Source organism: Larus michahellis, chromosome 5 (genome assembly GCF_964199755.1).
Source record: "Larus michahellis chromosome 5, bLarMic1.1, whole genome shotgun sequence".
NCBI lineage: Eukaryota > Metazoa > Chordata > Aves > Charadriiformes > Laridae > Larus > Larus michahellis.
In genome coordinates, this window is record NC_133900.1 from 39696506 (window position 1) to 39840684 (window position 144179).

General features: G+C 40.9%; 1 protein-coding gene and 1 long non-coding RNA gene across 2 annotated transcripts; one reads left to right on the plus strand and one right to left on the minus strand.

The window, feature by feature from the left end:
• Nucleotides 1-7055: 7055 nt before the first annotated feature.
• LOC141744235 (uncharacterized) lies at nt 7056-99213 on the minus strand. Its single transcript, XR_012587370.1, has 3 exons — nt 98795-99213; nt 16737-22377; nt 7056-16129 (listed from the first exon to the last, which is right to left on the minus strand). It is a non-coding gene; the product is annotated as an uncharacterized LOC141744235 (long non-coding RNA).
• A 6442-nt stretch (nt 99214-105655) lies between these two features.
• Nucleotides 105656-110689, plus strand: NPY2R (neuropeptide Y receptor Y2). Its single transcript, XM_074589732.1, has 2 exons — nt 105656-105782; nt 108846-110689. The coding sequence occupies exon 2, from the start codon at nt 108882-108884 to the stop codon at nt 110037-110039; it is 1158 nt and encodes a 385-aa protein (XP_074445833.1). The 5' UTR covers nt 105656-105782; nt 108846-108881; the 3' UTR covers nt 110040-110689.
• Nucleotides 110690-144179: the final 33490 nt, after the last annotated feature.

Sequence of the window (144179 nt, forward strand, 5' to 3'; positions counted from 1 at the left end):
TCCCTCCTCCCCCACCCCCGGCTGTCAGCATAAACCACAGCAAGGCACAAACACCTACAATTTTTATCTTACTTCATGTAACATAATGTCTCCTGAGCCACGCGATTACTTGCGCCGCATGTAAGGCCCAGTGGAATACACAACGTAGAAATTTAAGTACAGGCCTGCCTCTGCAGGCTTGATGCCCTGTGAAATTTGCTGCAGCTACAACACCCTTTTCAAGCACGGACCTCTAAAGAACGGCAATATTCTGTTAGCCTGCTTAGAAGAAACACTCATTACATCTAACCAAAGCCAGGAGAAGAGAGGACAAAGCAGCCGTGGCTAAAGCAGGCTGCTGAGAAAGCAGGAGCGACGCTGGAGCAGGACGTCGGTGGTGATCCACGCGGGCCCAGATACTTAGCATCTCTTGGGATCAGGCCCATGGCAAGTGTGACACAATTAGAATGAGTATTTATAGTTTATTCATAAAACAGATGAAATGGAATGAGGATTAGAAGATCCTGTCTAATCCTCTTCGCAAATAAGTTTTTTTAGAATGTAAAACTCGAATGTGGTTTATAACATTCAGAATGAAAGACAGTCATTTCTGATTAATTCTTATTACTACACTAAAAATTAACTTAGTCACGATGGGGTTATTTTTGGTACTAAAAAAAGAGAAAAAAATGCAAATCCAGAGGAATTCTTCATCTGCTTAGTATTAATGTCCATCTATGAAATCAAATAAGTTAAAATTGAGTTAAGGGTCACTTTTTTAGGAAAATGAATCCCCATTTTGGGAAGATACATCTCATTTTCAGTAGTGCAGAAACTGTTATAACTCTCCTGGCTAGTGCAGCTGTCATTTCAGATGAAAAAACTGTCATCTGAACAGCCACCTTCAAAGAAAGAGAGTCTGCACATGAAAACAACTACATTAAAGATCCTAACAGTAAAAATATATATTTTTTGAAGTTTGTTAAATTTGGTTAAACTAATCATAACATCTCTGGCACTAAGACAAAGCTTAAGTCAAAGGTTAAAATTAACTCCCATTTTATACTGGCCGGAACCTGCTATAAGACAGCATGGTATTATCTAGTGGGACTCCGACCTGCCGTACTACTACTACTACTTTAGAGTTTAAATGTTCTCGCATTGTGCTCAACGAGGCTCAGTGAGGCTAAGGAGAGACCAGGGAGAGGGGGAAAATACTACAGCTCACTTATCTGCAGCTCATCTTGTGACTTTATCGGGAATACCAGTAAGTGGTATTAGTTTTCAAGCTTCTTGTTGAGAAAACAAAGTCAACACCGTCCCTTGGTGCCTGATATGGTCTCTTAGGGTTTGGTTTTTTTTTTTTTTGTGTGTTTACTGAGTAACAAGTTACAAATGAAGCTTAGCTAATTTTAGCAGAGGTGAGTCATACAGATTCCCATGAACCAGCCAAATTCAACATTCAACTGTGTTCTTTACTTCTCGTGGGCTGTGGAAGGAAAGCCATGGTGATCCACATGGCTACAAAAAAAAAAAAAAAAAAAAAAAGTCTTCATTTTATGGCTGAGTTGAGGGCCCCACATTTGCTTCTCTTCTCTGCCTATTCCGTACCATTGGTTTGAACAGCCGCATAAATCAATGCTTTACACACACACATCGGCACAAGCTCTTGTATTGAGGAGAAGAAAAGTCTTCCATGAAATGCTCAGGTTTAAGGGAAGGGGGTGTGATGCTGCTGAAAACTTCCACTGTCAGACTAATTCTGTGCCACAGCCCTCAGAAGTTTTAGCTATTAAAAGTTTCATGCAAATCCTGAATGCAAAGCATTCACCATCAGCCCTTTGATAAGAGCTTCATTAAACTGTTTAAAACCACTGACCATTCTTCCTTGCTTGGGAGGAAAGTTCCCACTACACCAATAAATTGACTTCCCATTTTGGAAGACTGGTATTCAGTTACAGCCAGATACATTTAATTTAGAACTCAAAGAAATGCCCAAGCAGTGCCACCTTTAATCATGAAAACTGGCATGCAGCAGCTAATGAAGAAAGCCAGACATTTGCCTTCTATAAATGGGTCTCCCAGCCCAAAACACAATTCCAAACATTACAAACTTTAGCTACATTTTGACAGACCATTTCCAAATCAAGCAGATGAGACACGTGAACGTACATTTCCGTGAATGTTTTCCTCCCTTCAGCATTTCCCAGGAACTGTAATTCAAATAAGGGCCAGATCTAATAGACCAGATTCAGGCAAAATACAATTTGCATTTAAATCAGCAAGAGCTACTGGGGACTAGCACGCAGCATTAAACCACGTGTACTTATTAGCATCCTAACAGAAACATGTATTTTAAAACAGATGGTAGAAGTTGAAAGAAAATTGAATCACAAAATAAGTTCATTAACATAAATGCTTCCTCTTGTAATCAGCTACCACTGTGTTAGTATCAACTAGGGTGTTGGGGAATATAATTCATTTCCTCATCTCAGAATCTAAATATGTGGATTGTTTGACTCCCTACTTTTCCCCCCCTGCTTTCTGCACAGGTGCTTTATTTTTCCACAGCATTTCCCCAAGTTAAACGAAAAATTAGAGCAGACCATTTTCTCTTGTCTCCCCCCCAGCAGCAGAGCTCTCTGCACCTACTGAAAGAACCCCTAGATATTGGCAGAGGGGGATATTCTCAGACTACATTTTAGACTTATTTCCTCCCTATATCTACCTCCCATACCAGAGCACAACCTTTCAGGTGCAAGCATAATAGCTCAGGAAAACAGCTTAAAAAGTACAACCATAAAAAAGAAAAAGCAGAGCATTGTCATTTCATCTTCCTCAGCTACACTCATGTTTCTCAGTTTACACAGCAAGTAAAATACCTGTACGTTGTGCTCAAACCACTCAGCTACAAACAAGCTCTGTTTTTCTCCTCTTCCCCATCACCTTCATCACCAAGATTTCTGCAACCAGAATTTAACCACCGGTTTGTCCATATCATGAACCAGAAAATGATTTAAAATGCTCTTCACTGACAATGGTAGTGAGAACTGACTTGCTGGTAAACAATATAGATAGGATTTAGAGTAAAACCCAGTCATCACAAGAAGTGTGGACACCTAAAGTACACCAGGATATTACTGGTGGTGATGTTACTACACCAGGATTGAGCGTCAAAGCTCACTCAAAAAGAAGTCACATAAAAATGATATTCCCTTACCTGACAGAGCTTTCAAGAGCACACATCCATCATATGTCCCCCAAGTACTATAAGAAAATATGCTCCTGTAACTTCTTTTCCTTGAGGCACGAAGCAGCTCAGCTGTAAGCTGTTGGGCCCACCAAGCCCCTGCCCAGATACTCATCTGCCCCAACCCCCAGCTGACAGCAACAGCTAATTTGTCCTGTAGAGCTCTCAGGGAGATAGAACTTCTGTGGTGCTGAGGACCTGTCACGGTGCTACTTTTCTCTTGGAAAAGGAGTGCGCCCTTGAGGTTACCACAAAGTTCCCAGAAGGGCTCTGATCAAGAGCAGAAAAGACTAGGTGCCTAATTGGCATTTTAAGCATGCTCAGCCTGAGCCAAAAAACTGTGGAACCATTACAGACATTACTTTAAACTTCTAAGGCAATAGCTGGTTTTGCTCATTTCCAGTGTAATTCAGAGTGGCTACATAGGGTTTTGATCTGCAGTAATTTAAAAAGACTGAAACATGCCATGGAATTTAACCCCAAGCCTTTGTTTTTCTTGCTAAAGTTACAGTGCTGCAAATATTGCAGCAACCTAGAAATGAGATTTCAACTGAAATGCTCACTCTAGTAATTTCTCCCCACCTCTAGTCCCAGTTCTTAGCAAACAGAAGGGGTTCAAGGTTGAAGGAATAAGGCTAAGTACATGAACAAGGCCAAAAGATTAGGCACACGATGTAGGCACAGAGCAGAATTGCAAAATCGTTAGCTCCTTCCCCTACATCAAGTTATCAGCAATTATTTATACATAGAAAAGAAATCACTACCATTTTATGTAGAAATATCCATGTATTTATTCTCCCATATGTAAAGTAAAAAAACTTCCACCTATTATTTTCCCAGCTGGAAGCTAATCCACGCTAAATTTTGCTGCTGCGCTGAAGATTTCTGAAAAGCTTCACAGATAATTGAGTTGCAGCTTCAATAGATAGGATCCCTCAGTAGGCAAAAGAGTATCATCCTCCGTTTGCCATAAATCTTTTTAAAACGGGAAGAAGAAGAACGAGAAAAGAAGAACAGATGAACTTGTTCAAAGGTTTGGATGGCATTACTTCTCCTTACTAAATACGCTACAATTTTGCATGGTTATTTCAAGGCCTTAAGAGTTAGGGAGATGATTGACTTCAAGCCAGAGGTGCCATGCTGTAAATACAAGTCAAAACTGAGTACTCCCATCCTCCATTAACATTGCAAGCCTGTTTCTGTGGAGCCATCACCCGTTGGCCTCTCCACACAGCTCTTTCCAATGACAGCTGATTTTCAAGGTGGGCTAACAGGCTTCCAATGTTGCAGGACCTCCGAGACAGCTGCCCAATCAACGAGGTCCTGCACTAATTGCTCAGGCAAATTCTCATCAGGCTCAGCATGGGTATAAACTGAGCCTGGAACAGATCTGGATTTCTTCTGAGGCCCTTTAGCACAGTTTTGAGGGACTTTTGTCCTGTTGAAGTCTTGGTTCAACAGACCATAATGACACATTTGCAGAATAATGGCATGATCTGTTTTTGGCTCATCTATTCTTTCATTTTTAAATTCACCTGAACTGGTATCTTTTCCATTCTTTTTTCCCAGTTAGCTCAAGTAACTGTTTTGTGGCACAGTGATCTGTGAAATGCTCGTGTGTAAAGGCCAACATTTCACTCGTCTTTCAGCTCCCGGAGACAATTATGATGCTGAATCTTATAAAGCTAAAGCAACTCACGTACAGATGGCAAAAACTGTTGCTGTTGCAGGAAAGGTGTGGTAGGCATTTAATCCTTCCGTCTGTTCTGAATCCTGTCTGTGTACAGGGGCAAGAAAAGGTGTTAAAACCTTCTCCTTGGACAAGGAGAACTAGCTATGAGCTCTTTGTTGTAGAAAGTTCAGCAAATATCCTTCAAACTGCCTTGTTGAGGGAGCCAAGGCTAAACCAGCCCAGTTTCTCCTGTAATATCTCTCAGTGTCTTCTGTGGAGGGAGCCCCTCTTTTGCGGCTGCAGTTTGAAGCTTTCTCTCAGGCTGGAAATCTGAGGAAAACAATGGTAGGGGGATCTTCTCCTCCTTCAGGAGAACAGCCACCTCCCCAGGACAGGCGTTGCAGCTCAGTGCCTGGGAGTTTCCCCGTGCTCACCTGCTCACCCCGTGCACACGTAGACCTCTAAGACAGCTGTCCTGGCAGGCAATAGCTCCAGAGAAGAAACATCCAACCCAAAAATTCACCTTAAAAATCTGCCTCCTGCTTCTTTAAAAGTAATACAAAGGATGGAACAGAATTAAATATTTGCTTACTGATCAAAACTTATCGCAGCCATGATTAATTGGTTTTAAAATCCTTTCTGGCTAAAGAGAGAAAGCAGAGCAGTTGTCTGTCTCCTCCCAAACGTTTATGATGGTAAATTTGACATGACATCCCATTTATAAATATTTTGCTTTCCCAATGTCCTGAGCTGTCACAATAGGAATAACTTACTCTGCACAGGAAATATTGCTGGACACAGAGCCTGGATCCTCCGCAGCTCCTCAGGAGTCCTCACCTTCCCTGAGTGCCTTGCCCCAGCTGGGATTACCCGAAGTTCCACTGCAGCTCAGTCCTTGGGCTAAGGCTCTAAGGAGCAGTGAGGCATTTAAACATGGAGAACAGGTTTGTTGCATTGTGCGTTTTCCTAGTGAATTGCTTTATATTGATACATTACTCACTACTTTCACTTTTCTGAGTTTATGAAGCATGACTGCCATTTAGCAGCACCTTATTGTACAGAGAGACACACTGAAATAGAGGAATTTGTTGCAGTAAGACAGTAATCTTTGTGACAAGAGATACGGGTCCGTGTTCATCTTTGTAGGACGCTTCCAGATAGGGACCATTCAGGGGCATTTCTTGGCGTCACATGGAGATGCTTAGAGTCAAGGTTGGTCTGAAAAATCTCCTGCGTTGTAAGATGTCACTGCACACATCAGTGTCATTATTATTATTACTGCTGTTATTAGATTTATTCTTCCCATTCCCCCATACAGCTGTGAGCTCTGTACGCGTTCACAGTACAGACATGGCTACCGCTCCTCTCCTTCCTGCTCCAAAGCAAGCTGTGTGTACTGAAGCCGCCTCCTCCTCCGTGATGAAAATGTCATCAAGACAAAACAAATAAATAGACCCCTTTCCTCTGGTAAGGCAGAGCCAACAATGCTGTCAAGAGCATGTTGGAAAATTATAATAATAGGATAGTGGAAAAATTACAGTTAGTGGAAAATGAAGTCTATTACTCCTACGTTTAACAACCCTGCGGAGAATAGGAACAGCTTTTCTGTGGAGAGATTTGACGTCAGTGCCAAAAATTTGAGTTGACACCTTAAAATAACCTGCCAAAGGAGGGGGAAAAAAATAACCTTTCTTCTTGAAATACTGTAGCAGAGTTAGCTCAAATTAGTACTTTTTAGCACTGCTGCCCAGAGCTATGAGTTGGGGAAATGGTGACTATTAACTGTGGATTTTGGTCCAAGTTTATGGAAAAGCTGGAGAGTTATTCAGCCAGGATAGCTACTCTGGGTAATTTGTTTGGAAATTCTAATACTGACTAAAAAACCCCCTAAGCTTCTGTTCACATGGGGGTAATTTTACTTTCTCCAAATAGATAAAGGCAAGCTGACTATTCTAATCAATAGCTTTTCAAGAAATTTTGGTAGGACACTTGTTATTTTGCATTTATTAAGACCATTTTTTTAAGTTGTATTCCTGAAAAAAAAGACAAGACAATGCATCAGTGTCTGAATGCATAAACTAGTCTTACACATTTTGGTGTTTAGCCCTGTAATACTTAAAACACCATTAATATTTTTGCATCTGATTTCTTTCCAACAGAGACAAGCATATGTATGTTTTTAATATTGACAACAACACTGACAATGTATATTTCTTCATAGTAAAACTAAAAATAGCAATTACATCAGTTACACAAGTTGCCTTTGAGTTCAATACATTTATTTTAGTTTGAAAAAAAGTCTATAAAAGAATCAGCTGCAAGCATAGAAAGAAAAATGAAGCTGGTAAGATGTATCAACAGCTATGTTTCCAAATAAATAAAAGCCTGTAAAGCAGTACCATCCAGGTCTTATGAGGACTCAGCAGGTAAGGGGACCTGTGGTCTTCAGATGAGGAAAATATAAGGGTCTTTTGCTGGGCAGGACATGCCTACCAGTACTCATACAGTGAGTATCTTCCTGGCATCTGTTCCGGAAGAAAACATTTGATTCAGACTAGGTCTTACTCTACTAGGATAAATGAAAATTGAGAAATCTATCAGTGCAAAATTCAGAAAATAATTAATTCTGAAAATCTTCTGTGAGTGTAAGCTGTTTGCCAGCTCCCTTGTGAACTCCCCCAGCGCTCCCCAGCCCTGCTCAGGGGAGCAGACTGAGAAACATTTTGAAGAGGTGCCCAGGACAGTCACACCTCTGCTGGCGGCGGCGGGGGTTTCGGTAGCTCTGCCCTGTGTCTGAGGGACCTTCCAGCAGAAGGTGAAACATTCCTGCTGTGCAGCTGAGCTGTGAACGTGTGTTAGTTGCTGTGGCCTGACAAGGTGCAGGTGGGAAAGCTTCCCTTCAGGAGAAGAGGTCTAGGGGGGAGCCAAGGCGGCACTTTGGTACCATCACTAGCGGGCCATATCTGAAAGCTATCTGTGAATGACCTGCCTGGTTTACTTCTCCGGTGGTTCGTTACACTCAGTTGGAGTGAAGTTCTTGGAGAAGCAGTGAGCAGCACTGAGTATAAACAAAAGCCAGTTGTAGTGTTGTGCATCTTCGTCAACAGCTAGTTTTGAAAATTATTCCTTTATTTTTTTAGCACAGGGTGCCTGTTTTCTTGCCATGAGTTAATCGCGCACCCACATCAGATGTCACGAATCAGTCAGGCTGTTGCTGGAGAACAGAGTGTCTCAATAATGGATCCTGGATTTTCAAAAGATGCTTCATGTCCTGAGACCTGAATTGAGACCCATCACAAAGTCTCCCTAGCTCTTTAGAAAATGCAATGCCCGGTATAAAATGTCATGCGATAACCAAATGTCTTTATTGCTGTCTTCTGTATACAATTAGAAAGTCTTTGCCAGCTGCTGTCACTTAGTAAAACTTTTAATAAGTGTATAGATATAAAATCTAATCTTTTGGCCAGAAATTAATATGACTAATTACATTCTGCTCTCTGCATTTCCCCTGAGGTTTCAATGTTTCCTGCTTTCTTCACAAACTGTAACATAATATGATTTCTACTTGTTATGTAATTTGTTATTAATTTAAATAATACGCAAACTATATTTTGGTTTCTCTGGGGGAGAAAGCATCACCAACTTCTTTGACATAGTGGAAAAAAATGTAAATTTTAAATTATGTGTTTATAGAGAATCAGCATTAGTGCACAAGTTAGACTAGTTTTCACAAGCTTGGTGAAAATGTTTTAGATGTTAAGTTTATTTATCTGTATTGACTTTCTGTGGCAAGGTTTTGGTAGCAGGGCGGCTACAGGGGCGGCTTCTCTGAGAAGCTGCTAGAAGCTTCCCCCATGTCCAATAGAGCCAATGCCAGACGGCTCCAAGACAGACCTGCTACTGGCCAAGGCCAAGCCCATCAGCGACAGTGGTAGCACCTCTGGGATAACATGTTGAAGAAGAGGGGAAAAAAGAAAACCTGTGCAAGAGGAGCTGGAGGGAGGAGTGAGAATATGTGAGAAAAACAGCCCTGTAGACACCAAGGTCAGTGAAGAAGGAAAGGGAGGAGAAGCTCCAGGCACCGGAGCAGAGATTCCCCTGCAGCCTGTGATGAAGCCGCTGGTGAGGCAGGCTGTCCCCCTGCAGCCCATGGAGGGTAACAGTGGAGCAGATACCCACCTGCAGCCCCTGAAGGACCTCATGCTGGAGTAGGTGGATGCCCGAAGGAGGCTGTGACCCCGTGGAGAAGCCTGCGCTGGAGCAGGCTCCTGGCAGGACCTGTGGACCCATGAAGAGAGGAGCCCACACTGGAGCAGGTTTGCTGGCAGGACTTGTGCACACGCGCACGCAGAGCTGAAGGGCTGTGCAACTTACACATGGTAAGTTTTAACACTCAGGATATATCCCCACGCTGGAGCAGTCTGTTCCTGAAGGACTGCACCCCGTGGAAGGGACCCACGCTGGAGCAGTTTGTGAGGAACTGCAGCCTGTGGGAAGGACCCACGTTGGAGAAGCTTGTGGAGGACTGCCTCCCGTGGGAGGGACCCCACGCTGGAGCAGGGGAAGAGTGTGAGGAGTCCCCCCCCGAGGAGGAAGGAGCGGCAGAGACAACGTGTGATGAACTGACCATAACCCCCATTCTTTGTCCCCCTGTGCTGCTTGGGGGGAGGAGGTAGAGAAATGGGGAGTGAAGTTGTGCCCGGGAAGAAGGGATGGGTGGGGGGAAGGTGTTTTAAAATTTGTTTTTATTTCTCATTACCCAGCTCTGATTTGATTGGCAATAAATTAAATTAATTTCCCCAAGTTGAGTCTGTTTTGCCCGTGACGGTAATTGCCAAGTGATCTCCCTGTCCTTATCTCAACCCATGACCCTCTTCTCTCCTGTGTCCAGCTGAGGAGGGGAGTGAAAAAAGTCAGGGCTTTGGTGGGCACCTGGCATCCAGCTACAGTCAACACACCAAATTATCAAAATGCAATTTTAAGTTCCTTCAAACTAATATGCAATAAGACTAAAATGAGGACATAAAAATATTTCTTTAGATGAAAAAATTAATTTAAAAAAAATTCTGGAGACCAAATTTGTCTACTTAATTCAAATCTGTAAAGCAGAATGAGGGAAGAAATACTGAGACATGAAGTATAAAGGGCAGTGTGAAATACTTGTTTTCAGGCTGAGACAAACATTGAGATTGACCTGAAATGCATTTTTGCCCCTTTGCAGTTTGCCCTAGGAGCCCCAAATTGATCCCCCCTGCCAGAGCTCTGCCGAGGAGTTGCAGTGCTGTGCGTCACACCATGGTGCCCGCTGCCACCCCTCTTCTTGGGCTGCCCTCTGGCACTGCGCATGCACAGCTAATATTACACGGGAGGGTTTGCTGGAATCCGGGGGGTCTGACATCTCCTCTGCAAAATTTGCCGGTCGGTTCAAGATTACAAAACGCTTTCTTTTGTAGCAGAGCTGTTATTGAGTGGAAGAGACCCTCTGGTGTGCAAGGACAGCTGGTGCGCAAGGAGGCAGCCCCTCCCCTGCGTGACCCAGCTGAGGCAAAGTCACCTCCGCAACAGACCTGACCCGACAATTTCAGTGAGCAGAGAAGTTGCTTACGGTTTTTGGCTTTTCATTGCTAGAACTGTCTAGCTGAGCTAATACGCAAATTCCTAAAGTCAGATGAGAGGCATTTCTTAATATTTTTTTTCTGGTTTTGTTTTTCAGTCTGTTCTGTCTTCTTATCTACTCAGCATGCATCTCTCATTGGGGCAGTCCTCAACAACGGCTTGCACAGAGGTTGTGTTCAGTGAACATCTCCAGACACAACTTACAAAATCTGAAAGACTGAGATGGCATATAGTTTGGGCTGTTGTCTGTCCTCTTAACGTGTGATATCTATTTGTTAAGGTACTTTGTTGAGGGAGACCTAAGGAGCCTCTAGTGTTGAGTCCCCTGCTGTAATGAAAGGTTTGATTTCTTCCAAAGTCCTGTGCTCTTGGAATGAGCTACTGATAAATGCGGGAGATATTAAGCCGTATAACACCACCGTATTAACACCTGAAACTGACTTATTTAGAGTCTGTATTAATAAATTAATAAACTGTTTTCAAAGATTTGCTGCTTTGGCTGTGTTCATCGCTGTGTCTGTGATCACACAATGTTTATTCCATGATCACATGTCATGTGGTCATTGTCACGCCATACCATACGATTACCGTATCATTACCACGGTAAGTGCAGTGAACTCTAGTGTTTGTAGCATTTGGAAGATTATTTACAATATATTCATTCAAGAATTGGGAGAAGGAAATCCAGAGGAAACATACATTTGTTCCCTGTAGCCTCCCAGATTTTCATGGAATTAAATAGCAAAGAGTATTTTACAGCCTGGGGGAAGGCTGGCTCCTCTCAGATGCGCGTCCCCCTTGAACAGTTTGGTGCAGCACTGGACTGTGTTTCCACGGGCACTGTAAGTTCCTAGGATTCTGTTGCGGAAAATCTTAAAGTGCTATTATTTTTAAGAGGTACTATATAAATAACATAACTACTATATAAATATGAATATAAATGTAGTGCTATCATTCATCACTCCGCAACCATTTAGCTCATACTGCCAAGTCAAATGACTTTTGCATGTATTACCTTCCTGCTAAACTCCATCAGAGGTTCTATGAAAATGCATTTCACTTTGCCAAACCAAATAATCCGTTGCCAAGAAACACATAGAGCTTTTTAAATAATTCTTTTTCTATATTTATGCAGTTTAGGCAAGAATGGCTTAAATATTTGATTGAAACAGGTCATTAATCAGCACTTCCGCTGACAAGTGGTCTCTATCTTTGGGGAGAGGATTTTATTTCAAGCGTTTTTTGGGTTCACAGGAGTTAACTTTTATGCACTTCTTGTCTTACAGAAAGCCTTTTGATACCATCTTCTGTAAGGAAGAAAAGGGCTTTAGGGTCCTAGTTCAAGGTATAGGCAAAGTCCAGGTCCCTTTGTTTGCCTCCCCCTAGTTGTGAATAATTTTCATTGATTTAACGCCAGGTCTATTTATCTTATGGCTTGCTTACGTGAGCAGTAACCATAAACCAAGCTGAAACGTGGATCTACAGTACTCTAATGGTTCCCTGGCAACTGCTCGAGTATGCTCCCATGCCCAGCAGTGCGTGCAACCTGCTCCTTACTCAGTTTTTCTCTCCTTCTTCCTCTTCTGAATTTCAAATTTACTGTAGGGTAAGAATGGGTGAATTCATATAGTCACTGTTGCCAGTCTTTACTCAAACAGTTTTGTTGGGAGTTCGTGTTCTTTGCCCTTAAGGTTTTATCACTACCTGTCAGGATGGATGGGTGGATTCTTTGGCGTTGGGTTGCGGGAAGGGACTGCGTGCTCACTCACATGTTTTACGTCAGTTGTGATGGAAAATGTGTAACAAAGTGGAATAGTTTTCATTGCAGCTCAGAAATACTAAGGTTTTGTGCCTTATACTGAATAAATAAATATACTAAATAACAATGATTAAATAAATATACAGTTAAAATACTAAGGTTTAAATAAATATAAAATTTAAGTAAACATAAAACTTTAGTAAATATACTAAATACTAAGGTTTTGTGCCAATCACTGTTGGAATCCTGTGTCTGAGGACAGCTTGTCTCCTGCTTTCACATTCTTTCTGCTGGAATTTGTAATCGGTTTTTCTCCTCTAAAGTGCATCTATTTCAGTGTTTCAGCAGAGGAAGAGGTGGTAGGTAGCTATGATAGATCAGTTCTCATGTAGCTGGTTTAATAGATCTTACTTTAAAAGTTCTTATAAGCTAAACGGATGATTCAAAAAGCCACGTAGGAAACTTGCAGTGCTGCTGGAGAAAACAGATTCAGACACGAGTTGCAGGAAGAGTTAGTATGTAATGTCCTACAAGGGACAGTTGAACCGGTATTTATAATGATAGTATCTGCAAATGAACATCTTCAGACAGTTTTTTCAATGATTCTTCCAATGTTTCTGTGAAAAAGGATTATCAACACAAAAATAATCATGTCTTTGGTACCCGGAGTGTGAAGGCAGCCATTATCATCAACCTCTTCGCAAGAACATCGTCACTTCTTGAAACACGACCTTAAAACATTTTGAATTCCCATACAAAGTTTAAAACTTTCTTTGCACTTAGACGTGACATTCAATTATTTTAATTCTCCAAAATTGATACTGCCTCCAGAACAAGTATTCCAACAAAGCGAGTGGAGTAATTGTGAAGTTATGCCAATGAACTCGAGAACAAACTTACATTAAGAAAACACAGATTTGATGTGCAAGATTGTTGTGGAAGACAACACATATTTGATGTAATATTCTTTCTGTTAAATGTCTTGCCCTCTAGGGTCTCCCTAGGCTTTTATTGCTGTTAGCAAGTGGTGAGTGACTCTGGCACTAGATGGCGAAGTTAGGTAAACTGTGACCATACTACCAGCTCAAAATAAAGGATTTAAAAATAATCTGCAATTTACTTTGGGAAAAAAGCAAAACAAAAAAACCCCAACAACAGAAAATGTCCTCAGTATGCCTGGGATGTAGGAAAGTGCTTGGATGTCCTACTGTCACCCCTTCCTTCTCCACAGCATCTCTGAAAGGTTAAAAGGGCGGTAGCTGTGCACCCCCTTTACTCCAAACGCATGATACTCCAACAGAGCTTCTGTGCAGAAAAACAACCATCGAGTGACTCTCAGTGGTGGTTTTCAGCCTGTCCCCTGTGGAGTTTAGAGTCCTTCTCAGCAGAGGTAAGGGAAGGCACTATTGTGATGGAGAAAAAGGGATTATTTAGTGAAAGGACCTTAATGCACTAATTGTATTTCCCTTGCAAATTACTGCTGGATTTCATTTTCCCTGCTGCCTCAGAGGTTTTGAGGTTGTGTCTGGAGCCAAAAAGGGAAGGTGGGAGCCGGGAGTCTTCATCGCATCAGTCCTAGTTGCACCATTGCCCTCCCCTGCCTTTCCTCTCCTCTTGCCAGTATCCCGCTGCCGCTGCCCCTAGTGCCCTCCTGTACTAAATAACAGGACACTTAGTCTCAGCGCAGGTTTACGGGGCATGGAAAACTTGTAGAAAAAATGCACTTTGATCAGTAACTCTTCCTCATCCTGTGGCTTCTGGACTGAATCCAGCCTTCACGCCAGGAGGTTTTGAGGGAAGGCAAGTCCGTGGATGTGTGTGAATTGCACAGTTGGAGAGGAAGGAGAAAACATGATTCTGCCAAACTGTGTTTTTGGAAGGAATGGGAGCTTCTAGAGTTTGCTGAGTTGTTTGAAATGCTTAGTGGTGTCCCTGGCAGATGGGTTAGGGACCTGAGTGCAGGTACAGGGTGAAGAGCTCAGTGACAAATTACATCCATCTAATATTATCACAAGGCTTTGCAATCTATATCAAAGCTAAAAGCACTAGAAATTTGGATGATATTTCTATATTTATGAATATATCTATATATGCGTGCAAAAACCTCGCAATATCTCTAACCATTATAGAGAACAGCGCCGAGATATTTTGACAGTGGCTTTGGGCAAAACCCACAGAAAGCTTCCTAATTAAGAGTTGTCATGGTCCCATGGTAAGAAGCCCATGAAAAACACATCAAAAGTTGCTCTGAGGCCTGCTCTTCGGACAGGAAATAGGCAGTGAATCAGTAACAAGCACAAGGCTGGAACATCCCAGAAAACATTTCGTAAATCACACAATCTTGATATTCTAACAGTTTCACTTCTATTTCATCTGGATGTGGATAGCCACTGATAGAAGCCTGAGACATCTTGAGCATTCAGTGGATTTCTGGGAAACGTCTTTAAGACTCTTTTCACCATTTTAGCAGCATGTTTTTATTCCCCGTATATTTGGACCTCCTTGAGATAGGTATGGCCAGGCCTAGTATCGTGTTTCCACCGGAGATATGGGGACAGGTGAGATTCCTGAGGGTCAGTTATTCGATAGCATGTGAACGTTGCAAAAGTTGCCGTGTCCTTCTAGCTACCACATCTGGAGCTGAGCGCTATGTGCCTCTTCCACGAAGGGTCAATTATCTGCCTTGGCAGTGCAGTGAGCAGAGAGTAACCCCCTAACAGAATACTCTAGAGGCATTTTATTCCTCAAAATTTCTCCTGTGGGACTTTCCACAGCTGGAAAGTCTTCTCTGGTGCACGACAGTAATTGCTCAGCTTACTTAGCAAAGCAGAGCAGGGAAAAAAGCAGGAAAAAATTCTTGCTCCTTTTCCCACACTGACCATAAAATGTCCTGTCTGGCCTTGAACCAAGGGCCAAGAAATAATGCGTTACCATGTAACATGTTCAGCTGGGGAAAGTGCTTTGACATTTAAAGGGATTGTTTTAAAATCATCTCATACACAACTCCGTTGGGGAGCCGCAAGAGCTGGGCTGCTCCCCAGGGGAAGGCGAGTCTGGGGGGGCGAGGGCAGCCACACGGTGAGCCAGGCAGGGACAGGCAGTGCTGCCACAGAGGAGCACGGTCCCACGGCACCAGAGACAGCCAAGAGCCCTGACAAATCCTTTCAAATAACCTGCGCTAGATTTTAAAGCACCCCGGCAGATCCACAGGCTATGTGTTGAGGACTCTGCTCTTAGATCTTTTGTTGGTCTTCACGTGGGGGCTTCCAGCAATCGGTAAATGTACTGGATGTCGGTAAAAGTCCTCGTCCAGAAATTGCCTGTCACTGGAGTTTGTAAAGAGTTTCTCCACCAGGGAAAGCACAAGGGTATAGAAAGCATTTTGTTTTTCTCTTCTCACACCTGACTTCACTTTTTTTTTTGACTGGGAAGGTTGATTTCTGCAACAGGCTCTGGCTGAGGTTCACGTTAGAGAGTTTATTCTTTATATAAAATAGGAAAGAAATTAGCAATGATTGATTCTGTAAGTGTTGCTATTAATGTTATTAATCAAAAGTTGCTGTAATTAAGCTGCTTCTAGAAAGACCAGTGTTCAGCCAGTTGTTGCTGCCTGCTTGCTTTTTTCTTGGGGGAGTGGGGTGTTGATATTTATGAAGTGTTTCAAAGAAGTAGATTTTGTTCTAGGACAAAAAGTCTTGAAACCCTCTCTTCTGCCCTCCTTGGTTCTCATTTTCTCGTTTGCATGCTTTCCTCCTGCAAACTGTTGTTCAGAAAGTGCCTGCCAAGTCCACGTTTGCATGGGGACACAGCTGATGGCTCCGCACAGACCACGGAGATCCATCTCCAGTGACTCCTGTGGAGAGAGTGACATATCATTAACATTCCCCTCCCACTGTCGAGAATGCAATATCTTTTGTTCTGGCTTGTCTGGCTTGTCCCACGACCATATTAGGGACAACTATTGTCACTGGTTCATCTGCATTGATCATTCCTAGGGGCTTAATTTGGTCCATGGTTGATTGCCATAAGTTTGTTCAAGTGACTGCTTTATGATGTGTGACTGCTGTTTGTTTCCTTTGTGTGGGCCACCACTGTGACTGTCTATTAGTTGCGGCAATTCTAATCACTTAATGGGTAGAAATACATACATAAATACACATACACATATGTGGTTTAGTAATTTTTTAAAAAATATAACAACGAAGAATGCAAAGGACCAAGATTCTAGACACAAACATTTAGTAAGGAAGTCAAGGAATTAGTTCAATCAATGCAGTATTGTAATCAGCAGTTGAGTAGTCTAATTATTTACAAATACATGGTGTTGATTCTTACTTAGACAAACTCTTTGTCAATAAAAAGATCATTATACAAGAATTAGTAGTATTCAGATAGAAGTCTTGGAAGCAATAAAAAAGATACTGTGATTACTGTGTAATTCTGAAGGAAATTATCAATACCTGTGAAGTTTTTATGGCATCCACAAGCTCTCAGAAGTAGGTGAAGCTGGTGACACTACAAAAGAATCAGGAATATTAAAAAAACCTGTTTATTGGACTGTATCATTTTACTTTTTTTTTTTCTTTCTGCTAAGTTTTGATAAAGTAAAATATCTACTCTGTTCTCTGAAATATTCTTGTAAGCATCCTGGGCTCTAACAGGAACTCAGGTGGGTTTTTAATATCTCCATAGAAGAAGACCCCACAACCTCTCTGGGCAGCCTGTTCCAGTGTTCTGTCACCCTCAAAGTAAAGTTTTTCCTTATGTTCGGATGGAATTTCCTGTGTTCCAGCTTGTGCCCATTGCCCCTTGTCCTGTCGCTGGGCACCACTGAAAAGAGTCTGGCTACAGTCTGGGAAAGCGCTCGTTCAGCCAGTCGAGGTAGGCTTCCCTCCTACACCTCTGCCAGTCCGACACATTAGCACTTACACTCCAATGGGTAGCCAGTAATTAATCGTGTGAAAGCAAGACAAAACAACAAGAAAAATGTCGGCCTTTTTAAAACCTTCAGAACATTTAATGAATATCACTGCATGAACCTAAACAACATCTACTGAAAGACAAGTCCCTACAGGTTCTTTGCACAGCAGTCACTAACTCATATTGTAAAACTATCTCCAGCTACATCCAGGGTTTCTCTATGCTCAGGTCACTGCTGTGATACTCAAGGTATTGAATCTGTTGTATGAAGAAGGTCACTCCAGGCTTCTTCTGCAGGCACAAGCATGCAAGGAAGGTCTGCTTCCACCGCTCATCTAGGACAGGCTTTGGTCCAGCTCCCATTAAAGTTAAGGAAAGACTGAATTAAACCTCTAAGATTCCTTTTTTTTGCCCAGGACTATTTTAAATATGAGCCTGGCTCTCTGACTCCTCCACAGAAAAGATAGATTCAGGATGCTGAACTATAGTGGTCTGTGCAGTAGGAAAAGGTTTCAGGTTCATCTTTAAAGTAAAATCTTTCTTCACCTAGATATGATATCATGTTTTATTGAAATATCCTGAATTCTCACTTAGAAAGCTAAGAACCAGAAAAAAATCCCGAAGTCCACTGATCATATAAGGAAAAATAAACTTCTGGACATGTCATTTCATCTATTCCCTTTGAAAAGACATTCTAGAGATAATGGAATATCTCCAAATCATATGGAATTATTTAATGGTGTAAGCATTGCACCACTTTTTTTTGGTGTTTCAATTACACTGCTTCTGTAGTCCAATTATCTCACATTTTGTTGCGAAAATAATTTGCTAACAAGGCCTGTTAGCCCTGTGCAGCGATTGAAATGAGGATATTACTGATATTATTGCTTTTCATTCATACCATAGGATGTGGACCATAGCAATAGGAAAGGATTTGAAGAAGCAGGTCCTTTGAAACATCCTGTGAACTTACTGAGGAATATGGGTATTTTGGGTTTGCAGGGGGTAGGCTTCAGCAATCCTTTATTTACTTGCATAAGTCAGGTCTGAAACTGTGTATGGCTCTTGGAGCATGTAAATGAAAGTGCTAAGCCTCGGTGTCTCATCTCGCAGACAGCAACCTGGCACAACGACTGCATATCCGAATGTTGATGCATGTTTGGTGGCAAGCCAGCAGACTGGGGGAGGATACAGCTCGGTGGATCCAGAGCATCTCAAACTGGTGCTGGAGCAGGGAGATGGTTGTCATCTTCTGCCAGGAAACGCCGGAGCCAGAGCCCTTCTCCTCAGCTCTTGGCAGAGACAGAGGTGCAAAAATGCCCAGGCTCCTCTCTGTAGCTCTGCAGCCAATTATGAATAATTCACATCAGATCAGGAGGGGAGAAGAATTTTGTTTGCAAATGTTGAAGTTCTAGAAAATTCAGAGTGGAAAAAAAACTTGAGGATAAATCTCAAGCATGGACCAAGCTCTTCATAGAGCATGTTTCACTCCTGAGTCACAAAGCTGATGAATTTATTTATCTGTCCAAAACACCATCCGCTACTGGTGTAAAGAAACCAATGACTTCTGTAATGGACTGTAGGGAGGCTGGTGGACATAGTTCATTGCTTCCCTCATAGGTAGTAGTAGAGTACGTAATCACTCACCCAGGGGCTGTGCACTTTCTTCACATCCACTCAGACCCCATGAGGCACAAAAGACTAGAGGGCACAGAGTTCACAGAAGGGAAAAATTCCAGTGAAACCATCTTAGCTAGCAATACAGTAAAAATAAATTAACAAAAGTGGTTCCTTTGTAAGCCTTCAGATTAACCATGTCCTTCACATTTTTGAGACTTCTATTGGCAAATATTTTTTAAAAATTTACTGTAGTTACTGGCTGTAAGAACTAGTCTGAAGTTAATTTCTAGTTGGCTGAAAAGAAATGGTAATATTTGAAGGTGAATGACAAGGGGTTTGAAGTAGCAGATAAGGGGAATGATGAATTGATCTAGGGAGGCATTGCTTCTGCTGAGGCAAATGTTATCATCTTTATAACAGCACCATTCAGCCCTGAACTTCCTTAGAATTAGTTTTTCTTTCTCTGGTAAAACTTGGCTTACTGACATTTTTCATTTTTTTCACATTAAACAGGTTCTGTGATAATAAGGCTGGTGGTTTTCACAGTATACTGAGCATACACTGCTTTGCCTAGTGAGGACTTGGCCTTAAATCATTTCGCACTTGGTGTGGTTGGAAAAATGGAAGGGGGAAATGTCAGGAGTTTTACTTTCGTAACTGTGACTCTGAATTTTACGTCTCTCTTTTTCTGAGTTATCTCTTCAGCCACTAAGTATTATGATTCACGGTGCCAGACTGGGTTTGCTGCTTCATAGCTGTAAGACCGATAGGGAATTTTAGCATATGATTCATTAACAGAAACGTTTTAAAATTGAGATTTGGAGGAAATCTGTTGGGACCAAAGAGGAAAACCTGTTCACATACAGAAACAACATAATCTTAAACATTATCTGCCTCCTTGGCCTTTGTGGAATTTGCCAATCTGGGTACTTGTCAAAAATGGGAAGTAGATGTCCTTTGGATTAGCTATTTTCGCAGTTTTATTGCATGTATGGTTTGCATGGTACTTGCTAATAGAACTAACTGTTTATCTCTGACAGTTTTGAAGAATCCCTAAAAGACACTCTGAATAGCAAATAAAAACTATTTGTTAGATAAGGTTGGAGGTATTTAGAATTTTAACCTTTCCTGTACTAGATATGCAAACATATGTGCTATGTTGTTTGTTGTCTTTTGTTTTTCGTTTTTTTTAAATCTGCCAATACTGCTATTTGCATTGGTAAATCCTTTTGCATTACATTCTCCCTCTATCACAGAGGATGCCTTTTTATGCTGCTACATCGTATTCTCATTTAGAAGTATGATATTTTGAAAAAGTCATTTTAGAAGGTTAATGCGTGGACCAGAATAACACAGACAGATACTTTTTCCTCATATTTTACTGGACATGGAAATACTTTCAAGAACAGACCTTATTCAGCTGCAAGGACTTTTATTCAAGAAATGAAAAAGGACTCCCTCGCCCAAGCCATCTACCACAGTTTATTTTCCCACTGTCTTCACCTGCCACCCAGCCCTCGCCATCGCTGCAGCATGTACCTACACATCTTTCATGGTTTTTTGGTTGTCCTGTCCTCCCACCCCCTTTAAATGCTGTCCAGAATCTAAATTACATTCCAATTTGGTTGTTACAGAAATTTGGCTTAACCTGACAAAAATTCAAAGTCACGGGTAATGCAAGAGCACACTCACACTGGATATCTCCTGGAGACCACACTATGAAAGGAGGTAGGCAACAAGGTCTCCACTAAGGAAGAACTTCTAGGAGTCCCTGCAGCAGTTTCCTGAGGAATATTGAATATGAGATGTAGTTTCAAAGGGAAACATGCAAACCCTTGAAAGGAGAAAGGTCTTCTGGAAAGCTGGTTTCCTAACAAGGAAAGACAGCAGAATCTCAGCCAGTGTGAGCAAAGAGTTTGTGGCTGTGGAAGATGTTCGTTACTAAAAGTGTTACTAGTTGTGCATTGAGTAGGAGGAGAACAAAAATAACACACAGAACTGTGATGTTTTGATGTAGATTTTAACTATTCTTAACTAGAAAATGCTACATAGCAAGAAATGCTCATATTACTTAGAAAAACAATTCTTTGGTAATTGAAATGATGACAGTGACTCACCTCACAGCAAGACTAGTTTCATCTGCGAAGTCTAACAGAGACCAACAAACAAAAGATGCCATCAAGAAACACATCTACTGTAAGCTGAAGCCTAAGTATGCAGGAGATAACAGTGTTATTTCTGATGACATAGGAAATGTATTCCCTATGAACAATCTACAAACGCTTTCAAAGTGAAGAGTTAGGTTATTCAGTAGCATGCAAGAACAGATCACCTACCAGCACACCTTTTCTGGAATTAACTGTGAAGCTGTCAGCAGGTAAAGTCAAATTGCTTTGAATAGTAAAATAGACTGGCATGCTGTCTATCTGCTAAAATAAGTGGATAAACTGATACCGTCTTTTGCCTCCAGGAACAAGTATCAGCCTCAGGGCAAGATATGATGCCAAGAACATTTGCCCTCGTGCAACTGGCCTTGACTGGCAGACTAATTCACTGAATGATTGGACTTGTTGCTCAGCCTCAACTCTTTGGATCAAAGTCTGGAAAGACCTTAGTTAATGCTTAATTTTGTCTACTAAATTACACGCTAAAATTAAATGTTAAAACATTTAAAGATGTTTTTACACGGATCTTCCTGTCTTCTGGAGGATTGACTTAAGAATATTTTAAAATTTGTTTTTCTGCACACATGAGTCCTAATTAAATGCTAGAAGAGCATGTGCCTGTGATGAATTAAGGTCACTCCGAATCACCACTTTTCCCTTTATTTCAGCTTACAGCTTGTTCGGTTCATGTTTCCCTACTTATCCAGTTGTAGGCAAGAAAATCACTTAACATTTTCCATTTTACTTCCATTCTTAATTTAGGATATAGTAATCAATATATATCAAAATAAGGACAAAAAAGTGTAAAGCACCCATAAACCATGCAGGAATAATGACTTTTGTGTGAGTCCACTTTTATACCTCTACAGTTAACCAAACTGGCTTCTTGCAGTGTAGGAGATCTGCTCAATTCCAGGGGAGAAACCGGAGCTTGGAGTTACCAGCTGCATTACACGTTTCTTTCTGGCGTTTGCTAGAACAGCCAAGAGACCATTGGAAAGGACATCACCGACTTGAAGCCTGCACTGTGATATCTGAAAGTGCTTTTGGGATCTTGGATCAGAGTGCATGTTTCAACCATGCAGCCGGGTGTGGCCCAGGCATGGTCCGTCCTTACCACACTCAGGTATCTGGAGAGAAAAGCCGGACGCTTGGGCCAGGTGGATGCAGTGGTCAGGCTTTCGGTCTTGAGGACCTGAATTAGGAATCTGTGTAGTGGCTATCTGCTGTCTCGTGACTTCTCCTCCCTTTCCCAGATGTGATGGGGCACACCACACAGCAGGGAGTTCTTCTCTTCAGGAAAACCTCTGTTTTTCTCCTGAGTGGCTGCAGCTCAGCCATTCACCATCCTGCCTGAATGCAGTCCACGGTGGGAGAAAGCACCAGATCAGGAAACCTGAATAGTGGTAAATGAAGGGATCACATAAAAAAGGGGTCACGTGAGAAAGTAGAGGTCGGTAGCTCCTGTAACATATCCTTAACAACAGATTCACTTTAAAAAAAAAAGTTCATAAAATATTTTTCACAAATAAAAAGTAAGTATCTTCTATCCATCTCCATCTTTGTCTGGATTTGTTGCAGGACTAAAAATTTGACACAAAGCTTGCTATATGAAAGTATGACCACAGACAGAAGTTGGATGAAAAGCAACAGCCAGAATACTCATTAACAATTAAACTCCAAAGATGTGAAAAGTCTGCAACATTTCAAGCTGCACAAAACCTTTGGGCTGGATCCCACATTTGCAGTGCTGTTTCTTTGTTGATTAGAATGGTGGCCTTATACATAAAAAGAATGACTTGCACTAAACCTGGAGGTTTGTAATAATTATAGTAAAGCAGATGTTCTTATTTTTAATGTTGTACAGAATGATATTTATGAGTTTCTTGCCATTCAGCTGCCGGACTTAGTCCTTTGAATAAATTGCTTTTTGTTCCTTGCCTTGTGCTTAATTTCCAGCAGTGGGATTTAGCTTTGTGTTTAAACCATTCCTTTTCCCATCTGTTACTTTATATAATGTTACTCAGTTTAATTTTCAGTTTTTGGCATTCTTAGGCCAGACCAAGGCTGCTGTGGGTTATAAATGAGTTAACAAGAGCAAACGCAAAGTAGTTCTTCAGAACCTCAATGAAATATCTGAACAATGTTCATATCTTTAATTAAAAGTTGTTTCTGTATCTGCCATACAGGATTTGTTTCCACTTAGTTATTACTCAGAAAAGTTGGTTTACACTAACCTTGGACTCTACAAATGGAATGAATTCTTTTAATGGAAAGCACTGAAAATATGTCCTGTCTGTCCTGAAGGAGATATTGTGTTGATCCAAAGTTCTGCTTATAGCACAGACTTGATTGGATTCCATATTAGTATCATCTCATGACGATGAATTAAAAAAAAAAATAAAATTATTCCTTCTGGCTGATTCAGTTTTTTATGTGACAATTTCCATTTCAGTCATCTATTTACATACTTCCCCATGGAAGGGGAAGATTCAAAGCTTCGCCGAAATTTTGTTGGCAGCATTATACCTCTTGCTCCTCTGAAAAGAAAGTGCATTCTTGAGGAATGTGACAGTACAGTTATCGTGAAGTACAGAGGACTCTAAGAATTAGCTTTAATTAATGCTGGCAGTTCAGTTTTAGTTTTAAATATTTGCAGACAAGTGAAAGCAGTGAATTTTCTTTCTGTAACACCAACGATTTACTGGAAATAAAGCATCCCTCTAGCTTCTGCTCTTAACTTTTTTTTACTGGATGTGGGAAGAGCTCGCTAACTTCTGCTTGGATTGTGTAGCTTACCCAAGATATGTATAATGAAGTACAAAATAATGAGATTCTTCTGTATGTAAAAGCACTGCAAAGTGTACTTGGGTGGTCTTAGCAGGAATCTGAGCAATTCCTTCTAGTTATTTTTCTTTCCAGCTGTTTTTTTTTTTAGGTTTCTCTCAGGTAAGGCAGTGGGACAAGGATTCACAAGAACTTCTAAAATGCGGTCTCAAAATAGTTAAACCCTAAAATGCAGGATTCTCTAAGAGAAGGCAAATTTTGGTGAGTAGCTGTCAGCACAAGAGTTGATTTCTAGCCCACGTTAACAACTTTGCGGTAGCGTGAGTAGCTTTCTACCTTGCAATCACAACCACCGTGTCTGATCCGTATGGATGGCATTGGGGAACCACCTTGGCAAAGCTTCAGCATCCAGACACTCACCACTCTCTCCCAAGCGTAAGTCTGGCAGTCTTAAGACCGATGATGTGAAATAAAGTGAAAACGTGGAGAAAGATGACAAGTGACTACCTACAGTTTAATTCTAAAGCTAAACAGGGCATATTACCTTTTCAGGGAGATAGTAGAACAACGAAGGCCAGAAATGAAAAGTTAATAATGTTACTATTTTGGGCTTGATCAGGCAAGAAAAGACCAGCAGGTGGGTTAGACTGGATATCAACTATTTGAATATCTTGGCTTTTGTAAGTTCAAGTCGTAATCCTAATTAAGTACACATTTTCACATCTAAATGCCTAGTAATATTAATGTCTCAGTGAATAGAAGGCCATCCCTTCTTCTTGGTGACAAAACTTTATGCATCATTTACGCAAAGGAGAGAATAATTAATTGCATGATTATATAGCTTTTATCACTACATAACTTGTATCAGATATGCTGAAAACTCCTTAATAGAGTGGAACAAAGTCTTCCTTTGAATTATTTTTAGTCAGCCTGATAAGTGTATAATTGCTGGAGATAAAGAAAGATGGTACAGATGAAATCTGAAGCACCTTGAAATGAACAGACTCTCAAAGACACTCCTGCAACTGCCAGAGACGCAACAAAGGAAAGAAGGTGAAAACAACAAAAGTCACTTTTTTCTTTGATTTGCTTGCAAGCTCAGTGTCGAGTGTAGCTCAGCTGAACTTGGGAAATTGATCCAGCAAGTTTGTTTAATTTTTAAATCATTTAAATATCATATGATGTTTAAGAATAAAGTGTTTTTTATTTGCATAGAGGTATGCAGTATACCACAAGCATTTAGAAATTAAAATAAGATTGTGTCAGACTGAAATACATGGTAAGTTCCTTGGTGATACTATCACAAAGTTTAAGCAAAGCAGCACTGACTTTCTGTGCTAATTTACATCTCTATAGTGTAATCCCTCTTTCCTGTGGTGCTCTAACGCTGAACGAGAATAAGTGAGATGTTTGATAAAAGCAACAGCTTCAAAATTACATTGGGCTTTTATTGTTTTATTTGTGAAGTTGTAAATACTCAAGATCAGCATGGGATTCAAATGTTAATCTACGGCATCTATAGGTGGGAAACTGTTATGGTTATGTTTGACTTGAAAATTTAGTATACTACTGTTTTTGAGATTTTCACATCGTGTGTTTTCCTCTGCCGAGGCACAGTGAGCTAAATTCATTATTCATTTATCAACCAGAGAGATTTGAGGACACTTTCCCTGTAAGGATGCTGGAAAAAAGAAAGCTGTACTTTCTACAGCTAATTAGAGTAGCTGTAATTACCAGTTGTATTCGCTTACGAAAATTGGAGTTTGATGTTCTTCATCAGAAAATACCTTGAGTGGTTGAAAAAAAAGCATGAAGCAGTCACATTTTAATTTTATAAAGAAAGCGAAGACATTCCCAAGTCAGTCTTAATCTGTTCTTTGTCTTGCACATGAATAAAATAACTGAACAAAACTGTTTATCATTTGTTCCCAACCTGTGGTAGTTTGTTTGAACCCGGCGCACTTTTGTTTTTCACTTAGTCCAACTACATGGAGAATGAGGCTTATAATTAAAAATGTTACTATAGGGAGAAATGTACAGTGGTAGGGTTGACATTATAAGAAGAAAGGGAAGTTTCATTCTGTTTTCTGGGAGTCTAAAAAACCCAGACCTTATCTCAGACTTTGCTATTACAGTTCAGAGAACTCTGCTGAGCCAAAATTCGTGGCTGTAATTTAGTTTCAGGCTTATGATCTATATAAATGAAGTCAAATAATTTCCTCTGAAATATGGTTGTTCATAACATGCCAAATATTGAGTTATGTTTATCAGTTTGGTGGCTCCGTATCTAGGTTACAGTTTCCATGAAACAGGCAAGACATAATTAAATTCCCACAACACAGAAATGTTTGGTACTGTGACAAGTCTCCCATACAGTGTTGTTGTGTGGGTTAAATATTGATGGCTTTACCTTCTTTTGTACCTTACCAGCATCTCTTATGAGGCTCCAGAGAAATAACATAACTAATCTGAAAGGAGAAGGAGATCTGCTAATTACTTTATTGCTGCGAAAGGATGTATTATTTCAATATTAGGCACAACTTTAAAGATTCTTCAAATATAATAATTTGTATTTGGGTAGCAAAGGAGATCAAGTTAAGACTGGAGACCTGACTGTGACAGGCAGAGAATAAAACATAACGATAATGGGGGTTCCTGTCCCCATCCAGTTATGCTTGAAATCTACAACAGCAGACAATGCATGATGTGCTCAGGCAAATAGAGGAGGGAAAAAAAATATTATCAGATCAGCCATCCTGATAGCCACCAGCATGCTAGTAGCGTAACTGTGGCTAATCGCTTTGTTGGCATCTAGACAAAGAAAAATTTTAAACAGGGAGATAAAGGGGAAGAATGGCGTAGCTGCGCTCGTGTTTCCGGGGAATGCCTTCCAAAAGTGAGTAGCAGCATTGGGAAAGGTGTGAAAATGCTTTTATCGAAATGTAGCAGGAGATGTAGGAGCTGGTGATCGTGGCAGGGGCTGGTCAGAGGGAGCAGCCAACACCCCAGCCCTAAATGAGGAACGTAAGGTTGGAGGGGAACAAGATCCGAGAGGTTTTGTGAGGGTAAAGGAGATTATGTCTGAAGTGATCCATGGAGAAATTTGGACATGGGTTTAAAGGTCTGGAGTGAGACATCAGGAAACTGAACGTAAGATCTTGTTCTTAGCTCGCCCGGTGAGCTGTACTGTGTTGGGCTGAGAGAGCGACAAAGTCACAGGACTATTGGGAACGAAGAAAATCAGCGTGCTTGGCAGTTCCCTTTTGCTGGGTGCATCTTACATGGCAAAGTATGCCATGCTTGGAGAATCCTTTTTTAGAAAACCTCTAAATACAACAGGGAGGCAAGACATCTCCAGTGGCAGGTGAAGGAGCCATGCATGAGCTTCACTGTAGGCTGAGCTCCTATTCGGGAGCCGCTTTGGCTTCATTAACCGGGGCCTGTGCTTTCTGCTGGAAGTCAAGATACTCTGCATGTGTGCGGCTGTGCTCCTGTATACCCCAATGACCGTACTTCACAAGCTCTGCCCATTGATGGAAGAAGCAGTTCACTTTTTTGCCTATGCAGACAAGCTGACAGACACTAATTTAGGTTTCGGCTGTCCGAGGAAGGCTGAGTGCCGGTGCTGGGGGCTGGGATGCAGCATACTCTCTGGCAACTCACAGGCTAGGCACAGTGCCACAGTCCCCACAGGCACAGCTTTGTCTTAAGCCCTCGAAATTTGTATTTTTTAGCCGCATAGGCATATTGTGTTGCAAGCAAGATGGTGACTATCTTATTAACCCCCGGTTATGCCTAGCACCATATGTTCTCTTTGCCCTTAGCTGCACGGCAGCACTTTACAAATTCCTCTTTGCACAAAAGTGCATGCTTTCTGCCCGTTCCCGCTCGCATACTTTGTAAAATCCTGCTGGAAGAAAACTTTTTCCAGTATTGTGTAAATGGCTGCATGTCAGCCTTTATCCCCTTTTTACACCGCCAGCCTCCCTAGCAGCTCTGCATGCTACGTAAGGTCAGGGAGTTACAGCAGTGGCATAGACTTTGGCAAGGTAGGAAATGAGCTTTTGAAGAACAGTCACTTGGTAATTTTTTCTTCCTTCTCATTGGAATAGTAGGCTTTCTTTTCGAGGTGCACAACGGTAGTTGTTTTTTCTTCTTTTACTACTGCTTTTTTAAGCAATGGGATGCATTTGCTGACTGTCAACCAGCAAAAAGTCAACCACTTTTTTCAGAGGAACTAATTTTCCTTCCCTTTGGCAAGATAATGGATGATCAAATGGGAGATCAATTGAACTTCTTTGATGAAGGCACAGCTCAAATTTTAAAACAGTTTATTAAAAATTATTGGTAATGTATAAAAGTATTGTACAAATATAAAAGATCCAATAATAGATGTCCAAATTATTATATGAATATTAATTCTGATTTTATTAATCACAGAAATCTTGACATCTTAAAAATAAAATCTGCATGTTTCTGTGATTTTCTCATGATATTGGTTCTTATATGGTTTGTTACAGTACTAATCCTTATGTGTGCTTACTCTCCGTACTTAATAAATATAACATTAACTGTTCTTCTTCCGAGGCAATTATGTTTCATAAGCAGGTCAATTATATTTGTTATGATTAATTTTATCAGAAAGACAAATTTTACATGCTAATATGATTCTTTTGATCTTAAATTATTTTCAATTTTGCATAACAGTGAAATCGTCATGGCAACTGATAAGAGTTCAGTACAAAGTATTGATAATAATTTTCCTCGGAGCTTGAGTGGGTGTAATGACACCAGGAAATGTTTTATAAACTTTCCCTTGGTGCCAACTATTCATGTCTTGATCCCAAGTGGATAGGCTGCTCATCCTCTTTCTAATCATGATATAAGAATTATTATTACTGTAATTATTATTATGGATCTGGAAGAAAAACCAGATGGAGGCGAGAAAGAAAATCTGTATTTAAACAACCATACAGAATACAATGTGGCCTCATATTCCCGGAGCTGCTACAACCTGACAACACATAAAACCTCGTGACACACATTTTTAATTATTTAATGTTTCTGTCTTGTCTAGAAAGCACTCTGGAGGAGTTTTTCTTCTTTCTTTATTGGATAAAGAAGAGATATTATAGCTCTAGCATCTATCCTCGATTTTCAGAGCACGCTGCTAGTATTCACATTGTTCTTCGAATGCACACTCCATGATTACCTACAGCAGAAGCCTTGGTTGTTAAAGACCGCACTAAAACACTTACTGATGTAACTGGGGTGAAGGAAGACTCATTAAGCTGCTAAGTTATCTTCTACTTACAGTCAGGTCTTGGCAATTGTGACATTGTGGCATCACATTATGGCCTGTTGCATTGAATTTGGTGAGACCCATGGAAGTTCACTTATCCTTGACGGTCTGGCCATTGCCTTCGTTTTGACCGCAGAGACAGATTTAAAAGCACGCGCCGTGTGTTTTCACACACATGGCCACAAGCCTTTGGGCACCTGGGGTTGTCTGTAGCTTGCAACACCCACCCCTTGGCACAAGTATCTGTAGGGAGCAGAGCCGGCTCGGGGCAGAGCTGGGGCAGATGGATGCTTGGCAGCCAGGGCTTACGGGAGGCAGACTGCCAACTTGGTCCTGCAGTCTGACCGCTCCAGTGGGTCCAGAAAGCCTGCCCTCAGCTAGATCTCTTCCGGAAATTTAAATTTTAGTGTCTTCTGTCCCCTAAAGCTGCCGGGGACTTATCCGCCTCTGTCTCTGCACAGCTTGGCCTTGAAAATATGACAATTAAACACATTTTTCAACTTTCAGCTTCAGCATACCAACTTTTGGCAGCGCCTGAACTGGAGGGCTGCATGCCCCTTGGTAAGTGCCACAAGAGGGTGTGTTGCTAAGGCTGGGGGAAATATATAGTACAAGGGACCATTCATGAGGAATTTTTACAGAGTAAAAATTCAGTATTTTTACAGAGATGGTATATTTATAGAGCACTATGACAACAGTTCTGCAGTCAGGGGTCATCTTAGAATTATTCATTTAATTCCCACTGCTGCTCTCGCTGCTCAAATAAACAGCTCTGTTGTCTTCAGACTTTAATCCTTGGATTACTTATTTGTCATTTCTACAAGCACAAGAAAAAAAATCACACTTTTTTTCTGAAACACGATCAATTATTTTATTGCTCAGGAATTGTTTCTATCAGCTACTGAAGTTCTCCTTCTGTAAATGTAGCCATAAATGCAGGGAAGAATCATCTCATATTTTTTCATAATTGTATCTTAGTTTTAACTGGTGGTAACTTAGAACAGGAGAAAAAGCATACACCCATGAGACAACACTGTGCAGAAATTTCCTCATTTGCAATGGAGTAATTTATTTGTCTCTTACCATTCTAATGACCAAACTTTTGTAGAACAATAACTTCATGAATTTTCATTCTATAAAATACTGTAATGAAAAGCCACATACTAAGTTTCATATTCAATTTCTATGCAGTTTGTTTTCAGTCTTTTGTTCCTACAGAAGCACTAGGAGTGAATGAAAATATAGGTGTGGATACTAGGATCTGACCCGGACACTTTTTGCCTAGATGACCCTAGGATTACACTAAAGTAATAACACTACAGAACTGAAGATCAACAGAAAAATTTGCAAGTTGGTTCTAATAACCACCAGCCAGTCAACGGGGAATTTATTTGGGCCCAAATACGTCACCAGCACACAGTTTGTAAGCAAAGTGTGCTTGCAGTTGAGAGCAGAGCCCCTCATTCATTGCCCCGATCAGCCCTTTTGCCAAACCTGCAGCACTGTAGAATGCTTGTACTCCAGCTGCTTGAAGTGGTTTGCGCGTCCCCGCAGTATCTCCAAAGCACCTGCTGGCAGCAGGAAGAGCAGACCTCTCCAAAAGAGAAAACTGCTGACTGAAGAGCGATGAACTGAAGAGTTGCACATGAGGCTTTTCTGAGCCTTCAGCATGTTTAAATTTGGTTTCGTTTTAGGAAGAACTTTGTTTAAACTGAACCCGTTTATCCATTTCTAATTGCCTGCCTTTTTCTCTCTGCCTTCATGCCACTCCTCACTTATCGTCTTCGTTCTTTATGCATCAACTTTGAAATGCCTGCTTTCACAGGCCCTGGCTTGTGCCTTGGTACTTGCTATGCAAGACTTCCAGTGTTGAAATTCAGGTTTTCGAAACAGATTCTAGGTCTGTAGAAGCAAAATGTCAAGCACACGTGTTTGTTCAGAAATACTGCCATTCAAAAGCAATAGAAACATGTAAGCGCAAAACTCCACGTGCAAATTTCTAGGTCCAATATAATGACTTACCATGACTTGACATTTTCTATGAAAGGGCATCATTCAGTCATTTAGCTAAATGGCATTTTTCTAGAGAAAAGATCTGAAGATTATTCTGGCTGCGAGGTGAACTACGGGTCACCAACGTCATGTTGCAGTGAGCAAGGCAAACACCTCAAGGTGATGTACAGCTGGGGTTATAACCTATGTAGCATGTGAAAGAATCCTACTCCATTCAGCGCAAGCTGGGCTTTTAGTGAAAAACAGTACCCATTGCTGAGCATTCAAATTTCAAGAAATGTGTGGGCTAGTTTTACGAAGTCTAGGCAAGAACTTTGTGGGAAGCTGATCAGAGGGAAGCTGATCAGAGAGAGTATATTTTTTCAGGATTGATTGAATGGAAGTGAAAAATAGAGGAAAAAGTGTGGGAACAATCTTATGTAAGGGGCTGCAGTAATTAGGAAGAGAATAACCTGTTTTTTCATGTCTCCTAAGGACAGGAGAAAAAATGATGGGCTTAAATTGCAACAGAGGAGACTTGGCTTACACATACCTTTTTACTAGTAAGGATAGCAAAGCACTGGAAGGTGGAGGAATCCCCACCATGAGAAGTACTCAGCAGGCAAACGTGCTACAGATGGCATAAGGACAGTTCATCCTGGCTTCCAGGCAGTGGGTGGAGCTTCTTGATCCGTGAGCCTATAATCATCTCTCTGATTGCATTAGATAGTAGCAATACACAGTTAAAAGAAGTGGCAGCCTAAAGCAATTAATTTTATTGCTCTGAATCGTAGAATACTAAATGGCTTTCACAGGGAGCATATCAGGGTATACAGTTCTTGCTTTCATACCAAACTCATAGCAGAGGGACAGGAATACTAGACACTTTCCTTTGTTTTGATTTGTTATGTCTTCCTCATGCTCCACTACCTATTCCTGTCTGCATATATGTATATAATTAGCAGCATAAAAAGAGGTATTTTTGTCTTCTTCCTGCTGCCTAAAAAAGATTTAATACACATGAAATAATTAGGTATTTTGGCTGATGTAATATCTACAGAATATGACTTCTGCAGAGCAACAAACCATGACTGATGTGGGAGAAACCCAGTGACAAAGCGCTCTCCACAGGAATGCAGCCGTTGCCGGAGGAAGGTAGTTTTCTCATTTACTGAATATTTCAGTGCGAGATAAATCAAGATAAATTTGACCTTTTCTATGACACGTTGATGCTTTTTGGTCTGAAAATCAGTATCAGAGTACATTACAATGCTTAGCGTGGTTTTTGCTGTAATTAAAGGGTTGAACTAGTTGCCAGTGAACAGAGAAGGTTTTGAGAAGGAGTGTAGCTGCATACATTTCCATGTAGTATTTGCTGCACTGTGCTTGGAGAACTGGAAAAAACTAACAAACCGCAACACAAAATAGTTCTGTTATACAATCTCAATGGCAAGCAAATATACTTGTTTGAACAGGGGCTGTTGTACCTGCTTCTTGGTGGGTGTCATGCATGGGACCACCTAACTGCCACATCCTCCACGTTCTTACTTTCTCCTGGTAAGTGGTCTGCTTCCACTCATCTCCAACATGTAATACTTGTGGCCTTTCTCTTCTAGCTCAAACCCTCTATTTCCTTTTGTCTACCTGCTTTGGATGTGTCAGTTAGTTAGACCACCAAACTTTCCACATTTTTCAACCAAGTCATTACATGCATGACCAAACAAACATAATATAGTGGTGTCAGAGGACACTCCAGTTGTATTATGCACTTGTCCATGCATACCATCACACAGGTGATAAATGTCCACATCTCCTAGTCAAATCTGTGTGCCAACAAATGAAGAAATGAAAAGCACGCTGCAATGATGCTGACTGCACAAAAAATTCAGAGAAACAGCCATCCACCTTCAAAACTGTTTTTATCTCGTTGCTTGTTACTTGCCTGAAGGTAGTCAGTAGGGCAAGCAACAAAGGTAACCTCTTTTTTTTTTCTTTCTCTAACGCTCTGGTCATCTCTAACCTTTATGGATAAGGACTGCTGAGGTCCTTACACAAAGGACACAAAGGCAATTTCTCCTCCCGCATTTTAGTATAGATCAGAAGCATGCTTTTGAGGCAAATCTCCAATCACCCCTACTTATTGCACGTTGCTCTGCATCACAGATATTTGGTCTTGTTTTTCACTACTGCTTGCTACCAAAGACACATAGTCAAAGACTGTACATGGGTTTTAGCCATGAATGTGTTCCTGGGTTCTCTAAATCAGCTTCAATGCTATTATTAAGATGAAAGTAGCTGTCATCTTTAAAATCTGTATGTTATACGCGAATCATACAAGTGGTTGCCCGTATTTTTATTTTTATTTACACTAATTTATGTGTAATTTTTTTTTTTGTGGCAAAAGCATATTTAAGTTAAAAGGTGACCACTATGTCTCCTCTCAACTAGCCAAGGCTCTTTATGACAGAAGGATAGAGGATGACTCTTTTAATTGCTTCTTCTTTTCTGAATCCTATACATAATTGTAGATAGTTGAAGTGTAATGTCTCAATTTTCTACTGGCTTAAAATTACTGCTCCTTAAAATGCTGACCTTCAGCGGGTGTCAGGAGAACATGCTGTGCTCACTTCTTCTTGAAAGTATCCATGCATTGACGCGTTCATGCCAAGCATTTTTAAAGTTATTTTTGCATGTCTCAAGGTACCGCTTCCTACTGGGGACTCACTCTCTAGCTCACAAACACTGCTCGACAAGTTGACTGGAGGGGTGATACCAAAACAAAACCCAGGCGAGATAATTTGGTGGAGGGAAGGTTTTGCTCTTTCTGCCTGTGAAGATGTAGGAGGTCCGCTGCTGGTCCATTAGTCCACTCTGAGCAAGCTGGGCTGTGCCAGTATGACAAGTTCTCAAGACGTTGTTAGCAGCCTCGCAACTGATGTACATTTGTAACTACTGCAGTCATGAAATTAACGTGTATCAGATTATAAGGAAATAAATTTTCTAGTCTTCAGGGTTGCAGAGAAAAATGGCTGAAGCCATGTAAAAAAGTATATCTACAAATTCAAATCAAGGAGCACACAATACATGTATTTTTAATTAAGGCAAAAATCCCATGAATGTTTACGAAATCTCATAATTCGGGGATTTTTCTTCAGCACTTGGGAATATCAAACTTTCTTCAGCAACATTAAATAATAATTTTCACAAATATGCCCTTCTGTGCATCTCAAATAGTGAAAACCTGTCTTTTTTATGACATTGGGTTGGTATTTTTGTATTTTTTAATGTGAGCAATGACTGTAGACATAGATCTATGGGGTGCATTTATACAGACATATAAAATTATATTTGAAATCAGTAGATGTTATACGTATATAAATTAATGAAGAAAGCCAAGGTGGTGCTTTACTGTCTTACTCTCATTGGTAAGAAAGGCAGAGTTTTCTGTCTTACACTGTAAGTCTTAAATGAATTAGTAGAATAACAATGTTTTAGTTGTTTCAAGTTCATTCATCTGCATAAAGCTTACAGTAAAGTTGGCATTAAGCCGCAGAAAAGTTATTTTCATTAACATATAACCAAAAGTGCAGATTGTTATTTTAAAGGAAATCGAAGCAAAAAATAGTGTGCCCTTCTGTGATACCGGCTCTTCCTTTCATACTCACATGCTATACTTTTCTTTAAATGACTGCATGTCTGAGTACCCTTTCATAAAGCTTTCAAAGGATCATCTATTTTGCACGTTCTATTTTGGCTCACTGACTTCATCAAAGGTTTAATGAGCATAAAGAAGTGATAGACAGCTGAATACATGCTACCTTCCTGACATAGCAGGGTGGGGATTATGCCACACAGATGATTTGATGACAGACTGTACAGAGTGGTGGGTTGCATGTCACGTCTATTTTTTAAGAGAAAAGTGAGCACTTTACAGCAAGCTGTCTGGCTGAGCGTAGAAGAAGCTTTTGTAATATGATTTGACTGGCAGGGGGAGAGAAAAAGGAAAGCTACTGCATTAAAGAACTTGTCTTAATTGCAAAATACCAAGTAGGAGGTACCTGAGGAACTAGGTATGTTGGAAACAATTTTAATGAATATTTGCCCCAAAGCAATGTGTTTCTATTTTGTTCAAGACAAATTAGTTTGGCATGGTGCTTGGTGTCTTCTATGTCTTTGCCATTAGAATAGCGCAGATAAGAGAATGGATATAAAAAGTTTGCTCTCTGCAGATTTTTCAGTAGCAATTCTGTGTTTACCGAAGCTGAAGTTGTATTTTGTATGCTCAAAACATCTTTCAGAAAATTCAGGGCTTATGAAAACCCAAAGGGTTTCTAGTTTATGAACACCATCTTAGGGTAGAGATGTACTTTAGCCTTCAGAAATGGAAGAATCTGAAAAATAGCATCATATCTGTTCTGCTGGCTGAAAAAGTGGATGGCTAACTCAAGATCAAAAAGCAGACCAGTAACAGACCCAGGAACCAAATGGCAGTTTTAAATGTTAAATATATTTGACAATATATTGCATATAAAGGATTGAGACAGGAGACATTAATCCACCAAAAAGACTTAAATTTCTAATAGACATCATTAATGATAGGCATTCAAGTACAAAATTAAATCCTCAGTACTCTAAATCAGTTGCCGCCTAAAATTTTGACCCTGGAGCCATGTGCTCGTAGTGCTGAGCTGATTATATGCCTAATTACTGGGGTCCAGATTCTGCATCTGAAACAAAGCCTAGGTGCAGTTTCTTGCCTCTCAGGACAGTGCCTAGCCTATGAACTTCGGGGTATTCTTAGTTGGGATTTAGTTTCTTTTGCCAAAGTTGTGCCACTTTGTTTAAGTTTATAAATCTTTATTTGGCAGGAGGGCACCAGAATGACTTTTTGATCCAATGGTTAATATATTGACCGCAAAGGCCCAGGTCCAAGTCCTTATTTGTGGAATATTTAAATGTTTTACGCAAAGCAGAGCAGTTTGTATAGTGTTTTCTTAGTAGATGTAGGAAAGATTCCGTAGAAAAGAAAAGAAAAAATAGAGTTAGTGTATTAAGATGCCAGTTCTTCTCATCAGTGTCAAGTGAAATTAAATCAAGAGGAACTGAAGGTGCAATGGGAATTATCAACTGATTGCTACATCAGTCTTAATAATTCCTTTGGTGTGTTTGTAATTCACCTCTCCAGTGCTTTCCAGTAAGCCAATTAGAAACTAACAACTGAGTTTGGAAGACATAAAATAATAGAAGTCTCCCTTACATCCCCTACTTACACAGAACTGCAATAATCAGCCTTTAAAAGAAAAGATGCCAAACAGAAATATATAGGGAGAATGATTTGTACTGAGTTATTAATTTAGTTAAATTGAAAAGAAACTATGGCTGAAATTAGCCTCTATTGCTTGTAGAAAGTATGAACTTAATCCTGTCTGTTCTAGGTTTTCTACAAAATTTTATACTTAACATTTAAGGCATGCAAAAAAAGCAAAAATACCTCATTGCAAATGGTAGCTGTTTCTTTCAACCTATTACTTAATATGGCTCTTCTGTTAACATGTCACATGCAAAACTCTTGCTTATCTAAATATAAGAGTCACTCAGTCAAGAAAAAAAAATAATACTGTTGTTCCATGTTTTTTGAACCTTTCACCTCTTTCCCAAGAGTTCTGATGCTGAAATCAGTTATCTTCTTGAAAGAAAGCAAGGCGGTCTTTCACATTTTTGATTACATTGAACAAAGATATCAGGCTTGTTCCAACTCTTAGCTTTCTCCCCCACCCCACCCAATAATATTCCCAGTGTATGTATCTTCTATGGTGAGCTTAAGCTCTGAGGCATGGCCTGCCTCTGCTGTGCGTTATGAAGTTCTTAGTATGGTGGTTCATGCTCTGGGTTAGTTTCTGAACATTATTACCACACAGATCTGTACTACTACTAATATTGATGCTACCTCCAAGAGTAGGTCTTTGGCTTGTCCTACTGAAGTTTCCCTGTTTTTCTCTAACGGACCTCTCCCTCCCACGGAATAATTGAGGAAAAGTGTGGCCAGAGAAAAAAATATTGATTACTCTTTTGTCTCCCATAATGGTGGGAGTGGAAGATGCCCTCCCAACTTAAGATCGCTCAAGCATCTGTGATATTCTGGGACGCTCTCCATTAGGACACGAAGACTCTTACTCTAAATTGACACCCATCCATCTAAGAGTAATGACTGCATGTATCAGCCCAAAGCCTGGAGGACATTTCTATCTTCATGATGCATAGCATAAGAGATAACCAAACAAGAAGCTGAATGAAGAATGCCAGGGAACTTGTGGAGTCTGAGTGGAGCAGATACAACGTACCTGCTCCAGATACAACATACAATTTAAGTGAACTGATGCTTTGATGAGTTTGAAAAAAAAGTATGTGTTATTCTTTTCCTATTCAGTGAAAGCTACAGAAGATGAATTCAAAAGGGATTTATGTCTTTCACAAAAATGAAATCACTAAGTGAGAGGATTTTCAGATACAGCTGTATAAATCCAAATAAACATAGCAAACATGCCTGCTGTAAATTTTCTCTCTTGCTGATAATTTTTGGAAGTTAATCCTACCCCTTCACTCTCTGTTTGGAGCAATGATTAAACAGAAATAGAAGTTGAGGGTGGTGGGGTCTCATTTTGTTGCACATACCAGTGTATGCTCACATTTGAACAATGCCGGGATTCCTTTCTTGCTAAAAGATTAAATTCTTGCCTATTACAAGGGTCAGTAAACCACTAAAGTACACTTCAATAGTAATCAGAAAAAAAGAAAACATATTTTGAACAAATAGAAACTATTATTGCAGCAGAATGAGGGACAAATAGCCAGCTGCAGTGCTTCTGTTAGGGAAGCAGCGTTTCACCCAACCATCCCTGGGGAGATGCCATGGGACATAGAAAACATGAAATATGCAACCCTAGGAAACTGTAGTCTTCAGAGCCAGCCATAATCAAATAACTGCTCCTCTACACTCCAGGTGCAGGAGATGTAAAACCAGGCTGTGTAACAAACAGGCTCTTTAGCGATGTAAAATTAAATTAAATCAATTAATACATTTTTGGTATTGCTATGACTCATTCTGGCAAAATCAGCCAAAATTTTAACCAAACCAATGTATCAGGGGCACAAAGTGGGCAATCTAGGAATCTAGGCAGTGCCTTTATTTCAGTTGTGCACATGAAGCACCTCTCTAATGTGTTTCCGTAGAGTAAAGTCAATTAAGCATAACATTCAGTTGAATTCACTAGTAAAATATTAATCTTGCACTGCAGGTCAGCTAGACTGTAGGGTGGATGTGCTCTGTTGCCAGGCTTTCCTCCTGCTGAGATCCAGAGGTTGAGTCTTCCAGTGCGTTGGGGTTGGGTGAAGGATGTTTCACCCGCCCTTGGCTTGAGCCCAAGACCCAGGTGCTCTGTACCTACCTCTGGGGCCACGTTCTTAGAGATAGGCTTCCAGTCAGGAAAAGGCTGGATTTTTGGCTACACTTTGTACTAGGACTTGATTTATAAATAGTTTATAAACGATAGCTAAATTATTAATAGGTGCTAGAAGTGTGCTAGAGATATAAGTAGTCTGTATTGTGACTATTAAAAGCACACAGCCAAAAGGGGAGATGGACCAGACGATCCCTGGAGGTCCCATCCGATTCCAGCAATTCTGCCATTCTGCGCTGAAGAGTATTTCCAGGGATAGCCAACCGTACCTCTCAAAAAGAGCATAGGAACTCACGCCAGCGCATATGCCTTGGCTGCTGAATCACCATGCTTGCCAAAAGAGCACGCTGCAGGGGAGACATCCCACGGGGAGTAAAGGGGGCAACTCACGCTCTTGTGAAGACGAACAGAGCTGCACTTACTGAATGTTGTATCTTTTTTGCTTGCAAACATCTTCAGTGATTTTTCATCACATGGTCAAGATGTTTCCAGATGTTACTTCTACCCTTGAAAAATGTCCCTGACCGAACACGAAAATTCTAAATCGCAGTGCCTGCAGGTCTTTCAAACTCTTCTTTGCATTTTTCACCCTGTGTATATTGATGTTTTTCCCTGAACATTATTCCTTAAATACCATTATTTTCTATGTAACTGTTCCTATGCTGTATTTTTGAAACAGGTCAGCCAGACAGGGCAGCGTGTACCGTGGTTAGTCCCAACCCCTCTTACGCTCCTCAGTCTCCGCATATTGAGACCCATTATGTGATAGAAACGTTTTGTGTTTCCAGTCCATAGTCTGTGGGTAAAGATCAGTTTCCTAAGAGTATCTGTTTTCATCCAGTTTTTAATGGCATGCTACCATGCCATTAGCGCTCGTTCATAAAGGTGAATTCTCAGCAATCTTCTTGTCAGTGTAACTCTAGAGGAGGTGTACGGGCAACATACAGGGAGGTAGAAACTAAAATCAGATTAGAAAATATGTTTAAGAGATCAGAAATAATCTCACTTCACTGCTTCCAGGACACGGGAGTGTGTATCGTATTCAAAATAGGTAAATGATTTTGATATTCTTAGAATTAATCTGAATTACTTGCACTGAACCATGAATTATTGCTTAATGATGTGAAAAGGAAATATCATTAGGCTGATTACAATATAATCAAAATAAGAGTTTCCCTCTTCTGTCATGGTTTTTGAAAATGCTTTACTTAATAGAATAATTAGAACCTTAAATTTATTGTAGGAATGTAAGAACTGCAGTAAGTAATGTAATTAACCATACATCGGTTACATTATATTGGCATGTAATTAACCACACGTTGACAATACCTACCATATTTTATACACATAGTTCCTTTGCCCTGATGGTTTCCCTCCTGATTTTTTTAACTTACTCGTGAACTTGTATTTAGCAAGACAGATCTTTTTGAAAATAAACTATTATAATTGGTAACTTGGCACTTTAAAAAATAATCTATGCTTGAATTATTTTTTGCAAGATTCATTTCAGCAAAGTACTAAACAATCATTTCACTTAAGTTCACTGCAGAGTTCCCTGAAAAGACATCTTTTTTTCCCATGTAGCTATTTCTTTGGGATCAATACGAGATGGTTGAATTTCAAACGGATTTGGCAAATGATAGATGGTAACTATGTGATACAAAGTGGCTTAGATCACACTTTGCTTTGCTTTTCAATTGTTACAGATACACTTTGAGGGATGAACATCAACAGCATTCTTTATATTGTGGCCTTATGTTTGAGCAAAGATTATAAGCTCCCATTGCATTTCCACATTAATCTAAGAGTGTCTGACTCAGTTCTTTTTAAATTTATTGCCTTTTGATAGAGATAATTGCCTTGCTCTTAGCAAGCTGTGTTTAATTTAGCAGGCTGGCTGAAGAAAGAATGCCAGTCTTTTAAAGGAAATCCATTTTGTTCATTTATAAAATTTGAGCATGCTTGAATATATAAAGGAAAGTACTTGGATGTGTAAATGTGGGTTTATGTAATATTCATACCTGTTTTACGATCTTCCCTTTCGACAAAGTACCATTGAAAACTATTCCCAGACTTCCAGAGGAACGGAATACCACGGAGTCTATTGACTTCCCGTGGACTCCCAGTGCCTCTGAAGTGTATTTGTAAGCTATTTGTGATAAAGGGCCACAGTATTTTAGAGAAGTGGCTGGAGAGATGTGCTTCTTATAGCATGTCTTGGATCAGAGGGAGGTATAAAGGCCACCGTACCCTTTTACTCGGTAATCATATTGGGTCAAGCGTCCCGCCAGCCCTCTGTACAGGAAACACAATTCCTCAGCCTCATCTCTACCTGAGGTATAGGGGATTATAACTGTGCCATTCCTTGTCACTTGTAACAGACTTCTCTTCCTCCTTTTCTAAATGATGCCAGAACCAGTTACAATCTGCTCCTGCCCATCAGCATTGTAATAGACTCTCTGCAAGCAGGAGGATATATGAGTTTCTATAACACAATTTAACACGTTAGGCTGATCTCAGCAACTTTCAGTTTCTTATCCTGTGTCTGGCTGGATTTTAGCTAAGGCGACGTTGCAGAATCACTTCATTCAGCTTCTTGCCTTAGAAGGCACCCTGAAATCGATAAATTGAGGGGAACAGCAACTTAATATGAACAACTATGAGCACGTGTGTGCTGTTCCCCTCTTCCTTTCCAACGAGCAGCTCTCTGTGACCGGGAAGCCCTGAGCCTGGGGAAGAGCTCCAAGGTGCACAATTCACATCCTAGCAGAGAGCCATAAATTCCATATTCAAATGTGACACTGCTGCAGGGTGCTCAAGGATTCTGCGGGAAAGTAAGAGAGAAATATTTGCAGACTGATTGATTGACGCAATGCTTATGGCATACAAATCTTAAGAATTTTTCAAGGTAGAAAGCTTCCTTTCCATTCAGCTTAAAATGTTAGATAATGTGTCCAGATTCTACTAATTTTACCCATCTGCATCCTCATGTAGGTTCATGCTTTATATAGGTATGTGAAATTGTATGTAGCTATGCACATACCAGTTTGGGAGGCGGAATATATATGCAAATTAATCCATAATTTAATAGCTCAGTAACCTCTAATTAAGTAGGCTATTGAAACAACTGTTTTCTTGGCAGAAAGATGAAACTTCATTCCGTTTTTCAAAGTGTACTTGTGATCCCAGTTTTCAGCATAATTTGGATTTTAATGCTTGTACTTTAAATTTTCCTACCAAAAAAGTAGATAGATATACTACAATTACTGTCTATGAAATTCCTGGCATTGGAAAAGCTCAGCAGGAAGCACAGATCAGATGAGATGAATGTATGTCTGGAAAACAGTCTTGCAAATGAAATTAATGCACTGTTGTTGCTCACTATGTGCAGGCAGCCGTATAGCTAATGTGTGCCCGGTGACAACAGGCCTTCAGAGAATCTTACAGACGTAAGATTAATGATTTTGGTATTAGACAGGACAAAATGCCTGAGGAATTCTGATTAACCAATCTAAAAGTACACCGCCACATGCTGGGCCAAGATAAAGCTGAGGAATAGATTTAGGATGTGTCTTTACACTGTGGCTTTCTCAGAAATCTAAGATAAAGCTTTACCTGATTGCGGCAAAAAGAACACGCATTTGTCTGCCACATCAGTGTGACAAATATCCATATCATTAATGGAACAGAAGTTATAATCTCTGTAAACTGTGAGATCTTTAAAGCAAAATCTACAAACTTGAGGCTAGGTCCCTGCAAGTGTTGATGTCCTGGTTTGAGGTAAAACAGAACCAAGTTTCTGTTCAGTAATTTTACTTTTCAGCTAGGCCTCCTCTAACTAACTGAACTCTCTGAAATTAACAGCATAGTTTTCATACCCTGTCTGCTTCCAGAGCGATAAAACCAGATTATTCATAATTTATGCCAAGAAATGGTATGCAGAGAGTCTCCTGCTTATACTTACTGCTATAACAACCAAGGTCAGGCAACTTTGTTGTGTGCCCCATTGGAGGGTCAGAAGCAGACAAGCGTAGAGGGGTCCCACCTGTGGGAAGGAACGGACAGGACAGATGACCCAAAACTGGCCAACAGGGGTATTCCATCCCATCTGCCCCATGCTCAGTATAAAAGCTGAGGGATCAAAGGGTCAGCCCTCTTTCTACAACGGCCTCTTCCAGGAGAACTCTGTCTGTTCTTCTGCCTTTGATCCCAATCCGCGCATTCCTGAGTCCAGTTCCCATCTGTCGCTGAGTCCTGTCTGGGACTTTCTCAGTGATGTGATTATCATCCTGGGAGCTCAATATGGTTTTGTATATATTGTATATATTTCACTATTTTCTTTTTTATTATTTTATTATTAATATTTATTAAAGTAGTTTAGTTTATGTTAAACTCGTAAGTCTCTTTTCTCTCTCTTCCTCCTCTCCCTGAAAGGAGGAGGTGGGGGAGAGCATCTGTTGTTTGTTTCAGTGGCCAGTCTGGCCCAAAACGTGATAGTTGACTATTCCTTAAAATAAGCAAAAATTGCAGCTTTATGTGCAGGAGCTGTAGTTACCCAGTGTCTGCCAAAAAGCTGTTTAATGAGTCTTGGTCCTGGACCCTAGAAGCCCGGTTCCTCTCTCCCTCCGTCAGAAGGGCTGTCAGAGGGGTGCTCACAGCTTCCCCACCTCTGGTCCTTGCAGAAGGGTGAAGGGACTCCTGACAGAAAAGAGGGAGCTAGGGAAGCATGGATTTTCTGCTCTGGAGATGTCTTCTGTCTAGTGTCAACAGGAGCTGGAACTATAGGATAGGGCCACTAAATTCTCTGGCTGGCAACAGATACGATGTGAACAAAATAATGGTGGCACAGCACAGAAAACGTCCTTGCCATGATGTATGCCAAATTATTATTATTACTGACATTACACACAGATGAATAAAAGCATCTCTTTTTATCTGTAGAATATCAAATAGCTTTTCCTCTGACATTTTGTATTTAGCTAGATTACAGGTATTGCAAGCAGCCTTCCATACATCCATCACTTTCAACGTGCACAGGTACCAGCCCCGTGTTTGTTATTTTTCTCTTTCATCCTCTCCTAGCTGTCCTTTCCCCATTTTATCCTCAAGCAGAGACTAATAAGAACTCATTCTACAGCAGTTTTCTACTGCACAGTAGTTTTCAATGTTTCTTCAAGCATTTGATGGGACTGGAAAAGATCTCAGTGAGAGCCTTCTGCCCTGTCACCCTCGGCAACACCGAGGATAAAGGAAAAAAAGTACACCATGGCCCAGATTCAATACAACATCTGTACTCTTAACTCTTATTTAGGTGCCTAATTTATTTCAGGAAAAAGCTTAAAGCTTAAATGCTTTGTTGGGATCTGATATTCAGATGCTGAGAAGTCAACCATTTCGGCATCACCCCCAGAGACTCTAAATATTGGATGCATAGTCTCAGTCCTCTATCTACACATGCATTTCAATCTGGCCTCCATATTAACAATGGATTAGCAACTGATTGTCTAATTTTCTGTGCAATTGTCCATATGCCTCATATTCCACAGCCAACATTTTTCTGCTGGTCCACAGTTTTACACTGTGATTCAAATGGGCTTATAAGGAGGAAGGAAGGAAAGGAGGAAGGAAGGGAAGGAAGGGAGGAAAATCAATTCGTTTCTTTTCATGTCTGTGAATCAAGATCTCCAGCTGTGGCGAACTAATGCAAAGTATGTTAGTGCCAACATCAGCAGCCGTGGAAGTGCCAGCTTCCAAGGATTTGTTTAGATTTCCGTGAACACATGCTGCACTGAGCTTAGTTTGTTAACCCTGGTTCATAACAAAGTTGATAAAAAATACAGGCACTCATGCCTGGTATAACGTATTTATTGACCTTATTTCTGCCAGCTTTGTTCTTTAGTTTTTCTTCATTAGAAAAAGTCATTAAAATTGCTGAACCAAGGAAACTAACTGCAGGGAAAAGTTCAGATATAGTACATTAATAAGAAATTACATTCTTTTCGTTAAGAGTATGACTGATGAAAATGTCCATCAAATAAACCTGTGAAATTCTGACCAAAAAAATAGGAAAAAAATCTAGCTATGACCTATGTTAGATCGCGATGGTGTGTGTAACTCTGCGAGGTGTTGAGTATCTTCTGTTTAGCCTGGGACAAATCCTGATTCCCTCCTCCAGCTAGTTTTCATTATATTTCAGCATACAGCTATTTCAAACTTTGTGACTATGGAAAACGGTCATCTCCATGGAGAAATAAGGCTGTTTTTTTAAAAAATCAAGTGTATCAAGGCTGGGTCTCCCAGGTGACATAAGACAGTCTCTGTGTTGTTGTCATATATAAGATATATCTTTTTCTTAAAAGATCCTGTTTCATTATTCTGCTGATTGATATTTATTTCCCCTACTACGGTGAATGAAAGGCAATTTAGCTTCTAATAAATAAGGCTTGGAATTTCCCTCCTCTCCTGACTTATTTTTCTCTGGATTTATTCCAAACTGAATTCATTTTGAATGAGAACTATAGTACCCATATTTCAGATCAGGTTTCACTAGAGCTTTCTATAGTGTCTTTAATGGCCTCCCTTTACTGAAAATGCCTCTCCTTGCATATTTTAGGATCTCATTAATCTTTGTCATGGCTGTAGCACCTTAGCAACTCAGACTGAAAGATTTATTTTTGTTAACTTTATAGGAACTGTAGAATATCCCTCAAATTATTCAGAAGTAGCTCTTCCAGAGTTACCTACTCCACCTAATCCAGTGCTCCCAACCTAATCTTTCCTTGTTTATACAATTTAATCTACCCTGGTCTATTTATTTGATCCTAGCTAGTTTGATCCTATCTAATTTAACTTATCCTTTCTAGCTCATGTTACCTTTATGGCACTGATACTAAGACCTCATAACCTCTTGCCAACACAGATTAAGTTCTTCAGGGAGAAGATCCAGAAATGAGACAGCTGCTGAGGTATACAAGTTTGCATTCTCACTTTCTCTCCTTGCAATCGATGCAATTGTCAAATTTCCAGTCCACTGATACAGGTGCAAAATTAAGGCTTTATTGCCTTTTCTTTCAGAAGTCCCAGGCAAGGAAAACAGATCTGGCCTCAAGCAAAAGAATCTAGTTATACTTTTTCTTCTCCCTAGAAGACTATGAGAACTACAGTGAGGGATATTTAATATTATCTTTTAATAGGTCCCGTCTTATCTTCTTTTCAAAATTGATTTGGAAAACCTGCCAGCAACAGAAAACAGCAAGAGCTAAAAGGGGAAAAGACAAGCATTGCCTTATAGATCAGCTGCTACAGTTCTATGACTTTAGAAACAGAAGTCTTAAGACTTCAATACTTTTGACTATATATGAGTAAAATAATTCATTCTTCTAAAAAACACATGAAAGGCACACGGATGTTCACAGAGAAAAGCCAGTAAGGTGCAACGATATTATATCGATTAATCATACTCTACAGAATTTTGGATCCTTAACATTAGAAGAGCTGGAAAACAGCTTGCCAGACAGGAAGAGGGAGTGGGGCGGAAGATAAAGTGTAACAAAACTGAAAAAAGATTTTTTTTTTTTTCTCTATATACACTCTTACCTGTTGCAAACACTGGAAAGGAAAAGCCAAGTAATCACAGGCTGAACATGAGAAACTGGGGTGATGCATGCCAGTGCAGTTCCAGAATGCATCAGCATGGCGACCAAGAGGAAGGGGCAGCTGGATAATGACAGGCAACACGACAGCCATCAGCACTCTTGCTCTGGTATAGTGCACCTTGCTGCACCTCTCTCCCGAGTTGTTCCAGCCTGCTCTAACCCTTTGTATTCAGCACTTCCCACTTTGGGTTCCCATGGCGTGCACCTAAATGACTGTTACAGGGCAAGGGATAAAGTGTTGGAGAGGAGCAATTATGGGGGCTATTTTGTTTGGCTGGGATCTAGTGCTACATGTATGTGCAGGTATTTGTACCATGATAGAAAGCACTAGGGAAATGCATATAATTCTTGCTACCACGTTCAAGAGTAAGCAACTCTGAATGGAACAGAAGGCAGGACGACCAGAAGGACAGAGAAGCCTGGTCATGAGTCTAACAAGCATGGGAGATGTCTGCCACAGCACAGGGAGAAGAATTAAAATGAAAGGTGGTCTTGACATAAGAACAGATGGGCATAAACTAGTCACAAATAAAAGTGGGGAAAGTAGAGAAGGAAGCCTAACCATCAGAACTGGAAGTCTTCCAGGAAGAGTTTCCTGAAGGTGGAAGTAGAGGAAGACTGTCTCATTTAATTGCATATAATATCATGAACTCGATGATACCAAATTGCGCCCAATCCAACCCATTGTTATTGATGCTGTTGGGTATAGTAGGTGGACTTGTATCCCTTCTGTACTTTAAGGTGTGTATCAGCACCCTAACAATAAACAGCAAGCTCACTTCCCTGAACGTGTATGTATACAGGGTGTTTTGGTGCTATTCGTCTAACGTACAGATGACCAATTCAGACCAAATGAAATCCTGACTGTATTGAAAGCAACAACAAAGCTTTTCCTGCATTCAATTTTATCTCAGCATCTTTTCTTTTTATTGCAGCAAGCTCAACACAAACACCAACGAATAAAGGGTTTATATGTATAGTCTCTGTGTGTGGCATCTCCTGGCTTTTGAAACTGCAATTTCCCGGCCACGTTACCTGAATCACGCCTCAAATTGGTCTACAAGAATGAGGCTAGTCTGGAACTCTAGGGTACTATGTGCTAGGTAGAAATATAAAGTTGCCATTGAATGACAAGGATTTTGTAGTGCTCATCTTTTCTGCTTTCCCTCCACCTTTATTCGTCAACCCTACCCTGCTCCTGCCGTCCCGTCCAAGGTGTCTTTATAGTCAGCGTGAGCTGCTAAGGTTTGAAAGATAAGAGAACCAGGCCATTCTTTCCATATTTGCTGTTTGCTTGTCAGAGCTGGGGGTGTTTTCCCCAGCACTACAGGGAATCCAGAGCAAAGACCTCATTCCGCAGAGATTTCCACCTCACAGGGTTCTCAGGGATTTCTCTTTAAACAAACAAGTAGTTCTAGTATAGCTGAGGGATTTGCACAGAGCTTAAACTGAGCACAGCTGAATGGCATTTGTGATTAAAAGGCAACATGCAAAATGAAGTGGAAATAGATCCACCCACACTGGAAAAAAGAGTATTATAAACCTTTGAGGGCTGTTCATAAAATCACTAAACAGCAAACACACCATAAAAAAAAAAGAAAAAAAAACAACAAAAATGCAGAAGAAAATGGAATACAGTTTGTCTTTATTACTCTGCACTGAACTGTTATTTCACCTATTTACCCTTCATGTGCTGATGTTTCCTCATATACTGAGAATCAATCATAGAATCATAGAATCTTCATGGTTGGAAAGGACCTTTGAGATCATCGAGTCCAACCATACACACACAAAAAAACCCCAAATCCCTACAATATCTGCCACTAGAGCATGCCCTGAAGTGCCAAATCTAGACGTTTCTTAAATACGTCTATACGTCTAGTCCCTAGGCATGTTCATCTTGATGGAGGTCAGCACGCTTCCACTGCCACAAGCCTGGTAAGCCTCCTCCCATCTATCAAAGCAAGAGCTTTACACCAGTGGCAGAGTCCCAGCCTCAGGACACCTGCTGGGAGAGTAAGCGGATGTGACGCGAAGTGCACTGCATATCTTGAACTGAAGCTGCAAATTCCCTGTTGCAGGCAAGATGGCCCCTTCTGGCTCTAGGGCAAAAAAAATATCTCTCCCCATCCCATTCACCAGGAAAGTGGCAGACAAAAGAACAAGCAATAAATTACCTCGACCATGCCAGAGACTACTTTAATCCTTACCAGGGTCTGGGCCAGTCTGAATCTAATCCTGGCTTCAAGAAGCTGTGTAAAGCTTTTCCTTCTTCACATCTGCAGAAGGCTACTCCTTTAAAAGGAAGAACAAGCTTCTGGACACTCAGTCACTGCTTCAGCAGTAGTAACAAGGTGCTTGCAAAGGACAGTCCACATGGCTGCAGCACCAAAAAATGACTCGTTGCTACTGTCACCAAGGGTCTTCCTGGTGCTGCGCACCTGCCATCCCTTCCATGTACTTGCTGCAGACAGAGCTCGCCTGAAGCCAGGACTCAGTCTGGTGTCTGCCAGTTGGACCATGCTGTCCTGCATCACTCACTGAGGGACATCGGAGAGGTCTCGCCTGCAGCATCTGATACATCACAGAAATCATCAGGAGTGAGACAGTGGCTTGCGTGACAGAATGACATGTGGCTCTGCAAACATATGTACAACAGGATCTCCTTCCCAGCCCTCTCCCGCTGTATCAGTGGGGATGTCTGTACATACCACTGCTCCCATCTACATGGGAAAAGAGTTCCTAAGAAGAGTAATGAATTTCTGTCCCTATCTGCATCAAGTTCAGATAAGTGCACGGCTTCTGGTCGTGGTCAGGAAGCAGGTAGAGAAATGAATAACCTCAGAGATGCTACTCATGATGCGGGGAATATTAAAGAGCAAACAATGAAAACTGGATGAAAGCTACTGGCTGAGCATTTTTCTGAGGCAGAAGGCAAATTATGAAAGATAAAATTGGTGGCTGAGGCAAAACATGCATTTTATTGATTGCAAAATTACCACTGTTGTCACAGTCTCTAGCTTTTCCTTCTGACATTCATAACAACAGACAATCTGGATTAACCAGTTAGAAACAACTCTACAACATTAAGACAAAAGAAACTGAAAATTAGGAATTTAGCAAATGTCCTTGTTTAAAAGAATATGCAAAACCCAGTGGCTGCTTGTAACAGAAGTTACCTTCCTGGTAAGTGGAAAAGAACCCTTTGGAAGATGCACTGAAAGAGCAGGAAGAGGAGAATGAGGAGTGGAAAAGGCCAGGGAAGCTAAGGTGTCAGTAGTCTTCAAGACACTGAGAGACATAAAGAGGGTATGGGAAGATGATCAGTTGTGAGGCTTGGCTAGAAAGGTGTCAGAGCGTGTGCGAGGTCAGTTTCAGCAGAAGGGAAAGCAGCTGGAGAGGTCTTGGGCTCTGGAGGGTGGAAAACACCACAGCTAGTGAGGCAGCAAGTGGAAATAACTAGTAGAGGTGCTTGAAGAGAAGAGGTGATCTTGATCATTTTAAGAGGAGAAACTGTGGTATGCTAGATATAGAGTGACTATTGCTAAATGAAAGGAGTGTGTGTACCAAGAGAATACTGAAAACAACAAAAACCAGTCAGGAGCTAGAACGGGTCACCAGGGATAGGAAGTGTGAGCAGGTGCATTTTTAAATCTGTGAGCAAGCTGGAGGAGTGAACTGAAGACAGGAAAGATAGATGCCTTTACTAGTTGGGCAGAGGAAGGAAATTCACTTGTCAGAAATTGGCATGGTCTTCTACTTATTAGGTATACTTCTGAAATTACCTACTCCACTGTGAAAATATGTTTTAGAGTTTCACTTTATTTTAGAATGCTAAATAGATGCTATGAATAATTTGCTCCTCTCCTCAAAATGGAAGGAGACTTGCTCTGAAGATCCTTTATACCCAAGCACGGAAAAGTGGAGTCAGGCTGCATTCACGTGTTTTTACCATGACTAAGAATGTCTGAAATAAGACATCCATATCGCTCCATCTGTCAAATCTTTTCATTTGCAATTTTCTTTTTTTTCCTCTTCTTTTAAGCTTGTGCTTGCAAATGCATCATGTGGTATAGTTAGGTGGCTCTTACCATAGTCATCTTATTTTAACGAGTTTTTAATAGCTTGTCAAGACTTGACTATTATGCTGGAAATAAGTCATAACCGTGTTCTTTGATACTTTCTGCTTAGGTTTTGTCTGTGTTGAAGGTGGGCCTTTCAGTGAGACAGAAAATACTTTACAGCTCAGGGAATCTGATTTGAAACACGTATCACAACCTCATAGCAGCTAGAAAGAGAAATGCTGCAGTTCATTTTTTATGCTACCAATTTCTTATAAACAAAATAGCCTTTGTGAATTAAAAAAAAAAAGAATAGTTCAGTGAACAGAGAAACTGGTCTTTGCAAGCAGTCATGACAGTCTTGCTAACGACTATAGATTTCTCTCACAGTAGGAAAGTCATCAATCAGAAAGGGAAAGGCCAAGTTATATTGAGCTCTGTTCTTTAGAGGTCACTCCTCACAATCACAGAGTAGAAACCCTTCAAAGCTCCCTTCCTTTCTCCACTATAAATTCAAGCTGATTAGTTATAATATATGATGCCATCTAGGTTGGATATCTGTTTAAAAGGAATGGTCTTTTAAAGCAGGATCCCTAGAGAAAAAAATGAAGGTATTCTGGTCTTTTGATCTCGGCAAGCTTCCTCATTCTGACTGGGGTAGACACCATCTTCTGATGTGGTTACAGAGTGCTTGAAGCAGAATTTCTACCAAGGCTTGTAGAAAATAGCGTGAATCATACCAGACACTATGTACAAAACTTGGGAGGACAGCAGACGTGTACTGCACTTTCTTATGCGTCTATTCTCATAGAAACGTTGGTTGGAAGGGATTTCTGGAGGTCATAAAGTCTAGCCTCCTACCTGAAGCAGGACTAGTCCCAGTCTAGATAAGACCAGGTGTGGCTTCTTCTTCTATATCCTTATAAACACATGCATCTGATTATATTACTTAGGTCAGTGATGCTCAGCACTGTATCGCAGCCATTTAGTAAAATGCACTTTTTTTTTTCCTTGTAGTGCAGAGACTTAAGCACTTGACAGGAGACAGAAATATTAACAAATCTGAAGTATTATCAAATATGTGCGAGAGTTGCTAGGGTAGCTGTCTGCCTTTATTTTCAAGACTTCACTTGCTCTTACCACAGATATTTCTTTGCCTATTAGTGATGTTGAAAGTCACATCACTTGCGATGAAAATTTCCCTATATTAGGAAATGTTTCCTTTTTTGGTTCTGGTAAAGACAACAGACATGACCTAATTCCTGACGAGGCTAATGAAAATAGTGTCATTGCTCTTATACTGAGCTAGAGAGAACTTTCTGTGAGCATTTATACTGCTGACAAACAGTTGCCCTGCATGTGGCAAGGTTCCTCCTCAGATCTTCGTTTTGGGGGGGATATGTCATTTTCTGGATGATAGGGTAGGCAGGATTTGGGGGCAGGGAGAAGATTATATAAAAAATAAATCACAATGAAAGAAGAAAAAAAATAATTTCGTGTTCTTACTGAAGACTAGAAGAGATTATTTCCTTGAGAAATAGTAGGTGAAAGAAGGTAATCTTGTTTAGGGAGCACAGGACAATGCAGTGTCTCCAGCAGGATTTTTACAGGACCAATATCATTCTCCACAGCTTAGAAAAGAAGTAGGAAAAAAGCTATCCCCCCATCTCAGTCCTTGCTGGTGTCTCTCCAATGCTGCATGGTTTGCAGTAAGTAGATCAACCAAAACTTGCAAATTAAAAATTCATGCTGAAATATGTTTCATGACCTAACACTGAAAGAAAAGGACATTACTGATGAAATGTTTTAACAGGGCATTGTACAACATAAGTTGTTCCTCTTTCATACTCTAGGGCATAGTTCAACTTTTTAAAAGGTTAAAAAACCCAATGAGAGCCCTAATTCTTCCCTACTACCACCCGGTATATTGCAGGTTCAAGTTCTGTCACAAAACATACATAATATTTTCTTACGCATAAACACAAGCCTTGAAAGATAGTAATACAGAAAATAAATCCTGCGGTGGATGGCGTGCTTGGATAACTCTCACAAATTCAGAGCTATAGATGGGCTAGGAAGGGAACACAAGCGGAGTCGGCTATGAGGTATCAGGGAGCAGAATTTTCCAGGTAAGTAAATTTCTCTTTGTATTAGCTCTACCTACACAATCACTGTTGCTAGATCACCATCCTGTTGTTTCCATTGTGCATTTAGATGTACAGAAACACAGCACACCTTTTGCCAAGAAACACAGCGACTTGCATTTCTGATCGAATTTTCTGGAGAAGCACCTATGAAAATAGAGGCTGCAATTTTTGTAAACCATCAGAAAGATCTCAATATTCCAGATGTCTTCATACACAATCTATTTAGTAAACTACTCAGTACTTTAAAAATGCAGAAACTGATATAGCCTGAGAACTGATGAATAGTGCATTACCACTAAGTAACACAGAAGAAGAGAATAACATTATAATTTCTTTTAGGTCCTTCCCCGCCCCTATATTTGCATGTTCTTTCTTTTGTTCCGTGCACTGAAGCATAGAGATTACAATAACTGTTTGCTAATCTTTTCAGAAAACAATCTTCACTAGCTACAGCAAAATGTATGAAAGAAACAGAGATTATTTAAATGTGCAACTGAAAAGAAAGCATTCTGAAGTGAAGATGTATTTTGGATATTAAAAAAAAAAAAGATTTGTCAAAATTTCGCAGACTGTATCACCATTCCAGATTAGAAATGTATGCTGTGTGCTTACAGAAGCAGAGATGTTTCAGTGTTTTGTCTTTTATCTCCCATACTTCTCCGTAATTAAGGTCCTTTGGTCAAGAGTGAGAACAAAGACCTGGCGATGCAATTCTCTCTTCCACAGGTGAAATTCCCACTCTTCTAAAAATTAAGGTAAAGATCTGAAGGGTTTCAGGGATTGTATCTATGCTGTAGGGTGTAACCAGCTCTGTGCAACACCTGCTGCAATAGCCACCCTGGCTCAGGTTGTGCTATGCTCTAAAGACCATGTCCCTCACTCCGATGGGACGCAGCAGTATAACCTTGGCTTGGACTTCTAAGGGAATTGTTAAGACACGAAGGAGCTGTGTGACTCTCTGCAGAGCCATAAGAAAGATAAAATTTTAAACAGGTAGGGTTGGTAAGAGGATGATCATGAGTAGTTCAAGAATTCAAGAAAAAAGACCACTAGAATAGAGATGTGTGAAATGCCAAAGGAGAAAAAACCAAAGTTGGTGGAAGATGGCAACTCAGCAACGTCAATGATTTGTTTCTGGGAGAAAAGGAGCCTGACCATCCTCCTGACCGACACCCACCAGACCAGCAGAAAGCCCCTGGGACTCCTACTGGAGGTGGTGAGCATACTAATGCTTAGCCTAGTAGCTCATTAAATCTCAGCTATCTTTTGTTCAGATTTGGTAATAAATAATTTGGTAATAAATAAATATATGCATTTGAGCTGTATATGTACATGCAGAATCTTTTTGTGTGAGCTAAAGGCATTTGAATAAACTGGCCCAAGGAAGGAGGTCTATAAAGACATGAAAACGCTCAGCATTCACTATGGTCCTGCTCCTTGGTTGTCCTGTTCAGCCTGTATGAAAATGGAGGAGGAGGGTATGGTCGTCTTTGGGTCAATGCTGAGTTGTCATGCAGTTGAAACAAGCACCTGAACCCAGAAATGGTATTCCCAGTCTTTCAGCTTAGACATAGCCTATGTCAAAAAGATAGCAGTGTCATGTTTCAACAGTCTCTCCATCCTGAAATACCTCCTATGATTGCTTGCTGGTGAAACTGTGTTTCACTCTCACAAATTGCAGGTAAGTACTCCTCTGCTGTGATCAAAATGGTTACGGTCTCAGCTGCAGTAAAGCTATGAGATACTTAACTTGGCTAGGGTGTTTGATAATAATCTATTTTTTTAACATTATAATCTATAATGATAATGTATTATTTCAATATTGCAACTTGACGGATGCATTTCTCTCTCCTTGTGCTTTCTCTGCCATTAACTGTGCATGAACTGTTAAAACCTTTGGAATATGTCCCCATTACTGCACATTCATTATTTAACAGATAAGATTCATTGCCTCCTATTCAAATAGCAATGAGACAAAATAACTGTTAAATGGAATTAGAAAAGCTTAAAGTTTTAAAGTTGAGGTCCTAACTGGCTTTTAGAAAGCCTGAGAAGCTGGTCTTGCCCACTTATTTTTGGAGTTTAACAAAACAAAAGCAACCTGAACATAATCCATGCTACAGGTAAATGTTTTTTAATAGAAAGAGACCTGAGCCTTCCCATGGTGTTGCTAAAGGTCCCTTCAAAAAAGGCTGAGGAAAGACATGAAAGCCAATTACTGGATATCTGATAATTGTTTAAACACACACAAGGAAAGCATTTTATTCTCTCTAGTATACTTGCTTGAATTTCCGCCCATGAAATAGGTGACAACATACTTAATATTCTAGGAACAGTCGGGGTCCAGAGGAGCACTGTGAAAAATATGCACAATGAACTTTGAGGAATTAGTCCCTAGTGACAGAAGACAACTTTTTGGCAGTCTTTAGCACTGTTTCTACTCCACTTCGTTATAAAATGCCCTCTGAGGAGCCATACAAACTTTGATATTTAAAACTCTTGGGAAATACAAAATTTTAAATACTGGCCCATATTGAAACCTGATTGCTGTTAAACACAAGTCCAAAAGAAATGATATGAAAGAATGAACTATTTTGAATATGTTCGAGTTATGTATGTGGTAACCAGTATTGGCCATGACCTCTACCCTTAGTTTTTCTTATTGTGCCTAGTCTGCATTTCACGTACTATAGATGACTGTCATGAAGAATGCAGTTAGTGCTTTAAATGTTGCTATTTTCAAAGTTACCTGCAGTAGCAATTTTAATATCTATAATTACAGGAGACTCTTGGTCTTTTTATATAAGATCTGAACATCCCTGAAACTTAATTCCTCTGTTGCTTAGGCTGGAAGTGGTCAGCTCTTCTGTAAAACACACTGTTGAGCTCTGTTCTCAGTAATGGCAGACTCAGTCCAGCTGGTGCTTGGAAAATCAAGTTGTGACCTATAGAGCTTATAAAAGCGTCCCCATCCCTGATAAGAGTTATGATGATTTTGAAGCTACTTACTCACTTTCGTAACTCCCTTATGCTGAGGATCATTACCATCTACTGTCTCTAGAGAAATCAAGGAAGGTACTGACTTGTGACCTGTATGGCTGTGGCTAACACCATTAGTGCTATAAATAAAATGATTTAAAGAGCTACAACCTGTTCTGGTCGCAGCTGTTTCAGTTGAAAGAGACATGGTAACTCCAGCAATCCTCACGTTTCCTTTCAAATTGCAGCAGGAGAGTGTGAGTTTGCAAGAATAAATGAAATTACTATAGAGGAAGGTTTACTCTGGCTTGACTTTTGATAAACAGCTCAGAGAAGTAACACAAAAAAGCTGATTCCCTTTCAAACCGAAACAGTGAATCCACAGATTCAGGATTTGGGAGAACTTTGTGTCACTTTGAAAAAAATTGAGAATCCTGTAAGAAGTTGACTTCTAGAGAAATTTTTCTTAGTTGCAGAGTCATTATGCTCGATTATGGTGGCTTAACAGGTTTATCATGACAAAATAGACACTACCTACCAATTTATCTTTAAAAATCTCTTAATCTCAGTGGTCTTTACGCTTACAGAGTGTCTATGTAGTCTTGAAAAACAGTTACTGAAGCTCATCTTACGTGAACAAATTTAAGCTCTGGTAACTGATGGAGAATCAGCCCATAAATAAAAGATATATTCCTGCACATCATTGCTGTCAATACCCTATCATATCCAATAGATAAGACAGCAGATAATATTCTTGCTTGGTGCTAAGTAAATCATAGTGTGATATACTGCCCACTGAAGTAACGTGAGAGACTTTACTGACTTTCACAGCCTTGAGGTCAGAATCTTATTTAACAATCTAATAGTTATCTACATAGTATAATGATAAATGTACTGGAATCATGACTAGAATATATTACCAAAAGAAAGATTACAAGCTTAAATTAGACAGATGAGTCCTCTCCTACATTTGAAAATTGACCAGTTTTTAAATTAGAGCTCTATTTTACTAAATTGAAGTTCCTTTTTAATGGGAAATATTTGATATCGACCCAGGGGAAATTGTGCAGCTATTCCTTTTGCATATCTGGACATCTACCTGAAAGCTATTACTGTGGGTATTTATGACTGGGAGAGAAAAAACCCCAAACAAATAAAGCATAAAATTAATTCAGTCAAAGGAACAGTAACAAGAAAAAATATTAAACAGATGGTTATTCTTTTCTAATGAATAGCTGCTAAATATATTGTCCAGGGAAAGTCACCCCAAAGAATTAACCCCTCAAGCATGTTGTTTTATACTCCCACTTAGAATCATAAAATCGTCTAGGTTGGAAGGGATCTTTAAGATCATTGAGTTCAACCATTCATTTATTTTGCAAGCATTTTGTTAACTATGTGCTGACTAAATAACCATTTACATAACTTCTGCATTAAGATCATTACAGCAGTTCTGTTGGTACAGCCTAACCTTGCAGACTTCTTACCAAAATACTCCTGTGGCAAACCAGCCTGGAGATCTAAACCACATACAGCCCAGCCAAGCAAGCAATTGCATCTTTTCACCGCCCCCCGCCCCCGGAAAGCTCTATTAGTCCACCTTGATCATCCTATCTGTAATATGCATACCCAGAACCACCAAGTAACTAGACTTCACACCCTTAGCATGGCCAACCATATAGCCTTTCAGCTTTATTGATAACATTTGGTGTCACTTTTCAAAGGCTGAATTAAATGAGGTGTCTGTCTGACTTCCACAGGCAATGTATCTGAGCTGTCTCCTACCTTTGAAGGACAAACAATAACTCTCAGCTAATTACTCTCTGTTCTAACACCTCTGAATCGCAGCTAATGGCAAATGAATTGATGGAAAAATACAGGATTTAAGGGACAGGACATAGTTTCCCAATTAACCATCCAATGCCACCTTAAGTGCCTCAGGTACCCTACCTGGCATACAGCTGCTGCCGCAGAAGGACTTAGGTCTCCCATATGTTGTATGCCATCCCTGCCAGCTCCTTGCAGATGTCTTAGACACTCAAGGGAATCTGAAATGTCCCTGGGTACCTGTTTAGCCAGTCACTTAACTTTGATATCAGAAAAATCACAAACAAGTGGGCAAAGCACCTTTCTAGTTTAATGCTTACAGGTATTACTGTCTGTGGCCATCAACTAGGTTTTAATAGTAAACTCTTCATAATTTATTACACATTTTCAGTGCTGTGTGAGGTGTTGGTTATGAAATCTATCAGAACTAATTTCATTGTGTGTTTAATCCCCCACACGGTGTTTTTAAACTATATGGGGTGACATTTCATGGTACAATAACTCCAAAAAATGCAACATGTTTTATGGTTTAGCTGACACTATTCTGGCAGAGCGATGACTGGAAAATAAAAGAAAAAGGAATTTCACATTTCAAGGATGCAGAGCTAGTTTCTAGGAAGATACATCAGAAATCCATCCAATTCCTAAGCTATGATTGTAGGCTAGAAATTAGGATAAATACATGTATAGATATATAGAATTTGTTTCTCCATTTCCTATTATCTTCAGTGGGACTTATGCTTGAATAAAGAGTAATCAGGTACAGACATTACTAATCTCACTGAAGTCAATCTACCTGTACGCAAACAGCACAGGTGGACTGGGACATCAGGCAGTGGCTCCATATGAAGCACGGCTAAACCGGCCAGGTCTCATCCGTGCAAGAGAGAAGGGTGAAAAAGGTGCACGTGATAAGAGGTCACTCCAAAATCGAGGGAAATCCAGCGGAACTTGCGAGAAACTTGACATGGCAGCAGCAATCTTTGTGGAGTCACAACACCATTTGCTCCCAGATGTGTGTGGCAGGGACACCGTGCGTACAAGACTTGCAGGGACTGCTCGGGTACCCCTCCCTGTCGCTGCTGCTGCCCTGCAAGCTCATATGGAATTGTACCACAGCACTAAGGTCTCATAGTCATAACTATATCAAAATTATTTTTGTATTGCTGTTTGTCTACGAGCCAGTGTGGAGTGCGTACATTTGATCAGAGAATTTGAATTCTCGTTCAGTTGGATAAGATAACATGGATAAACAAAATGGGATTGGAGCTGCTGCCTTATGACTGCATACATTCCTGTTACGGGCCAGTCAGAAAGGAGATTTTCTTCTTCCTTACCCTTATCACCCCAGTAAGTGTCCCAAAACAAACATTGCCTTTCCCACATCACATCTGGTTGTTTTTTCTTCATTTTGTTTAAACTGTTTTTGTTGTCAGTAGGAGCAAGAATATAATTTAGTTCACATGCACAGCTTATTTCCACTTCACCAAACAAATGATGTCCAAGCACTGCATGAGAAGCCTCTGATTAAGACTCATACAGTTAACATCTATAACATACCATAAGTTATTAACAATAAGCTTTCGGGATTCAGAATAAAGTGACACTGAAACAACCCGAGTGTTCTCACCAGAAAGCCACGCTGTCAGGGTCTCAGACAGTGGAGAATATGGTGCACTTGGTTCACGCTTTGAACCCAACAGAGCAGAAGGTTCAGGTGAAAATGATGGGAAAGTCAATGACCTCAAAGCACACCACTGCTTGTTTTCCTTTATAGGGGCTTCCTGATCTTTTTAAGAATTTAAAGCACAGAATTGTCTTCATCAATCCAAAATTGCTTATATTTCTAGAAGTTTACATCATGTCCTGGATTTCTCATACAAATTCGCATTCACTTGTGAATCAAGTTACTCTGTTGTTATCAATGAAATCAGTTCTGTTGAATTCGGTGGGATGCCTCTTGTACCAAGAGACAGTTCTGCCTCTGTGACTTGCCTGCTGCCAAACATAGGCAGAAACCGGGCTTTTAATTACCTCTGTGAGCTTCTGTTTTATATATCTACAATAATGGTAATATACAATAGGAGCCAGTTTTGGCAAATCCTTTACATTGTTGGTATTACATGATTGCTTACAACAAGCAAGTTTATAAAATGGTGGGTGTAGCAAAGTAGAAGTCTTATTCAAGCCTTGTTAAAATAACAATTCTGCAGCCAAAATCCGATTTTCACTCCTTTCTTTGAACTTCCTTTTTTTTTGTAAAAAAAGTTACTTAATATAATTTTTGCAAGTAAGTTTCATTCGTCAATAAAAGGAAGAGGCAAATTTACAAGAAATATTTTTCCATTATTTTCCACTGTAATCGGAAGATCCTCTTTTGTTTAACAGCTGCTACAGATTGTTGTCAGTAACATATGTAAGTGGGGTTTTCTTTTGGTTAATTTAATGGCATGCAGTAAGATTTTAAGGCATACAGCTTCCTTCCTCTCATTCCCCATGATGATTTTAACATAGTCAGCAGACATACAAACAGCTTTTTCTGCTTTAACGTTTAACCAAAATCTATTTATGAAACAGTTATAGGAAAATCTGTTTTATGCCCTAAATTTTGACCAGTAGCAAGGCTCTGTTCCCTGTGTAGAGCATAGGGAACAGCGCTGCTGAGTGCCCCTGGGTCACCTGTGTGATAACACTTAGTCTGTCCCAATAGAAAACTAACAAAATGATTAACAGGGAAGAGACTGCTCCCTCTTCGCTCCTGGAACAGACTTCAGAGAGGGGGATGCGAGCTGAAAGCTGGAGACAGAAGAGTCCTTGCTTTAACTTCAGTGTCCATCAAGAGAGAAGGGGCACTAACCAGTTCTGATTAAGCCTCGAGTTCTTTACAGGCTCTGAATAAATCACAGGAAAAAGCATTTGATGCTGTAAGCTTGCCGAGAAATTTTAATCATGAGCTATGCGCAGCTGTTTCAGGAACATACCGCTCCCAGCTACCTGCATTTGCTATACCTCCTATATCTAAAACCACATCCAGACCTACCGTAAGTGACTGTCCTTTCCATCGGCATCCCAGCAGGCTCTGCTGGACCCATCCCACCCCAGCACCCTGGTGCCCCAGCCTGCTGGGCACTGTCTGCTGTGGGTACCACCGCAATCCGAGAGGAGTTGTCACAGCAGCCAGCTACTTGGGCTTGAAGGTCTACACCAAAGCAGCACATCTCCAGCAGAGTCATGAACCTCAAGAACCAGAAGAGGCAGCACACAGCTGCTCCCCTTGCAACATCACAAAGCCAGCCCTTAAGACCAGCAGTGTTTCTCAGTTTGTCTCATAGGTTTTTTTAATTATCCTCTTGCCCAAATACACCATGCAGAAAGGGGTCCAGCATCACAGAAGGTCCTAAATTCATTGAGGAAAGGGGGTGTGGCTCTTTGTTGAAGCAGGAGCCCTCCCCCCTGACCGCCTGTCCACTCGCAGTGATTAATACTGCTGTGTATCCTTGCCCACACATCAGCCCAACACAGCTGCTGTATGTGCCTGTTACTTGTTAAAAGCTGCCTTAGTCAGGTTAGCACGTTCAACCAGCCTCAACTCACAAGTTTTTCATTTTCTTTTCAGGGGCAAGGGGCAGAAGGAAGAGGAAGAATACCACAGCTTTCTGCCCTGGAAAAAAAGTAAAGCAAACACTGTCTGCTTTTCTCTTTATCATCCATCAGGGTAAGGCTAATCAGGTTGCTGAAGAGATGCTTTCCAGAGCAGCTGTAACGGAGAGTCTGCAACCCTGGAGATACAGTCAGCCAGGCAGCCATGAGAGTCTTCCTCCACGTGGGCCTAAAATCTCTGAGTACATTTGCATATCTCCCCTCATTGCATCATTAGCTCCAGCTGACATCCTCTCCCTCTGGGCAATTTCACAGGAGTTGGCAACATTCCCCGTGCCTTCAGCTACCGATACCCCTAGTTCAGTCGCTGTTTGGTGCTGGTTACATAAAAGAAGGTGTCTGGAATGGAATTTCTGGAGGTCTCAGGCTATGAGTATGCTTGACCCATGTGTCCCTAAAACTGGCTATCTGAAAAACAAACTTGAAGCTCAGGTTGAGGGTAGAGACAGTGGGGTTGCAACTATAGCAATTTGAACCTAACACGAAACACCTAACACTAAACTGCTGCTGGATTTCAGCAGATAAACACACATAGCACTGCACTGAACCAAGCTGGCTGGAAGTTTGAGGTAACTCTGACTTAGGTATGTTCACTTTGCTGCAAAGATAGTTATGCCTTTTTACTCTTGAGTTGGAGGTGGTGGGAAAACCTGCAGTACAAAACTCATACCTGGTGGAAATATACCTGTGCCTTGTGAAAGCTAGTAGAGCTAAAAGTTCATGCCTTTTGGTCTGGAAGCCCTTGTGATATCAGCTATGAGAGGAACCACTCCGTGTATGCAGCAGGCACTTGAAGATCTAAGCACGGCTGTGCCCAGAGCTAGACAAAGTGGCTGTAACGGAGTGGTTCTGGAGGTCTGCTGGAGCGGGCTTGGGAAAATATCCCAAGCCCAAAGCAAGCTACTGTTGAGATTCCTTCTTCTTCCACAGGAGCTAGTGAAACAACAAAACTCCTATTATGTTTAAATGCCCTGCAGTTTTTTGACAGACCTGCTGCTTATAATGGGTAATATAATGCATACAATGACACTTCATTCACAGCTCCCAACTCTTTTATTATCCTCACAAGACAGCTGATAAAATCCAGACAGGGAAAGATAAGGTTACTCTGCCTGTGGCCAGCTGGCAAATCAATGGATACGGCTGAGACAGTAACCGTGTCTGCTGGTTCACAAGCATTATCCTCTGTCGGTGATTGTGACACCTTCCAAGCTAACTGGGGTTATTAAAATTAGAGGTGTGTAACAGGAGCAAATGATAACTTATCTACATAATGTGGCTGAAAAACAGTGTGTTTGGAAGCCTTTATTCTCAGGTGAGGACCATCAGTGAAATCCTATTTACTGCAGAGATAGTGTATTGAAAGAAATCACCTGAGGATCCAGTCCCCACTCATTAATTTTCCCTTTTAATTTTATCTGTAGACTGCATTAATTTTTAATTGCTAACATAATTTCCTTGGTTGTTTTTGAGGTGATGAATTAGATGTGACCAATCCTTACTTGTTGCAAGGGCTAATGTTCCTGGGTTTTGGCCCTTAATAAAATTATTCAATAGTAATGTAATTGCTCATGGAGCCACCATCTATTATGTATTTCCTGTTTTTAAAAAAACCCAAAACTTCTTCGGCTTAGTATACAGGAAAGAGCCAGGTTATGAGTTACAAGAGGTGTCTTTCTGATTAAAATTACATTTACCTCCTAAAGCTAACACAGTCTGACTTCTGAGCTAGATCAGAACCTTTTAAAGGCCCTCATGTATTAAGCCAAATCCTGCCCCTCTCCAAGAGTGACCTACGAATGCACGAGAAGGATTCCTGTACCTCCTTCAGTAATGACACATCTATGTTTTCACTGGGGTTAGGGCTAGAGTTTGCTGTCTTTCCCCTTGCCCTGTAAGTTACTGGGGTCCGTTATCGTGGTTGCCTTTACACAACATTAGCATACACATCTGTATTCCTCCTTCTGCTCCCCAGTATCATGAGACAGCTGCTCTAGCCAGGCAGGACCCAAGTAGCCCATTAAGTAAATACTTTTGTTGTGTTGGAGAAAGAGCTCCAACATGGGTTAGAGTTCAACTTCGGTTTCTGGAGCTTCCTGCAATAATGATATCATTTTGTCAGTGGACTCCAAGTGGAGATTTTGCCACTGTTAATGTGATGAATGAGGAGTGCTAAACCTGGCTTGTGAAATGAAATGTAGCTGCTGTTATACCCAAATATCTGCAGTTCCAAGGGACCTTGTGCAAAACATGCAGAAAACAAAGATGCCTGGCTTCATTTGTGGTATTAACTGAAATACTTGAATAAAACTTGCCTACTATTGAAATCCAGTGCAATTTCATCTCTTGAGTACAATACAGCAGTACTGTTAAAGGCATAATCCACTCCCAGTGAATGAAGAAAACTTCTGGACAGGTCTTGTGTGCTGTAAATCCCAGAGTTGCAAAAGCATTTTTCCAATGTCGAGACTCTCAGGATATTGGCCTTTACCTGATCTTACTTCATACACTCTGGAGGAAGAAAAAGTTTAAAGAAAATGTATTTCAGTTGTGAGGTAAGAGGGAGAGTAGGTCGATTCATGCCAATTTGTGTGACTTTTTTTTGCATAGTCTTCTATGGGTAACTTCTCTCATGAGTTTTAGTTTTTTTGATTGTTTTTCACCCATGCTTGCTGTTTTTTAAAAAGTTCTTAATTCCACTGACCTTTTTTCTATCTCCCACTACTTACGTATCCCAAAGAACCTAAGAGATGTTTCTGATTGATAGAAAAACATTTTGTCTGGGAGTAATGACTGTAGTTCCACCTGTCCAGTTTGGGTGTGAAAGACATGTCCTTAAGAGTTGTTGAGGTTCCTATTTGATATTTGAAGCAGTTGTAGATTGACAAAAATCCCAGACATTTGCAGGAGAAAGGCACGTTTTATGCAAAACCACGAAAACAGCCTTTCCAGTACAGAGGACCAGACGTTTATTTTGAAAGCATGGTATCCTCTTGAAGAAGTGTTCTATACCATCAGACATGACATGTTGTTTACTTAAACAGTTTCAATTAATATCCTGGAAGGTAGTGCTGCAGGGATTGTGGTTGTGATGCTTTACCTAGGAAGAAACGAGTTCTTGACCATTTTCCTGCTTTAGGCTACTATTTTTCGCTATATACACTTCTTATTACTCATTTAATAACAGTAGCATCAGAAAAAAATCTTGTATTTCATGTTCCTTTCAATCACGTTCCTATTTATTCCCCATTTCCCTGACTAGCTATCCCACTTTATGCATGAAAAGGTGTTCAGCTGCTGACAGGAATCAGCAATGCGTTGTGTTGCTAGGGCAGCTCTGCGCAGCTCTGACCTGCTCTCTTTTTCTAAAGATAGCCCAGTGTTGATATCAAAACCCATTGCCTGATATTTTAAAATGTCATTCACAATATCTGCGTTCTGAATATTTATATTCTGAATATTTTCTCCTGTTGATTTAATTGCCGCAAAATGACCATTTGCCCTTTGCTTCTGTCATGCTGGCTTAATTAAACTTCTCTTAAAAGATGCATCTGGATTTGAGCAGAAAATCAGCCGATCGACTGGAACAAGCACCTGTGCTGACTTAAGTTTTCTGACAGCAAAACCTGGACTTTACCAAAAGAAGAACTTAATCTACATTTAATCACGAACTCGGCAAATACTGAAATGCCAATCAAGAAACAAGTCTTTTCGTGTTCTGCAACAAATGCACTATATTTCTGTGTATAATTGGATTCATGCTGCTGAGTTGCTACTGTTGGAAGCTCTCACGGAAGGTAAAACTTATCCAGTGTTGATCTGTAGTACTAAAGCAGTCCCAGTGTTGACAGAGGAAATTATCTTTCATGAAGGCAAAGTGAGTTCCCTCAATCTAAATAAATTCATGTGGTTCTGCACAGACCTCCTGCCTTCTCTATTGCTAAACACGAATAAACACTCCCTTGTCGGATGACTTTATCACCTGATAGTACTTCAAAATGAATGACTTCTGTACCCCAAGTCACCCAGCTTCTAAGACTAGGGGAGCAGATTTTTACATATGGCATGGGTTTAGTTTGTTGGAAGTACAAATAATTGTAATAATAAATGGCACTGACCCTTCAGCTACAGAAGCAACAAGAACAACCACAGCAAAGGAAAATAAGAGCAACAGAAAGTAAATATTATTTGTAAACATTGAAAATGCTTGAGAATGTTGAAAAATGACAACCCAATGCTGAATTATATTAAAATCATTCAGACTGAGACTTTTTTTCCTTTCATTGCCCTAGAAGATTAGTTAGCATTTAATAACAAATGATATATAAAAAATTCTGTGTCTTATGTTTACAATGGTTCACACCTGTTTCTACTGTATTATGCACAAGAACTGAAATCCTTTCCCATAGATTTTGAACCAACATTTTCATCATTATCTTTTATTCCAGCCTGTCTCCTGATCATGACATTTCTTGGGTGACAAAGGCTGGAGACATCATTCCATACTAACTGTCTTCGAGAACAGATAGTTTCTCTTCAGTAGCAGTCACCAGGTTTATGTTTTGAAAGCCGGACAGATCAGAAATATATATTTGAGTGACTTAGGCCAAACAGCTTAGACCAATCTTGCTTGTAGTGGTCAGATTAGCCAGACGTTCTCAGACTAGGACTAGGCTGTGATTCACATAAAAGACATCAGAGGCAAGGCTTTCTTCATGTAGGTATTGTGTTTTTGCTAACCCTCAGTGGCTACGGGACTCAGGAGGTGAAAAATCTTGTTTTTACAGCTCCGTTTTGTCTGATATAAAACTAGGAGTTGGATGCAGTTTTCTTAGAAATTAGCAAACTTCTGCAATCACCAGGGACTGTTGTGCTAAGAGGAGGCAATCACAATGTTTTCTGCTGCAGATTGTTAACTTTCCATTAGTGATTGAATATGCATTGAATCAGATTTAAAAACAAACAAAAAAAGAGAGTCTGCAAGGAGAGACTGAGTCTGTAGACCGCAGAGCCATGTTCAAGCCTCTGACTAAATGAATCTCCAATTATTTGCACAAAGTAAACAACTCCAATAAAAACAACTGAGAAAACATTTATTCTCACTGCCCCAAAAGCGTAGGTGTAAAGACGTTCTGCTGGTATGGGGGCATGGGTGGGGGCTATGGCTAGTCTTGAGGCTAACTTAAGCAAAGTGAGGGCTGAAGGAGGCCTTCCGTCTCCAAAAAGAGTGTCTTAATCAGTGTGTCTAATTTCCATACTGAAAGCACTTGACATGTCCTCTCATAGACTTGTCTAGGTTGGAAGGAACCTTTAAGATCATCGAGTCCAACCATTAACCTAACACTGCCAAAACCACCACTAAACCATGTCCCTCAGCACCACGTGTCACAACTTCTGGTCAAGAATCCTCACCAGATGCTTCTCCCTCTCTTTATGTTGTTGTATCTGCTTACTCTTGAGGCCCACATGAACTTCCATGGCTCCCATGACTCCAGTTCATAGGATCCCAAATCTCCTCCAACATCATGCAAGGAACTGGAGTACCTTAACGCAGGTCTGTTCCAGGGGAAGGGGGACACGGAAGTCACATAGTGCAATGTTAGTATCTGTTTGAATTTTGACCTTCTCTCTCCAAGGAGGAATACCTTACTTAGAAAATATTTTGTATTTTTACAACATGGTATGATAACAGACAGTATTAGTGATTACTGATAAAATAGATATAGAAAGAGAAAAACAACTGTTCCAGCAATAAGCTATCTGAATGTTATGCTATATACAAGTAAGAAGACATGGGGAAGTACCTGTTGAATCATTTTGTACACAAAGTAACTATTTCAAAATTATTTTGGATAAAACATAGAAAAATATATTGCATAAAAGCAAAATTAGATACCTTTAATTTGCTGCTATTTCCAAAGAGTCCAGCTTATCAACGCTCACTATTATTTGCAACCTTGAATTGGATGCTAAGAAGCCACTTATACAGAGGAGGACTTTTAAAAAAATGCATGTGTAAGAAATTACTCTTTCTTTTAAGAACAATCCTTAGTTAGTCTTTCCTTTCCTTATGAGGCTTATTTTTGTTATGCAGGTGAAACACTAATGCTGCCTGGCTTTGAAAGTGTGAAGTCATGGGCGTATGCTTATAGAAAGATGATTTTCTGAAAAGTTATTGTAACAAGAAATTTGCGGTTGTCACCATAATAGAAATGCAGTTGACAAATAGAATCGGTTGACAACAAATCTCTGTCTTTTTTTGGCACTACATTTATAATCCTGTATTTGACAGATAAATGTGAAAAAATATAAATGTTTTATACATAAAATCAGCCCAAGCACTGTGTAACTGTTCTGCAAACAATTTGGACGGAAATCTGGAAGAAGGATGAAAACTCGAACTTATCTTCCCCATAAAAACCTCACCCTTATGGTCTGACTCTGAACAAATAAATGGATCCCTGGAGCAAAAATATAGTTAATATATCTCCAGGAGCACACAGTAGCAAAATGTGGAGCTTGGGATAAGTATTTTGCTGTTGCTCATTATCTGACTCACCTAGAAATAGTTTGGTACAAACACAATTATAATAGAAAACATATGTTTATATGCAGCTTTGTGTATAAGTTATTATAGAAGTATATATAGAAGCATATATAGAAGTGATGCAGAAGAAAGTTCCTTTAGTGTGTGTTATTTGTGGTCTCATTTGCAAACAGCATGCCTCATGAATAAGTCATGAAGCTGTATTGCAAAGCTGTTTTGAGCATTTATTTGGTGAGATTACTTCAACTATATGCACATGCATATGTCATTGCAGGAGCACTAATACAGCATTATGCTTACCAAAGCCGAGAGAAAAGCATACATGCTAAGCAAATATAAAAAATCAAGAGTAACTATTGGAATGACAGTTTGTATTTGAATAAAGATTTTTGACCTTTCATGTTTCTGAGCCATTAGTATTCTTTCCACCTGGATTTACTGAGTGAAGTGTTCTGTCACTGTTCCTCATGCAATATCATAATTTACTGTCAGATGACCCTGTTCTTCCACTGTATGTGAAATCTCTGTCACTGTAGGTGAAATCCCTGACATGCTATGTGATCCTGGGACTTCGTCATATATGGGAGGTAAAAACCTGAGTCTCATGAAGTCAAGGGAGAGGTTACGGTTGATTTCAAAGGGATCCAAAGAGCAAATGACTTCAGTGTTTGCTCTAGCAAAGTATATGTTGTCAGAACAACTACAGTGATATTTAGGATTTGGGTCCAGAGAAGGGCAACGAAGCTGGTGAGGGGTCTGGAGAAGAAGTATTATGAGAAGCATCTGAGGGAGTTGGGGTTGTTTAGCCTGGAGAAAAGGAGACTGAGGGGAGACCTTATCGCTCTCTACAACTAGCTGAAAGGAGGTTGTAGCCAGGTGGGTGCTGGCGTCTTCTCCCAAGTAACAGGCGATAGGACAAGAGGGAATGGCCTCAAGTTGCACCAGGGGAGGTTTAGGCTGGATATTAAGAAAAATTTTTACACTGAAAGGGTTATTAAGCATTGGAACAGGCTGCCCAGGGAAGTGGTTGAGGCACCATCCCTGGGGGTATTGAAAAGATGGGTAGACGTAGTGCTTAGAGATATGGTTTAGTGATGGTTTTTGTTAGTGTTACATTGATGGTTGGAGTAGATGATCTGAAAGGTCCCTTCCAACCTCAGCAATTCTATGATTCGATGATATGCTGACTTGTACTTATGTTTAAGCACATGTTCTGTCTTCACATATATGTCTTCTGAATTCCTTGTTTGAACTGTACACTGCCTACTTTGCGGATGCATCTGCAAATATTTTTCTAGTTTCTCATGTGATAAGGGGCTATGGAACCACAGCTGGTTGAAACATGACAACTGTATGGCCGCAAAGAAATTGCTACGATATCTCATGCATTATAAAGGATATTTACCAAATTGTTTTACTTTTTAGAGTGCACATTTTAGCTAAAAAAATAAATCCACTAAAAATGAAAGGTATGGAAGATCTGGACAATACTTTTCACTGATCAGGAAATTGACAGGAAAATGTCCTTTCTGATGACCAAAGCTTTGGAGAATTTAGAGTAAATTTAACAAAGAGTTCTGGCCACAGAGAAGGAATTTTTTAAAAAAGTCTTGGGATTTTCTGTTTCAAATTTATTGAAACAAATTTTTTCACTTTGGAAATGTCATGTGTTATTTTGAAATGAATCTATATTAAAGAAAAAATAGAAAAATATGCAATCAAAAGTAAAACAATCTGTTTCAGAATGAAATAAATTATTTCCTTTTATGTTAAACATTTTTTTCTTGATATTTTTTCATATTTCTGAGAGAAAAATGCCACACAATTTGTTTTGTTTTCTTGGAGCACATGATCATATCTTACACCTTTCCATGGGTTTCAATTGTTCGTCTCTGTGTTTCTTTGAAAAAAATGTTTCCCCTGCCTTTATGATTCAAAAAGTGAATTGAGATCTGATTATTTCTAAGTGTGATGCAGCACCTCTGGATAGTACAAAAGCAATCAGCAAAATGGGTGTGCGAATGACATGGAAATACAATTTTCTGAATCATGAAAAATACGGCTTTCTTCACAAGACTTGCAATTCTTCACAGTATCTTCATAACTATTTAATACTAAATCTCACATTTAAAAGGTTACCAGATATTGTTCATAGGTTACGTATAGGACATCTTCCACCACTGTAAAGTAGCTGCTCTGGGACAGATTTGGGCAGATTTGCTATAGCATGCAGCAGTTCTGATCCTAGAAGATAGGACTTAAATAGAAAAGTCTTTCACTAGGGTGCTAGACAAATGTCTCTGTTATCATAAAAACTACCTTTGTTACCCTCGGAGGTAATTCTATTCCTGCAACACAGGAGCTGGAGCAGAATTTTTTATTGTATTTCCTCATGTTGTAAATGGCGGTTTAAGGGTAAATTGCCTACTTTCTTCTTCCCCTGAAAAATCCTTGACTCGGTTATTGAGTTGGTTTGATTGCAAAGAGAGATGATGGAGAGTAGACATGGCAAAGGCTCAGTAGACAATTTAATGCCATCTTGAAGATATCAAAGATAAGAAATCATAGCAGGGTCCACATCTATTCTCCGAAACAGATCTGTTCCGAGTTCATGTTTTAGTCATTTTTGCTGCTGCAAAGTTCCTCAGAGCCCTATCATAGTGCTATAAGCACCCAACAAATTCCCAATAATATTGCTAAATTGGTAAAATGAGTCCAGTATGGCAGGCTCAATGTTTTAATCTTTTGTACGGTGCATATGAACATGCAACCGGTTGCTGCATGTGCTATCTCTGGTCTAAGATGAAGCATTAGAATTGGAAAGGAAAGCTCTACTTAGTTTCCCCAGTGGGAATACAGTAACTTGAAGATCAAATATGTCAGCAGATTGCTCACATTTGCATGCACATTTGAAAGAGCCTGTGGTTTCTGAAGGGTCAACGCTATGCTGTAGACCATCAGTGAACTGATGTCAGTTCAGTCAGTTCATTTCTTCCAGAACTCCTTTAACTTGTCACAACAATAGCACTATTTGTCAACATCACCTATAGCCTTATTTTTATATTATAATAGCCCCAGATGTACGGAGATACTGAAGATGACGGTCCCTCCCCTGTGGTTTTCTGCAGCATATTGTATTGAAAAGAGAGAGCTCCTTGGTAATGACTATAAAAACTATAGCACTGGTGTTTTCCTAAGCAAGTCCAGACCTTAGACTATACATATAGTACTCATCTATAAACACATACCCCTATTGCAACATCTCAAAATGAACAAAATATGACTAGAATGTCTATTAGCTGACTGTTAATCAACTAACTGAATGTCAGAGATGCCTACAGAGACACCCAGTGAGCCCAAGAAGGTGAACAGAGGAAGGACTCCTCTACAGACCTAGCTTCAGGCTCATCCATGAGAGAAAACCCCCACAGAGAGGCAAAAGAACAGGATGTATTTAAGTAGGCAGAGTATAGCAATCCAAAATGAACGGCAGCCAAGGACCTGGGCTGTAAGAAGGCTGTACTGCTATGAAATCTGAGAATAAACACAAGTAAATAAGAAATAAGCCTTGAGACTCTCCATAAATATTAATTCCCACAGTTCAGTGCATGAATCTGTGAAAGGCCTCATTTAGGTTTCTCTCTTCTTGTTGCTATCAGTAATGTGTTTTAAAAGATACTGGAGTTGTGCTGATCTCCCTTAACTAGGTATTAAATTGGTATCATTATTTTTTCCCTTATATTTCAAGCAAATACACGTCTCATTATAGTCATTATGGTATTTATTTCTATTGCGAGCATCTTTTGGGTTTTTGTCTATAATCTAGATACCTAAACAGGATATTCTATCCTGTTTGATTTTGCTGCTTAATTATATTTATGTAAGGTTTCCCTTTCCTGACTTTCCCTCACTCCTAAATTGCTTCCTTCCAAGCCAGCGGTACATTTAATTTAACAGCTTTAATTCCCTGAATTTCCCTAGTAGTTGCCCCATCCAATAAGGCTGTGCTGTTCTCTTCTTTCTCCACGGTGTTATATGAACATCATATGCTAGGCTTAGTGCTTTGGCATCATTTAAAAGAGCGTTGCAGAGAAATGGGAGAGGCCAGCTTTCAGTGACACTCTATTACAGACCAATTCATACTTTTCGAGACAGAAATTATAAAGAGTAATTTGTTGGAGGCTCTCTGCAAACACGGTCTGAGCTCTGCCCTCAAAGGAAAATCGGTATCATTTTTACAGTAGTCTGATCTGGAGGGCTCTTCAGCCTAGTCCTGACCTCCACTGTTGGAAGATCCGTAGGAGAGTCACAGCTGGACCAAAGTGGGATGCTACAGGTCTGCCTCGTAGCAGTGGAGCATCTTCCTTTCAGATGTTCTTCACATCTGGTGAACCTGGTAGTCCTAATGCAGAAGGGAAAATGCTAACTACTGTGAGCAGGAGCGAGAGTGCGTTGGGGCTGTGCACTTTCTCCCGTGCTCTTCTCCTCAAGCAACAGTACTTGGACTTTTTCCTCCACGCTCTAAGAGAAAAGATTTTCGAGACCTGAAATATCCCACTGAAAGACAACAGAACTCCACTGAAAAGCAGCTTTTCCCAGGCATTTTTTCATAGGATGCATGAACACCTGCTATTATAAGAAATCACGTGGGCTGCTCCATCTGGACCAGGGCAGGCCAACTCAGCACAATGTGATCTGCTGTGCTGGTACCGAGGCGCCAGCGCTGGGATGTCACTGGTGCTATGGCTGGGTCTTGACGCTGGCTGGTTGCTCTCCGCTGAGAACTTTCCCTGCTGGAACCTCTTGTGAAGCACACCCTGCATCAAAATCAGAGGTGGTGGTGAGAGCCCAAATATCTATAGTTACCGTAAAAATGTGACTCGCCATTCACATGCACATCACGCCCTCTGGGCCATGACCCTCCTTGAAATGGTGCTGGCAGCGAGAAGTCACAGTGTGACAGAGCACGTCTTGGTGAAGGCAGCTGCAGAGAGGGGAAGAGGCATTGCAGTCTAGGAGTTTGCTTTTAGAAGAAAGAAGTTTGGACAAGGAGCTTTCTACAAACCTGGTAAAACTGTATTGTCTCAGTCCCTGATCTTTTATTCTTCTCACTGCTTTATGCAGACATAAGAATTAGAAACAAGAAAGCAGCAGTTAAGCAAGGCTCCCAAGATTGTTCCCCTTAAATTAGAGAATTTGTTTCTCATTACTTATGTTAGATGATATTGCCATCCTATGATGCTGAACAGAAATACTGTTAAAGCTTACCAGGTCTGGGAATTTTGGTGGAGTCTTAGCCCCTGGATTTAATGCGCAATAGTAAGTTGCAGGGGATTGAGAGTCAGATCAGGTGCTTCCTAACGCAAATGCCTAGAGTTTCCACAGATAAAATGAAGTGCAGTCACAGCAGCAGAAACAGGACTGTAGAGCTGTCACTCATGGCATGGGTTGATTTAAATGCAACACTAGGAGGGTAAGCACTCTTCTGGCCTCACGCTTTATATGGAAGCTACTAATAAGAGGGGGATTTAAAAAAAATAATTCTTTTTCCCGTCTTGCTGCATCATTATTTTGCTTGGGGTGGGATCTCTGTTTAACTATAAACGTGAAAAGATACATCAGTGCTCATAATACATGATCCACAGGCACAAATTGATGCTGAGTATGTTTTCTACTGAAAGGCAGAAGAAGGTTTGGGGCCATCCCTGCTCTGAGGTTCCTGTTCGCTTCTCCAATGGACAAGCTGCAGAAGCAGGGACCTCACTTCCACCAGGATCAAGGGACTAACTCACTGCCAGCATTTTCTTTCGCCTTCCTTACACCATGCAAGAGTGCTGATCCATCAGAGTATATAATCAGACTGATTCAGCTCCTGACAACATGGTGATTACTTTGGAGAAATGACTAACTGAAGTGATTTGTGGGAACATCTTACTCAGCAGCAGCAGTTCAGGACCATCGAGGAGAGGGTACTATGACTGATAAGAGAAGAAACATGATTTCGGGTAGGGGGGTCACACAGAAGGGGTATTTTTCTTCTGATTCTTACAAGATTCTTTTGCACCTATATGTTGGATGATAATAATTAATCTGCTGTCATTAACTAATACTTATCCACAGCTAGGTTGAGCTGGTCTGAAGACATCAATATTAGAAATTAGTGGAGGAGAAAAATGATGCTGCTGTCTACAGTGACATTAGCTCACATGAAAACAAAGTTCTTTAAGTTAACCTACGTGTATTCAGAACTGTGTAGAGTATTTGCAGCTTTTTGGGGCTCAAAATTTATTCCATAGACTTAAAAAGCCACAAAATAAAGCAAAAAAAAGAATTTCCCTGATTGGTGACTGGGTCAGATTTTTACTATACACCTTAACTTTTCAGAAGCAGAAACTTGGATGTGTCCGCATCCTCTGGAGACAGTTCCTGACCTGCTTTACCTTGCTGCATGCTGAAGCACTTTGATCTGTTCTGCAGCACAAGATAGGATCCTCCAAGTGCCACAGTAGCAAGAGATATCTTGCGAAAAACCTAATTCTGTCCAGAGTTTAACTCTTCACAATTTTATATCCTATCTTGTATGAGAAGTCATAATGATGGACCTGGGAACAAACAATGAGAAGATTTCCCCCTGTGAAGTTAACGGTAAGCAGGGGTTTAAAGTCTAGTTCATACTCACAGCCCTTGCTTTTCTTCACCACGTTCCTTCCCTCAGCAATACTGGAAAGTGTTTACAGACAACTTAGTTTCACCATCTGGAGACAGAACATGTTATGCAACGTCCAGATTTCACAATGTTTTTTTATTATTACTCTGTCTCTGCAAAATTGTCGTTATGACTTTGCAGTGGCAACTAAAAGGCCCACTCCTGGCAGGGTAGGAGAGAGCTCTGCTTATTTAATTTGTAGAAATGGAACTGAAACGTGCCACGGTCAATGATGGATGAGGTAGGGCATGCAGAATCAAAAGGGGCCTATCAAATACCTCTCTGAATAACTGTCAGATAGATACAGCACAACAGAGACAGAAAATCAAGTTACTTCAGACTAAAATGTTATTTCATGAAGGCATCATCCTGCAGTTCTCCATCAGGTAGACAGGACAGGTTCTTGAAAAATAATAAAGACTGAAGAAAGCTTTTCACTGCGAAAAATTCCAAATATACAATTTTTCAGACACTTATCCACCAGCTCCAGACTGCATAACACTTTCCCTGTTATTTCCTCATGTTTTGTGCTTGGTAAATCTTTCAAACTGAGAACTGCAACCTAGCTGTGAAGTGACAAGTCATAAAATGTAATTATCTTTTAATAAACACATAAATTGTAGGAAGCATAAAGGTATTTGAACAGGCATACTAGTGTCATTAGTATCTTGGTTTTTTGGGCATTTTAATTTAAGAAAACACTTAGCTGATGTGTCAGAGCATTTGAAAGGACAAATGCAGCCATAGATCCAAAACTTCAAAATCTGGGAGACGTCTGAATCAGGATTTGTATCCCTGTTTTACAGCTGGAACTCACTGAAATGCAGAGCAAAAAACCAAAGCACTTTCCCGATCTTCAGAGAGAGCAGAGGGAGCAGGGTTAGAAAGCATTGGTTCCTTCGATGCAAGAAGCTCTCAGATCCAAGCTATATAATCACCAAAGCAGTGTAAATGTCATCAGTTCAAAACTTGTCAAGATCTGCCAGGTTTTGGTTTTCATTTCAGACTTGACATGTAGATCATATCTGAAAAGATTCTCAACTCTTGGCCAATTTTTCTGTGGAAACTGATCAGCGAGGGACTGATTTTTGATTGTGCTTTGAAATTGCCATGTGTTTCCATTTTGTTTCTTTGCTTTTGACTTGGAAGCAGGTGAAGCCGTGTGCTCTTACCTGGATTTTATTCAGAGGTTGTGTGGTTTTTGAGCCTGAAAGAAATGCAAAGCAGCAGTTGCATAAGCTTTTGTGAGAACTTCTACACCATTGGAAATATGATGTATCACAATCATTAATATGTAACATGTTATATTTGTGGGAATTTTCTGGTACTGTAAATTCATAGTTCCCTTAAAACAAAGAATTTGTTAATATTCAAATAACTTTGAAATAATTATAATTTGTAATAAACCAAGCCATATGTCTACTTTTCCCTTGCTTCAGCAGAAATCTGGTCTGTCCTTTTCCACCTGGAAAGGACAAAAGCACGCTATAATGGCATTAAAAAAACCACACGTTACTGACAGAAATATGTCCATAAAATGTATTTATTCTAGCTGTTTAAATAAAATGTGCTGATTACCTTTAAATAAGACCATCATTTATATATTTCTTTAATGATGCATGTCCTACATTAAGAACTTACAAACCTTTTAGCATAAAGCAAGAGAGAAGCCTTCAGTGGTTCATTAGCTGTTCTGCGTGCTCAGGATTCAGCAAGCATTTTTTGTATTGATGTTCTAGAGTGGATGCAGAAGGTAATTACTGATGCTGACCATCTACAGTTCTGTTTCTCAAAAGCCTAGACACTCGTGCAGGTCCAGCCTGCATGTTAGTTTTGTACAGTTATGGCTTTACAGAGACAGGAATTTCCCATTTAAGATTGCATTCAGGTCTTGCTATTCCCCCAGACAACTCTCTCTGCAGGATCTAAACCAGCCCTGTTCAAAAGTAAAATCTGTCCCTTTCTACTTCCCCAGATAGTTTTGGTGTCCAAGTCACTTTCAGTCTTAGAAGACAGAGAAAGCCGCAAGCTGCACATTGAAAACAGCATTTTGATATGAAACGAAAGCTAAAAAACTGGAAACTAAAATGCTTGAAAAGAATAAAAAAAAAGAAGTTTGTAAATATTTCTCTCATACAGCATTACAGGTAAAGCCTCAAGTGAAACCTACCAAAGCAACTGGAAATAATCCCAGAAATGCATGAGGGATTTTGACCAGGTTTATAATGTCTCAAGCACTTGACATGAACTTCTGCTGTGCTTTTAACACTGACAACCCAGAGGACCTTGACAACGGCCTGGAATGAGCTGCAGTGCGAATCTGGAAGGATGCTTATTTTAATCCTCTCCACCCAACTCTCTCCAGGCAATAGCACCGCTCACTATCTTTGCAAATTGATGCCCTGCAGCTCCATGCTGATGTTGACCTCCTGCCCAGGTCTGCAGGCCAGGACTTGAGGAACATGGTGGGAAAGCAGCCGGGTTCCCCAGGGCTGGGGCAGGGTGGGCACAAGAACCTTGTGCAGGCACTCCTGGGCCCTGGTCTCAGTTTTGTTGTTGATCTGATTTGGTAGCAAGCATCTACCAAGTGTGGTGTCTCTGAGGCAGAGACTGTCTCCTGCTGTGTGTGCGTTTGCGTGGCATTGCCCGGCACGGTGGGATTCTCATTCTCTTGGCTCTCTAGGTGCCAGTAGATAACAATATTGTAATAAGATAGAATGAAACAGGGATGGTTGAGGCACCATCCCTGGAAGTATTTAAAAGATGGGTAGACATAGTGCTTAGAGATATGGTTTAGTGCTGGTTTTTGTCAGTGTTAGGCTGATGGTGGGACTTGATGATCTGAAAGGTCCCTTCCAACCTAGGCAATTCTGTGATTCTATGATATATAGTATAGACAAACCTTTTGTACAGACTGTATAACTAATGCTATTTATCTAACTTTTGAAAAAGACTTAATAACCAGACTAAAATGAAAATTTGTAATCTTGTTATTGATGTTTTCCTCATTTTTCTGAAATAATTTAAGCAAAGGATTTTATAACTGTACTGTATGAAGTTTATTTTTTTGTCAGTTTATTCATTCATTTGCAAAAATTAGTTGCTCATGATGAGTCATGTTCAGTGATTGGCTTGATTAAAGTAGCTTTTACTCTATGACAATTCTGATGAGTAAGTTGAATTAATACCTTTATTGCAAAGATTTTCTTTGATGCTATGTACTTACTTTCCCATGCTATTACAGTGGCATTAGTAGCAAAGAAGATCCTGTCAGAAATCAACCTGTAAAAAGTAGAGTCATGCAGCAACAAAAACCTAACTGACCTTTCTTGATTCCAGCTAAAATAAATGATTTCTTAATGTGGATAGCATCAGAAAATGACCCCCTTTCACTGAAGTTAATTTCTCTTTGATGTTACACATCACTTGCTTGATTAGCTTTATTAACAGTACCAGTAGCCATGGAGCTATGGTCCCTGGTTTTTTTGTGGTTTTTTTTTGTTTGTTTGTTTGGTGTTTTTTTTGTTTATTTTATTTTATTGTATCTAAATTAGACACTTCTGATTTTTATTTTATAAATAGCTTTGTTGCATTCCTGTCTGTTGCTGTGCCAGAAACAAGAAAGATCACTACCTGATCAACAAAAATAGAAACAGCATGGCTGTTCAAATGTCTTAATGACTGTTGGTGGAACAGCCATCCTTGCAACACAGGCATTGAAGTAAGAGTTTCAAAAGAACTTCAATAAGTTGAAAAAGGTTTGGTTCACGCACCCTGATCTTCCTATTGGAAAAAAGCAATGTGGCTGATGGTAGAGCTGTATGAAAAAGGAACATGTTAGTGAGAGGAAAACGCATCTGTCAATATCTGTAAGAAAAGGATTATTTTTAAATAGCAGGGGGGGAAAAAGAAAAAATAAACAGAAAACTAGACCTCCAGAAAAAAACGGTTTTCTATCCCCAGGAGGATTAATAATTGACATGTAGCAGCTTCTGTGGTTGAACAGCCACTAAGCAGATGAATGGATATGATTATTCCCTCTCATATATTTACTAATGGAAAGTTCCCAGTACAAACATTAACATAGTAAGAATTTCTTTATGCTCTTGAGATTTTTAGTTCCATAAATATTTTTGGCAGCTTGGCTAAGGGGATATAATTCTCTGGCCTTTACTTTATTTCATACTTTTAAAGCATAGTTTTTACGTTTCCCACAGAGCAGCACACTGAAACCACAAAACGGAACTGTTGCCTGAGAACACTGTTTGCGCTACGTCTCCCCCGCACTGAAGAAACGCATTATATGCAGATTTCCTGATTCCACTTGTCCATGTCCCTGAGAGCAGGATTGCATATAATTGCCTTGATCTGATGTAGATGGCTCAGCATTTGTACTAAATACATACCTATACATTTTTATAATGTCGACAATTTGCATTTTCTCTTGTACTCTAGATTTTTCTGTGTTGGTCTATGCAGAAGTAAATATTCTTCTCCGGTCATTTCCTAGCATATACTACTACATCTCAATTGAAAAAATCTATTCTAAAAGTACAGAGCAAATTGCTTGGAGCTTTCAGTTTGCTTTGGTGTAAACCCATACTTCCAGGGGGAATTCTAGAGTTTTTGCAAAATTCTGAACATCCTCCTTCCTCATACATATATATATTGCTGACCAAAAAACCCTCAGAAATATTCTGCATTTCATTAATTAAAATTAATTCAGACAGTATTTGATTATTTGTAAAATTAATATGGCTCCTACCAAATATGATCCTTTGTTATGTCTCACAAAAAAAAAAAAAAGTATGGAGAATGTTTCAAAAGTCTAGCTCAAACACCCTGATAGAAAAATGAACGATCTAACCCTCTAGCAATAGAGGCCTTAGAGGCCTTATAAAACTATGGGCACAGCCTGTACTTTGACTCCAAATCTCAGGTGTATAAAACACAAACCACAAGCCTTTGGTATGTAATTTGGTTGTTTTCCTCCTACTGGCAATGATGCTGATAGAAGTCCCCTCTCAGTTCTCTCAGCCTTCCTGCTACACCATTCCTTCCTTCAGTAACCAATTTTTCTGAAATACTTCCTAAGTGGGGGTTGTAAGGTTATACAAGGTTATAAAAGACAAGCACGGCGTGCAAGGGCAAGTTCTACTCTGTCTCCCATAAGAACACAAGATTACCTCTTTTCCTTGGTGGTATCCCTCTAGTCAAATACCTTGCCTTTGCCACTATGAGATGAGTAGGAAGGAAGGACACACAGAGCTCTTTCTCTTGGGGCACAACACAACCTCTCAGTCTCTAGCAACTCATGTTACAACAACCTCATGTGCCAGAGATGTCACTTGGATAAATACCCATCTTCATTTGTTCCTTTAGACAAAAGATGTTAGTTCCTTCAATCTCTCTTTGAAGCACAATTTCTTACTCATTGGATCACCCTTGTCTCTCTCTTCTGGATTATTTCTACTTGGTCCCACAGGAGGAGACAGATGAATATGGTTTCTGACATATAAGGAGTTGACATGCAAATATATCTAGGATTTTACTAAAATCGCATGTGCAGTATTTTCTTCTGTTAAGCTAAACACATTTTCTTCCCTTACATAGCTTGGGGTAATGCACCACTGGGTTCACAAAGAATGAATATCCCGAAGATAGGCATCTTTGAGCTTATTATCTTGTCATGGTTTTGGCCAAATTGGCCAATGGCCGGCGACAGATGCTCACCCCCAGCCTCTTGTGCACGGGGAGGAGCGGGAGAGATAAAGAGAGATTTACAAGTTTAGAAGAAACTAAACTACTTTAATAAAATATTAAGAATAAAATAAAAAGGAAAATAATGAAATAGATACAGTATATACAAAACCGTATTAAGCTCCCAGGATGATGTCACCGGCAGGCACTGGTGAAGTCCCAGGCTGGACTCCGCGACGAGTGGGAACCGGGTTCCAGAGTTGGAGTCAGGAACACACGGATCGGGATCAAAGGCAGATGAACAGACAGGGTCCTCCTCGGACATCAGCCATTGAAGGAAGAGAGTTGACCCTTTGATCCCTCAGCTTTTATACTGAGCATGGGGCAGATGGGATGGAATACCCCTGTTAGTCAATTTTGGGTCACCTGTCCTGTTTGCTCCTCCCCACAGGTGGGACCCCTCTGCGCTTGTCTGCTTCTGACCCTCTAACAGGGCAAATAACAAAATTAGCCGACCTTGGTTGTCCTAGCAATAAGTATAAGCAAGAGCGTCTCTGCATACCATTCCTTGGCACAAACTGTCTCATCACTCTGAACGCACTGCTTCGGACACAACATGCTGTTAATTTCAGAGAGTTAGAAGAGGCCTAGCTAGGAAATAAAATTACTGAACAGAAAGTTCGTTCTATTTTACCGCAAACCAGGACATGTCTGAACAAGAAAGGGGCTGAGACTAAGCTGTGAATAATTTGTACGTTTACAAATATCAGAATATAGAATAGGGCACAATTTTGCTTCCCTCCTTCCATCTAGGAAAGCATGTGATTCATTCAGTAAGGGGTCATTACTCTGCTATTGATTCAACAGTTTTTTCCCCTCTCTTTCACTCTTCTGCCCACTGTTCCCAAAACATACACTGGTGGGGAAAGTTCATACCCTGGAAGTTCAGCATTTCATGTTTGGCCAAAGCGAAGTCAGGCTATTAAAATAAAATGTCAAAATAATTTGCTTCATAATGATCTAACATAATTGGACACAGGGCTTCAGACACGAACCAACTTCAAAGCTGGTAAGAAAAATAATCTCAATACAATGGCTCTGCTGTCATATTTTTACTTGAAGATACTTTTCATTAATGTAATAACGATGATTTGAAAGTTTACTGAGATTTGTTATAATTACTGATTAAAAAAGCAAGGACGTAACAGTGAATCTGTGACCATAGGGAAGTCAGGTTGTCCTCCAGTAATTGGCAACTATATAGCAAAACTAGGAAAACATGGGCAAACAAATATTCAGTTTCAGTTTTGTGCATTTCACAGCTTTCAATTTTTCTTGCTGTTCTAGTAAACTAGTAAGTTATCCGCATGGTGCTTGGCTACTATTGAAGTGAATGAGTACCTGACAGAGGCTTTTTGTGGTTGGTAGTCAAGTAATCCATTTTATCCAGGCTGCCCAGAGAGGTGGTGGAGTCTCCATCTCTGGAGACATTCAAAACCCTCCTGGACACGTTCCTGTGCAACCTGCTCTAAAGTGACCCTGCTCTGGCAGGGGGGTTGGACTAGATGATCTCCAGAGGTCCCTTTCAACCCTATGATTCTATGATTCTAAGAGATTCAGCTTTTAAATTTTGTTCATTCGAATTTCAATCAGGCCCTTAACTCATGGCAGATTCAGATACTTTTTTTTTTCTAGTTCTGGGTTTGGTTTGGTTTTGCTCTTGGTTCTTTCTACTGAAGAAGAAAAAAGAAACATGGAATAAAAATAAACACAGACACCCGTGAACCAAGGTATTTTCAATTTTTACTTTGTCTCCATGTTTTTTGTTCTTTTAATAAGCTATTTTCCTGTTTTTAAATAACTACATATCAATCTATGACTGCAATGACAAAGCTTGATTTCTTTAAACAGTTCAAATAAAAATATTTTATTCTCCTCTTCATTGCTGCTTAGTGCTCGCTTGGACTCCCCCATAACCTTCCACTCCTTACCTCTGGCAATATGTATAGAGCAGGTGTCATTTTCTCACATTAGTGGCTGGATGGGAAACCAGTCAGCCCCTACATATTTTTTTGTAATTTTTTAGGGGAAAAAAAATAAAGGTACCAGTAAAACTTCTATTATGCAGCCTCAGGTCAATCTTTGTTCTGCTGTAGGTAGATTTCTAGGAGAAAAATTTTATTTCTCTGATTTTCCTCTAAAGTAGGGCATTATTTGTGATCCAATAACAGATCTAGCTATCCACTGTATTACCTTTCCCATGTTTAAAATTCTTGCAGAGTTATAATCCCTTTCATTTCCTGCTTTTTAATGAATGGATTTTATATAACTGTTCATTAGCGTAATTGTTGTTGATTTTTATTTTTCACTTAATTATTTCTCCAACAAAACTTATGCCACTGTTACTCTCTCAGCAAAACAGAGCAAATTAATCTCAGCATCTGGGAGAACTCTTTATAGGTGAGTATAAATAAGAAGTAAGACTCTTCTTACATTAGAGTTCTTGCTTATGCTCACCTACAAACAGAGTTCAGGATGCCTGAGGATACCTTTAGGAGATATTTAGCTGACATCTAGATACATCAACCTCTTTAATCTTTACAAGAGGCCTCTTTGACAAGGGAGTCAGTTCATCCTAGTAGCGTTCTCTGAGTCCTAATTCAATAAAAATGGTCTGAGAGCGGGAGAGCTTTGCTGTACCCTTACAAGTTTCAGCAACCACCAGCCTAAATGAGAGCTGAAATAACAGTCCTGAATGACTACAATGCTGATAACCTCCGTTATTCATTTGTTCCTAATTGATAGCCTTAGAAATAGCTCCTCTTAGCCTGAGCATCGAGCAAGTGCCATAAAGAACCCTTCTGTCTCCCTAAAGGCTTGTTACAATTTTCCCACTTGTTTTTGATTTACATATCAGTCACAGAGACGCTGGCGCCCACTTCCTGAACAACTTCTATGCAACTTCAGAAGAGCAAAAAAGGATGGTAGGGCTGGAATAAAAGCAGACACTTCAAAGCCTGAATGTGAATAGCTGGGAGACCAATAAGAGGAGGATATATAATAATCACTTTATGTAAGAGACGCTTAAGCTTCTGTGACATATTTATTGTGCAGTCTGAAGTTCTAGCATGAGCCTCTTGTGGAGATGTTACACCAGCAGCAGAAGCTCTATTAGAAGTCATGGCTGTTTACTCTTTGTTGATAAAGGCCAGTCACAAATACCATGAATTTTACATTGCTGCTCTTTCTCATCTGGAGTGGTTTACAAAGAGTTTATAAATGGAATCAATTTATGCACTTCTAGTACAATAGAAAGCTGCAATAAAGTTCTATTTTCTGGTTTATTTTTATATTTTCTCTGTTTTTCTCTGTCAGTTTCTACTGACTTATTCTCTTGTTAGTTATCCTCTGGCAGTGTCATTTGCACACGCTGTGCTGTGAGTAGTTACCTTTACTCGGGTATCGCACTACATCTGATCCCATGCCAAACTAGCTTTCTAATCAGTAACCTCTTCCACTGCCTCAAAAAGCTAAAATTAATTGAAGCAAAGCTAACATTTACTAGAATGAGATAGGTATTCAAAAATTGAATATATTCCTATCTAAAATATACACGGGCACTTTGTCAATCAGGACTTTCATCAAAATAGGATGGTTAATTTCAAAGAACTTCTGTCTATTACAAGGGTATGGCTAACCCCACTCTTGCCGATCACTGAGTAAAACATTACTCTTTAGCTTCGAGGCCTGGTGTCAGATAGAAGATAATACTGCAAAGGCAAGATACAGAAGAAACTCTGGCCTTATGTAAACTTTACAGGATGTCATTATTATGGGTTTCTTCTCCGTACAAGAACAGTGACAAAGTGAAATAGAAGATTGAAATACTGGGATACTCATCTTTGCCAGCCACGTGGAGCACCGAGGGGCAGACCCATAGCAGTGTATTGATTGTTTGGGCTCTGGGAGAAGCGCGGGAAATGGCAGCGCTGGGGCAGAATACCTTGGATTTGTTCATGTTCTCCTTGATCTCCGTGGCGAGCACTTACACACAGGAGCAGTCCCCCGACTTCAAAGGGCTGTGCTGGGTGAGAAAACATTTCCCACCAGCAACAGAGGTTGCTGCAACCAGTGGAGCTCACTCGGGGCTTCCTGACAGTGTAACGGTGGCTGACGGCCCCAGGGCCCTTGGGTGGTGAAGGACACCGGGGTGGTGAGGAGGGGCTGGGGAGGTGCTGCGCGAGGACTGCAGGGCTATGGTGAAGATGGAGCAGAGGGGCTAGGATGGAGAGGAGGAATGGGTTTGAGGAGATGGGAAGAGATCATTAACAGCCTCAGAGGTATGACTGTGGGACTGGAAGGGGTCAGTGGAGATTTCATTTTCTTGGGGAAAAGGAATGACAGTAAGTGGGGTCAATGAAGTCCGAAGAGCTCTGAGCGGGATGAAGGTAAGGTTTCAGAGAGCTGTGGAAGCCTGGCAGGGCAGGCAAATCTCTGTCACTCTTTTTTTCTCCCCTCCTCACCCATGTGTTTCACCATGCCTCTTTTTTGGGGATCCCTGTCTACTTCCCCTCTTCCCTAGACTCATAAGCCACACTCCTCACTCACCTCATCCCAGCACCCAGCCCCACGCCGCCACACGCCTCCACCCTCCTCTCCTGCAAGACACAAGGGTCCCGCTGCTTCCCTGCAGTCGGACCCTCCTCGACCCACTGCACCTTCTGGGATGGAGGGAAGTGACGGAGCAGGGCTAGGCTGCTGGGTGATGGAGGCTGGAGAATGAGACTTTCTGCAGCCATCATCCCCAAAGATAAAGCTGTGGCAGTGACACCTGCTTCTGCTGGGAAGGGCCAGTTGCTGCTGCCACACTCTTTGGCCCCTGCTTTAGCAGCAACACCCAGAGAACACGAAAGCTTTGTAAGCAGGGGGGTGGGGACTGACATAGGCAAAGCGCAGTCTGCCAGATACTGAATCTAACTCTTAATGGGCCATTAATGTCAACAGAAATGAATGGGAGTTACTCTAAACATGGGGTGATCCTAAGGATGGCAATACAAAAACCTGTCAATCCTAAGTGATTTTTCTCTCTATGATGCTTGTGCTTAATGAGTTGAATATAATTAACAACGTCTGGATATCGTCTACAATTTTATTTTCTGTGCAGGAATGCCCAACTCAAAGGGTCTTTCTGATGTTACTAACACCATTTTTTTGCTTCATGATAAAACCTCTCTGCACAAGCCAGGTCATTTCTGTCCGTGGAAAAGCCGCAGACTTTAGCGTTGTTCACAGAACTCATTGTGGCCCAGACTTAGAAAGGTATTCAGATGCTTACAGATGGAAACTGGCACGTAAGACATCAAAGTCCCTAATTCTCACTGATTCACTGATACATTTTTAAATACTTCCAGATCAAAAAGGCCAAATTCACGCAGGAACCTAGATCCTACTTGCAAATTAAGGTGTCTACTTTCAAAATTAGATTGCTATTAGAAATTTCAGAAATTCTGAGTAACTGCTTCCTCACCCCCAAGGTGCTTAAATTCTGCTGATTTGCATCCATAACGGCCCCTTGGTGCCTCTTGCTGTCTGGCATTCACAAACTGCTGGGTGTGCCGAGGAGATCAAGATATATTCACAAACTAGATATCCAAAATATTTGTTAGACTCGTCATTCTCAGACTACACATTATTCAGATGAAAAAGAAGGGATGTGTACCTTCTACAGCAGCACACTTCCAAGGTGACCTAGTCCCTTTGACATGTAGAAGACAACTGTTCGGTCCCTTCCCCTGCAGAGCTGGAACAGATGTTGAAGCTGCATTCCTCTTCACTCAAGTGAATACATGAACAACTTGTTCCAGGCTGTGATGCTTTTGGGCTTCAGGGTGAGTCTGGGAAAGCAGCCATCCTGGGAGGGGTTCCCATTTCGAACTTGTCCCTTACCACAATTTCTTTCTGATTTTTGGTTGACTTGGTGTGCCTCGTGAGATTTTCTTCTAGGTGCACAATGTGGTTCCTACAGGTCAGTGCACTGCTTAAGAGCTAGGCTTTGCAGCGCTTATTACTGAATTTTCCAAATCCCTCTCCAGGCTTTTTCACAAATAGCCAGTTTTATTACTTTGCCTGCCTGAAATCCAAACTGGAAAGTTTCTCAGGCTGACTTCTCATGGGCCCACCAAACCTGGCTGTGCCTAGCCTTCTCCTGATTACCAGAGCTATCTGACTGTGCTGACACAGCGACACGGGAAGCCACTCGCTTCTTCCTCCTACCACCTTCCAAAGAGTGAGACGTGCAGCATGGGAAACAATGTTTTTTAGCAACTCTCGTACCCTGCACGGGTGGGATTGAGGGCTTTGTCCTCAGTACGTGTGGGATTTGGCTATCACGTGTGGGAGGGAACTGTTACACACTTTAACCACTGCAGCTAAGTCCAATAGGGATGATAAGTCAAGGGGTTCTGCCACCTACGCTCGCAGCCCAGCCAGTTAATAATGTAAGCTGAAATCGATGCACCAGGCCATGAACAGTACACATAATGTGCCAGCCATTCAATTGTCTCTGCTGTAAGAGCAATAACCTCTGGCAGAGAGAAAGGACAGGCAGCTGGGGATGATAACCTTTCAAATTGCTCTAACGTGCATTTGGAAAGCCTATAAATCTGAATCCCTAAGTACTAATTCTCTGCCATGAAGAATAACTGCAAGTGCATAACAGATTTTTTTCTGTATTGCAGACTGCCAAAGGCAGACAGATCACTCACTCTTTATCGAGGGACAATCAAACCTTTAGACCTGTGGCTCAATGCAATATGCTTAAAAGAAACTGATAGTGGTCACTATTAGGATCACTGAATGTGACGATGATTTATGGATCATAATCCTCCCCATGGGCGGCTGTTCAGTGTCATGTGCCATAGATGGGCATATACTTCCTTGTAGTCAAACAATTCGTAGCTCTCCCTTCTCTCATCTTCACTCTTTTGGGTTGGAACAATTGAACCCCCTGCTCTGTAGTCCGGTGAATAGCTTTTTTGTGACAATGGGTAGGGCAGCGGCCTAATTTCTGTCTGGATGAGGAATTCTGGTCTGGAAACAATTCTAGAATAACGTGCATAAATTGAGGGGTGGAGACATTTTTACCTCACAAAAACTGAGTTTTCATATGAGTTAGAAACATTTTGTTTTCTGCATGTGATGCGTATGTAGGTGCACCTATATTTGTAAAAATGCATTGCGAAGCCCTGAAATGATGTTCCTTAAAGTAGTGTAACATCTCTTACTAGGATGCAGTGGTCCCCTGAGAGCAGTGATTGGTGACTGGTTAAGTTGTTCTCCCTACTGTTCCAGCCCTGCAATAAAAGGGTGAACATCGTGTAAGTTTAAGAGAGAGGCATAGCATAAACCCATATAGGTCAATTACTAAGCTATATTAAGTAATCATGCATAATTATTATTGTTAATTTTATTCTATTATTCCTTAATATTAATGATAATAATTTCCAGACTTATTTTCACTGTAAATGAATGCAAATATTTCCAAGAAATTAAAATTCCTTTGGCATAAGGCCCAAGGAAGCTGTTCTTTAACGTGCTCAACACACTATCTAATGCTGTATCAGAGGCCTTACTTTAGGGCCAGCTCAAGAAATCAGAAATATCAGTGTTTCAAAGCTTGCTTTATAGCTATGAAATGTTAAAAAATTATGGACTTGAATGGTGACTTGAAAAAACACCTCTTTTAAAAAGAATAATATAGTAATGTAGAAGTATTATTATTTAAGCAGCAGTTCTATTATTTTCCAGCTACAGCATACCAACTACACACAGGATAAACATAGAGTATGGGTTTTTATTTAATTAACTGTTTGAGTTTTATGATTAGGAAATTTGGGTTCATTTATGTTGCTTGCATTCCGTTTTATTTATAATTAATTCTGGTCACAGACAATTGCCCCTCTTGATTTCCCTTGAAATGACTAATTTCTTTTGGGATTTCATCACATTTTTGTACAATCTTTTTTTGAGGCCACCACTGTCCCCTGACTTGTCTTTTGTGGTATCTGAAGAATTTTTGTGATGAAATCTGTTAAATGAATTGCATGACAAATAAAGTTAAGCCAGTGGGAGTTCACCCTGAATATAGGCTACTAGACAGGCAATTACAATGTTACACTTAACAGTTAACATTTATTTGATTTTGTTCTTTTCCTGTGCAAAAATGAACTACGCTGTTTTCATTCTTCTGAGAGTCATTTTGATTTTGATTTGAATCATTCTTCTCAGACACTATAAAGTGCAATAAACAATTCTAGTATGTTGCCCAGTCTGGGGGAATTGTTTTTGTCTCCATTTTTATAGGTGTTGATCACCTCCATATAACAAAGTCCTGCCAAATATGTGTTTCTGGAAAGGATAAAAATGGTCTTGTTGAGTCCATAAGGGCAAGCCTAGTCTTCAACAAACATAATGTTTCCCAAAGGCCGGAAGGATAAGCACAAACACGACAGAAATAACCATATCCCACATATCTCGCTGCTGGTAGCTACAAGCATCAGTCTGAACCTATTTCAAATGTCCGTGTTCATAGACACTTCTTGGGGAGGGATGAGGTGCAAATCTGGGGCAGGTCTGTTAGTGCGAATGCAGAGAACCTCTACAATTGACACTTGGCTTGTTGTATGTCTTCTTTACCAGCCGTCATCATTGCTGAAACAAACTACAAAAATTACCGTCTTCAATGGAAAACATTGTAATTAGGAGGATGACCCTGGTGAGGGAAGAGTTGTAGAACAGAGGACAAGGTGTTTTGCCTAGAGCATGGCTTACAAGTGCTCAGTGTCCAGGAACAAAGCAGGCGTCACCTCCACTGAGAGCCTGAGGAGCTGCCAGGAGTCTTCCTTCAAAGGAGGACTAGCGCACTGCATGGCAGTTTGTAGAACATTTATTTCGCAGATGATGCTAAAGGCGTCCTGAAAGAAGAATCTGGGAAATGGCCCAACTGAATGGTTCATGCCTCTCAAACCACAGACAGAACCCCTGCCCAGAAGCAGCTGTGTGCAGCAGTGGCTGACTGGCAGCTTTCCTGGGCTATTGCACAGGGGCCGTTTCACCTAAGAAAACTGATTCTTGAAAGTCCTAATAATCCGGAGACAGCACAGACGCAGCAAACTTCTCCAACAACCCATATCAGATGGGTCTTTCAGTTTGCCTGGGCTACACCGAGGTACAGTCTTGACAGAGTCTAAGAACATGCTCTGTATTTTAATGTGAAAGCTGCACTCTGCAGTAATTCGGGAAGACAGTTTACAATTGTGCCATTCTCTATTAGTGAAGTATTTACAGATGGCTTGCAAAATATGCTCACTGACATGTTGCAGATCTGTCTACTGTGTGGTAATAAACATGCTGTAGCTGCTGCATAAATTATTAGAAATAAATTGCTTTCTTCTAAAGTCAGAAAAATTAATATCACAGTAAAGTTACTAGAAAGAGCAATGAAAGATTACTGAGAGACAGATTTTTGTGCAACATTATCATTACAAGCTGAATTTTCAGAAGTTTCTAATTTAGGAGTAAAAATTTTGTTCTAGGTTTTAAGTTGGTGGATAAAATCTCAGCACTGGCATGAATTCTGTCTACATAATTGAGTCTAATTTTGCAAAGTAAATAACTGCTTTTAGAGTCTTGCTCAGATTGTAAACATAGAAAGGTCTTGAATCAGGACAGTACCTGAACATAAAAGATTAAGGTAATTCTTAGGCAGGACAGCATTTCCTGCTTTTTAAGTCGTATGCCTCACAGGGCTATTTTCTTCAACTGGATTAAAACTATGATGCACGGTATTGCCAATCCCATCTTCAAAATTCATGCACTTGGAGAAACATCAGACTTGTTTAAAAGTCATAAGATTTTAAGCCTTGCATTTTTTATTTACTTTCTATTTTATTCTTTAGGCTACATTTCTGAATTAGCTTCAAACCTTTCCATGAGATCAGAAGGGCTCAAAATGTACTCAAAAATGAATAATCCCCTGCAATTTCTTGCTGCTAGCATTTGGGGCTTGAAGAGAAGGCATTAACGGTTGCGATACTCGCAATAACTTTATAAGATTTGGCAAAGCTGGCTCTGCCTCTGTCTAAATTTCAGCTTTTCATATTTCAACTTTTTCCCTCAGCCTAAAAGCAAAAAGAACTGGGGAAAAAAACCCCAGAACTGTTTCATGTATATGCCTGTATATAACCTGTCTATCTCATAAGGTTTGCTTCTGAACACTCTCAGCAATCACAGCTGGCTTGGCTAATGGTCTTTTAAAACAGAACTATTTATTTTCCTCCCTATATACAGAAAAGCTGTTTTCAGATGCATCTTTTCTTTTTTTTTCCAAGATGCATAGGCTATCTTACCTTATGAGGGAAGCAGATCAGCTGTAAAGGCGTACCTTGTCTTATGGTTCATGTAAAAAACTGCACTGTTTGAAGAAAGCCTGCCTATTTCTTCAGTCATTTAAAGATAAAGAAAGCATGATAAAAGACAGCTGCAGCGAGGAGAAGACAAAAAGAAATCAAGGGAAGGAAGACAGGGATGACTGTACAATGGATATATATTGACAGACTGAGAAAATTGGGGCTCAGGGCTCATGCAGAGAGAAGAGAAGGGAGAATCAAGTTTCAAACTGATTGTAAGAATAATACAGCTTTACTGATCTTTCCTTAGGTTTCAAGCTGGGATTGCCACTGTGGACTGAATCAAGACTAAATAGGGAACAGAGAGATGGAAGAAACTCACTGGTGCCCTGTATGACCTACTGAGACTGTGAGTAGATGGTGCCCAAGAGCCAGCCACCTCCCTCGCATGGTGTCATCAAGGATGTAAATGCCTGTGCTCTTGACAGCTTCCTAATGTGCTATGGCAGTACTGATGGAGATACAAAAGCTGGATAAAGCTTAAAAAGTGGGAGGGGGAGATGTTTACCACTTGACCTCAGAAAGTTAACTCAGGTCTCTGCAATGGTGGTTTAAGGGATGCAGCCACTGCTATTGGATACTGTCAGTCACACCTAAGAGTCTGAAAGTTAGTGATCCTTCAAAGGTGATTTAAATACTGGACACTATTGAATTTTCCCCTGGGGAATGCCAAAAAGGGTATTTGTCAGTGCTGATCCCAAGGGTGTTTGTGAGTAAAGAATGTGAGCGATAAACATTTTGCCCTCTACAGCACTAGAGGTGCCACTATTCTGCCTCTGGATTTGCTCCTGGACAGCTTAACGTATTCTCTCTCATGTTTCATGGCAATGCCGTGATTTATTTAGGCTGATGACAGAGGAAGATTAATGATTATATTTCCGGAACATCTAGTGCAGAAAAAGCACTGAAAACAGAATGGAGGAGTTAATCTGTGCATCCCAGCAGCCTTTACTCAGTCCCTCTTGAAACCGAAAACAAGCACAGAGAATGACTTCAGCTGAATTCACTGCAAGGTATAGGGAGTGCTGTGGGAGCGGGGCGAGCTGTTCAGCCTGGTTATAGAGAATACTGGCTTTCAAATTTTGATTCCTTACTTCACGCTGGGTAGTGAGCCCTCTGTGCTAGCAATGGAAAGTGTCAAGCAGCTGAGATCAATCAGGCATGATCAGAATTATGATTCGATTGTCCAGGGACAATGTCAGCAACGCGTTATAAGAACCTGTCAAACAAGAAAACAAAAAGTTTCTGCCTTGAGGGATTGTTCCTCAACAATCTCCAGCTCATCTGATCCCAGACTTCAACACTAACACATCCTAATATACCCTCTAGACACCCACTAAATTTCACAGTGTTTGAAATAAGCAGTGATTTTAGAGCACCTTTAAACAGAAACAAATTCCCATCCTTAATCATAGCAAAGCTCTTGGTTTTTTTCTTCCTCTGTGTGCGGCTACAATAAACCAAGCTAAATTAAAGGCTGATGCAAGCAACAGCAAATTAAATTTAAAATCAGTAACAGAATAACTGATTTTGCTTCTTACTATTGCTGTTATATATAGGGACACCCAGATTGTAAAATTATATGCAGAGCAAATTGCCATCCATTAATCGAAATGCCAGATAACCAGTCTGTGAGATTTCCCCCCGGCCCCTGATTAGCTATTTGCTCTCCTACTCTTGGGTGGGGCGGGGGGAGGAAAAAGAATAGACACCTCATTTCAACCCTTTGCTCAAATATAGCACATTTCCAGGGGACGTGATTTGGCGTTCTTCTCTCTGCATTGTGACACAGCAAATGGATATTAAAACCGCCACCTGATAATTGTCTTGAGATGTTGTGATACCTGATGAATATAAACAAGCAGCCGTAAGCATGCCTTGGAAGAGCTAGCAATGTATAAAGTAACTATTTTGTCAGTATTTTCTGCAACATAAAACCACCTTCTGGTGAGGGGCGGTGAAGAGCTCCTCAGCATTTTCAGCCTTTTCTCTGAGCTGGCAGAAGGAACAGAGAGAAATTGTGAAAAGTGAAGAAGCACTTTGCTGTGCAAGGTATTTAGAACAAGACGGACAGTGAAAAAGAAAAAGGTTGGGTAAGGAGAAGCTGCAGCATTTGGTTCTTATGAAATCCTCAAAGTGACAGGGAATGTCTGCTGAAAGGGATGACTCCTGCCCTTGCATGGGCTGCAAGATGCTCCATGAGGAGGAGATATGGTTTGCCACGGGCTCTGCCTGTTCCACGCCTGGCTCCTCGCCACCCTGCAGCCGGCACCACGGAGCCAGGCAGACAAACCCCGCTTTGGATGGTGTGTGGCAAGCAGGACAGACAGACCTCAGGCATGAGACAGCTCCTGCTCCTCTGGGTGTGTGATACAAGGAGCTGTGATAAGCCAGGGAAAGGACCTCCTCGGAGGATCAGCGGGTTATACAGCTTCCAGGACTTCCGCTCCTTCTGTAATTATTTAGGCCCAGCTTTTGGTACCTTTAATAGAGCAACTCCTCATTATTTGCTCATGCAAACTTCAACAGTCACAACATCAGAAAACCTGGGAACAAAATTCAGCTGTATAAACTCGACTCGGATCCAGAAATGTTAATGACTGTAGCAGAACAAAGCCCCAAAAATTCGTTTCTTAAAAATAAAATTTGGTTTGTGCCCGCCTAACTCATTCTTTTTGCTCAACATACTTCTTATTTAACTGGATTTACATCACTTTTAAATACTATAGATTTATATGAATGTTCCATATCTATTTAATGCTGTTTGTTCACATCCTTTCATTTTTGCAGAGACCCATATTTTTCCTAACTCCCCTGACAAAAATGACACGGCCAAACCAACGACAAAAAAAATCCCTGCCATTGATAATTACCACACAGTTCTTTCAGTTGAGAAAAATCCTGCACCATTTACTGCCTACTGAGACGCAATCAAAATTAAATGGGTGGAAATAACTCTGAAGTGGCAGCTTTAAGCTCTAGCAAAGGAGCGCAGGGTCTTATTTTCATGACAACACAGAAAATGGCCTTCTGGGTCAAACTAATCGTCCATTTCATCTCCAACAGTGGCAATAGGAAATGCTGTCTGGGGACAACTCGTGACCCTGCCTGTCTGCAGTCCATCCCCCTCACATTCCTCCAGCACCTGCCACCGCACCGAGGATGTCAGCGAGCACATTCCTGCCTCATCCTTCCAGGGGCTGTTTGTGGACCTGGTGTCCTGTAATTTGCCTGCTTTTGCCTTTTGTAACTTGCTGGTACTGTGGGTTTCTACAGCCTCCGGTAACAGCAGATTGCAGAAGGCAGAGCAGGTAGTGACCTGCTGTATTAAAAAAAGGACTTACTTTTTAGGTTTTAAACTGCTCTGCAACTAGTTTCAGTGATTGCCTATAGGACACTGCAGGACTTGGCAAATAACAATCCAGTATTTGCTTTACTCGCGGCCTTCAGGATTTTATAAACCTTGACCATATCCCACTCAGCCTGGGGGGGGATAAGATCATGAAAAGTCCCAGCCCTTTCTGCTTCCCTGTAACAACAACGGTTCCATCCCCTTAATCATCTTAGCTGCTTTTCTCTGCATTTTCTCTGATTTCCCTATATCTTTCTTAAAATGTGGAAATAGGATTGTACGCAGCGTTCAAGATGTGGATGCGCCAAGGTTTTATATTTTCTGGTTTGTTCTTACCACCCTTCCTGAGAACACCCAAAATTTTGTTGGCATTTTTGGCTGCTGTTGCATTTTGAGCAGATGAGTTCAGAGACCCCCAGGTCTCTTTCCTGAGCTGCAGCTGCCAGTTTTGAGTTCAGCGCTGTGTCAGCACGGCTTAGATTATTCTCCCTAGATGCACTATATAACTACACAGGGGCTCATCTGCCACTTCTTACCGCACTCGCCCAGCTGTGCCTTGCCTTTCTGGGGCTCCTTGCCACATGTGGGTACATCACTTGAGCCCCTGAAAGAGTTCAGTACCATTTGCAAGCTGAGACGTATTTCCGTACCCCTTCCTTCTGCGGGTCACTGATGAAGATCTTAAATAAAACTCATTCCCTAAGAGATGCTACCTCTCACTCTTCTTCATCCTGAAAAGTGACAATGAATCCCTTCGCTCCTTACCCTTTCCATTCATATAAGCGTCAGTCCCTTGGCAACTTCTTTTCCCCAGTAACATTCTGCTAGGCATCTTGTCAGGGAGTTGTCAAAAACCTGAAAAAATATCTATTTGCTATATAGATAACTTGTACGACTTCAGAAAGCCAGTGAGGCAGGGTTTCCCTTTAAAGGATTTACTGAGCAGTGGGAAGGTGAGAGGGGGGCTCCTTTCGATATCAACTCAATCCTTTGCATGTCTACCTGGGGCAGAAAAACTTAGACCAAAACAGCCTGAGGGAAGAGTTGCTGTGGAATCTGCAATAAAGCAAAACTGATCTACTTTGGACAGACCAAAACAAAGTCCAGTGCCTGCAGAAGCCTTCTGCGTGTGGAAACCTTCTCTACTACAGGCTCCAGGCTACCTAGCTAGTAAGGAGCTCCGATTTTGAACAACAGCTACAAGATCAATGTCCTACTTTCCAAAACAGCAGGCAAGTTTGGAGCGGATAACTCTGTCCTGTCCCCCTCCCTCGACTATCCGAAAAGCAGAAGACTTAAAGGCTTGCTCTGCAGAGCTTCTGGACCGGCCCCTCTGGAGCTATTTCTGCAATCCCAGGTAATGAATCCTCGTACATTTAGTTTCACTGGTCAGTTTTTGACTGGTTTTCTGCGGGAGAGGAGGTCGTCCACCGCAAGCAGACAGCAAGGGAGCTGCAAGCTATCATCAGCCAGGAAGGTGAGTCTGGATCTTGACACTTTTCCCCCAGACTGAGCACCTTTTTTAAGCTGTGGGGCTTGCAGTGAAGTACTGCTGAACACTGAAGTCAAGTCCTCTTCCCTTAAAACAAACATTGGTAGCAGAATCCAAGCCCTGATTTTAAATTGGCCTTTCTTGCACCACAATCCTAATACTTTCTAAAGTAGGACACATGTGTATGGTATAAAACTTTGAAAAAAACCGTGGATTAGATCTGGAACCGATTAATAGTTCACCAATGCAGGACTGTCAGATTTATTTGTACAGCACCAGAAGTTTGTGGGCTAAGCTCACCTAGGATTAAAAGAATAGTAATAACCTAAAGTCTGCTGTATGTGAAGCTCCCACAAACCTGATTTTTAAGTTTACACTTTTTTTCTCCCTTTCATTAAGCTTGGTATTATTTATTAATTTCATGATACATTAAAGGCTTTACTAACATGAACCCTCTGCAGTATAAATGGATGTCTTCCACAGAACGGCACAATGCAGATTCTTGTTCTATTTATATATATACATTAATAATTATATTTGACATGGGAATGATTTCAAAATAATGTTTCATTTTATAGTACACTATATCCCTGCAACCGTATTTATAAATGTGTGATGTAGCATTATTGCACTGTTCTATTGAGTTTACCAGGAAAAGGTCAGAGAACTGAGTGTGTCATCTATATTAAATATACATTTTTCTTAACTAGAAGCGTTCTTTTTATCAAGCTGAGTAAAAGTTCACAAAGAAGCATAAGCAACTAAGAGAATACTTTTCACTAGCAAATATTAGTATTTTATTACAATATTGCAATAGTAAAATTATTGCAGATTTCCTTAATGGTCAAACTAAGTTGTACACCTCCAAATAAAGGTGATATAGGAGATGCACATGTCTACTGCATTTGGTAACAGGGTGAGAGGTGATGGGTGGTGGATGCCGTGAGCCACTGCTGTAGCAAGAGGTTGATTTATTTTGCCTAAAGAGAAGTTTGAGCACAGTGAAGCACTTTTGTCTTCAAGCTCATTGATTTGCTGCCTGGTATTGCAATGTATCTTTGCAAAAGAATATTTGATGGTCAGGATTCTTCCCAAAAATAACACGTTTTCACTGCAATAAAGGTAAAGACGAGACGTATAAAGGTATATTTAAGATAGGCGATTTCAGGATTTCTGAACAGGAACAGGTTGCAGGTTGGTAGCTCCCGGAAGCAGCCTAGACCAACCGGCTTCACCATCTAAAAGTCCTGTTCTGCCCTGTTCAAACCTCGTATCAATTTTACCTCTGTTTTCAGTGGCATCAGAATAAAACCTTTCATTCTCGTGTCCTTCTTAGGAGCTGAGGTTTGCTTGGCAGCTCTTGACGTTTCAAGGAGCAAGCTGTAGGCCTTATGCCTCCAGGCAGAAGGTACTCAGATGACTCCAAAAGAGCAAGTAAATGGTTAGCAAGGGAGAGTCAAGGTCTTTTACACTGCTGATTTTTCTGTAATTTTAGAGTATACGATCACAAGCTGTCCTGCAAATAAGGCACAGAATTTCCCAACAGCAGCTCCCACTTATTCTTGGACTTGTGCAGAGGTCAGGCAGATTCGTGCTTATTTTTAAACTAGCAATACTTTTTTTTTTGTGTGCTATGTTCTGTATACTTCATAGTTTGACTTGTATTTGTAAGATCTGAGGGAATGAGGTAAGCTACTGAAGTAAATCCATGCTGGGGAAAAGCCACCCCTTGATATACAGAACTGACTGCAGTTTTTGACACAGGGATGTCTATTCTGCTTAGTTGCTGAATGGTCAGAAATAATACTCACCTGAAAAACTATCAAGTGCAAACCTCTGCCAGAGCACAAATAATTTAAAACTGTGAGGTTAGGATTTTCAGTGGTGGCTGAGAAGACAGATACCCAATTCCTATTAGGTTTAAGGGAAAGCTAATTTCCTTCAGAAATATGTTTGTAGCTTAGGGTGTAATGGTTGTGCTAATATTTAGCTACAGGATAGAAGATAAAATGTTCTGGACTGTTTGGAGATAAAATTAAGTTTTTTTGTTCAATGCTTCTGTCTTTTTTCTCTGAAAAGGTAAATCACCTAAACAATTGACTTTTTCATAGTTATGATTTCTTTAAAATGTCATAAGGTGGTAGAAAATCTAACAAAAATTACCCAAGAATTTATCTTAATTCCTGTTAATGATATTCACTGCTTTCCCACTAAGTAGGCCAGAGATATTTGCACTATAAAGAACAGGACTCTTCTTCGCTGAAGAGAGAAACAAGCTGGTAAAGAAGCAATGTGCCAAATTTTGCTCTCAAATTTTGTAGCGAAGCAAAGGTAAAGACAAAGAAGATCTCTCTTCTTCTCACACACAGACATTAACATCTTTTTTTTTCTTTTCTGATGGTGAACAAAATTTGCTATTAGAAGAGAGAAGAGTACATCTGATAGCCCCAGGAGGGGAGATGAACAGGTATGTATGGAAACAGGTATGTACAGAAACTTGTGGGCAAGATGAGGTTGGGAAGGAGGTGATAGGAATGAAAGAAGGTGGAAATGGATGGGAGTGTCCTGACTGGCAGGAATCAAAGCCAGAGGAAAGTGAGAATCACGGGGAAGACTTGGGAATAAAGGGGGAGGGTGAATTGGTGAGAGCCAAAGGGTAGATTTTTGGTACCTAATGGAAAAGCCAGGGTGAGACGGGATGTGTGGAGATAGAGAGAAACAGAGTGGTCCCTAGTCACTGAACAAAACTCTGCCACAGCATCTGTAGAGAAATCTGCTTTTCCTGAATCTCCTCACTGAAACTTGTTGATAGGAATGTGTGGTATTAACTTCATGTAAGGGCAGATCCATCTAAACGCGCCATCATCTACACCGTTAGCTAAAGAATTAGAGAGCTGTGTGAAAGCGTAAGATCGCCAACATGACAAAAACTTATACAGAGGTCGGTATCGGTTTACAGATGAAAATAACCAATTTTTTGTTTGGCAATTTTGCTCTTCTCATATAGATATTTTGTTCTGGAACACAGTAAATGATATTTAGGAGTAGGGAGTCTACATCAGGAGCTTTTCTGGGAGAACTATTTTGGCCAGTTTCCCCATGCAGACAAGTCCCCATCCCGCCACCCCCCCACCTTTGTGCACAACAAGGAGAATATTGCACAGAGATTCTGTAAGGACAAATTCGATACAATCTGCAAAGCATTAAGGCCCAAATCCTGGTTTTGTGTACCTGGAATCAATGGGCACTAGGTGTTTAAATGCCTAAAAGGATCTGGGGAACAGCTGCTCATACACTGGATTCCAGTCCAGATACTGATGGTGAGAAAATTTACTCACATGTCACCATGATACCAAGGAGTGACAGGTAGAATTCCTTTCGCTGAAGTTTAGGTACCCACAGCGTACACAGAACTAGCTGCTGAGGTTCCCACTATAGTCAGAGAAGGTCTTGTAAACAGTTGATGGTGTTTAGGGTGCAATTCATCTGACCAAACCTAAGTATCCGTTTTAGGAGGGGATGAATCAAGTTTTAAACCCCACCTGTTAGAGTAAGTAGCTCTCTCCTGACTACACAGGGAGTCTAGGACAACTAGCTCAGATGCAAACACCTCTGCCACAGACAGCCACACACAGCCTCTGGAGATGCTTTTACATTTCTATGGGGAGCCATATATCTCTTACCATTCCCCAGGACGCTGAGATGATCGTTCTGCAACTGGCGGGGCAGGGAGGTGACACTGAAGAGCAGCTGAACCTTCCCAGCTCCAGCCTGCAAAAGCAGCGCTGCAGGAAGAGCTTCTTGCCGAAGGAAGGGCTGTGCCAGTCGGACGTGCGGGGTGAAGGGATTAGATCTTCAGGGAACGGTTGCAGAATTTCACTGGAGCACGAAGGAGGCTTTCAGCTGATCTGGAAAAGCGGGAGCTGACACATTCCTTTGTGCCGAAGGCGGGAGGTATGGATAAGCTGTGTGCACAGATGGTGCTCTGGCTGCTGATCTCGTTGCGGTGTGCAATCACAGAAGAGTTAGCCTTCCAATCATGCCAAACCCCTACCCACTTTTTCGCCGAGCCTCTTCCCATCCCCTCTCCTCCATCCTAAAATACTCCTAGCAATTAAAATGCCATCAATCTCTGCAAAATGTGGGTGTGAATCACGGGCAATTAACAAAGGAAAGCAAAGAGTTCATTTAGAAAACTGCCAGTTCAATTCTGAGTGGGAGGCAGACTTTTTAGAAAAGTATCAGAGCACTTTTTCAACCTTGTGAAGCTTGGCTGACAAGCTTAACTTGTTCACAAACAGAGCCGTCAGTCAAAAACGGGACAGTAAAGTTTCACTACAGCGGCAGATGTGGCACCTGTAATGGAAAGTATCCCGTCGATGTATCAGCAAGGAAGAAGATGGAGCGGTTGAAACTCTTCAGCATTTCTGGATGTTAGCGTATGAGTCACAGCATTACAGTTCGAGAAGAGGGCCGTACAGGTTTGCTGCACTTAGCCTAAAACAGATGTCCTTCTGAAGTTCCAAAACTGTGACAGAGTGCACAAAAGAAACAGCAAGGACGTAATTTGTTAAAATGATTTGAGGTGATAATAGGTATGGAAAATGTTCCCTTATCACACCTTCAGCAATTGAAGTAATTTCTCAAGGACAAAAAATGCTTACAAATGAAATCCATGAATTTAATGCCATGTATTGTTACCAAATGGCATTATTCCATCAAATGCCACACAGAGGTACAGAATGTCTCTGGATGAAGCCAGTGAGTGGTTTAGCACAGCCTGCAAATTCTGTGTAAATGTGAAAAAATGAACTGAAATAACATGCTGAAAACTTAGGAGAATTAATTCATTTTCAACAACATGTGGGAAGGATACTCACTTGCCTCTTAGCAGTTGCGTCACTGTCTCGTGAACTGCAAGTAAAAAATACATTTTTTTTATGTCAGATGACAGAGTTTCATAAATTACTTGAAACTTTTTAATTGTAACTTATATTTATGCTCACAATGAACATGATGTGTTTTACATGGCATTACATATCAGACAGAATTATCAGAAGGCCTGTTTTCATTCATGGATGCCATTTATTCAACAAAATAATTTCATTTGTGATAGGTTACCCTATCGATATTGATTCTTCCAAGCATCTCTTCAGGAACCTAGATGCCAACCACACCAACAGTCATCTTAATGTAGGCTGGCTGAGCAAGGGTCAAAAGATGACACTTCCCTTGAGCTTAAGAGCAACCCAAGAAAGTTCCTTTCTCATGAAAAGAGAATCAAATCATAACCAAAAAAAAAAAAAGTCACATGGATCTTTTTGAAAAATAAGCTCATTAAAATATATTTCCGAGTAATAATGCATAGTCAGCGGCATGCTCTATGCACTCTCTACAAGGAGAAGAAAACATATGTAACCTTTATGATCAGTTTTCTATATTCTAAGAAATGTACTTGGAGAGGGGCAAACACATCTAGGACAAACTTTTCCATCTTTCCAGCTTAGTTCTGTTTGTCTCAAAGACCATTCATTCAGTACTTCGGCAGATTTCATTGGCAAGTCGAAAACTGAGCTTGAAGACCATCCAATTAAGTCTCATGAACACACGTAGCTTTTCAAAATTGTTATAAAGAATAATTTTTAGGTAAAGACAAGGTTGAGCGGCATTGCTGCTTGTAACAGCCGAGGATTTCCAGAATTAGAAAGAACTGACGTACAAGCAAGCGTACAGCAAACAGATATAGTTGACTCACTTTTGGAAACCATTTAGAGATATATTGCTTTCCCAGCTACCGGAAACTGAGGACTGAAGTGTGTACGATATTCAAGCTCTAAGCTATATGTGAGAATCTATTTTCTATGATGAATGCTCTAAAAATAAACAGAGTATGCTTGCCTTGGGAACGTCTAAAACCTCTTTAGAAATGGCAACAACTGGTTGTATACCAAACTTTCAATATCTTAATGAAGTGTCACCTTCCACATTACATTTTGGAGTTTACAGAAATCTCCGTATTTAAAAAGAAATGGAATTAAGGAAAAAATAGGATTTTACGAGTTTGAAAAAAAAAATACGTCTAAAATGCGAGCAACAGAAAATACTGTAAAATGGTTTATTCCTTGTATTTTTTAAATCCAATTAAATGTTTGGTCAGCCTCTTGGAATTCCAGATGACAGAAAGCAGATCTTAATAAAGGTTGAGTAGTTCTAGTGGCGGTTTGGTAATGAAAAAACCATAGAAAACCCTGTGAAGAAATGGCAATTTCTATTTTCTCTGCAGAGAAAGGATAGCATGGTGGTAAAGCGAATGAATGAGATGGCAAAATATATACTGAGAATATAAAGAAACACCAAGAATGTACTCATTGCATAAGGATTGCCAATTTGGGACACTGAATGAAGCAGTGGACCTTAAAGAAAAATAATGTGGCTAGTTACTTAAAGACTGTATCATAGTTATGTAAACACAAACAGCTGTTTTGGTGTGAAATGGGTGACTTTAAACCTGTCATTTCTTGGATGAGCTACTTGACTGTACAGTTTTAACTTTCTTTAAATGACACAGGGGTGTGGCAATGCGCTAGATGCTTTGAGAAGACCACGTTTGACACGCAGCGCTGAGCTCTGCAGCCCTGTCGTATGTGGAAATGGTGCCGAAACCCAGTCACAGTCTGTGAGCACACAGGCAATGGAAGCAAGCCTTTGGTGGTATTAGCTTTTGAACCAGCTGCACTAAACTGATTGTTTAACCAGCACCGGCTGTGAAGTACCGCTGTTAGCAACTTGAAGTTGGTACTTATACATATCTACCAATTTCTTACATTCCCTGCTGGCGAGTATTTATCCCCTTAGTCATCTAAGGCAGATTGATTACACTTATTTATGCATACAGCTATTTCTTATTACTGCATTTGAAAAAGAGAGAGAGGTAGAATTGAACCTGTGAGGCCAAATATAAACCAAAAAGGAACAAGAACAAATCACAGTTTATAAGTGTATTCCAAAATGTTCACAGGTCTATATGAATAGAAACTTCATTCTTTAGCTACTTAAACAATTTTGTTCTGGCCTTTTAAGCAAGAAAAATCTTTGTCTTGTATAATTTTACACTTTCTGATCTCCGTGTTGGCCCCATATAAAAGATTCAGGACAGATATTCTCTCTTAAGGTCATGTTTTCAGGTATTATTGTTGTTCTTTCCATTTTATTTTTAAAGGACTGTCCACGACACATAGAACGCTTCATTCCCTAAAACCTGACTCACTCTAGGAAAATCCGCATGATGAAGGACTGGCAGAGTTTGGCTCAAGTGAGTGGCATGCAGCTCAGCACTGCTTTGAAAGGTCAGTGCTCAAGGGACAGTGGTTTCTTTTAAATTCACTCCTTACAGTAAATGAAATAAGGAGAACGTTGTCTGGGGACAGCAGATGGGACAGATGCTGCCTTTTCTGTCTTGCTGATATTCATCAAGCCTTATTTGCCACTCCGGCAAACCTGATGTTGGACAATTTATGAGCAAAGACTGGCAACTCTTTCCTAGCTCTATGATTGAAACAAAAGTCGTTACTTCTTCAAGTCTGGGTGCTACATGCAGACCTTTCTTTTGCTTCTGAGAACTGGTAAACTTCTGAGGAGCTGGCAGAAATACTTATTACTCCCTCTGAAAAAACTCCATGTCAGATGGAATTTGACAAGACAATTTTCTAACAGTGTAGAGAGTTAAACAGATACTGTCAGAAGTAAGCTATGTATATCAAATTTCTTACACCCTGCCATACCTCCATAGGTGTGACTTAGAGTGGAAACAACCTAAGTCCAACATATTTTTTTCAAGCTGTTAAGCTAGGATATCCGTATTTCACCTTAGTACAGCAAAAGCTCATTTATAGGCTTGCCTTAAACAGGAAGCTGGGATTTAAAGTTCACGTAGCTCATTTATTTAGCGCAAGCTCACCTACACAGTCTAACTTACAGTCTATATCAAGACATAGGAAGAGTGTAGCCAGCAGGCTGAGAAGCGGCTATTCCCCTCAATTCACCAGTTGTGAGACCACATCTGAAATACCGGGTCTAGTCTGGGGCTCCCAGTGCTAGAAAGACATTGACAGACTGGAATAAGTCCAACAAAGGGCCACCAAGATGATGGAAGCTGGACCACGTAACTTTCAAAGTGGGACTGAGGGAACTGAGTTTGTTCAGCCTTAAAGAAGGTTAAAGGGAAATCTAACTACTGTCCACAACAGGAGTAACACAAGGCTAGGACAAGAGGCATTTGGTACAAGCTGTAATATGGGAAACTCTGACTTGGTACACAGAAATTCTGTCTTACTGGGAGGGTCGTCAAATCCTGGGATGGGCTGCTCAGTGAGGGCAGTATCTCTCACTTTGGAGATACTCAGAACATGCCTGGACATAGCCTGGGGCAACCTGCTGCACCTAGACCTGCTTTGAGCACGAGGCTGGATGAGAAGACCTCTGGAAGTCCTGTGCAACTTACATACTTCTGTGATTCAATGACTCTGGGCTTGTTGCGGTTTATGGGATACGAATTTAAGTGCACACAAAGAACAGTATCCCCAGTGGCTTTGGATGCGGTCACCCAGCAGCACATTTCATACTGAACAGCCTACTTGCCACTTGACTCTTTCTGCCCTTGATACTAGTGTTTTCATGGGCTTTTGGTTCAAGGTGGTGTTTATGGGGCCCTTCACTACCACTCTTTTATGAGCAATAAAAACTGCTGTTGTTTATTGGAAATGCACTCCCATGAAGAATCTCAGTTACGCCTGAACACAGAGTCACCTTGTAACAGGAAATAATCCCTTCTCTCCCTTGCGTGGGAAGCCAGCCCTCGCTGGCTTAACAGTTTATAGGAACTTGCACATCTTCTTGACTTTCTCTAGGAGTTTGGAAGTGAAAGTAAGGAACAGCTTTTCCTCAGCTATGGGATCCACAGATGATTTGAGCTGGACAGATTGTACAGATTTGTAGCATTTCACTACACTCTCCAAGACATTAGGAGCAGCAAAAATATATATTAAGCTAGAAAGAGTACACGGAGTAGGGCACAATAGCAACACCCCTGAGATGAGTGAAATGCCGCTGTTGACTATTTGTAAGAGAATGGAACGGAAGAACTGCAGGCTGTTACAGCCATATATTATACAAGTGCTCTAATTACTAAAACTCATGGCATGCATTTATGTCTGCTGGTAGACCAAAAAAGAAATCCTACAATTAAATTGACTTGGGAAATGAAATAAACAGGGGTAGGAGAATTGAAACTCCTGGCTCTTTATTTAGTCATCAAAGAAAGCTATTTTGCAACAAGCCAGGAGCATTCCATTAACAGTCTCAGAAGTGCTGAAGGACTAAGAGTGAGGCCCTTCATGAAGAGATAGCCTGAATTAGTAAAGATCTAAGGGGGTTCTCAAGCCATATTTTGAATTTCAAAACAAACTCTAAATCGCTGAAGTTACTCCTTGATGTGCCGTTTACATTCTGTGCGCTTGATAAGTACATGCTATTGAGCTATAACCAAAGCAAGAAGCATTACCTTTGGCAAAGGAGGAGGTCTGGTACAGTCTCCTTTAGAAGAAAAGAGCGACAGAAGAGGGAAGATAGTTGCTGATCCTTGAAACTACCTGAAATATTAATGCAAATTTACCTTAAGTGATAGAAAGTAAAGGAGCATTCCTGTTCTGGATAGCAGCTTCTGTAAGGTTTGGGAAGAGACTTGTCCAAGTGTCAGTGCTGGAGGCACAGAGCAAGAAAAGTCTCTCAGTTCCTATTCTTGGGAGCTACAACTAGGGCTGAAGCACTGTTCGGTGAATCAGGCCCTCCGACTATGCATTGAGAAGACCTTCCCTTGAATCTCAGAAGTTATACCTAGGAGACAGGCATCAGGCACACAGCAGAGCAGAACCTATTAGCAGAACGTTATGGATTTAACGAAGCTAGATTCTACCAGAAGGGCCGCAATGCCGGCTGGAGCCAGTCCTCAGTTAAGCTGGCTGGCAAGAGAGCTTTTTTGAAAGGTTGCTGAATATAGAACTAAATAAACAGCAGCTGTTGTCTTTACCTTTCAGCCTCGTAAATAAAAATGCAATCTTTTATTTTGCTCTTGACAGAATATGTAAATGCTTTATTCACCCTTACGCCTGCCCTGGCAACATCCACTTCATCTTCTTATGGGGAAAGCAAATCTGTGCGAGCCGGGGTGCTTGTAACAGGGATTCCAGGAGTTGTTTGAAGCAAAGGCATTCCCTTTACACTGCTCCAGAAGGCAGTTCGGGGAGTGGGAAAACTGGGAAGCAGGCGCTTCCACCGGACCCGGCACAATCCCCCTTCCTCCAAACCCCTGGTTTTTTCCACGCCGGCACCGCTAAGTGCGGCGCAGCCCACAGACCGCCACAGCGCGACCCCCAGCCCCCTTCCCTGAGCCCGAGCCGCCTCTCCCTCCCTCCCTCCCTCCCGGAGCCGCGGCTGCCCAGCCGGCCCCGCCGCCCCCCCCGAGCCCTTCCCCGGGCGGCGGGGCCGGGCCGCCCCGTCCCGCCCCGTCCCGCCCCCCGCTCCCCCGGCGTGCGGGGGCCGCTGCCGCCGCCGCCAAACTTTCGACGGTCCTCGCCGCGCCGCTGCCCCATCGTCGGTGAGGAGAGAACCCTCCCGGTGAGTGTGCGAGGGGAGGGCGGCGGGGGCGCGGGGGGACCCGCCGTGGGAGGCGGGAGCGGCCGCTCCTTTGCGGGGCGAGGGGGCTCCGCTCCCCGCCTCGCCCAGCCCTGCCCTGCCCTGCCCTGCCCTGGGAGACCGGCTCCCGTGGCGAGAGCCGGCGGTGGCCACGCTCGCCACCCCGGGTGCATGTGGGAAGGGGGGGACAGGGGAGCGCGGCCGGCGCGGGGTGGCGTTGGGCTGCCCGCAGCGCCCGGGGAGGGCTGCCTTCCCCCGGGCAGGGCGCCTGGGGAGCGGCGGGAGGACGGCGGCGGTGGCACCCCGGAGGGATGCTTGCCGCCACCTTCGCCTCCGGCAACCCCCAAGCCTTTCCCAGCGCGGGCACTGCGGTCCTGCTGGAAATGCTGCTTGCTAATGTAAGCACGTATTGCGCCCTTTTTGCTTACTCGCTCTCAGAAACGAATTAAAGCCTCTGTGGGCCTTCCTCTGCCGAAAGTTAGATACAATTTGATGCCCGCCCCTGAGGATATGACTGCCTGGAAAAATAAAAAATAATAGGGACCCCCCACCTCCCCCCCAGTGCTGAGTAGTATGCAAGGTGTGCAAATAAATGCCATCAGCTGGAGAGTTCATACCAAAACAGGGTCCTGTCAAACACTACCTGAGGCATCAAATGCCACCTCAGTTTCCCCCCGTACTCTGAAAGCAGCTGATTCTTTGCCCACGTAACTGTCCCATCGACAATGTCAAAGTTGTCCAATTTATTTCATCGCTTACTGACACACTGCTTGAAACCCTGGTTGTCCCTCCTCCCTCCCTCAGTTTTGTCTTATTGGCAAGACAAAAATGCCTTTCATCAGCCCAAACAGGGCAGTAACAAATAAAATAAAAGCGTCAGAACAAAAGAAGGCTTTGCTAAAAAAAAAAAAAAGAGGTTGGAAATAGGAATTAATAGAAAGTCAGGGACTAGAGAAACGGGTGAAAATATTGTTTGGGAAGAAAGGGATGCTACGTTCTTTGGCTGAGCTACATCCTTCTGCTTCTATTTATGGCAAAGGAGGGAAAAACCTGTGAAATTTGCCTTCCCTCTTACTGTTCTACTACACTGTGTAAATATGACCTGCTCTTATTTTGCACTGAAAAAATTATGAGATTTTGAAGCACCTGACAGTTCAGGGACCTCACCAAATCTCTACTCTAGTAATATATGCAAGCATAATTCTTGGGTGTAGGTACACAGGTTGAAGGAAAAAGCTCAGCAGAGTTCTGAACTTCTGTGTACATAGCCTTGGCTCTGCAAATTGGGCTGGATCTCTTACATTTTTAACCTGGTGGACTAAAGGTGTATTGATAAGGAGTCCCTTCCTGCCACCCGTACTGAGGCTAGTAGTTGATAACTGATTATATTACTGAAAGCTGCAGGTTAAGCTTGTAGAAACAGCTGGCATATCTCAGCTAGGTGCCTCACAGTTTCACATCTCAGGCTTACACTACTAATTGTATAGTAAATGTTTACTAAATACTGTAGCATAATTCTGACTGGTTTAGTTGGAGAAAAAATACCTTTCAGTTCACGCAGTCAATCTGTTGCTTTTGCAGAAAGAGGTTGTTTGGGATATTGTGTGGGATGCAAGCAAACGCAAAGGACTCAGTCACCTCCTGGTCGACAGCCCTCATTTCTCAGTTAGGAAGTAGCACCTAAGGATGTGACTGATAGATGGGGACAGAGGTAGGAATGAAAACCTACAATGAAGTGGATCTGATTTTTTTAAAAAATTAAAAATAATTTTAAAAAAGCCACATGAAACCAAAGGCATTAATAGCTAGACTGCCTTTTTAGGCAGACCTGAATTTGAGATGAACTAAGCTATGTGTAACACCTGATAGCAAGAAAGTGACATTTCTTCTCTACTCTTGCTTTCCTTAGGGAACGTATGAATGGGGAAGCAGAGTTGGTAACTCAGGTTTGGCTTCCCGTCAGTGGCCAACAGTGGTGTTTTCTTGGTGAGCCCACTGGGCACTGGCAATTTCTTAGTATTTCCCCAGGTCAAGCCAAGGCGTCCGCAGGTGCTCACTTCGCATGCCACCCATGGTCTGGGCAGTCTGCGTGGGGACATGCACGTTTTACATAGGACTGAAGTCCAAGTCAGCAATTAACTGTAAAACATCCATATATCCATCCATGCCTACTGAAGTCTTCAGGCAGCACAGAATTTGGCTCAGCCTGCGTAGGGAAGGCAACAAAACGTGATTTTGATGCCAGTGGTGGAATTCTTACTGACATCAGCAGGGGAATGATTTGCTCTTCTCTGTGACAGCAGTCAGAAATGAATCCCTGATAGGCACCCTCCAAGGAGCTGTGTTTTCTCAAACATTACACAGAATGGAAATATTATGTATAACTGAATCTTAATTGTTTCTTGACTTAATTTAAGCATTAATAGGTTACACAGCGATTTCAGAGAAATGCTATTATTTCAGTTCAGTTAGAGTGGTCTTTTTGCTTGCCATGTGGCACAAACTTTCCTAAAAGAAAGTTTCTTCAAAAAAGATTTCAGTAATTAGTTCTCTGGTGTTACGGAGGGACATAAACCTATAAGAATTTAGTAACTGTTTAAAGGAAACACTTTCCATTAAGGAAAAGCTGGAAGATTATTATGCTAATAGCAGTCTGGATGGTGCCGTTCCATGTAGAATTCCCATAGGTATTAATGGAAGTTTTGTGCTAAATCAGCAGTAGTTTTAGGTAGTGGATTGTATAAAAGGATATGCTGCCCAGCAGGATCTTAATCCTTCTGCATTTACTTAGGCAAACTTTGTCTTTGAAATGCTTTTGAAATCTGTCCCAATTTTCAGCAGGAGTCATGCCTGAATAATATTACAGGATCGGGCTTCAAATGTAAGGGCAACAGAATTTAAATATATTAAGACAGATCGTCTTTTAATCCTGAGATGTAGAACGTGGGTTAGAGGAGGAAAGAGCTGTAGCTTTAGCTCGTTGCTTCTTGTCTTAGCTACCGTGGACTGATTTCTCCACGTGTTCCTGTACTGTTTTGTTTTCAGGGACAGCTCTGTTGCTTAGACCAGGCTTCTGCAAGGATGGGGCCCCTGGAAGCAGTTGGCGAAGAAAACCAGACAGATGCAATGAAAATGGAGCTGTTCACCAAGCTGTACTTGCCGAGATACACCACCCCGCTCAACGAATTGGCTCTGGACCCTAAACCAGAACTGAAGGACAGCACAACGCTAGTTGAAGTGCAGATAATCCTCATCTTTGCTTACTGTTCCATCATTCTGCTGGGGGTCATCGGGAACTCCCTTGTCATCCACGTGATCATCAAGTTCAAAAGCATGCGTACAGTGACTAACTTCTTCATTGCCAACCTGGCTGTGGCTGACCTGCTGGTGAATACATTGTGCCTGCCCTTCACTTTGGTTTACACCCTGTTGGGCGAATGGAAACTTGGCCCCGTCTTGTGCCACCTGGTGCCTTATGCCCAGGCTCTTGCTGTGCACGTGTCTACCGTTACTTTGACTGTCATCGCTTTGGATCGGCATCGTTGCATCGTCTACCACTTGGAAAGCAAGATCTCGAAGCGGATCAGCTTCCTGATTATAGGAGTTGCCTGGGCAGTCAGTGCCCTGTTGGCAAGTCCTCTGGCCATCTTCCGTGAGTACTCATTGATCGAGATCATTCCTGACTTCAAGATTGTGGTCTGCTCTGAGAAGTGGCCAGGGGAGGGGCAGCTCAACTATGGCACCATCTACAGCATCTCCATGCTCCTGATCCAGTACGTGCTGCCCCTGGCAGTTATCTCCTATGCCTATGCTCGTATCTGGACCAAGCTCAAGAACCACGTTAGTCCTGGGGCAGGGAATGACCACTACCACCACCGGCGGCGGAAAACCACTAAAATGCTGGTTTGTGTGGTTGTAGTGTTCGCTGTCAGCTGGCTGCCATTTCACACCTTCCAGCTAGTCAGTGACATTGACAGCCAGGTGTTAGACCTGAAAGAATACAAACTGATCTACACAGTGTTTCACGTCATTGCCATGTGCTCAACGTTTGCTAACCCCCTTCTCTACGGCTGGATGAACAACAACTACAGGACGGCCTTCCTCACAGCCTTCCAGTGTGAACAGCGGCTGGACTCCATCCACCCTGAAGTATCAGCAGCTTTCAAAGCCAGGAAGAAACTGGAAGCAAAGAGGATTCAATTCCCTGGAGACTCTTTCACACAACCTACCAATGTCTAAGATGTCTGACTTTAAAGAAGAAATTATATATGTTACAGACCAAGGGATAGATCCATTTTGACACATGCATTTTTAATGCATATTTTTATTCATAAATGGTGAAAGAAAAGTTGCAAGGAAGTCAAGGCAGGTGGTATGATTTGAGGGGAGTTGATTGGCATCAAGAGTGTGTAACTCTACAACTCCAAGGAAGTAAAAGGGAGAGACTTTGTTTATGGCTGTCTCTGACGGGGTAAGAGACGCTCCCATCCCTCCCATCGCTTTTTCACAAGTCTAAATGACAAAGGCAGAGTTTGCTGGTTTTGCTATAGGAAGGCAAATGGCTGATTTGGAGCGTAGGAATATTGACGGTAGGAGCAGGTAATTTTTATGTTGCATACGGAGATCAGGGAGAACAGAAATCTGCCAGGAGAACGAAGCCTGTCTGGGAAGAATGGGCTGTGCTGGTTAAACTTTTCAGACCCCTTCTCTCCCACAGGCACCTTTTGTGAAGATAAGGGAATTAAGAAGAGAAATATGTTACTGGTTTTGATTTGTACTGAAGTACTTCAAACCAAAGCATTTAAAATGGATTAGGGGAAAAAAAGAGAAGAAAAAAAACCAAAACAAAACCAAAAACCCCAACAGATTGAATGTGAAGAAAGGTCAAGTTTCTACATAAAATGAAATGTGGGTTTTGGTCAATCAAATGGGGTAAAAAGTCATTCCTTAAGAGTTGGCTGTGGTTATGCTGGTGAGGAAATTGCAAGCCTGTGACCAGATCAGTTATTCCCTGCAGATCCCTCCCTTTCATTCTGCTCTGGGAACAGCTCACAAATGCAGTGCTTTAAAGTGGCGTTTGAGGGCAGGGGATGCAGGCTCAGGTCTTCTGTGAGCACTTCATAAACTGCCAATGTTTTAATTTTCAGGACCTGCTTAAATGTCTAACGTGTTATTAACTCCACAGGCTTTGAATTGTTGCTGCTTTCTTCCTGGATAATAAAACAGCAGATAATTTTGATCCTCTGGAAAGGCTGCTAGATGGTAATGTGCTTTTACTTATTGTGGTTTTATGTCACACACTCATCTCATCTTGGAGCTTTTTCTGTCTTTAGCCTTTGTAAAAATTAAGAACATCTGAATGACTGTAACCTAATAACAGTATGCTAGCTTTATGTGATAACCTATCAGTTATTCTGCATGCTGTAGTTAATAGTTAAATTCCTTTTTTGCTCAGGTATAAAATTTTAATCTGTTTACTGTGTTGTAAACAGCAATGTTCAACTCTTCTGTGTCTTTGTTTAGCCTCTTTGAACTTATTAAAGAGACAAAGAAAATTTCAATCCATGTTTATTTCAAGCTGCCCTGTTGCTTATCTGGAATGAAAATAAGCATGATACTTTCACTTGGAGTCTCTTTCCACAGCTAAATTTCAGCTGCCTCATTTTTTTTCCTCTCCATTTTTCATTGTTCCTAAATTCACTGTGTACTGTCTGGCAAATTAAAAAACAACAAAACTCCAGTACTGAAGCATTAGCAATGTAGTAGTGAATGGTATCAGATCTTTATCAAGTGGAGAAATTCTTCTTTGTGTGTGCAGTATTTGGCACCATCCTTTAAATATCCATGAAATCATTTGGACTTGGATTTTCATGAGCGGAGAAGGGAGGTCTAGAGAATTAGCTAGTGTTTACTCAAGCAGGAAAAAGTATCCATCATTCTTAAACAGTTTTACAAAAATAGATTAATTCTCAACCATGTTGAGAACATGATATTGTCCACAAGTTATTTTTGTCTGAGTATTAATAATATCCAAAATGTAAGCTCAAAACTGTTATGGGTGAGGAAGGATTACAGAAGTGTGCAATTATTATGGGCATCAATCATATGTATCAGTTACAGTTGACTCTGAACCCTTCATCAAAAGTATTATTGCCACAAATAGCCTCCTTTATTTAAAAAGCAAATAGTTTAAAAGTTCTGTTTCAACTCTTTTAAGCCGGTTAAGAGTGTGGTATATAGACGGTTTTGAAGTAACCGTGACAGTGTGTGCTAAAGCTACAATTGCCGGGCTAATTCTCTGTAATTTTAAGTCTGCTTTACGTCATCCTGTGTAAAAGTGATTAATTACAAATTATCTTTCAGTCTATTTCATGGCATCTTTATTTTACTGCTTCCTGAGCTTTCTCTGCAGCCACCGTGTTGAGCCAAAGTTGGTGCGCTAATTTATTGCATGGCTTTCCTCAGCGGTGTGGAGGTGGTGCCTGGGTCAGTGCCTGCTTTAGGGACACAGACCTCCGCACCGTGTCCCACTGCCTGGTGTGGATTTTCCCGCAGGCACTTCAAGGTGGGATGTGGAAGAGCCACACGCTTTGCTTAGTCGCTCCTCGCGACTTGGCTCCCACACGAACACAGCTGCACACTTGAGTACCCCTTCACGTTGTAGGAAGACTAGGCAGTTTCTCACCAAAAGCAATGAGGTAGCAACACCCCTCAGTTGTCCCGAATCACAGCTGTCAAAAGGATGTGGAAAGCCGGGGTTTGTCCCCATTTCCCCCTGAGGGAAAGTAAACCCATAAACAGGCTCTAACCACCGGACTGAAGGGTCTGCAGGGGAGCCTCTGCTTTGCCTGAGATAGGAACTGGAATGTAGGTCTCCCCATTCACCTGTCGTGCTTCAGTTAGTTTTTTTTAGAAGCACTATATTCTTTTCCCATTGAATAGGTACAAGTTTTATACAAAGCCAGGGAACACCAGGAGCAACCCTCATTGAAGAATTTGCAAGGAGGCGGTGGGGCACCCAAAATGAAATGTCATCGCTGATTCAGAGCAAGAGTTTGAACCAACGCGCCTCAGTTTTGATGAGAGTGGCTTAGCCAGCACACTGCGGCCTCTCCTGAGGTAGCAACATACATTTTCTTAGAGCTGTTTGATTGTATGTAAAATAATTAAACTTTGAATATCATGATTTTATGTGCAGGTGGTTACGACCTTTGTGTGGCACTTGGGTTTCCGGGCCGAGGATCTCAAAACAGATACAGCCAGAGTTTGAGTTAGCCCTCCCATGTTCTTCATAAGTATTTCTACTATGAAGATGCTGCACTGCTGGCCAAAGGAGAGCAAGAAAGTGGCACCATGCTAATCACAGAATCACAGAATGGTCGGGGTTAGAAGGGACCTCTGGAGATCATCTAGTCCAACCCCCCTGCCAGAGCAGGGTCACCTAGAGCGGGTTGCACAGGAATGCGTCCAGGCGGGTTTTGAATGTCTCCAGAGTTGGAGACTCCACCACCTCTCTGGGCAGCCTGTGCCAGTGCTCTGCCACCCTCAAAGTGACAAAGTTTTTCCTCATGTTGAGATGGAACTGCCTGTGTTCCAGTTTGTGCCCATAATCTCTGGAAGGGTCTTACTGGGGGCTCTCCTTTGGGGTTGGCTTATAAAAAGGAGACCTATCCACCACACGGATCCCATCAAATGTAATCTCGAATCTTAGCTGCTCAGCACTTAGTTCTGGGCCTTGCTGAAAGAACATGTTTTGATGCCTTGCGAATTTTACTGGCAGAAGCGTGTCTCCAGGCTTAGGCAGCAGCGGAGTACTGAGCAGGACATAATTAGACACGTACAGCTGCAGCCACACTTTCTCCCAGCGCTGGCTGGGCGTAAGCCAGCTCAAGCCTGGCGGCAGAAGAGCTGCACTCGTGGACTCTCCTGAGGCTTTCAGGCTTTGCCTCGGAGGAGGACATGGCAGCTTGGGACCAGCACTGCAGGCACAGTGTCATGCTGCTTCCAGACGAGTGTTAAAAGCCATGTTGCCTGTTCAGGGCTACGGCCATTGGACCACAAGTGGAGAAGTAATCCTGAGTAAGCATGCCAGGGTCTTATGGGAGGCCGGCGACGATGGGTTTTTGGTATGTAGGGACAGTGCTGAACCCTCCCATCTAGCTCTATGAATAAATAGTCTTCATTGAGAATTGTGATCTCCACATAGAACTGCAGACGACAACCGAGCAGAAAGTATATGACTGTGAATCTGAGGATAAATAGGCTTGAGAGCACAGCAATTAAAATAGAGGAACTAGGCTTGGACAACAAACGGGTTTAGTATACATATCTTTTTATATATGAATTGTATGGCAGAGCTGTGCAAAAGCTGTTTGGTAGCGTTAAGTTTGTTGGAAATAATTCTGTTGCCCCACAGTTGGTATAACTGTGTCTTGTATAAAATATGTAACGGACATACATACATTGCCAAAATACATAACAAGTTAAATAACACTAAGAGTAATAACTGAATAGTAAATATTATCTGCATTTTATCTGTCAGACTGCAAAAGAATCACAGAATTCACAGATTAGTATAATCCATTTCCTTGCTTCATAGTTTCTAAAGTCACTCAGGGATTTTTCTTATATTAATCCAGATAATGACCTTAAGGGATGAATTTTGTCTTTGGATCCCTGAGTTATTTACCTGGTATTGTCATTGTAAACGCCACTCCACATTAAGGGAGCTACTTTGTGCCAAATTACAGGTTCTTTGCCCTAAGAAGCTAGAAGATGTATGTAAATCTATGCAAGGCTAGTGTTGCTGAAAAGCCGTGTTTTTAACACTACAGTATAAAAGCTTATTTATGCTATCAATAGTGATTTTCATATCTCATCTTAAAAAATATTAAATTGGATGTTATTTTAAAAGAAAATTGATACAAGGCTAGTGAGGAAATCTGAAGCTGCTAAAACTGGACAAGTGAGGAAGTCAGAGAATGAGCGGCTACTTCAAGTAGAAGAAAGAGCGAGCAAGAAAGGGGCTAGTGAGGATGTAATTGATTTATAGACTTTCCTTCTTCCCTTAGTCTGAGCAGTGAGAGAAACGTGTTAACATGAAACCAGGGCAAATGAAGGCACAGATCAATTGTGTGCACAACGGATGGTGTTGCCCGGGGAAACTGAGGAACTTTGAGCAGAAATTCCCGTGACCATTTGAGCTTTAAAATTCACATCATATTCTCAAGCAAGTAAACCTGTGTCTGTACATTATTTCACTTAAATGCAATATAGGTAGACAGCTCCGTACTGATAAGGTATCAGAAGCAATGGATGTTTTATTAATTCTATACAGTACATGGGATGAATAATGCATACATACTCCTCATAAGCTCATTTCAGGTGGGATATGTGAAAAAAATTGGTGCTTGCGTTAAAATCTTTCCCCTCTCAGACTTCACTGAGCTGCTGTAGAAAGAGAGAGCTTCAAGCTATAAGACTTAAAGACTGTCAAATTACATATCTGATGACGGAGGCAGAATTTAGCTTGGAAAAATTATTATAATTTTTTGTGTGTGTGCTGATACTGCTTAGGAGAAACAGGCTGCGGTTTGTCTCTTGGACCTGGATCTGAATTTGCACAACTGGAGTTTATATGAAACAGACTTTTATTTGTATACTTCACAACTCTCACAATCTACTAACTCTGCTATACAGGATATTTTCAACAGTAGAATCTATGCTTTCACATCCATGGGGCCAAACTTTCTGTCCCTTCCAGGTCACACTGAAAACTAGAGGTGTTGGGCAATTCTTCTATTTCCTGGCATCCACCAAAATTAGAGTTGTTCATACCCAATTGGATTTCAAAGTTTGTTGGCAGCACTGTGACTTTTTAACTTATTTAAGGTAAGCAAGCCGGCAAAACAGCTGCCCTTGCTCTCATTGCACGCTGGTTGAGGACAAGCCCATCCTAGCGGAGCATGGCCACAGTGACCCAGGCCATTCCTCACCGAACCAAACCTGAAGGCAGAGGCTGAGGCAGAGACACCCTTCCCAAAAGATTGTGAGCACTGCTGCCAGCAGCTGGGCTTGGGGAAACGTGAATCAGTTTTTCAGCACTTCAAATCCCTGTTTACACTGCTGTGAAGACAACTCATGTTGCATTTGGTGGTGTTTAATCCAGTTACACCGATGCGGATGACCACAGAGTGCCAGCGTTCAAGTGGCACACGTTTGCTGCCTCTCAAGTTCAGCATAGCCCAGCTTCCAGAGCTCAGAGAGAGCTGGCAGTACGCGTCCACAGACACCCGTGTGCCGAGCACATGGACACGGCGTACCAGCGCAGGGAGAGCTAAGACAGCTGTCCATCAGTTCGGCTGGGCTGGTGTTATGGTTTGAGAAAACCTGTAACTATTTATTGTCGTTTAGACAATTATTCTATCACCCGATGACCCCTCCCCACCCGGAAAGGGGGATTGAGGAAAGCAAGGAAACACGAAGGTTGAAATATAAATAGATTTAATAGGATAAGACTAAATAATTATCAATAATAATAAAGAACCAGCATTAATCCCAATACTAATATAAGATACACAAGAATTATACTCAGCCAATTCTATCAGCAGGAAGCTGTGCACTCCCAGCAAGGGACAGCAAATGTGGGACACTGTAAGCACTGCAGCTTCAGGAGGAAGGGAAGGGCTCAGGGGTCTGGCACCAGGGCAAGGAGTTTCTCTGGACCACCACCATCAAGGGAGAGAGAAACTACACAGTGAACTTCATAATTTATATAGAATGTGACGTTCATGGTATGAAAGAATCCTGTTGGCCGGCCTCGCCAAGCCTTGCCAAGGCCTCGCTCCTCCTCATCCCTGCACCTGGCGAGATCGAAAACACTGAGACCTTGAATCCCACATAGCCTAGCTGGCTATAAAGTAAGTATTTTCACAAATTCAGACACTAGAGTCTTCCAAAAGTGGAGTTTTCCCCAGCATTAGAACAGAAATTAGTCCTGTGTCGCTCAGCCCAGGACAGCTGGTGACACTGTGGCCGTGGCAGAGTTCCCCTCAGGCTGCCTCATCCTGCGTGCCTTAGTGCTAGATTAAGGCTAGCTCTGCTACCTCCCGCTGGCCCTAGCACTGACGTGCCCCGAGGCACCAAAAGCTGACGGCCACTTCGTATTAATACGTGAAGCGAAGTGCTGGAGACTCCACCACTCCAGCAGTGCATTTCTGCCCCGCGCCTCCATCAGCCATCCTTCTGGTGCCAGAACTGAACTGGCAGGGGGATCCGCAGGGAAGAATATTTTACACCTAAGAAGTGATAATGTTCTCGTACTGACAGAAACACCGGGTGACGGGTGGTGACGGCAAAACATAAATACTTTAAGACAGAGCTGGATGCAGCTGTGGTGGGACAGGAGCGGGCAGCAGCACAACCTCGCAGAAGCAGGCAGCAGGTTTTTGTGTCTGCATGCATTCTTGAGTTTTAAAACAGTATAACCACTGGAGGACTATTTTGAAATGAGACCACAAAATAGGGCTGTAAAAATAAAGTTTTATGAATCCCACACTTTAAGAAAATGACATCATTACTTACAAGAGGCAAGCACACAAACAAATAGTAAGATTTCATACCTAAGATTGTAAAGATGCTTTATAATGAAAGCTGAAGACTATGGATTTTTTTAAAATTAAAACATGAATCTGGCTTTAGGACTTAGGATTTGGCTTAGGAATTATTTTTTTTTTCAGACAAGCTCAGCAAAAAGCATAACTCTACTAGGTCCCTTTATTAAACTCAGTAGTCTTTTCCTGTAAGCTTATTAGCCCTACCGAAAATGCTGTTTGTGGAGATAAATGTTTCTGATGAAACTTTCCTTTTTTAATTATTGGAATAATACTGTGGAAAACGATGACGATCCTCTAAGAAATCACTATATCAATACTGTCCAGTAGATATTGTCACCCTTAGCAAAGTAGAAGGAGCATTACTATCCCTGTACCAGAGATGGGAAAACCAGGTTTACAGACAAGTAAAAGGATTGCTGCGCATCATGTGGTCCATGCTCACTGCCTGTGAGCCCGTGTGTGGGCGCAGCTTGCTATGCCAGATGGCTGGAGCTAAAGGCTTCCACACTATCTGTAGAAACAGGCTGGGAGTCCCTCCGATTACAAGTATTTTGCTAAATAAAGCAAGAATAGAAAGTGAAGCTGAGCAGTATGCCGCTGACAGTCCACACCACTGAATTAGCATGCCTCTTGGCACTGTTTTGGACTCTGCCAACTAACATTCTCCCAGAGAGAGCTTATGCACACACACAACAGACTGTTCCCAGTAGATCATGTGGCCAAGACCGATAAGGTTCTCTCTGTTCTCCAGCACTGTCCTATCACGGAGAGTGAGAGACCTCAAACATGTCCTCAGTGCCACTTGGTTCACGCTATGAAAACCCTTGCCTGGTGGGCTGCAGTATGGCTCTCCCTTGACTGCAAAATCTCTGAAGATATGTCTGGTGGATAGAGGGACACCACACAAGGTGTAGAGGAGACCGAAGGCTAAATACCACAAAATCTATAGGAGAGCTACTGCCAGTACACATTATCTGACCACAGGGCCAGAAGAACAGTGCACTTCCCAGTTTCATTGAGCTATAGCCTCTGTTTCTGAATTTCCTTGCACAGAGAAGAAGATTCTCCATCCTTCTACAAAGGGTAAGCCAATGTGTAGGCAGCAAGGATTTTCCTGAGTACTGTACTCAAACCTCAATCTACCTCAGTAGTGCAGTTCTGGTTGCTCTGAACAAACAGAGCTAACACTAGGATGATGTAGCTCTCCAAAACCAAAAATATGAAAAACCAAAATACTTCTGTCCTGTTGTCTATATGGCCAGCCTGATTCATTATTGTTGTTATTGTTTATTTGCATTGCACAGCTATTGTAACAGGTATGAACTATGCATACATGTATATGTGTATGTGTATATGTGTATGATCTCTATCTATCTCTATCTCTGTCTCTGTCTCTATCATCTCTGTCTCTATCTATCTCTATCTGTATAAAACAAAGTGAGGTTTCCGTCTCAAAGGGCTTAAAGCCTAAATACTGGGTAACCTTAGAGGTAATGGTTACTTGCATGGTTACTTGTAGTAGAGGGACAAGGTGACACAAAAAATTATGGAATTTGTACTAGTCAGTATGACTGGTCAATATGGGTCAAGATACCCCAACAGGGTGACATTAATTCCTGCTTCTGTAGGTGCCTGGTGAAACTTTAACAATAGGGATGCACAGTTTATGGTCTCCAGTGTTGAGATCTAACATGAGTCACCTTAAGCCAGAGGAATAATGCAAGGACAAGCAGAACTAGAAATGAAGAAAGGGTTAGACAGTAATGGAGGCAGCCTCACTGTGTACGGCAAGTTTGCTTCCTTCAAATTTGAAAATCCATGGTTTGCTCAGTTAACTGGAATCAAAGGAAGAAAAAGGAAAGAAAGAGAACTCATTACATTCAGGATCCTCATTTTTATTTGCTTTCTTTCTTCTAATGGGGAAGCAAAAAGGCTGCTATCCAACCCTGTATATAATTGATTAAGGACATAAATTGAAATGAAAAATAATGCCCTCCATAATTGCTATTCAAAAGCCTAAAATGGAAATACACCCTAAAATACACCAGGAAATAAACCCTAAAAGGTTTATCAATCCCATTCATCATCCTTTCCCTTTTAGTACTTGTGCCTATGTGATGAATGCTGATTTGAAACATCAGAAGCTGCCTTTCTGACCCTTAAGTTAGCTGGAAACCCTAATGGTCTGGTGGCTTATTCTTGATAAACTACTGTCTAGTGTGCCTCATAATCTCTTCTTCTAGCTTGGGCTATAGTATCAGGCAGTAACTTCCTCTAACCTTGCTTCGTGTTTATTATTTAGCTATTCCTGACAAACTCTTACAACACTTCATAATCTCATATGCATGTGTTGCATATGTATGATACAGCTCATTTCTGGCTTCTCTGATTTTCCTATAGTAGAATATAGCTGTTCCAATCCATTAAAAAAAATAAAATCCAATCCCTCACTTTTATTGCTTAGTTTACTACTTGTCTGAGACATAATACAGGTGATGCCAGAAATTTTCAAGCTCTCAAGTGAGAGCCTTCAAGTGAGATTATATGTATGGGACATATTGTGGTAGCTAGGTATACGTATAGCTTGGTCCTATAAAGGAGACTAGAGTCTTTGGCTACATAGTGCTTAAATCTTGATTTCTGTATAAAAGCCCCATGCCTACAACTTCAACAACTACTTAAATCACTGTGCAAAAGCCAGTAATTCGGCACCAATAAAGCAGCAGGAAGAGATGCATGGGTGCTTGACAGGACAAGGCAGCAGGATGAGGCAGTCCGTACCACTCACCTCCCGGCAGTCATGTAACTCAAAAGATGTTACTGAACTTTGTAACTGAACGATGTAACTGAAAGTTGTAACTGAGCTTTGGCTCAAGAAGGTGATTTGCTTACCTGTTCTGTCCTGTTACATAGACAGTTGTTTGTGCCTGCTGGTGCACACGCTTACTCCTTGTGTGGGCTCTGCTGCTGAAAGGGTAGGTTCCTGGGGAAAAAAAATATACATACCTTTGCGTGCGATGATGGCGGCACTGTAGTGTCCTTGAAATATCCCTTCTTCCACCTTTCGTTGCCCATCTCCCCACAAAAGAGATTTTCCTCTTGGGATATACGAGTGACAGTCCTTCACAGACTGTTTTACAGCCTTATGTCTTTGCAAATCCAAAGCAACTGACATTTAAACAGCAGGGAAGAGCCAACAGTGCAAACAGAACTACAACTCTATCACAGCAGGGCTTCCTGTTTAAAGTAAATGAAATGCTGACTCGTCAAAGAAAAAACAGGTAAAATGGGGAAGGTGAGAGCACTGATGCCTATTTTTTTGTTCTTACGTTGAAAATTTCAGGTTAGAAACTGCATTCATGTTTTTCTACTAAATTTCACAGTTGCTGAGGTGAAAAGCAGATTAAAGAGGTAAATTATTAGGGCTGTTTTTTCCAACACAAACAGACTGAACTGCACTTCTGATCTTTGTACCAGTGGGCGTGTGATCCTTGGTGTTGGTGTCTGTACCTGAACTCCTGCAAGCTAATGTGCTTACTGCTGAACTACGATGGATGGCTACCAGCTTCTGTTACCAAAAAGAGCTAAGAGCTAAGAGGAAGGCAAAATCCAGTAAAAACCAATTTTGAATTTAGTCTTCTAAATCCCTTTTATTCTTTTGAAAATTTTCCCATAAGCCATTTCATCCCTTTACATATGCATGCCTTCAGCTCACGTTGCCTGCACTCCTTCAGTTGCATGGAAGGATCAGCAGCACCTAACTGAAATTTTGTGGGACCACTCTCACTGGAGGTAGCTGAGTAGTGGGTCTTCCTTTTGCCTGGCTGCTTTGTGGCCTTAAGTAAGCATATACCCTCTCAGGCTGGAGCACTCTCAGGATGGAAAGCTTGCAGATGCCTGATTGTCCTTGGTAAAGTTCTGGTTCGTCCATGAGGATGCAACAAGTCTGAATGACCTCAAGAGCCCAGTCCTTCAGTAGGTCTCCCTAAGGCTAACATCTAGCAAAGTCAATGGAAAGCATGCAGTTTGCATAGTTTGCCACACTTCTTTCCTTACGGTGGGGCCTACACCTTAGGATGTCAATGAAGAGTGGCTTTTAGCAGTGTTATTTGGAAAAAGTGGGTAGTATTTTCTGTATCTGCATGGTATTTTAGAGACCATGTATTTGTCTGTAGCACCTGTTAAGAAACACCCCACAATAACCTTCCCAAAAAGCATGACAAGAGGGAAGGTCCTTCGTGCGGCCAGGCTTTTACCTCTGCCTCATTTCCTGTGGCACTTTACCAATCACTCCTGGGTACTTCTCTTCTGACTGTCAATAAGTCGGGCTTTAATGTTGCTTTAACGTTCAGAAATACCTTGGGTGGCTTGGATCTTTAGGCAAGACAGCTCTCATTCTTCCTCCCCACTGCCTCCCCCAGAAATATGTTGCTGACTCTCATTTCCAAACAATCCTCTTCAATAACATGGATACAAAACAGGGAACCGGTTTCTTCAAAACACCATGACATGGCTTTTGCAATTAGAAAAACAAACAAGCCCAGCACAGGCAGCATTAGAAATAGGGTGTATGAATTCGTTGTTACAATGTCTGAAAGTCATATACAGCCACATTCAGAGTCTGATCCTCTCAGAGGCTGCTGAGAGCCTTTGCCTGCTGCAGATTTTGGTTTGTCACTAGACACCTTTCAGGAGGAAAGAGCTGAAAGCCAAGCCTTAACATAAACAGCCTAGTTTTGTCATCCAGCCTTAAAGAAGTACAAAGCCTATACAGGGAGAACTGGCTATTAGGGTTCAACAATTTGTTGGGTTTTCATTTTTTATTAATACACATGGCTTAATTGATTTTTACAACAGTTCATTTTAAAAATATGGTCCTAAGTAGTGTTCCTAGTATATATTTATGATGTGACTGCAGGACTGGCAAAAGGGAGATGTAGGCCATTAAGGCACAGATGTGCTCCTGTTGCTTGTAATCTTGGAAGCACTTAATGCAGACCCCGCTAGATCAGAACACTGTGGCACCTAGCAACTCGGGAGTACTTCAGTCGTACTGTACTTTGGCAGGTATTTTATTCAGATGAACAGAATGCCACTTGAGTTCATGATTGGTTTGTAAATCCATGCTGAAGAGCTCTACTGAACTCTATAAAATTATACCAGACCAACGTATTCTTTTGCATGGACAGAACTAAAGGCAAACCAGATGTCTTATTATCCTATTTTACTCTCACTTGTTTTGTTATGTTTAATAAAAAATTATTAGCTGCCTAAGACAGAGATTTGCCTATCATTTTTTTCTGAGAGATGCTTTTGGCTGGGATGTTGTAAGAAAAAGGAGAGAAAGAAGTCAGGCATTGGCAAATGTACCTGAAGACAATGGAACGAACCATTGGGAAAGAAGGGAGAGTGTTTCTCATGCAGAAATCTATACCATACACTCTTTTGCTGGCACCAAGTCCAGCTAAACACTTCTGTTCAGCTTTTTCCAAAGCAGAGCACAAACAAACAGAACAGTAGGTACTGTAAAGCTGCTGATCAGATTCTCAGCTCCCATAAATTAGGTCAGTGTAGCTCCACTGCACATCGTAACACTAAGCCCATTTATATTACATTGTGGCACCAGGCTGAAGAACTCTCCACTTCACGTGCTCAATTTCAGGTAGAGGCAATAAAAAGAAATGCACTACGTTAGTGCTATGAAAAACTTTTTCATATGCCTTATGAAAAACCTTTTCATTGGTTGGATGGATTGTTGCTAAACGCAGCTTGTGTACCCATATCTGAAATACCTCCTGAAGCAGGATGGAGAACAGAGGGGAAGCGGGCTCTGCAAGCCAGAGCAGCCACTGCTATGGTCACATCAGGTGCCACCAGAAACAGGCACGCAGGAAGAAAGGCTGGTGAGTAACTTGGTGGTTGGGGGCTCTAGTGTGGAAGATTTAGTAGGAATGGAGATGTCTGGGACCAGGATTACAAGAAGATAAGGGATTTTTTGCAAAGGAGCTTGAAGGTACATGTTATGGGGATAGAAAGGAGAAGTAGAGGGCTTGGACCCAGAAAATTAAGTTTTATAAAAAAACAGCTGCATGGTATGGTAGTAGAGAGTGTCAGGGTTTGGAGCTATGGTCAGGGGAAGGTAATAGAAAGGCCCAGGCCTGTTAATCCTGTATCTACTTGGTGCCCTTTTCACTCAGATGAGTGTTTGAGTTGGCACACCTGTGTTAATAGCGGTATCCATACTTTGTAAGTACTATAAAAATTGAAAAGTCCAAGGGCATTCAATCACCTAAGCAGAAAGGTTTTACTTGTCTTTGTGCTCTTTCTCTTAGCAAAAAAAAAAAAAAAAAATTATTCTGAGCTTGTGCTGATAATTACAAGCTTTGAAGAGATGCCAGGGAAAAAATATTTTCACTGTTGTTTAAACATGAGGCAGTTCCCTGTTTCTCCTCACCGCAAGATGAAACCACTTCAAATTTAGCAAGCCAGTGGACAGTCCAAATGGAGTCTGGTGCTCCTCATCAGCAGCCAGTTGCATTGGCCAGAGTTTCAGCAATACAGCTGATGTTTGGCAGTTGCTCCTTCATCTGTTCTTGTTCCCATAGAAACAGGGACGAAATAGTCAAACTTAGGTAAAGCTTTTTTTCCTTTTTTTTTTTCTCCCTTCTTCTGAAAGAAAGAACAACAGCAAAGATGTTCATGAAGCGCTGCTTGTTTTCTGTGACCTGGGGCTCTTTTTCATTGGAACTGGCAGAAAGTAAGCAGCCAGCTACAGAATCATATGATCCTGTGGAAATTACTAGAGGTACAGGCTCAAGTGGGACAGACATATTCATATATTTCCTCAGTAAAGCATACAGACATTAAGTCAACAGTAGTAAAAGATCAGTAGGAGTTTACCAGATGAAAAAGTAAACAAAAAAACAGGAAAAAGCACCTGTAGGTGTGATTTTTTTTCTTTGTAACTTAATTGTACTCATTTGCCCCAGTGAGTAAGGAACAGAATATATTGTTTGGGTTTCTTTCATGACACCATGTACAGAAATGATCAAAACATTTGCTGAAATCAAATTCTTCCTTTTGTTATAACCATTTTCTGAAAAGCTACAGTCTTGTTGTTTTGCGAATGCTTGTGCTCACACATCTTTTGGGCAATATGTTGCTCTCACTTATTCCTACTGAAATCACTCCATTTCTTTAACAGCGCAGAGGAGCAGAATTTGGCCCAGTGAGTATGTTTTGTGGCACACATTCCTGAAAGAAGACGACAATTTTACTTGGCATTTAGATGTGCCAGAAAGGAGAAGAAAATATGCAACATCTTTCCCAGGATGGGGTCCCTCCTGCCTCAAAATTGGTGTATTTCATAGCTACAGTCATTGATCTTTCAGACAGACATATCACATATGAATGACAGTGCTCCATCTGGATTCAGATTCATGGTGCAGGTGATATTTCCACAATGTATGCATTCCCTGGCTAACTTCTTATTTCTTCCTGAAGTGCATCCATCAGCCCTGTAGGCTGACACTTGTTGGTTCTCTTATTGAGACATTGCACTAACACTAACAGGTGGACATCCATTTAAAGCCAGTCTCCAGATAGATTTACTAACAAGCTGAGAAGGCATCCATCCCAAAAGTTACTGTAAAAGAAAAGCACCATTCTGGGAGATAATCTTCAAATTGTGACATAATTTCACAATTTTTTTTTTATGGGTTTTGGTGGTAATTTAGAACCTTATATAGGCAGACACTAATTCTTGTGGTCTTCAAGCCTAGGCAGCCTTGAGGTATGAGGCAGTGGATGAGTCGTCTAACTGAGCTGGTGACTGACAAGAGTAATAAAATGGCTAGGAAAAACCAAATCCTCTTCTCTGTTCCCATGAGAAACACCTATTTCCAATAACATTTTCACATTGTAATGCAGCCAGGAGAGATTTCTTGATGGTTTTCATTAATAATGAACATTTTAGGATTTTATTTTAAGAGTAACTGCTAACAAAAGCACTTACTTACTTTCATTTCATCATTTTCTTCCTTGCAGTAGAAGGAAGTAGTTTTACATGTTATAAGAAGTCAAATAATGGTGAATCCTGTCTCTTAGAATCTCATAGACCGAACGCTGCAATTTCGGTTTGGAACAGCTAAGAGAGTAAAAAATGAGATTTATTTATTTATTTTTAGGAGGTAGATGAACCTAGATTCTCTGCTTTAGTATACTTTACTTCTTGGTGCCCTATACACCAATTTATTCAGTTTCCATTATAAGTGAGTCAGAAACTTGAACTCTGCTGAACATGGACTCAATGTAACTTATTTATATGCATAAAGTGAGACTTAAGTAGGATAGCAAGGCAAACTCTTAGTTCTTCACTTGCCTTGCCTATATCAGAGATTGCACCTTGTGTATAGAAAGTCACACAGAAAATTAGCTACCAGGTGCAAGAGTTCATTTTTTCGGAGCATCATAATGGCTGGACAAGGTTGCACCAAAGGTCTGTTTAACATCAAAAGGCCAGAAAGGGTGAATAATTGATGTGAAAGGGGGAGAACAGCGACAGAATAGGCATATGACAATTCCCCACAATACTTTCTGTTCTCCAGAGCTACACCCACTGGATGTAATATCTCTATATTAAATAAATGTTTGAATGTTACAGAATTGTTAGTTTTCAATTCCACAAACTTGTCCAAGCCAACCTGTCTTGCTTTTTAATCCTGTTCAAATACTTAACACTCTCCAAGGCCAAGGGTTTCAAGGCTTAAATATGTGTTGCATGAAAGACAAATGGCTCCTTTGGTTCCTCTTCATCTGAATAATCGTCAGTTTTATTTGCTGCCTCCCTCAACAAACAAAGCCCAGGAGCTTCACCACAAGGCCTAAAATACCATCGTCTTGTGCCTATTGATAAAAAAAAATCTACCAACAAATCACTTGTCTAATGCTGCACTGTCAGAGAAATACGGAGAAGCTGGTTTGCGTGAAGCCATTACTATTCACACCCAGGGGCCAGGGGGAGTAAGGTGCAAGGGGCAAGGGCTGACTACAGCTCACTCCTCCAGGGTGACTCCCCCAGACTTCTGCAGAGATTTGGGTTGGTTTTCACAACCAGGTTGGGTCACCTCCCCACATTTGGCACAGCTCAGCAGCTAGTGCCTGGCTTCTGTGAGCCCCAGTCCTCCACATACTGATTTACTACCCTAATATACACTGAACAGAGGGTGTAAATTTATATCTTGCCTATTTGTGCTAGCAACTCTAGAAAATATGAAACAGAAATTGCTGGCAAATGAGTCAGTCCATCCTTTCTTGTGGCACCCAGAAACTGTATTTAGTCTGTAGATTATCATTATATTACTGTAACATAGCATTATAATGACTTCATGAGTATCATATTTTCAACTACATTTCCTTAGTTCCTCTCCCTGTTGTATTTACTAATTACTTAAAGTTCTATTAGGGTATCAGATACGCAACAATGCAACTACTCCAATATATAAAGGTTTTACAGGTACGCATACAAAGTATGTACAGTTTACATAAACTTCAGCAAATCCTATTTAAACCAGAGACTGAACTGTTTCCATCAATAAATGATGATTTGGGTGAAGATAAAACAACTACTAGAAAATCAATATTTAGTTATTATCCAAGGATACAGGCTGTTTTTATCTCTTTTCACATGAAATTACATAGTAATACATTCAGCATTTTGCTGCTTGGCTTTTCGTCAGCAAATCATTTCTTATAAAAGCAAGCAGTAGGCCAGCTATCAGCGAAAGGCAGGCATCAAGCATCTCATTATTTGAGACACGAGAATCTAACAGGAAAATACTGCTGCTTCCAAATCTCTCCTCTGCTGTCTGTAGTTATTACCGTCGCTATGAATATGGTGCTTTTGAAAGATGCTGGGCTGGCATCAACAGATGGCTGAAAACAGAACTTGTCTTCTGCACCACCAGGGCCAGGAAGAGCAGTGGCAGTACGACATGTGCCAGTCAGCTTGATGCTACGTACTGCCAATTACATGCCATATCTCATAATCCAGGTTTCTCTGTGTCCAATGGTAGGACTTTTGTGTGCAGAAGCACAGGCTTAGGATATGTGCACATCCACTCAAACCTGAGACGTCTACCCCTAGGAGTCAGATGGCAGGTTTGAAGCAAGTGGTTGAAGCAGGATGAGGTTTATTCACTTGGATGTCTGGTCTTCTGAATTATGGATGTCTGATCATGCTGAACTATGACCTTTTTTTGACAAGGCTAAAGGCCGGTCTTTAAAGTTGCTGCCTGTCCCAAGTCACTGACGGTTGTTCATAAATATCACACTGCATAAACATGACTAGTTCAGCATTTGAGGTATACAGGCAGATGCACACAACCCCTTACCATAGCTTACAGAAGACTTCTGAACGTGACTGTTAAGTGGACAGCCAGAGCTGACCCAAGGTTTCTCCACAATACTGGTAAAATTCAGTTTTCAGACGTGGAGTGGTAAAATTCCCTTTTGCCTAGCTCTTGCAGGTGCTATCCTCCCACACACAAAGCACTGGGGAAGTCCTGTGGAAAGGAATGGAAACTGTGTTGTGCCCCATCACCTTGCATTCCCCTGCCTGGCACCCGTCCGTGCCCTGGGAAGGAGATCAGCAGGCACTCCTGGCTGGAGCAGGGGCACAGAGAGCAGGAGTGAGGGTGCCAAATGCCCCGGCGGCTTCTGGTGAGCACAGAAACCCCACATCTACCTGTCACTTCTGAAGTCGCCATATGGAGGACAGCAGGGAGTTTGGTGGGCAGCAGCAGCAGGAAGGCAATACAGATTGAGATACTTCAGTGCTGGGGCTCCATACCGTAGCATGGGCTCTTTCAGTATTTCACATCTTCTTTGGGGTTTACACACTTTCCATGTGCACCACAGAGGTTAGCTAGCCAGCTCTTTAATATACTTATACCAGTATGCTATGGCTAGGTCCTGAAGCTCTCATTCAGGCAATAAGCCGACCGCATTGCCTGAGACCAGCTGCATAAGTAACAGCTGCCTAGCTCAGCCTCAACCTGAACCACATTATGAAACATGAAGGCATAAAATGATTAACATAATTTCTGAAATCCAAAGAAAATTTAGCCACGGCTGATTTCCCCAGACACTCTAGAAATACCTTTTTCTTGTTTAAGAAGTATATAGGTCAGTCAAGTGTTATCAGTAACTAGCATTTAATGAGAAAGCTAACGCTTTCACTGCTTCAGTCATCAGTTTTTCTAAAGCTGACTCTCTATTTTCAGAAATCCATTTTTTTTCATATAAATATACAAACAAGGAGCACAAGGTACAGTATGGATGAGCAACCTCTGTCCTTGTACTTCAGCGGGAGCCTCTGTCACTCCTCCTGTACATAGCACTTGTTCTCCAATTTAGTAATTCTTTAAGGACTGAGTTGACACTTTGCAATTCATCCTGATTGAGGAGCTGAACATAGCCAAGCTGTTGCAAAAGCACACTGAAAGCATTTTCATTTCATACCGCAGACCCTCCAATCCTACTTTGATAGCGCGTATCGACCATGAACCAGACTAGGGAAATCGTCTGAGACCTTCCAGTCCCACACACATTTATCAGGGAGTGGAGCGATAGGATGAGGGGGAATGGTTTTAAACTGAAAAAGGGGAAATTTAGATTAGATATTAGGAAGAAATTCTTTACTGTGAGGGTGGTGAGGCACTGAAACAGGTTGCCCAGGGAATTTGTGGATGCCCCATCCCTGGAAGTGTTCCAGGCCAGGCTGGATGGGGCTTTGAGCAGCCTGGTCTAGTGGGAGGTGTCCCTGGCCATGGCAGGGGCGTTGGAACTAGATGATCTTCAAGGTCCCTTCCAACCCAAACCATTCTGTGATTCTGTGATTCCATAAGAGAAGGCCAGAGCGTGATGACCTTGTGAGGGGAGAGAGCTGCCTTTCCCTAAACACTCACTGAAATGCACTGAAACCTTAATCAGTATAAGGATGGTCTGGCTTGGTGTTATGGGCATAGTTCCTACAGAATTTCTGACTTCTCTGCCTACTGTCTGGAAGATCCGTTACTTGTGATAAAGAACCCAGCACTGTTAGCTTGGAAGTTGCACAAGGCTCCCTACTTACCTGCAGTCCTGCATGTAAGGAGAAAAAAAACAATCCCATGGAGTGCATTAGAGATTTTTCTCTTCTAAAATGCCTAGCAATAATCTTCTGTACAAAACTGAAACCAGTCACCTTCTGCAGCTGCAGCGTCCAATGGCACAAAAGGAAAAATCAATTCAAATTATACAGTAGGCAGTAGGACTGCCCATGGAATTTCTGTTCTCAGCATTTTCTAGCCCTTGAAGTGACCAGTCAGCGATAGCAACTGAAAACAATGAAGCAAACACTATTTAAAATGATTCATTAAACAGTTGTACGATCATGGTCTCTTCTAATCTGCTTTATTATCTGATTGTTCAATATGTACATACACTTGATCCAACATGAGGGGGACTCTTCTTTCATTTTTTAAGGTTTGGGGGGTAAATGATTAAATATCCGACTACAGATAAGCAAAAAGAAAATCAAGACATTGAGCAAGTTAGATGATGAAAAAATCAGAGTTGGAATGAATCCCAAGTGATTTTCACTTGAAACTCCATATTCACTGTGTCAAAACAGACCATTTCCTTATAGGACACTATAGATTTGATAAACAGCGCTGCTCAGGAACAACACCAGCAGCATACTACATTCGTAATGAACTCTGAAATACTATGCAGTAGAAACAGAAATTAGATGCATTCTCTGCAGAGCTTGACAAAAGCTAAAATGTAATAGGGTGTCATGGCAAAAGAGAAAAATAAATATATGCAGCTTATGGAAAAAAGACTTTGCTACTAAGGTAAATGTTTCTGTTTATTACCTGCCACATACTGGTATCATTTCTCCAAAGTAGTAAACAATATGCTTCTGTTAGGAAACACACTCATTTAAATGGTGCAGCTTTAGAAACAAAATAGTATTAGTTCACTTTTATTTTTAATATAAATTTTACACAAGATGACTAACAGATGAGACCATACAGTTTCACAGTGCTGTCCTAGGAGCTGCTAAAGTTCCCCAAGGTGGTGTTGAAAGCATCCGCAATTAACAGCGATAACAGCATTCTTTAGTCTCAGATCACAAAAAGAAAATACAATGTCAAGAAAAGACTGAAGGAAATATCGAAGTTACCAATAGCTGTAAATGGAACTGGATTAAAGGCATATAACCTCTTGGAAGACGTGATTAAAAATGGCAATTTAAAAACTGATTGAAGTGTGAATTCTGTGCACAGAGCTGTGGCTGTAATTGCAGAAAGACTAACGGCGTGGACATGGTCTGCCAAGAGCATGTGTGCATACAGGAGCATGCTGCAGTCTCTGCCTCACAGAATCACAGAATCACAGAATGACAGGGGTTGGAAGGGACCTCTGGAGATCACCTAGTCCAACCCCTGCCAGAGCAGGGTCACCTAGAGCAGGTTGCACAGGAATGTGTCCAGGCGGGTTTTGAATGTCTCCAGAGATGGAGACTCCACCACCTCTCTGGGCAGCCTGTGCCAGTGCTCTGCCACCCTCAAAGTAAAGAAGTTCCTCCTCATGTTTAGGTGGAACTTCCTACATTCAGGTTTGTGTCTGTTACCCCTTGTCCTGTCCCTGGGCACCACTGAAAAGAGCCTGGCCCCATCCTCCTGACACCCACCCTTTAAGTATTTACAAGTGTTGATAAGATCCCCCCTCAATCTTCTCTTTTCCAAACTAAAAAGACCCAAGTCCCTCAGCCTTTCCTCATAAGGGAGATGTTCTAGTCCCTTAATCATCTTGGTAGCCCTTTGCTGTCCATAGATGTGTTCTGTAGACATTGGGGTAGATAACAATGCAAATAAACAGACTTGCAGTGCCAGGGCTGTGACTGAGCAGAAATTGGCATTGGCCAAAGAAAACTTCTGAAGAAATTGAAAAATCTTTTTTTACAAAGACCTCTGGAAGCTTTCCAAGAGCTCAGAAACAAATGGCAAAACTTTCTAAACCAACTAAAATGACTTCTTTAAATTAAAAATCAGTAACTAGCTCTCTGAGGCATTTTGTTTTTGTCATTGTTCCAGTAATATAGAACGGTAGCCTCCTAACCTTATTTCAACATAGCCTAAACTATAGGAAAAACCTACATCTTCCAGAATGTGGAATAACCAGAAAAATTGTCTGGTTTTGCTTTGAAAAGCCATAGGGAGACTTTCCATTTCCCTCTGAGAATCAGATGAGAGTAAAGTAAACGGATGAGGAGAGCTGGCTACGGAAGAACTGCATTTATTACATAGATGAAGAACTAGGTCAAATTGTATGAAGACCACATGCTTTATAAGGGAAAGCCCAAAAGTAAAGAAAGTGTGGAAAGGGATTCATTGCCTATCAAGCCTGGAAGAAGATAAAATGTGAAAACAATTAAATGTCTTAAAGATTACAGTATTATCAACATTAAGAATGTGTATTAAAAAGATTAGCATAATTGACAATGATTTCATATTGTGTAAATTTAAAGTGTAAGGAACTGCAAGAGGCTAGATGTGCTAAACGAGTGTTGCCAAAAGAAAAGGCATTCTCTTCCTGCCCATGTCTACTTGTCAAATACGCTACATCACAGCTTTTTCACCGAAAAATTGGGATTTTGATTAAAGCAATTTCTGTAGGCTGTACCTATTTTCCATTTAAAAATATATATCAAATTTTCACTGAAAAACAAGATTAGTCTTTCATTATTTGAAATAAAAATTGTAGAGGCTCTTCAGAAAAAGAGCTATTTTCTGGTGCGGATACCTTTGGATGCCTTGGAAAGAGGCCTGGAAGTAAATTCCTGATGAAATAGCAAAGACAGGAATGGAGAGAAATGAAAGCAGTTTTGGAAAGGACAGCTGTGGAAACAAAGACGAATGAGTGTTTTAAAAAAATATTTATGCTAGGCTGATTCAAACAACATTGCGAGGCTTGTGAGTCATGGAAAGCAAGAAAATAATAGGACCAAACAGAGAACTGTCTCAGGAGATGGATAGAGCTTATGCTCTCCACCGCCCTTCCCCAGGTGATGGCCCTCAGGACCCTGGGTGGCCACCTGAGGAGGAGGTGTCCCCCAGCGAAGGGCAAGCTGAGCAGCCCCACGGTCCTACAAAGCTGTTGTAAAACAGAACGGGCAATTAATGTAGGGAATCACATGCATATGAGCTTCCGATTTCCTTACATCTGTTTGCCATAATGAGTAAGTAGTTAGGTCTCACTGCTCGGTGTACCCAACCATCCAAGCTGTAAAGACAGTACTGAGCGAAAGACACTTGCAGTTAAATTACTTGAGCAGACTAAACACAGAAAGAACATTCTAAATTAGCTGGGTTCAAATGCCAGCTCACTTCAGAAATTAGAATTAATTTGATGTATCACGCGCGCGTCTGTCAGCATCAGAAAATCACTAACTGGCAAACAAACAAAACTGGCTGTCTGGTTTAGACTGGGACAGTCTAAACCAGTCTACAACCAGGTTGCAGGAAAATTTTGACTCCTTTTAAGGAGAGAATATAGGGAAAAAAGGGAAATTAGCTTTAAAAACGAAACACCGTCTATCATAATGTTAAGAAAGAGAACTCAAATAGTGCATGTTACCGATAGGGAAAGAAAACGTGAACAATATTATTAAGAAGGATAGTAATTCTTGTCATCAAATAGTAAAATGCATTCTTGTGGCTGCTGCCCATGAGTTATTAGTGAATACAAACACAGTATTACTAATTATTATTCTACTTAGTCATTACTACATTCATGCTGCTTTATTTTGGTCCCAATCCTGTATTTTCCTCAAGATCATCTCGCAGTGAAGGCACAGGCACGGGTGAGGAGAGCCCGAGGTGTTCACCTCCGGCACAGACTGCCAGGCGAGCTGTTTATTCCTGCCCTGGGTCAGACTGACAGCACGCATCTGAAGAGAAGTCAGAGATATGGCACCATGGCAATACTGTTGTTTCTTTCTTTTGCTGCTGTCGGAGATGTGAGCCCTCCTAAGAAGTGCAGCCATCTCAAAGACTGCCATGTCAACCCCAGGTAACTTCTTGTTTAGTTCCCAAATCCAGCTGTGAGCCCAAAAAGGAGCCTTCAAATGCTCTTTTCCTATTTCTAAGGAAGGGAACTCACGCAGAAAATGAAGCACCTGATGTGTGTCAGGTTGTCGGCAGGCTGCCTGGGGAGAGACATGCTGCCAGCAGTCAGTCAGTCAGCCGGCCGGCCAATCTGGACACGTGCAAGAGATTATTTCTTTCCTTTACTTATCCGAAGGCAGCTTGTTGCACAGCCCTGAACTGCACAGTGGAAGAAAGGTATGTAAGCCTCTCCTCCTTTTGACATGGGTAGATCAGATATATCCAGTAGTATCTAGGCAGATGAGAAGGAAACAAAAGTGTCTGCACACCTGGACCCCCTTGATTTTTTTGGCCAAGGTACACAGAGGGATGCTGCGAGGGAGTAAACTGATGCCAAGACCGTGGTAAACGGCACAGAGGTCTAACCTCAGGCATATGTCAGCCTTGGAGCAGCAGCAATCCCCTTCCCTTGTCTCTATGAAGCACACCTCTCATCAAGAAGCGAAGGGAAGAAGTCACTGCTGCTGAGGTCTCTCAGATCTGAGATATGAGACTAAGAGAAGCAGGGTCCAACCAACTCATGAGGAGTGCAACCAGCATAGACCATTCCAGCCCTAGATTTTGCACAAAAACAACGTATTGAATTTATTCTACTTCCCTTCCCCTCTGCCATACGCACTTAGGAGTCAGAGAAAGTAATCAATGAAAGAACAGTGGCTCCAATTACAGCCTGTTTCCTGACTTGTTCCAGGATAACACTCACACTGAGACAAATGGCAAAGCTGTAGCTTACCCACAGTCTTTAAAGAATCCATCTTTTCTGACATTTAGACTAAATTTAAACTGCAATTCAGAGCAATTTGTTGCTGGTAGCTGATTGTCTGTCTTTTAAGTCTATGGTGTGATTTTTAACCACTGTGATGCATTATTACTATTTTGTGTCATGTGGCACGGACTTAATTTTACATTATCCAGGGTATTGAGGGAGAGAAGAAGGAGAGCATGGTATAGCATAAAGCAAAGCAAAAATAGACCTCTACATTAGGCTATAAGCACGTACACTGAGAAGACAAAAGAAAGATCAGCAACTGTAACCTGCATTTAGGCTCCGGCAGGGGCTGGTGTGAGCTGGCACACTCATAAAACCTCATGCAATGCGATGCCAAAGTACCACTTTCTGGGAGGAGCCAGGTAATTCACCAGAGATCATTACTAGTTGACCGTGTTTTCCTTTCTTCTTCCATTACCAATCACAGGATGCTCACTGCTTACTCTCCTAGGAAAACATGTGTTTTCCCTTTCTCTTTCCCTGGTGCCTCAAGCCATGATTCAACATAGTGAGGGCTCCAGCAGCACCAGTAGAAGCTCCAGAGAGCACCAGCATTGGCCCCACCCCTGGGTGCTTGTCCCCAGTCCCATGCTCTGGGGCTGCCAGACACAGGGAACTCATCTGGGGTGAGGTATCCCCCACACCAGAGCTGGTATTTTTATTCAACTTTGGTCCTTTTTCCCAATCTCGTTCCTGGCAGTATGGGGCAGAAAGGGGTCACATACAATGTTTTTGCTGTCCAGGAAGGTTACAACATATTCAGCATATGCCCTGGATGTTTACCGGTGACTTCTAGAAACAGGAAATCTTGTAAAATATTCAACAGCCTGTATTACCATGGGACCAGCCTGAGTTACAGCAACATAAAGTTGCAAGGTTGACTAAATTTATTTTTCAGAGGAGGATGAATAACACAAAATCCTGTGACTGTGTGTTTACATTAAAATTCAAACTAGCATCTTCTCTTCTGGCAGCTTCCAACTAACATGCAAATAATTAAATTTTAATTGTGACGTGTTAATGAAAAATGAAATTGCATAGTTTACATACCAGTACTTTCAAAGCTAATTTTGACTTTATTCTGAAGTGAACATTTGTAGCCAAAGACTTTGTATTTACAGAACTTATCTGTGCAGCAACAACTCATCCAAGTACTTTAAATGAAGACAAATTGCAGGGAAGAATTGGCCATCAGTGAATCTGGACGGTTAGAAAATGGAACACCTTCCTCCCCAAATCCAATATAATTAAAGAATGATTAAATTAGTAAGAATCTTGATTATCGTGTTCCATAATGAGAAAATGATTCGTTTGCGGAACAAATTCTTCATTATAGGTTATTTCTTCAGCTGTAGTATTTTCTGCCTGCACTGCAGCCAGTTTTGGTTAGAATGCTGTGGTCCCACCATCCTGAATAGCGTTGTGAAAAGAGAAATACTAACTGCTAGTTCTGATGTAACAGTATTTTTTAAGAGTGAAAAAATTCTCAGATTATTTAACGATGTATTTTATGGCAATTTCAATCATTATCGTAACTTATGCCATGGTCTGCAATTGCTACTTTTCTTTAATTAGCAAGCTACAGTACAATTATCTCAAATACTATATACTAAATCACATGAAAATGATACAAATTAGAAGTACATTAGTAGAGAGGGTGGTTTACTAGCCACAAACATTCAGATTAATCACATTTTAGCTCTAAATGTTTGTCTTGGGTGTTTCCATCTCTTATTATTGTGCTTTGATAGGTTGTTTTTGGAATCTCTGTGTGTTTGTTTTTTATCAAATGATGATTCATAATTCATGAAAATCATGATTCATAAGCCTTGAAAGATTCACAGCTTTATATAAGCATCTCAGATTTAGAGGTGAGTTTAACAGTAATACAAATGATCAGCACATTATTACCCTTTTTCAGTGGAGACCTGTCTTTCTTTGCTACTGCAATTTCTCTTTGGTAGGAATTGGCTGTCTCTACCCCTTAGCATTTGGAATGAGAGCTACAGGGACAGAGAACTCACAGGTTGCCACTCTCTACCTTTTTTCAACTACTTCTATTTCTAACAGAAGTTCTTCTAGCTCTTTATTATCTAAATCCCTTGTTCGTATAATCACTCAAAGTTGCTAGGATTTCATCTCTGACTGCAAATGAGAAAACAAGGTCAACTTTTCTTAAAACTCTAGCAGAAATAGTCAATTTTTTTCTTGATTGCATCAAATGTTATTTATTAAAAAAAAAAAAAAGATGAATATTTTGTGAAGGACAAACTAGAAACGCAGGCAACAGCTCATCCCCAGAGATGATTCTCTGTAAATTGAATAGATGCTAAGAACCTGACTGTTGTGAAAGTTACTGTGTTCATGCAGCCTGGTAATGACTACATTCCTAAGACTAAGCCTTTTATAGATTAAGGAAGAGAGAAGAAATGGCCTTGCCCTTTATTTCTGAAGTCCTCAGAATCAGTTACAGCTTTGCTGTGGCACCTCAGGAAAAGCTCTATTGGCAGCATGGTCAGTCTAGCAGAAAGGCAGGTCTTAACCACACTGCAAGAGTAGCTGTGCCTGAGAGAATATAGATCACTTCAGAAAAAAAATAAATATAAAATTACCTGTTGTACTTCTCTGGGATGGGTTAGTCCAGTAGCAGACCTTTAGAATAAGAGAGATGTACAGTTGGACCAGAAACCACCAAGAAGACAGCCTGAGGAACCCATGGCTGAACATCCTTAAGTGACTGTTTGGGTACTGACACTGGAGCACAGTGAAATGAGGACATTATTCCAAAATGTAACTATTGGTGACAAACGCATTGTGCTCCCTGCACAGAAGCACACAGAGGAGTCACAGGAAAAAATTATACCACAGACCTCAGGGACATTCAGTGAATATAAGAACAGAAGAATAGAATGACAGTATTTTTTAATTTATTTTACACTTAAAACCTCAAACAGTGTTCATAAGAAGATCTCTTAGTTGAATAAACAATGAATCAAAAATGGTATTGAGTCATAGAAGTTAAGGATGCAACTGTGTTATAAAGACTCTCTAGAAAACAGATTTACAAGGCTCGTCTCAATGCAAAGAAGCTCTTTCGTGTGTACGGATCCTCAGCTATTGTCTCTGGAGTGATTTGTCAGGTATTAAACCAGTAACCAATGTTACACTTGGTGCTTTTTGTTCCCTTGAGTATGTGGATTTGCTGACCACTCAGTTCTGTCTGTGGGCTCCGTTCCTAGCACTTAGGAAAAAGAAAATTAAATATACAAGAAATTCAATTAGAACACTGAGAAAAATTAAAAACTTCAGTCTCTACTGGTGACAAAAATGGAAAGAGTGGAAATGAGCAGATGGCACGCTACACACCATCATTCTTGCAGAACATACACGTACATATATAAAATTATATGTTTATCTCCATAACGAAATAAAACCTGCCATGTGTAACTCAAATGTCCTCTCCTCTAAGGAACATCTCATTTGTTGATCCAGTAGAAGCAGCAGTAGGTAGAATTGGGAAGCTGCGTGTGAGAAACAGACTGACTTTTGTTTTCAAAGGTAAATCTTATTTTAAAATCATTAGGTGAATCACAATTTTCTTCCAGATTTAGTCCATAATTATTTTATGCTACCAAAGAAGTGCAAGATGAAACAGATTAGTTTCAAGAGCTTATCTTATTAACTTTATCTAAAATAATTCACCATGTTCCCTACATCACTTTAATTGATACACTTCAATTGATAGAAGTTGGTAGTTTTAACTAATGTTCAAGTTATGAAGTCCATGATATTTTTAAGTTCAACTTGGCTTTGGTTATCAGTGATGGGAATGGAACAGTGAAACAATATTTGAGTTAAAATGAAGTAAAAATTCTCCAGAGTAGCTGTAGTTTGAGTAGGAATTAATCTTTAACAACTTCTCTTTTTTGTACAAACACTGATTGTCTAAATAAGCAGTCAGGCAGCTAAAATAAACTGCAGTATGATTTAGGCTAGCAATCGGAATGGAGACGTGGGTGAGGTGGAGGATATATCCATCCCAAAGTCCACACCGAGGCATTAACCTTTATCCTCCCCATGACCATCAGCCATAGGGCTCCAGCATTTCACTCCGTCCTGGAGGTTTGTGGCTGCCACAGCCCCCGGTGCCAATGGAGTGACCCCATCAGCTGCTTGTTACAGGCACAAGGATGGATGGAGTGTGAGCCCCTCTTGGTATCTTAAGACAAAGACAGTGTTTGCTAGAAAATTCTTTTCCCGTATATTCTTTTAAGGTGCCAAGTCACTCCTTGAAGTAAGCATGAATTAATAAAATCTGTCAAACTGCAAAGAGGTAGTGAAAGGGATTTCAGCTTATTGGAAGAACTGATGCCAAATCAGAACTGCGGATCTGAAAAATCCTGCCAATTTTGGCACAAGGACTTGAAGCCTGGCCCTGAATTATGGAGCATCATCTTCCCGATAAACTGCACACTCCTTTCTTCCCTTCCACTAAAGCTGAAACAGAAAGCAAATGTCCCATTACTGCTACTGTACCAAGACTGGTACAGTCTTTTCCTTTTTACTGCCCATAACCAGAGAGTTGTTTGGTTATTTTTCTGGCTACTGGACTAAACTGAGAAGGGGGAGAGTAAATCCCAATGGTCAGGGTTCTCCCTCTCCTGCCCTTTAAAAAAATGAAGCAACAAGTGGATACAGACAGTATTGTAAGACATGAATAATCTTCTTTTCTTGTAAGTAATTTCTAGGGTTTGAGACTAACTATAAATAGCATTGAGCTATGTTTAAAAGACTGAAGTTTTTCCATTAGCAACAGCTGTGCAAGAGAAACTGATGGGACCTGGGCTTCTATATCTATGGTCAGAATTAGACTGAGGACTTAGGACTGAGAGCAGTTTTCCAACACGGTCTCAACAGAAGCAGTTCCAGCAGAGATCAAGTCACTCTGCGCAGTGGGGTCCGATCTCTCAGAGAGCTCAAAATCAGGGTTGCTCCTCCCCAGATTTTACGACAAGCATTAGGCATGCTTTTTTTCCCAAAAAATCCAGATCTTGGTATTATACAATATGCCAGCAACTCTGCTTTCCTTTAAAAGTAAAAGGCTGTTTAATCTTTTACCTGAAGAACTTACAAACATGGCCCCAATAGAAAAACATAAATGACTCATTTTTAGAAGCTGCTTGGTCTCTGAGCCAGGCACACGATTTCCTATGACTGAGATATGTGGTTTCAGTGCCATGAAAACCCAAAAGCCACAGGGTGGGCTGGTGGGGAAGGACGTGCACAGAGAACACCACTAGAGAGAAGAATTTAATCTGTTCATAGTTTCTGCCATCAAAACTGAAGAGTTAGAAGATGAAGACATCGTAGAGGAGAGCGCCGCTGAAACACCCAATGAAGCAGAGGTTCCCAACTGAATGGTGACAGCGTTACTCTAAGAATGAACCCACAACATACTGGGACACCTAAAGGCTATAAAATCCGGCCTTCCACTTCACATTTTCAGCTGGTGGCTTGGAATGTGCTACTAACTCTATGACATAAAATGCCAGTAATTAATACAAGTATTCATAACAAAAGTGATTATTAGATAAGCACAACATTGTACCCTCAACTGAAAAGCAGATTTTCAAAATCCCCTCATGATATTTATGACATCCAGAATAAACATAAACACATGCCATCACCTTTTCTTTCCAGTGATTATGTTACCATGCAAGCATCATTTTCAAAGCTGAGTTGACAAAGCTGTGCTAAACTACACTTTAATAGCAGTTTCTACTTATGTCTTGTTTTGCTAAGCAGGCTTTTTTGTATCTAAAGTTAAAACTTCAATTCAAGCAGTTGTGAAATATTTTACAACTCATGTGCTTTCCTGCTGCCAGTTTCCAAAATACAGCCTTTGTGGCAAGATGCTTATTCTGGCTGTTTAGGGGCTAAATTATTCTAACATTCAACAGAATAAAAAACATTTTGTCTAGAGAAAAGTAATATCCAGTATATTTTTCATTATAGAATGACGACAGAAAAGCAGAGTAAGACACATCTCTTTGGATGCAGTACAAGTCTTCCAAAGTAAAATGTGTTCAGTTTTCTATTATCTGAATTCTTCTGTGGTCACAGATGTTCTCCTTTCATTTTACTTATTGACAAGAGACAATCATGTATTTAGTCCAGTCACTTTATTGTCTTGCTTTTATCATGAAAAATATGCTCATGCGAAGTGATTCTTTGTGAGTCTTGCCAAAAGCTTTTTCATGAAATTTGAAATAATACAGAAATTGTACTTGACCTGTCTGTTTTGAATTATTTCTGATGCAAAAGATAAAGTGTAACTAGCTCTGTACTTACTATAAGCATGCTTTATTAAATCATACACATAAACGCCAATATTTCATGGAAACTTTAGGTGCTATCTCAGCACGCTTCACATCAGAAACAGCTGAAAGGTAGACAAAACTTATGCAGGAAGTATTGTAAATGGATTTTAGGGACATAGGCAGTTACTGTACATTCAAAACACTTGGATCTGAAGGTAAGACTACTTTTTTAGTTGCATGCCAGTAATTCTCTTCCTCTGTTCTTCAGAAGGGATGCAAGTCAACAAGGCAATGGGTGTCCTCAAGTTAGGAAAGCTTTTAGTAAGGATTCAGTATCACGCAGACTTTGGTGTGCTTATGGTGCGGGCCACTGAGTATCTTTATTCTGCAGTCTCCTGTAATATCTTTTAATTCCCATTTCAACTTTGTAAAATGGAAATGCGGTCAAATGAAAACTTCACTGTTAATTTTCCTTATAGTAGGCAATGTGGCCTAGATAAATAGATTAACACATAGTAAAAGCTGCTGTGAAGCACTGGGGCACTGAAGGAGCAAAACAGATCACTTTTTGCAGTGCTCTTGGCAGTACTAAGCAATAGCTTCTTATTTCATCAGCTTAATAAAGACTCCAGGAACTGGATCCTGAAGTGCAAACACAATGCGATTTTCCAAAAATATTAATAGTGATGTATGAAAGAATTAGGAAAAGCACAGGGCTTGTGTTTCTAATGGCTTCCAAATGTTTGTTTTTCACGTTCTGTGATTTAGAAAAGCATCTGAATGTAGCTCAGAAAACGTCTGTAAATAAAAGCCCACAAAGCCATATAAATATCTCTACTCGAGCATGAAAGGTGAGAACAGCAGGAATAAGATATGAAATGAAAACTCAATGTTGAGCCAAAAAATTGCAGAAGTTGATAAAAGGAAGCTGCTACAACAGCATCGTATAGACAGTCTGTCCATTGTTTCAGAAATGCTAACGCATCCTTTGAATTTTAAAAGGTTGAGGAATACTGGGTTTGAGGGCTATGTTTTATCAGGCAAAACTGTGAACTCTAAATACGTTGAAAAAGGCGTTTGCCCAGAGCCAAATGAAAGCCAAGCCCTGCTAATGGCTGAGAAAGAAGTGGTTTGCCTGCTCCCGGAGCTCTCAACTCTGACCCCCTGTGGAACTGGGCAGCCAGAGCATTTGGGAACCAGATGCTAATGGAAGGGGAACATCATTAAACTGACACAGTAAGTAAAAAACTTTGTACTAGAGGTAAACTTTTCCTGTGTGGACCACTCACTGAAGAAATAAACCTATTTTTCATATAGGCCTCATACCATATATTAAGAATATTAACCATACGTTAAGAACATTACGTACTAGTTTAAAGCAAATTTGAAGAATAAATAGAACTCATCACAAATTGTATGATATATCAAAGGAAATGCCTATGCTCCTTTCACTCCTTAAGCTGTGTCTCAATAGTTATTGAGCAGATGCTATCATTGGAAAAAAAAGACAACCCAAAACGTTACAGAGAATAATTCTAAGACCCCGAGTGGTTATTGTAAATTGCTGAGATTAATTACTTTTAAATATAAACCTTAAAACGCAAGGGTCTAAGAACTCAATGAAAGCTTGACTTTTTCTGTACAGAATATAGAAATTCTTTCAAGCCTCTTTATCTATTTTATTGTGTTAACTGCATAAATATTCTGAAATGGTCATTTTTCTTACATCTTGATAATGAAAAAACAAAAATGTGTTAGAGTCTGGCTTAAAGCCAGATCAACGTCAAACTGTTTTTATGAAAATGTCTGCTTCATTAAAAGAGTCTGAAAGCATGATTCAGTTTGAAGTCTTTCAGAATCTGGAACAGTATTTGTGTGCACATATGCCATGGTACTGGGGAAGGATAATGGGTAAGGAGAAAGTTTTAGAGTTTTTCAGACCTTACTAGTACTTGAAAACATTCATAATTGTACAAAAATGAAAGCATAGTATTCAGTTGTTAATGCTCTCTGAGAAAAAAAAAAATCAGTAAAGGAAAGAAAATGAGGTCAATTTACTTTGGTCTCTCAGCACAGAGTAGAAGAAAAAAATAAAAAAAGAAATGGCCCCTGTAGCTTTTCAAGTACTATAACTCAGAAGATCAAATCTAGAGCTTCCACAGTCACTCTCTCTATACTTGAAAGGAACAGTTGCAAGTGAAAATTTTTTTCAACAAAAATGCAATTCATTTTGAAACAAACACACACTCCACGGTTAAAATAAAGTGGCTTAAAAGATTCAGTCAAACAACTTCAGTCCTTGATATCAATTGCCATTAGTCTTCCTGCTACAGTTTGTTTTTTGTATGGTAGGGGTTAGAGGCAGATGGTGAGGAGCTGTGATTAGCTACGACTGAAGTTCCCTGAACAGAAGGAATCCAAAAGTGGTCTCAGAAAAATCAACAGATGTGACCATAATAGCCAGGACACTGTTTTTCCACACCAGCTACTGTTCAGAAGATTATCTCAGTAGCATATGAACATCCTAAGGAGTACTTCTAATCTCTTCAGCAAATTAACAAAAATAATTTCTTTGGATTTTCCTTTCCAGTGGGAGGCAAGAACAATATCGAGTTCAGCCTTGATTCAGCAAAGACCCATTTATTTATTTAATTATTTATTCAATGGCAAGTACCTCTGAACCATAATAAAATCTTTTTTGATGCATATGTTTAATTTTCTTCCCAGGTAGTGTACTGGAACCCCAGGCATGATTCTGCTTCCAGCCTCTGATCAGACCAGACCATCTTTTAAACTCTTTTTGTTTCATACTATTTCTCAAAAGCTGTGCAGAATCGGCTTCACGTGTACAGAGCACATCACAGAGTGCTCCTGGTACTTTCAAAGGGCATCCTTAAACTTAAATTTTCTTGCGTTACCTTCATACTTCTTGGTCCTGCAGAAAATGCACAGCCTGGCCTGAAAGTCACTAACGGGTCCCTGAATCCTATCTCTATAGATTCTTGAGCATATTTCTACTCTGGTATGTATGAGCATAACTGCACACTTCAATTAAGGGAAAAATGTGGCTTGGTACATAGACAGCAGTCTGCTGGTAGGTTCTACCCAAAGAGAGAAGAGGTTTATCCTGGAACCACTCAAGTATCAAAGCAGGATGATACAGTTGTTTATCTACTCTCTGCACGCAAGCGACACTTACTATAGCAAATCTCCTTCAAGGCGGGGAAATCCTTCCATTGCTGGGTGAAACAAAATATCATGTAATTTCCTTACTTAAATGAGAAGTGCAAGCCAAATGGGATTTCAAGCAGCTGTGTTCACAGCTCTGCACCCTTGTCAAACCAGCCTGCAGAGTCCGGGAGGAAGGAAAGCCAAACAGAGTGCACATTTAAATCCAAATAAATAATGTACCCACAGGACACTTGTGGTGGTCCCAGCTACATTTACACTTAGCAAATGTA

Coding starts and splice junctions, on each gene's coding strand:
- NPY2R (XM_074589732.1), top strand. CDS start 108,882: ATGGGGCCCCTGGAAGCAGTTGGCGAAGAAAACCAGACAGATGCAATG.